The sequence below is a fragment of the Typopeltis vanoorti genome, chromosome 4, assembly GCF_054136105.1.
Source record: "Typopeltis vanoorti isolate ZY-2024b chromosome 4, IOZ_Tvanoo_1.0, whole genome shotgun sequence".
In the NCBI taxonomy this organism is placed as follows: domain Eukaryota; kingdom Metazoa; phylum Arthropoda; class Arachnida; order Uropygi; family Thelyphonidae; genus Typopeltis; species Typopeltis vanoorti.
The window spans coordinates 39,436,803-39,556,616 of NC_143552.1; the positions used below are offsets into that span (position 1 = coordinate 39,436,803).

Genomic DNA, 119,814 nt, shown 5'->3' on the forward strand with positions numbered 1-119,814 from the left:
ATGAAATATTAGCAGTCTGGAAATTTAACATAGCAAAGTCAGTCCCATACTGAATTCCCAGGATGACTTTCTTTACTAATAACATTATTATATTTGAATGAATTTCTCTCTCTCTCTCTCTCTCTCTTTAAATTTAAAAGGCAACTACCCCAGTAACCCGAAAGCTATTAGGGGTTTACTAATATTCACGTTTCTTGCCTCATATATGTGATTAAAATCAGTGACACTTCCAAGGGATTTCTTCAATCGAAGACCCTGCAGTTTATTTTCGCAGCTTGGAATCTCTGGATCCTTTTAATTCGGGAGTGCTAATACATCGCAGTGATGCAAAGTTTTAAGGTGATATAACACCGATGTATCGGTAATACCACTGATTCTAGCCCATCAGATTTTCTTCCATGAAATCTATAAAAAAAAGCATCTTCTACCAACTTTACTGTATAAGTCATGCGAACACGAAATGATTTCTAAGTCCTTGGTCTTAATTTATTACTTAATAAAATAAAGATGCAGTCCATTGTTGCATAATACACCTTATCTCTGTATACAGATAAGACTGATTATATATTATAGTAGTGCAAGTAGAAAAACTCGAAATATAGCTAACACTAAACTGTTTATACAATAAATTTGAAATATAAGCAAAATAAAAAAATTAAATAAAACAAATTTTATAAATAAGTATACTGTATATTATATTTATCGAAGTATAATGCGTTAAAAATTTGGATTTTTTTACAGAAGCTTCCAACTACTTGAGGCCATTGTAGCCTTGTGGAAGTGGCATCCACAGTGCTTGGCCGCACAGAGAAAACCTCAGTCCAAATCTCGTCGCCGAATACAAGTACCTTTTCTAAAAAGTTCCCATAGTCGTTCTTGAACGTACAGGGGCAAGCAGATTTTTTCCTCACAGAAAGTCGGATTTCTTCTGGCAAACTCAAAAAATCTACCCTATTACTCACACCATTTCAGACAATAATATACTCCGTTTGGATACGCGAGATGAGCACTTGGGTATGTTTTCCGCTTTCCAAACAACACACTTTGAGTTGTTCGAATCCCCCCAGCAATTCCGTGTTTTTATCATACCTTGCACTGTTTCGGATTGTTTCTGCTTAATTTTTTTCGTCCCTTTTTTTCATACTCGCTCTCTCCTGGCAATTTTCTTCTTGTAATGCATCACCAACAATCTCCCATTAAGCCAAGTTTCTGTGATTTTTCTTATATGCAATTCAGTAACTTCAGGTACTAAACAGGTTCATATTTTTTAAACTTCATGGATTGGTGTAAAAACAATTAAACCCAACGGATCATGCTATGAAAGCATACTTTTTTTGCCGTTTTTCGCTTACATCACTCTTTTCTCTCTCTCCTAGCCAGTTACGTCGTTTATCCTTTAATTTCTCTTCCAGATTTAAGTATGTCACAACAGCTATGGCCTTATTCAGCTCGGGGAAATGACCAACATTCAAATGCGCGCATGCCATCAGTAATACGAAACCAACTCGTATTACTACTGATAAAAAAAAAAAGACTCTACACATTAAAGAATCCAATGATATGTACGGTCTGCTTAATAATTAATTTGCTCCATTTGTTGATAAAATACGTGCTTCATTAGAATCTAAACTTAATACTTAGGAAATTAATTTCATTAAGTATAAAGTTATTGGAGTTATTGGGGTAATCGGAGTTATGAAAAATTCTCCATTTTATCAAGTAACTCCTATTTTAAGTCAGTAGTATTATTAATATCACAGAATCCCTTTAATTTTCCTTAACAATAGCATGCCTTGGATCTTTAACTTTTGCACCAGTCAAACATACGTGATCATCCCTTAGGATCGCTTCTACTTAATATATTTCTTATTCACAGCATTCAAATCTCATAAACTGTAATGGTATTGCGTGTTGTGATAGCTCTCCCATTCTTACACTATTGTTAAAATCCAAATAATTATAAAACGATTCCATTAAAATGTTCTACTTTACACCAGTTTCATCCTTCAAAATCCAGCTACTTATAAAGTTGTAAATCTTAGCAGAAATTTCCACTTTGAACTCTGAGGATTTTTGCCACTCCAAGTTCCTTCCTCCCTCCCTTCCTCGTGTAATATGTACTGCAATATCAGGTTCGCCAATTTATTTTGCTAATGATTCCCCTTTCTCACGACACCTCTTATTATATCTAAGTCACTAATCCTATATCTGGCTTGTCTTCCGTATCTTCTCCCAAAAGATTACAGCAACTGCACTGCACGATGCCAGACTACTTACTTAAAATCTTTACAAGCTGCTTAAAGTCTTCAGTTACTGTACACAGCTTACAAATGCGTATATCACAGAGTTCCTGCGCGGTAAATTCATCATATTTTGCATTTCCAATGCTTCCTCTCATTGTGGCAATTATCGCATGTAACTATTTCTTCCAACTCAGCTTCTATTTCTTCGAAACAACCCTCCTGAATTTTTTGTTTGATCGTTTTACCCGTTTTTAATAATAGCTCAGGACAAAAGTTATCTTTTAACTCTGGGTTCTGTTATTTACTCTCTACGGTCCCTTAAAAATTAGCATTACTGAACAGGCAAACACAATAAAAAATTGCAAACTGCAACCATCCGCTTACACGCACATAAGAATCGCTTATTTTCTCAAAAAAAAAAAAAAAATATATATATATATATATATCCGATAAAAACTGCTCAGCTGCAAATCGCATGCGTACATTATTTATGACTTTATCTCATTTAGTACTCTACAGCTCCAGGGAAATTAAGTTAGGGCATGATATTTACAAAGTCGCTTAACGACAGAAGAAAAGAACAGCGTAATGTTATGTCATGACTTTTTAAACCAACATTATTGTGGTAAGTTATTTTAGCTGCACAACTCTCTCTCTCTCTCTCTCTCTCTCTCTGTGTGTGTGTGTGTGTGTGTGTGTGTGTGTGTGTGTGTGTGTGTGTGTGTGTGTGTGTGTGTGTGTGTGTGTGTGTGTGTGTGTGTGTGTGTGTGTGTGTGTGTGTGTGTGTGTGTGTGTGTGTGTGTGTGTGTGTGTGTGTGTGTGTGTGTGTATTTTCCTCCCAATAGTAACCCTACCAAGAAGTAATTTATTCTTATATGCTCCATTGCATTACAATGCTTATATTACATGTAGCTTACAAATACTGAATAACATTTCCATTTATATTTTTGTATCCATTTTCATATTAACATTTATATTTTTATATACATATATTAACAGTATATAGTATAATTCACATAATATCAGTGTTTATGTTAGATCACAAGGACTGAAAATTGATTTTATTAGCAAATTTAGTTAATTCTATGTAATACTTCGATAAGTCTCTGTTTTGACACTGGTCACTTGTCTCTGGAAGTGATGACGTGTTGTATTAGGGGCATCCGGATGGAGTCCAATAGCTGACAGTCGTAAAGTATGTGGTCAACAGTCTGTTGATGGTGTGGACTGCAGATGCATGATGGTGATTCCAGGATATGGAATCTGTGTAGATAGTGTCTTAGTTTTCGTGTCCCGTTAGTAGCGTAGTTAAACCTGGAGAAATGGCGTGTTTTTTCAACTGGAGTCTGCTTCTGATGCTAGGAAAGAATTCTTTTGTTGCTGATCCGTTTTTTGATATTTTCCATTCTTCTTTCCACATGTCTAGGCTTTTCTCTTCTGCAAGTGTTTTTATAGCAGATTTCGGAAATTTCTGATAACTTGTTTCTAGCTGCTTCTTTAGATCCGCTTTCTCTTTTACTGCTATTCCAGTATGCGCTTTCACCCAGCAGAACTCGATTTCCCATCCCTCTAGAGTAGATTTCGAACCAAATTTCTTGTCTGTTCTATTAATGCAATATGGTTGTTCTGGTTTTTTATGCCGTCTACAGTGATTCTACTGTCGCTGTAAATTGTTGCTGTCTTTTACTGAGAGGTGTTGAGTTCTAATTTCTGGAGATATTTAAGTGACTGAACTACAGCAAGTTGTTCTGCTTAGTTGTTGGAACAGAGAGAGAGGATGCAGTCTAAAGCAGCGTTCTTGTATTATGGACTATCTGTTGTATGAAGTGAAAGAACAACCGACATTCCTTTCCTTTCGGTTTTGCTTCTGTCAGTGCATATTTTGAATTCGTCACTTAAAGCTTTCCTTCTCCTTAATATTTGTTTTCTTTGCTGGGTGAGGCCACTTACTGTAGTGAATCGGACGTTCGTAGCTATTTGGATCGAAGTTGTAACTTTCGATAGATCTTCCTGAAGTGACTTCATCTATAAGAGATAATTCTTGTATTTTCAGGCAGATCGGTGTTAGAGCTTCAATAACGCAAGTTGCCTCGAAAGATATTGTCCTGTATACTATAATTAGGCGTATGGCTGTAAGGCGTTGAATCCTGTTTAGTTTTCCATTTATCTTTGATTTTAGTGTATGTTTCCAGGCAGGTGCAGCATAAGATATCAGTGGTAGTATAGCACGGTATATATCGTTTTCAGCGCTCGTTGGCCTAATCCCCACTTAATCCTTGCCGAATTAGCTAGGAGGTTTACCATTTGTAAGCTTGTTTCGGCAACATATGAGATGTGGTTATTAAAGGTGAATTTTTCGTCTATTGTTACTCCTAGGTATTTTAGCTCACTGGCTACCTCGAGAACTTCTCCGTTTAGGAAGACGGTTACAGGTTGTTTTGATTTTTTTCATGAGATGTGGAGCACTTTAGACTTGGTGTTATTGAAGGTCACTTTCTTCTCGCGTGCCCATTCTGCAATTTTAAAGAGTTCTTCATTTGCTGTACTTCTAACTGCAAGCCGTCGCGTCCCCGAATCATTATCATCGCATCATTGGCGAAGGCTATGACTTTTGTTGCAGTAGTGACAGAAAGTCCTAAAAGCGAATCGTACTGGATGTTCCAGAAATCTGGCCCACAGCAAGAGCCTTGCGGACAGCCTCGTTTGAAATTTTTCGTTACAGTTGTGGTTTGTAATGTCATAGTTTCTCTTCTGTCTGAAAAATAATTTTTTGTAAGGTAGAGTAAGTTTTTAAGGCATTTTAAATCTATTAATTGATTGATTATGGCTGGCCACCACGCAGCGTCGAAGGCTCCCTGTACATCGAGTGAGATCAGTAGTACGTCTTTTTTTTTTTGCTGTAGAATGTGTTCTGCAAACTCTTTCGCCTCCATAATTGCGTCTACTGTGCTGGACTGAGGTTTGAATGCGTATTGATTACTGCTTAATAAGTTTCTTGAGTAGACATAGTGCATTATTCGGTTTATTAGAAGTTTTTCTAGTACCTTGCCAGCAACGTTTATGAGGCTGATTGGTCTGTATTTGTTAATTTCGTCGGATGTTTCTTTTCCTGGTTTTATTATAGGTATACTTTTTGAGTGTTTTCATATTGTAGGAAATCATCCTCTTTTTAGGCATTTGTTGTAAACTGTTCTTATGAATTCGGGGAATTCGAGAAACGCTGTTAAGAGTATGTCGCTGTTTATTCCGTCTTCTCCAGGAGTTTTTCTTGGATCCATTGATCTTAATATTGACTCGATTTCACTAGATGCAAACGAGTCGTCGTCAGGAAAGTCTGTATCTGTTTCCATTATTTTTATGTAAGTTTTGTGGATTTCTTCATCTGTTGATTCATCGTCATCGGGAATAAACTTCTCTATCATAATAGCTGCAGTTTCTGCTAAGTGTTTAGTGTAGATGCCGTCTGTTTTCTTGATAGTTAATAGTATAGATGTTGTCTTGTTCATGCTTGCTGCTAATTTATATATGCAATTCCAAGGATTCGATACGGTTGAAACTGTACAAAATTTTTTCCATGATTCTATTTTCACGTTTGTAATTTTGGACTGATAGCTGTATTTGGCTTTGCAGTAGTTCTGTCTTCTGCTCTCTTTTAAATCTTGGTTATTGTATGTTCTTTAGTATAGTCGTCTGAGTGCGTTGACACGTTTTCTTAGGACTTTTAGTTTGTCGTTCCACCACGGTACTGATTTTCTTCCATCGATGTTTAGCTCCTTGGTTGTTCTGAGTGTTTGATCGCTGGATTTCTTCAGACCTGATGAAAGTGCAGAAGTAAGGAAATCTATATCGGTTTGTGCTGATGCCCAGATGACTAGATTTTTGTCTAAGCTGAGCTGTTTTTCGTTGTTCGCATCAAGGTGATGTTCTGAGATCAAGCGTGAAAATTCTCTTTTTAATGCTTTTATAAATTTCTCTAGGTTGGTTTTATTGGTGAAGTATTTGATATTAATGAGATGGTTTTGGTTGTCTATTCCGTTTAAATTTTTGTTACTAATGTTGAAACTTATTATGCGATGGTCAGAACAGCTTTCCTCTTCTTCGTACTTTCATTCAGAAACGCGGGGTAAAATTGCGTTGTAATTTTACCCTAACAATGTTTGCCATTGTTAGGTCGATGAAGCTGCTTCCTCTGCTATTTTCAAATGATGGAGTGTTACAATCGTCGTTTAGTATGTGTAGGGAGTTTGATGCTATAAACTCTTCCAAAGTTTTCCCTCTATTGTTTCTGTTTTCATTAAACCATAATACCGAATGGGCGTTGCTATCTATTCCAAGTATTAGGCTGTGGTTGGTAGTAAACTCTGCGATGTTGCTCATTTTTTCTAAGTCGTATTTTATGTCTGTGTGATAGTCGAGATACATACTCGCAGCAAAAGTTTTAATTCCTCTGGACGTAATTTCAATAAGTACCGAGTCCTCGTTGCTGTGCTGGGTAATTAATATTCCCTCAACTTCAGGGTTTACGCCAGTATTGCAGCTCTCTTTCATTCTAATCCTTTGGAAAATATTTTATAATTCTTGGAAAGCCGCATATTTTGTTGTTGATGTTGTAGGGTTCTTGTATTAATGCCAGTCCTATATCTTTTCTATTTATGATTTCTGTTAAGTTATTAACAGCCTTGATAGAGCGTTGTAGATTTATTTGAAAGCATGCCAGGGAAGTAGTGCTGTTTCTACAAGCTTTGTTATTGCTTTCCATAATCTATGTTTTGAATTTTGAGCTGTTTGTAGTAGTTATATGTCGGGAAGTCTTTGCTTAATGCCATGGGTTTGCAATTGTTTTTGGTTTTGGCATGCTTGTTGTGATTTTGGCAGTTTATGCAATTCATCTTGGACTTATTTCGTGTGCACTCGCTAAACTTATGTTCTTCTGAGTAGAATGGGCAGGTAGTTTTCCCCCTGCAGTCTCCTGTGTGATGGTGGGATTTATTGCAGTTAAAGCACCTCAGAACGCTTATGAAGTCTACACAATGGCAAATTCTCCACAGTATTTTGACACCGGTTTTTAGCATTTTGGTCCTCACCGTTGAATCGACTTCAATAATGAAGTTTCTCTTGTTCGTTTTTTTTTTATTTGTCATGATGAATTTTTGTGTCAGCTTTGTATCGGTACTGAAGAGTTCTTCATTCTGCATGCGGATTGAGTCAATTGCATTGTTCGTATCAATTTCACCGGGGATGTAATATATAATTAGTCTTGGAAGATATTTTCTACTGGGATTTGCTACTAACGTATCTTTGCATTCCTTCGTGATTTCGTTATGTAGCAAATCTATGTCGGTCTTTACTTTCGATTCAATTAAGGCTCCTCCGTTATTGATACTTTTCATTTTTGTGATTCCGATTTTCATTTTCCTTGGGTCGATTTTTTCTTGATGATATTTTTAGTCTCCTCGCTGTTTAATTGAGCTATCGGTTTCACTATGAGTTTATAGCATGGGTTATTTTCAGATTCGTCTTTGTTTTTAGCGTTGTTTTTAACGGCATGCGAGTATAGCTGAGTAGGCTGAGCCGAGTTAGCCTGTTCCTGGTTGCTTGTAGCAGTCTATAGTTCTGTTGATACTTTAGTTTCGTTTTTCACTTTATTGAAAACCTTTGTTAATTCACTCACCCATTAGTATGTCCTTTTTTAAATCGTTCCTTAAATTACCGCTTACTTTAGCTACGTTACGCAGCAAATCTAGGGCTTTTTCGAATTCTAATTCGTCCCGTGCCGCCATTTTAATATTACTCAAAGTTGTAGTATTATATCCTCCTATTGAACTGCTAACTTTTCTAATGTAAAAAGTTCAAGAAAAATGTACTTACAGTTTTCCTGTTTGTTCCTAGAACTGACGCTTCCATTGAATTAGGTTTCCAGTAGTAGCAGTTGGGAGGGTAGCAGCTGATGCTATTATGCACGGGTCTTTGTTTTGAGGGTAGCTGAATGATAGATAGTCGGAACAGCAGTATTCAGTCCGTAAAGATAGAATAAAATTCACTCATAAGCGCTTAGAACTGTGAAACTATAGAGTAAATTACTCTGTTAGATAGATCTCACTGTGTTAGATATCAATAAATGTTAGATAGAACCTCCCAGATGAGGCTTTGACTCATGGAGTCAAAGACTCATCTGGGAGGTTCTGTTAGATACCGAACAAATCAAGGTAAAAGCAGGAGCGATTTCAGAGCCCACTCTGTGTTCAATCTGTGTGTGTGTGTGTGTGTGTGTGTGTGTGTGTGTGTGTGTGTGTGTGTGTGTGTGTGTGTGTGTGTGTGTGTGTGTGTGTGTGTGTGTGTGTGTGTGTGTGTGTGTGTGTGTGTGTGTGTGTGTGTGTGTGTGTAGAAGAGAGAGAGAGAGAGATAATGATTGGTTGAGATTGATTAATTACGAACCCGAGAGGAAGAAGTCCAACACTGGCAAAATAAAGTCCTAAAAACTATGTGAAGAACAAAACTGCTGTTTCTGCTTCATAAAAGTTTAAAGATGATAACATCACACTCGAACACTAACTTCGTTCCAGACGGCCACCGTCAATCATTTCTGAGATATGGTGTCAGAGCACATTTCGTCATATGACTCGTAGACTGTTTACAGTAATGGCTCCCAAGGAAATTTCCTGACATTATAGCAACCCATTTAGCAATATCAACAGAGGCTGTCGCAATTGGAATCAGAGCATACTCTGATTCCAATCAAAAATCGGATCAGGGTATGCTCTAAAACGATTTGAAATCTGTATAAAATTGGCTTGCCAATAGCCGGGAAATACTTCATTACAAATTGTTACCTTCCACAAACAGTGGATCACATTTGAACAATGGGAACGCACAAAAATTGTAAGTACTATTCATACGTACAGGGTATGAATAGTACTTACAATATGATAAAAGATCAGTTGGAGAATAAGGTCAATATTATACTTTTAACAGAATTTCATAGTCCATTTTGAACATACTGCACAAAATTTCTCACTATTCCTCACTATTTCTCGTTGTTAGGAATAGTCGACCACTATTCCTAACAGCGTTAGTGCATACTGTTGTACTATGACTGGCAGACATTGGTTAATGAAAAGGCTGGTGCGATTGGAGAAAAAAAAAAAAAACTCCAGTCCATGCATAGCAGTCCGTCCCCAAGAAAAAAAATAATCAAAGACGTGGAGATGAAACTGTCCTCTCATCCATACCACAGCCAGACCTGGCGTCACCTGATTATTACTTGTTTCGATCGATGACTTACGTCCTGAGAGAATGATGCTTTACCAATGTTTAGGAAGACACGATTGGATTTCAGGAGTTTTCCACCCCTAAAATAAAGTTAGCTTTATAGAGGGATCGAGATTCTTGCTGAAAGTTAAATCAAGACAATAATCTACATAATGGCTTATATTCTGTCGAATAACTGTTTAATTGAAATTTTATTGAAACTTTAAAAATAATAAATGTTATAATAAAATGTGACGAAATTAGAAAACGGTTTGTAATTTAGGCATATTTATATGATTCAGAATAGCCGAGAGCCTTCGTAGCTCAGTCAGTATAGACGAAGCCCTTTGGTAGGAAAGACCTGGGTCCGATACCCGTCAGTGACATGAGGAACCTTTATCTTGTCTCTTTTGGCTAAAGGTGAGTTAGCCGGTCTCATACGGTGGTAAGGGGTTTTTTCGTCCTCCAGAACAGGCAAACCGGCCTCATGAACACATGTGGATTACAGTCATGTATACGTCCCAGCCATATGCCGGTCCCGAGTCCGAATAAAATTGGGGAGCGGGTTGAAAGCAATGGTGAACTATCCTGTGAAAATCTCAACAGGAATACTTACTGGGCAAGCCTACAAAGTCGCCTACGGTCGGAAACAAGTGAAATGGAAAATCAGTCAGTCAGAAGGATAGCATCAGCACACACGCACACACAAAAAATGGCTTCACTCTTAGCTGGTTATTTGGAGGAGCAAACTTTAAGAACTCAGAGATTTTTTTTTTCAGATAGCACAATCTTTTCTCTCATTGAAGATCCTTCTCTAAATCCCATCATCCCTATTACATAAAAGGATCAAATGTCACGGGAACGGCATGAAGAATTGTCGCTCTTATCAGAAGTCTTAGTTTTTCACCGACACAGTTGTAGTGGCTATGACTTTAACGTGAGCAATATATAAGGCGTGTAAATGAATCTTTTCTCATTTTTTTCCAGTCAATTGCACATTCTTTGCCAGATTTTGTGATAGTATTTAATGTCAGAAATCATAGAAAGTATTAAATTCTTAAAAATAAATTGCAGTTTGTAGGTTTTAAGTTAATTTAAATTTCTGTATTTTAATCTCTCGATGACAGTATGAATCACAAAAAAAAACTATTCGTGTTCAGTTTTATTCCTTTTTTTTTCTTTTACATTATAATAAATTTAAAGAAGAACACATAGCATATTGCTAATGCTTCATTACTAGCTTTGGGGTTTTTGTATTAAATGCAGTCCTCTGAATGCTGCGAAACTCTCTGTGGATACGTTTTACAGCCCTGGCAAGCAGGCAATTCCAAATATGCTCGAGAAAAAGATTCAAACCGACAACCATTCAAAACTAGCTGTTCATTTAGCAGTAGCCATAAAATTCCAGAATATTTATTTGGTGTAAAAAAAAAGAGCACGAATAAAATGTCGCGCATTTTTCTATTATTTTAATGCATGGTGGATAATCGATAACATATATACACTCTAGGACAGTGCTTCCCATTCTTATGGATGTAAAGGCCCCCTTTCGAAAAATTAAAATATTTCACGGCTCCCCATCAAAAAAAAAATCGTAATACAGACATATATTATTATAATATTTATTGTATTTATATTCAATACAATTTATATTCAAGATTTTTGTGTTTGTAAGCTTTTTTTGTGCTTCTTATCAATACCTTTGAAATGAAACTTATATGAATAAGCATACATTTACTAATATTCATTAAGCTCCGAAATACGCAGGAAACAAACTTTTTTCCATTAAAATATAAAAAATAACAAAAAAGAAATAATAAATAATAGAAATTAAATACGTTTCTTTTAAGATTAAAAAATAAATACTTAGTCTTAAAACATTTTAAATTTGTTTTCATTATTTCATAGTCCCCTCAACAAAACTTGCGGCCCCCAAAGGGGCCGCGACCCTTTGGAGGGCGCAACGTTTGGGCAGCGCTGCTCTAGGAAATCGGATTTTTTTTTAATGAATAATTTTCCCATTTCGTTTAGCCTAAATGCAACTAAAGTCTTCATAGTACGAAGAATGCAAAGGAATGCAATTTCTAAAAACATAACGCTTCCTCTGTTCTGACTTGAAATGAAAATTAAATAATTATGCGATTTTAAACTGTTTATAGCTCAAATAATTGCTATAAATTTGTCACTTCCAGTCTTGAAATTTCGTTTATGATCGAAATTCTTGGAGATTGTTCCGAGATGATTTTCCGTGTCATTATGGGAGTTCTTAATTATAACCATAACTGCGAGATAACATAAAACATAAGATAAATTTTCCATTACTAATACTAAAATTAAAATATGAACTCGAAGTTTTATTCAAGTCTCAAGGAAAATTATTGACCTCGTATGGAGGTGACATCTACCGGTAAGAAATATAACTAAAATACAGTTAAACTGTATGTTTTTTACTTTTATTTAATAAAAACAGTCTTTAAACAATCATACAATTCAACAATCATATTAACAACATTTAATTTTATCATTAATATTATACAATAGTAAATATGACACTAAAATAGAATATAAGTGACAGGATTTTTTCACTTTCACATTTAGGAATAATATTATTAATCATATTATTAATGTGCATTAATTTGTTGAAATCGGAAGTGAATCCTAAATAAAGAAAATATTCAGATATAGATGTTTAATATCTGAATTTAATCTTTATTTCCAAATCAATTCAATTCAATTTTAAAAGAATAATATATTTACACAGTATATTATAAATAGTATAATAACAAGGCAGTCAACAGCTCATACATCAAGAGCTTTTATTGCATACTTGATAAAATTCATTATAATGATAGCTTATTTTCTGATTTCTGGTGTGATGTGTTCTAAATCAATAAAAGAATAAGCAAAAATGAAAAAGAAAGGAAACCACTCAGCGCGATTTCATTATTTTACAACGGCAGAGATGAGACAGGCTATACATTTTTTTCTTGAAGTAATTAATCAGGAAGTGGATCAGAAGTATCTAATCGGGAAGAGGATTTCATACACCACAATTATACATAATTGAGATCGTTATATACGAAAATTTTCTGAGTAATATAGTTTGATTAGTGATTTGGTTTATCCTTTGGAACTTAAGTAGATAAAGATATATCTGATGTCTATCTAATTCATTCATTCATTTCCTTGTTTAGTTTTTTTCCCTCGAATAATTGCTAGATATCTCCGTGGTTATTATGAGGTCAAATGCATCTGCTGTTCTAAAAGCGCATAAAATAGTTTTAGCTTTACCAAATGCATTCTGGACATCCAACGATGTAATTAGCTTTGATTCTAAACCATAAAAATATTGAAATCCTTTCAGTTTTATGTTATTTTTCTCGGCTTAATTTTTAATGCCATTATCTGGCTCGTGTCTTCAGCGAACGTTTATGAGATACAACTCTTGTAATATAACAACAATTGGATAAATATTACTACAGACAAATAACGTTCAGCCCATGAAACATTATCAATAATCTGCTCAGATTCCCATCTGGCGTTTTAATTCTTGCAATTTTCCAATAAAAAAGGCAATTTTTACCGAGGTTTGCAACTCAAGCATCACTAAAACACATGAAATGTCTTGCTGTAAACCAAGTAAACGCTGTGTACTTCGAAACTCCACTCAATTCTGAAAATACTGCATTTATATTGATCCAATTTCCTTATAACACTGAGTAAACAGAGCATCCCGAACCCAATACTAGTTAATAAACAACATAAGCATCCCTTTTAATTTATTTTTGAAAATTACTCCATCAGTAATTTTTTCGTTTATCAAAAATAGCAGAGAATCTATTTAATTTTTCATTAATAGAAGAGCAAGTGTAGAGTCCAAGCCATTACATCTAGCTGTATCAAAGGTTGACGTTAGAAGAAAAGATGTTTATTGTTGAGCATTATTTTTGTTCATACGGAATTTGTAGAGCAATTTGCTTTCTTAGTTTCTCGAGACCTGAATTTGTTCAAGAGAAACCTCTTCATAGCAAAAAAGTCACTGCATGGTGTACGGCCATGGCATAACTGGACTCTACTTCACTGAAGAGGGTTGTATAACAGTGACCTTCAATAGCGAACGCTACATCGAGAATATGTTGGTTCCGTTCACCCAGGAATTGCATAGGATGTGTCGTGCAAAAAAAAAAAAAAAACATTTACTTTCGTGCACAGGTATTCCAACAGGACGAGCAACCTATCACATATCACGTGGTTCTAGAGCCTATTTATCACCAGGAGGCTCATTTCGATGTTCACAGAAGTACTGTACCCTTCACATTCTCCTGATCTCGCATTACTTGATGCATTCGCTTAGGGTATGTTAAAGGGATGAGTGACCCGCCTTCAAATTTGATGAACCTTAGTTCATCAAATTTGAAGGCGGGTCATATTTGAAGATGGGCATATCGTGTAATTTTATCCCTTAGGATAAAATTACACGATATGCCCACCACTGTTAGTGCTTTATTCGACCAAGATTCCACCGATAATTGTGAATGTACATATCGTCATGTGTAACCATACATTTGTTTGTTAATAAACACGTTTATTCCATAACATATATCGTTGTAGTTATTCAGTATTTTTTTTTTTTTTTGTACCATATAGTATGAGTTTCCATTCTTCCTTGAGCACTTTCCTATAGACGTTCCCTCTAATTTCCTCACTCCGTGTTCTTCATCTCTCTGATTCTTGGATGTCATAAAGGATAATATAAGGAGAATTTCAATTCAAAGTACTAAGATAAACAATTTGCGATTTGCAGATCACATAGTCATTATTGAAGAAGATGAAGAGAAACTGGAAAGAACGGTGCTGAAGTTAAGTGAGGAAGGAAAGAGATACGGGCTGATAATGAACATCGATAAAACAAAATCAATGACATTATCAGAGAAGTGGATGAAAAGCAATTAAAGGTCAATGGGCAAGAGCTGGAAGAGTTTAGGAACTTCCATACCTAGGGAGCAACATGATGCATGATTTAGACCGTACGAAAGAAATAAAATCCTGGATAACAAAAGATAAAGTTAACCTACGGGCAACGGACAAGATACGAAAAAGTAAATCAGTGAGTTTTCCCATAAAGCTGAGACTGCTGGGAACATGCATATTCATTAGTGCTCTCTATGATTGTGAGTCATGGGTAATGGCCAAAAACTCCGGGAGACGAATATTGCCTTTCGAAAGAAAATGGCAGAGAAAGATTCTTCAAATTGGATGAGTACAAAAGGTAACAAATGAAAACCTGTATCGCAAAGTAAACTGCAAAGAAAATCTAATGCAGCAAATAATTCAAAGGAAACTAAACTTTTTTTGAGCATGTCTGCAGAATGGATAACAGTAGAAAGATCAAAACCTTGATGCTTGGCACAGTGGTCGATATAAAAAGATATAAAAAGGCCATGGAAAGAGTGGGCAAATGATCTGAAAAAGTGGCGTCAAAAGTGTTTGCTGGATTCGAGGCATATGGCGGCGGACTGAGAGAGGTGGTAAAGGATGGTGAAACACGCATCGTACCCATAGACACAATGATAATGATGATGATGATTACCAATATTCTACAAAGCGAAATCTTAATTATAATCAGAAAAAAATATTTAATAATTGAAAACATCGCTTTTAGCATAACCTTCCGTCCATTCAACAAATTCTTCGAATTACATAACGAGAACATATTTGGATGATTATCAAGTCCTCTTCCATTATGCCGTCATGAATAGTTTGTGTAATTTGTGCCAAAGTGAATTATATAAAAACACGATGCACCAATTTATTATAAAGAACTGTTTTTGAAGGAAAATAATTTCAAAATATACGAAAATGAGTCTTTTTGATTAAGGACCACGAGATAGCTGTCCTTAACCCTAACAGACGCATTATTGTCTGTAATATTGTGAATTCTACTGTCTATTTTTGAGAGGCGGAGTTGAAAACAAGCTTTACGTAGCGACAAAAAAAAAAAAAAAACTACTTTCTCTTGCCAAACATTGCCTAACTGAAGAAAGTCCTTTGCAAATATTCTCTAGTCAGCGACTATAATCGAACCGATTATGATCTTTCTTTGGGCAGGCTAGCGCTATGGAAGCAAATGCGATTTCTATCGAGATACACAGTTGCCGTTTACATATAAATTTAGCATTTAATTCTTCTGCATTCTAAGCTGTATTCATGAGTTTTCAGCAAGATGAACAAATCTCATTATGACCTGAAGCTAAATGTGCTAATTAGCAGTTATTCAAGTTTTCTTCTTCTGTTATTCGTTTAGTAGATTGAATATTTTTAGTTCACTCTTTAAATATTTACAGTGGTTTGCTACAGACTGTAGTGTGTTCTGATTTTTAACTGTTTTAGTTTTCTTCATCTATCAATAACTATTATGGTGAATTTTGCGATTTATGTTTTCGATGTTTGCATTTTACCATAGCTTTGTTTGTGTAAGTCAAAATATTTAAGGAGTGTATTTGTCTGCTGAATTAACGGAAAACGTTTTGATCTCTTTTTTCAATTTTTATCTGAGGAATTACAAATTTCTTTCCTTTTTTTTTCATCTTTCTCAGAATATATAAAACGATTTTATTCCATCAGAGACTCATATCACATCATCACCTTCAGTCGAGCGATGCAGGATCTGCAGTATCGAGAAATACATGTTCTAAAGCTCAAAATATCTTTATCAGTGTATTTATTTTGTGACTAACCTTTTGTCTCTTTCTTCCATATCGACACTTTGTGAAACCAAAATGAAATACTATGCTTTTCGTCACGTAAGCCTAAGGAATATTTTAGCTAAACGATCTAAACTGTCTTTAAAATGATAATTCCATGTAATTCGCTGAGATTTATTGATTGAGATACATGATAATTTTATTCCAACATCAATACACACCAGATTAATTTAACATTTTTAGAAGATGAGATTTTACATCTCTTTCTCAAATTAATCCTGAAAATTATAGAAATCTAGATAGTATATTATTTATTCTCAAATGTAGCAGAATATGTCCCTAAATTTTTCGAAATACACAGCCCAGAAAGCACCATAATAATGTTAGAATTGTTACTGATTAATTTTGCATTTCGCAGCAGATTAAATGATAATTTTTAAGTTTTTATGGATCTAAAAGGAGTCAGGAGTGCTGAAGTAATTCCTTTCCCTTTCAAATTACGAATAAGTCCATATGATAATGGAAGATGACGTTAGAACAATACAGTTCCATTTAAATAGAAAGATCTGAGTCCGAATCCGGTCCAAAATGCGAAGAAAACATTTATAAAATTCGACTGAAAATGAATTAGATGGCCTCGAATGGATGGAGTATAGTTATCTCCCCGAAACGCGGATGCTTCCAGTTGCAATTAGTCAAACCAGTCAGACAAGAAATAACACACTATTTTTATATATATACTGTAATGTAGCTTGTCGTGTAACGTAATAATAAAATAATTGTACTCTATGTACAGAAATAGCTCCAGTTAAATTGTGCTCTGGTTATGAGAGCTTGTCATTTCAGTAGAAAGAAGTTTTTCCAAGCTTAAACTGGTTAAAAATTATTTGCGAACAACAATGACCCAAGATAGCAACTATATCGAAAGAGGCGGACATAACTTATAATTTAAACTTAGAAGAGCTTATAAACAGTTTTACTGTGCGATATCCCCGTAGAGCAAAAAAGAATTAATATTATTATGTAACTGTTTTGCATTAATGTTTCTCTTGTAATAAAGACAAAATAGCAATTGGAGATTGTCTTATATTTTTGTCTTATAATCCATCAGGAACGATATTTAATTGTTTGGCATCAGGGCTCTCTCTAATCTGATGACGGCTTTCCAGGCCACATTACCTTCACAGATATCGTCTATAGAACACACCACATCCCTCTACTTGACGTACTGCTGTAATTTTATTTATATGTAGACACTCTATTGCTTAACTTAATTTTTGTACATATATCATTTACTAATATATCTTTGACTATTAATGTACTACTGTATCCCTTGACCTTCTGTCCTGCTGTAATCTTTGCTGTGATTTTATTTATATGTTGATACCACATTGCTTAAATTTTGTACATGCTTATTATTTACTAATTTATCTTTGACCTTGTGTAACCTATAATCTTTGCTATGGCGATGTATGACCTTTGTTATTCTTGAGCCAATAAACCCTAAACCAACCAACCAACCAACCAACCAATCAAACTCTACTTGACCTATAAAGATATTATTTATTCCTAGGACAAAGTGTTTCATCCCAAGTTATATATTCTTCATTTCTTTGTGCATATCATATCTTTGTCTTAGTCCATGTCTATTAGTATGTTTGGTAACTTTATAACCATTTATCTAAAAATGAATTTTTCACTGTCTCATATAGTTCATTCTGTAACATTCTGTACTAAACCGAAAATATAACATATGAATAGTATTTAAAATAAAAAAAGAGAGAGATTATGTATGTCTATAAAAAATGTAATTTTTTTAAATTGAATATATTGAAGTGAAAGCGAATTGTACGAAGGTATTCTGAAAGGTTCTCGGCCTCGACCATAGATGGCAACATTATCGGCAAGAGTTTTTTTTCTAAGTTGCAACATCTGTCATACGTATCCATGTGAAATTGCAAGTCACTCTATCAAGTAGTTTGTTTTAAACAGCTGTCTGAAGCAAAAGTGTTGTCTGTATCCCTTGAAATGAATAAAATTGAGTCTCGTGCGGTTATAAAATTCTTTGTGAAAGAGGATTTAACAAATTCATTCGAAGTTCATAAGAGTTTATGGGTCCTCTTCTCCTTCGTTTTCGACAATTAAAAATTGGGCTGCCGAGTTTAAACGTAGCCGTACCAACCTTGAAGATGATCCACGTGAAGGACGTCCAAAAAGTGTAACAACAGCAGAAATCATTGATCAAGTGCACGACCGGCGAGTCAAAGTGCGTGAAATTGCTGAGACTATAGGCATTTCAAAAGAACGTGTAGGATATATTTTGCATGAAGAATTGAAAATGAAAACGCTTTGGGCAAGATGAATGCCGCGCTTGCTCCCTGCAAATCAAAAACGCATTCGAATGAAACTCTCTGAACAGTGCTTGGAAGGTTTTAACAAGAATAAAACTGACTTTCTGCGTTGATTTATTACTATGGATGAGACTTGAATTGACCATTACACACCAGAATCCAAACAGCAGTCAAAACAGTGGACAGAAGCCGGTGTTCAGCGCCAAAGAAGATAAAGTCGGTTCCATCAGCAGAAAAGGTCACGGCATCGGTGTTTTGGGATACTAAAGGCATTTTGTTTATTACTTATCTTGAAAAGGGTAAAACGATAACCGGGGAATATTATCCTGATCTTTTAACCAGACTACACGAAAAAATTCGTGAGAAAAGACCCGGTTTGCAGAAGAAAAACAATCATCTTTCATCAGGACAATGCAGCTGCCCACAAAGGTGTTTTGGCAATGGGAAAATTAAGGGATCTGCACTATGAATTGTTGGAACATCCACTCTATTCCAATAGAGGAGATAATGAGTCTCCTTGAAAGATACCCCTTTTTATGTTTACCTCTCCAATTTCTTCTCTATTCAGGATCAACGTTGTTTTCCAGTTTATCATGCTGGATTGCAAAAGTTTTTACGTTTTCGCTAATATCTAATAGTTATGTGCATTTTAAACTCCAATTATGCGGCACCGAATCAAACGCTTTTTTATAATCTATACAAGCCATATGAAGGTTGGTTTATCTACATTTGCAATTTTTCAGAATCATTTTATCAATCAGCAATTGGTCTTTTGTGCCTTTTGAATGTTTGCTGTTACCTTTTTGTTCAATTGGGAAAAGAGAATTTGCTTTAAGATAGTTGTATATTTTATCAGCTAGTATGCCTGTGAGTGGCTAAGAAGTTGTTGGCAGCAGGTTATTGGTCAGACGTTTTCTGGGTTTGGACCTTTTTCTTTATCCTTTATGAAAAAATACTTCTTCCCTGCTGTGAGCTACTCTTTTTTGCTTTTTCCTTCTAAAACATCATAAAATTGGTTAGCAAGTCTTTCATGTAAGCCTGTTAGATATTTCAACCAGTAGCCACGTAATTCATCCTTCCTGGGTGTTGACCAGGAATGTGATAATAAAGTGATAATTTTTTTATCTTTTTAGCTTGCTTTTGAACCATTTCAGTTGTTATTTTCAATTGGTCCATTTTTCTTTCTTGAGATTCGTTCGTAATTTGTTCAATCTGCTTTGCCTAGTTATTGTGCCTCTTAGGGTTGTCCCATAGGTGTTTCCAAATTTTAAGTGTATTTTCGTTGTGTCTGGTATTTATATTTATATTTTCTTTAAGATTAGCATTCTTGCAGCAATCAATTTTCTTGTAAAACTGGTGCTGATTTGCGCGAAACATCAAATTTTGCTTGTACTGTTCAATGCGTGCACTGTATCTTCTTATTTTGTCTGCAACTGCAACTCTGTTTTACTTCACTTCCTCTAATACTTCATCAATAGGTAGTGTTCCAGTATTATATCCCTTTATGAGGTTATTTCGTGTTTTTCAGCTTCTTTTCCTTAAGATTTTTCAAATTGCTCATGTCTGCTCTGAGTTTAAGAATTTTATTCTCCAGTCGATGTTTCCATTTTGGTTCCTGAGCCTTACTGCTTTTGCGTTCACTAATCTTATATCCTAATTCAGATGTTACGACGTATGCTATTGAGTACATAAGTTGATTCATTTGCCCAATAGTTCCAGTAGGAATAGCCCGTGCAGCTTTATTGATCTCTTGTAGGAGTTCCTTCAGTTTTTGTTGAGGTACTTGTCTCAGTACTGGAAGCCTAATTCGTTTCTGGGTGCTGTTCATTTGCTCGATAATTTTTCTTGCGAGTTCTTGTTCCTTATTGATAGCGTCCTTTCAACTATTTGTATATTTTCAAGATTTTCAGCACAGCATTCTGCACGTTGGAATCTGCTTCTGTTCCATTTTCTTGGTCACTTCAGGGTCAGTACAGTCTCCTTTTACAGCCTGAGGTTTCAGTGCTTCCAGCTCAAGTTCACTAAATATCTTGATATTTAGTGAACTTGAACAACATAACATTATCTTGATATCTGATAATGAAGCTGCATTGCTGCATTAGCCTTTCGAGTGAAATTTCCGAATTTGGGTGTCGTTCAAGCCAAAGCTGGAACATTCGTTTCTGAAATCCCCTAACTGAGGAGTTTGAACGGTAGAAGCACTGCATGACTTGTCGATTTTCAGCCATGCTCCACTTTTTCCTAGTAATTACTTTCGAGTTCTGTGGATCTTGCTCCTGTAGCCGATTTTTCACTGGCTTACCATGAAGCCTAACATCCAGTGCAGTCCATACTAAGATTTTTTCAACCAAACTATGTAGCAGTATTTCTTAGCCATATGTGTAATATGTAAAAAGTTCTAAAACTTTTAATTCCGTCATAAGTTTCAAGTAACCGCTCTATTAACAGGAGTTCTATTTCCTGAAGATATGGTTCTTATAAAAATTCAGTGGTAATTGTCTGGGAATAAATACTGCAAATGTATCATAGGAGTATCATTTTATTTGAAAATTAATGAAGCCCACAACCTCCATTGTAGTTTCTGAGATCACATCTCAAGAAATATTGGGTTCACAATCAGGTCCTCAGGTAACCATTTTCGAAAGAAATATTTAACCCGGGATGAAATAATGATGTCATCTTTTAATACGGAAGAGAGAGAGAGAGAGGGGTGGGGGGGAGAATAATACATAGGGAAACTTACTTTGTGATATAATACAAGATTAAGACCTCTGCTAAAGTGCTTGCCTATTCTCTCCTAACATTTTACTTAAATTTCAAAGTAGTATATTGCATTTTTATTTCCTAAAACACACTTTTTATATTACTTGTATATAGTATGCGATAAAATGGCAAGTTTTCGAAATACTTCTCACATAAGGCTGACTTAAAAATAAAAAGAAAGAAAATAAGTTAGTGCTTGCGTGTGTCACCAACAGTAACTTACCGGGAAGGATTTTATTTTCTACATCCTTCATATCATAAAAGATGCAGAAGATTAGCGTGGATGCATAAACTGTTTCCCTAAAACTGTTAGGTATTTATTATTTATATTTTACTATTTTACATGTAAAATGTCTAAATAAATGTCCCGAAAGCACTAGATTGGATTCGATCACTAGTTTTACTCATCAAAAAAGCACACTCGTTAATTTTAACGGATAGAAAACTAATCGCCACTAGAAACACGGAATACCTCTGCTGAAACAGACACCTGCTACAAAATAGAAACTGCAATAAAAGCCTCAAGTAAGCCAACATTAAGAAATATATAGAAAATATAGAAGGTGCTTACTAAAAATAATGAAGAACTTTAAGAAAGAATAAAACTGAATTTCTAAGAAATAAAGTGGACTATGCTGGCCTCCCCAGTCTCGTAGAGAGAGAGAGATGGGGGAAGGAGAGACGGGGCACAAGCAATATTACACTGCATTAATAAAGGATTAATTAAAAATACGACTAGCAAAAAAAAGGAGAAAAACGAGATGCAAACACATAGACCATCACTAAAAAATGAAAAGGTAGAAAGATACAAAGAAACCTAGATGGATATTATTATTATTATTATTATTATTATTAATTAAAAAAAAACACAGCGCCCTCTTCTATATTATACATAGAAGAGGGCGCTGTGTAGGCATACGAACGGTCGCACGGTGATATCGCTGCTCCAGTTTTTTATAGTTCTAAAGTGGTTCCAACTCCTGTTTTAAGTTGAAAGTGCTCCCAAGTAACCCTACTTATCACGCCGAAGACAGTGATATAAAATTCAACGAGATCGGCTAAGAAGAAACCAAATTTTGAAGTGTTGAAAAGGGAACAGAGAGGACCGTGGTCAACAACCAACGAAGAACAAAGGACGTCGCCATCTTTATAATCACGCCTCACTGCCTAAGGGAAGAAAGGTGAGTCATGAAGTGTATCAAATGCCTGGAGGAGTTATCGTCTAACGGAAATAATATAACTTGTACGAAATGCAGTAGGATTCAACACTTAAAATGTGCCGGCTTTTCAGAAACAACCGGGCAACATAAACCGATTATACCGGAGGCAAAATCAGATGACGAAATGAACAGACAAAAAAACGCAGGTGAGTCCTTTAATTTAAACTCTTTAAGTATACTAATAGAAAACGGTCTAGTGACTATAAAAGCCAGCTTAGTAGATCTTGTGCAAGAACTCTTTAAGAAACAGATAGAAAAAATAACAAAAAAATCTAGCGAATATGAAGGATTTAGTAAAACATAATAATTTAACAGTTATAGAAGTGTTGCAAACGGTAAAAGACATTAAAATGAACATTAACGCACTAAAAGGCAACACAATTTGATGAAAGAGACATCCGAACTCCATCAAGAACTTCATTCTCTAAAACTACAATATGAACGTTTAAATCAGCAACAACATAAAAAAGATCTTGTCATAAACGGTCTTCTTGAAACTGGACCTACAGAAAACCTCAGAGAGGTGGTTTTAAAATTAGGCCATGTAATTGATATCCCCCTACAGCTTAACGACATTCAGACCGTAAATCGGATTCCTAGGAAGAGCAAAAACCAAGGCTTCCCATGACCTGCACCAGTCATAATTCGTCTTAAGAGCAAGTTCACAAGAGACAATCTCATAAAAGCCAGCAGGCAGATAAAACCAGTTGCCAAGGACTTGAACGCACAGCAAGACAATACACCAATCTTCCTATCCGAATATTTAACACCATTCAACCAGAATCTGTTGTACCAAGCAAGAAGAGCAAAAATGGAAAAAAATTACCAATTTTTGTTGACCAGAGATGCCAAGATATTCATAAGGAAGTCACAAACTTCAAAGCTGATACAAATTAAAAGCGCAGAAGACATAGAAAGGCTGCCACTGTGAAGAAAAAAGCCTCCTAAATAGTTCAAAAAGAAGCCCACAATAAAAAAAGAACGTGAACCATCAAGACAGATGCAATAACACAGGATATATCGGCAATTTCACTTTGATCCGACCTTTCAGATCATTCATTTGACCTCCCAAAGATCTGCCTACTTCCAACACAGTAACCAAATCAATAACAAATATATGTATATATAATTAGTATCACCCTCAGATAAGCTAATTACAAAGCTTCGAGGGTGCAGTTGAGTTACATCCCAGTAGTAGTATTTATCTAACATTACTCACTTAACATTCTGTAATGAATTCTAGTAGTAAACAGAAAATGTGATAGTAATACTTCAGTTATATATTTAAGTTTAAAATTATATATTTAATTTACAATTTAAATTTAAAAATTATTATAATGTAAACTGCAACATAAGTAATATTGTTTAACCTGTGAGTCATTAATAATAAACACGATTACTATGATTATTATTAATGGTAATAATACGCACTTTTTACTCTTGTGTCAATGAGAAATTCTGCAAATGATAATGATATTAAGAGTAATTATAATTCTTACTGAACCATTTTGCAAGAAAAAGATGCATTGTTGCCTAAATATTAGTATATTCATGTAATTATTTGAGAAATAATAAACTATAAAAAAAAATTATTATTATTATTATTATTCATTATTCAAAAATTCCGTGTGATCTTCGCTGGTAATATTAGAAGAACACGTATTGTAAATATAGATCCAAAAAAGTATGATTATCAAAATTTTAATTGAAATGCAATGTAGAAAATGAATCACATATGCAGCACTACGTGCTGAATTTTGTAAACATTACAAGTTGGAATGTCACTAACGATGATTATTGTAATTGTGTAAATATTTCAGAAATCAATAAAAAAATTATTGTTATTATTATTATTATTATTATTATTATTATTATTATTATTATTATTATTATTATTATTATTATTATTATTATTATTGAGGGCGCTTTAGCAGCAAGCAGTCGCAAGCACACTATTTCGATGCTCCCATATTTTAAGTTGCAAAGTAGATCTTTTCTTGTGAATTAAAATTTAAAGTACATCAGTGAACTCCGTTCTTCAAGACGAACATATAGATGTAAAAACTGTAAGTATCTGTTAAGTAATAAGTAAAATATAAGTATTCAAAGTTCGAAGTATACGTTGGTCAACTACCCGAGAAGAGAACAAAGGAGGACGCCATATTAGAAAATACAGCAAGATCGTCAAACAAGAAGTATGAAGTGCTACAAATGCCAAGAAGACCTAACGGGGGAAGAAACCATGTAACATGTAGGAACTGCCAAAGAAACATGCATTTTTTATGTTCAGGATTGTCTGAGACTACCTGACAGCGAAAATCAAACAAGAATCGTGACGAATGGAAGTGTCCCCATTGCAGAGATAACAAAGGAACGTCGCCTTCGACCGCAGGCGGAAAACAGCCAACGCCGAAAACAACCGCAGGCAGTAAAAACAAAGAAAACAACAACGGAATCCCAGGTGAGCCATCTTTAAATGCATTACTTGAAAATAGATTACAAAACTTAAAAGACTGTTTAATCGATTTTGTTGGAGAACTATTTAAAAAACATACCGCACAAATTACAGAAAAATTTAACCAATACGAGGCATTTATTAAATTTAATTAAAGAGACAACGGACCTACGGCAAGAACTAAACTCTCTAAAGCAACAGTACGAGCTCTCAAACCAACAGCAGCACAAAAATGACCTCCTCATAAATGGTCTCCCAGAAATAGCTACGGAACCTCTAAGAGACACTGTAATACAGCTAAGCCAAAAAATCGGCTCCCCCATTGAACCAAGAGACATCCAGTCAGTGCATCGGTTACCACAAAAAAGGAAAAGAGAAAATAATACCCGTCCTTCTCCCGTCGTAGTGCGACTCACCAACAGCCTAACAAAAACTACACTTATAAAAGCTAGCAGGATTAAAAATCCAGTAGTAAAGGATCTGAAAGGAGACCACGACAACACCCCAATATACTTGTCAGAATACCTTACTCCACACGATCAGAAAATATTCTACCAAGCAAGGAAAGTAAAAACAGAAAACAATTACCAGTTTATATGGATAAGAGACAGCAAAATATTCCTTAAGTTTTAAAAGAGGTAAACCGTGAGTAGACATAACTATACATAATAAATAACGGAAAAACTCACGTAGAAATATTATTTAATAGTATAATTTTCGCCTGTGTGTCACAGGCATCTTCAGTACAATTGAGCACAAAATTAAACACTAACTGACAATTCCAAAAAGCGCCACCTAAGTAGCTGGTGTAAGATAACTAAAAAGGTCAATAATCATCTTAATCATCCAGGTGTCTACCAGATTCCGTGCTCTTGTGGATTATGTTATTTCGGATAAACGGGAAGATATGCCTCCATTCGGCTAGAAGAACACCAATCTTATATTGAATACTTTAAACCTGAAAAGTCTGGACTTGCAGAACATACCATCTTCACTAGACACAGAGTTCATTGGAGAAAGACAAGAGTTCTTCACAAAAGTCAGTTTCTCATGGAACGCCTTTATAAAGAAGCATGTGAAACTCTACTTCATTCTTCTAACTTAAAGAGATCCGACGGCTTACGTCTATCCCCTTTATGGGAGATAGTACTTTACAAATCAGCTAATCTTTCCTAACTTTTTATTGTATTAAATTTTTTTTTTTTTTTTTTTAGGAAAGTTATTGACCTTTTTAGTTATCTTACACCAGTTACTTAGGTGGCGCTTTTTGGAATTGTCAGTTAGTGTTTAATTTTGTGCTCAATTGTACTGAAGATGCCTGTGACACAGGCGAAAATTATACTATTAAATAATATTTCTACCTGAGTTTTTCCGTTATTTATTATGTATAGTTAAAATATTCCTTAGAAAGACACAAGACTCAAAACCAATCGAAATAAAATCCGTAGATGACCTCAACAGGCTGTCACACTGAAAGGAATATTGACAACTCGTAAAGAAGGACCAGCACCCCAACCAAAATGAATGCACACCATCAAGCAGACGTAATCACCCCGGAACATGATAATTGCCACATTCTGAAATCAATATCAGAATGGAAACAACTGACAATCCCCAAAAAAGGACTATCTATTCTCCACATCAACATCAGAAGCATTCAAAAATACTGGCTGACCCTGCAAGCTTATCTGAAGGAAGATATAGACGAAATAGACATTTTAATACTGACTGAAGTATCTACGACAAACGAAGAGGCATCCTCCTACCAAATGCCACACTTCCAACAACACAAACACTGCAGACAAACAAAACGAGGCGGTGGTATAATAATATTTACCAAACATAAACTAGAAGTAACAGAAATAAACTATAAATTAGAATACGCAGAAAACATATGCATCGAAATTAAAAACATCAAACAAGAAACTCCCTGATATTAAACGCAATATACAGACCACCCAACTTAAGCACCACAAAATTCCTAGAAGAACTAAACAGATGGCTTTCAGCCACGAAAGTAGGCACCTCAAAATACTTGATAATAATAGGAGACATTAATATAAACATTAGGAACATAAATAACAACACAGAACAATACCTAGACCTATTATCGGCATATAACATAACCCCATCCATACAGTCGTATACACGAGAAGAGATAGTCGGAAACACAACAACCTCAACCTGCATTGATCATATAAATATAAGGGCCCCTCCAAACAGCCACACAGTAGCCGTCATAACATGCAAACTAGCAGACCATTATTTCACAGCATTGCAGTTACACACTGAACCAGAACCCATAAAAATCACTGAGACTACAAAACAGTATCATAGCATTGTAAACGAAGCAATAGTGAACGATGAAATTACGTCTTAACAAAAATAAAATTAATTAGCATTAACAAAAATAAAAATACGCCCCCAAACGAAACAAAATCCATGGATAACAGACAACATACTAACAGACATACAAAGAAAAGATGCCCTATGGAAACAACTTAAGAAAACGGAATCTCCTAACAACCCAGATTCGAACGGCAAAAAGAAACTATTACAGCAAGAAATTAATAACAGCACAGAATGACATAAAGGAAACCTGGCACCTGATTAATGAAATGCTGGACAATATACACAGAACCACTGCCACAGAAACAATAAAACACAGCTTTGCCTGCGACCCCAAATCCCTTAAACAGTTGGCAAACAACTTTAATCAGCACTTCGTGAACTCTGTCCAAAAGCTACAAGAAACGACCTTTCCTCGCACATACGAACATTCTCCACTAGGTCCACGAGCAACCCAGTCGATGTGGTTCCCCACAGTAACAAAAGAAGAACTATCACTGGCAATTCAACAAATTAGTCCTAACAAAGGACCAGGGATAGACGGAATCAGACCAAAAGACATCAAGAAACACTCAACCGACCTACTTCCAGTTACAAAAACTGTTAAATAAAATCTTCGAAACGGGACACATACTTATTCTTGGATTCATTCACACTTCCTGCACACACACAGCATTCAATGGTAATATATTCCAATCACACACAACCCTATGAGAGAAAAATCTAGCTCTCACCCCGCTTCTTACCGGCATTCATTCTCGGCTTCAGAGGATACCCTCTTGTCTTTTTCCCATAAAATGAAAAATTCCATCGACTGAAATCCTGTATGATCCTATCAGAATTTTGTAAGTCTCATTCACATCACCCCTCTTTCTCCTGTTTTCTAGTGTCTGCAGGCTATAAAATTCTCAATCTGTCTTCATAATAAGCATTCCACAATCCTGATTTCATTTTAACACTCTCTTTTGTCCTCTTTCACTGTATCAGAAACCAGGACACCAGTGCTAAGCACAATAATCCCAGCGAGGTATCAAAGTCTTGTAAAGAGGTAAAATGGCATCATTATATTTACACGAGAAAGTTCGTTTCAGCATTGCAATTGCAATGTAAATGCAATTTGCATTGTAAATTGCAAATTACAATTTGCAGTTGTAATTTGCAATTGCAATTACAAATTTTCGAGTTGTATTTGAAACCTTTCCTACATGGCCCATGAACTTCAACTTGCTATCTACTAACACTCCAAGATCCTTAGCCTCATGAGGTTCTTTCTATTATAATTCCACCAATATTATACAATATTGGATATCGAATCATGCCAAAGTGCATGACTTTTCATTTAGTGACATTGAACTGTCGTCCATTTTCCCATGCCCACAATTCTAGCCTATTCGAATCAATCTGCAAAGACTGCATTTAAGCAACATTCCTGATTACCCTACCTATCTTTGCGTCATTAGAAAATAGCTGTGTGTCGCCTGTCGAATCCGTCCCAATATCACTAATGTAAAGATCGATTAACAGTTAACCTATAATTGATCCTTATAGTACACAACCAGTTACTTTAAATCTTGCGGAGTCACATCCCTCGCATACACTCTTATCCACGCTAATATTTTATAAGCAGGGTGGAATAGTTACAACTTTTGTACAGAAAGCAGAGTCTGAGTATGAAAAAATACTGTCTCTGCGTGCTAAAGACTTGGTGATGAAGATTTTAGAAAAATTGGTTAGGGCTCGTATTCAGAAATGGGTTGACAGTGAGTCTCTATTCTACAATGAACAACATGGGTTTACCAAGAGCAGGTCACGTTGCAACTTGCTCACATTCTATAACAATTACCATTGAACTAGACAAGGGAAATGGATACACCATGATACTTTGGGATTTTGCTAAGGCTTTTGACATAATACAGCATGGTAGACTGTTGCATAAATTGGAAAAAATGGGTTTGACTTATTCAATATTCGCATGGAAAAGAGGATGGCTGACTGACAGATATCAAAAAGTGGTATACGGGGGATGGAAGTCTGCAAGATTTAAGGTAACAAGTAGTGTACCACAAGGATCAGTGTTTGGTCCACTGTTGTTCAATCTGTACATTAATGATATTGGGAAGGATTTGACAAGTGACATACAGCTATTAGGAGTGCTGCTGATAGACTGTCTTTGCAGAATGATTTGAATAGGCTGGAATTGTGTGATTGAGCAAAATGGATGACATTTCAATGTCAGTAAATGTAAAGTCATTCACTTGAGCGTGATTAGATATCCAATGTCGTATTATATTGATGGGATTAGGCAGAAGAAACTGATGAGGATAGGGATCTTGGAGTGTTAATAGATAGGAAGTGAAAGTTCATTGCCATATTGCAAAGATTGCAAATGCAACTTAAAAGATAATTGCAATGCTAAAACGAACGTTCACATGTAAAGATAAGGATGTTATTTGCCTCTTTACAAGGCCTTGTAAGACCTCACTTGGACTATTGTGCGCAGTTCTGGTCTCCCGATTACCGTTGTGATTCTGATATATTATAGCGAGAGAGAGCGAGTACAAAGGAGAGTGTTAAAAATGATATCAGGATTGTGGATTACTGATTATGAAGACAGATTGAGAATTTTTTGTGTGCAGACACTAGCAAACAGGAGAAAGAGGGATGATATGATTGAGCCTTACAAAATTCTGATAACATACAGGATTTCAATAGATGGAATTTTTTCATTTTATGGAGAATGGAGAAAACTCAAAAGGGTATCCACGGAAGCCAAGAATAAATGCCGCTAAGAAGCCAGGGGAGGGCTAGATTTTTCTCTCACAGAGTTGTGCATGATTGGAATGGATTTCCATTGGTGTGTGTAGAGTATATGGTCTCTCTCGATGAGTGTCTGACTTCCTAGAGGTCTCTATTAATAATAATAATAATAATAAACCCCCGAAGGAACAAGGCCTTGTCGTGGCGGTGGGGCTTGCGTGCTTCAGTGATGTTGAGAGCTATTCTGGAGGTAGCATAGCTGCCAGCAGGGCCACCCTTGTCATCTGCCAAGCCTAGAGCTTGGCAGATGAATTGTTTATGGTATATGACAACTCCTGCACAGAATGTGACAACCCTTTCATGTAGGAAAGTTTTTGATCTCAAGGATTTCGGCTTCTCAGTGAACGATACGTTTCTTATGAGGCATAATGCGTTGATCGCCATTTGCAAACATTTGTTTTGGAAAATCTGTTTTAAAATCTTTGACTCCGCTGTTTGACTGCATTCGGTGAGTCATATATCAGGACAGGCCTGCTCAGTGTCTTGTTCAAAGACAGTTTAAGATCTCTACTTAACAGGCTATGATGGCAGCTACATATTGCTCTATTTGCTTTAGAGCAGACGTGATCGACGTAAGTCGCGAAGCCATGCACTTTATCTAGTTCTATTTGGCTACTTGTCATGAAATGGGGTAACAACATGACCACCTATCTCTCCTGGATTCTCATCTTGTAATGAATAACGCACTCTAGTATTCTTGTCTGCAATGACATCAAATCTCCATTTTTGAAACACATTCTAGTTCCGTTTATGTTTTGCAACTTTTCTGTCGCTCATCTAAGTCGTGTGTAGCGCCGTTGTGGTGGCAACTACTCATTAGATGTCAGCTACATAGATTGCAAAGAACAGAGATAATAACAGGAAGCATTGAAGACATATTTTGCGTTCAGATGATCTAATTCCCCACAGCTTCATTCGGAGTTTGCGACCGCTGAGACGAATTGGAAGGTTTGACCATTCTTAGAGGGCACTGTAGTATTCTTGTCTGCAATGACATCAAATCGCCATTTTTGAAACACATTCTAGTTCCGTTTATGTTTTGCAACTTTTCTGTCGCTCATCTAAGTCGTGTGTAGCGCCGTTGTGGTGGCAACTACTCATTAGATGTCAGCTACATAGATTGCAAAGAACAGAGATAATAACAGGAAGCATTGAAGACATATTTTGCGTTCAGATGATCTAATTCCCCACAGCTTCATTCGGAGTTTGCGACCGCTGAGACGAATTGGAAGGTTTGACCATTCTTAGAGGGTATTGGCCTACAGAAGTTTGAAGAGAAGCCCGTTGTGCTATATTTTTCCGATGCTTTTCAATGTCCAGGAAAATCACCTCTATGTTCTACTTCCAGATGAACAATAAGCAAATGTTTTTCACGACTCTAAGAAAGTTGTTCGGCTGAATGATTCTTCCGGCATTCAAATCGCTCATCGGGGAAGAGATGTGATTCTTTAGTGACTGTCTGCAATCCTTTTTTTTTTAGTATCATGTTCTTGGCCATCTTTCCTAAGCAGGAATACAAGCTGATTGGATGGTACTTTAGGAAAATGTGCTGCTTTTCCTGAATTTGAGATTGTGATTACATCTGTTTGGGACGTAGTGATATCTTAATATTGCATTAATATTAGCAATAACGTACACTACGTCTTTATATGGCAAACATCTGATGAATTTATTAAGATTATCATTTGGATGAACCTGAGGCTTTCCTATTGTTAAGTTTGGTGATGATATCATGTACATCAGCAGGGATGTTGTTTGAATGGAGTTTACATAATGTGTGCATTTTATCATACAATGCACTCAGTGCGCATGAACTTCTACATCCGCATGGTTATAGTTTTTTGCTAGAATATGTGCAAAGGCTTAACCAGAAACCGACCATGGATTAGTTTCAGGGGTTTACAGTCTATGCGCAGAACCTTGGCATGCTTCCATAACGTCTGGTCCTCTGTTAATAATTTTTATGACAATGTTCTGTGGTATGGTGCCAGACTTTGTTCTTTTCACTCGCTAGGTTTTCATGCTCACCCGGAGGTGAGTGGGCTTTGTTTGTGGCACATCCCCGAGGGAAGTTGCAAATGCAATTTTAATATGCTTGTCCGAGCACGAAATTCGTCGTCGATATTTTTCCTTCGAGTCGACAGTTGAGAGTAGGCCAACAGGTCGTTTCGAACAGTCGTTAGTTATGTGATGACTGCTGGGATCTGATCTGGTATATTTCATGTTGTGAGCGCAGTTGGAGTAAAATTGAGTTTGAACTCAGTTCGTCACTTGCATTTATTTGGTATAGATGTGCGAAATTTTTCCTTGACAAAGTTCAGGCACATTGTGGTACTTGGGTTCCGGATGTCCTATAATTGGCATGTTTCTAACTTCACCAAAGTTGTTTGCTATAGGTTGTACCGTTTCGATTTGTAGTTCTGCTGCTCCAGGCTATATGCTTAGCGCAGGTCTCATACTACTACCACCACTGCATGGATTGTGTATGGAATTATAGTTAAATCATTCTTCCAGTAACTGTTTGTTCGCAGTGTTTTATACGGAATATATTTTCAGAGAAATGCATTTGCGGTTTGGAACTCTAATCCCGTAAATTTGATGTTAGTAGTGAAGTAATTTAAAATGTTATTGTATTCTGTATTGAGCTTGATTAAGATGGCTGTGCTGCCTCTCCATACAGTTGATGTGGGTTCAGGCCTATCGTTGCAAATCGGAAATATTGAACATAAGACTGTAAAACTATAGATATCAAACCTATCGGAACTATAGATTACAATTCCAGAGCATTGGGCTTTTGGGTAGTTGGCGGTGTCTTTCGTTTAGTAAGATTACTTGAACACAATAGTGTGTCTTAAATTCTTGTAGTTAGCGCATTTTGTTTCCAAGACCTAAAATAAAATTGCTGGCATTCTGTAGAGAATTTCGCCTTCTACTAGTGGCTGCTTGTACATAAGCACTGCAACACTGCATCACTCCCCAAGGAAAAAATGAAAAAATTAAATTTTGTTTGTGTTTAAAAATAATAACAATGCTTATAACATTTTCTAAATGCGATGCAACATGTTAAAGGTTACAGCTTATGTTTCGACATGGATTGAATAGTTAATAATTCGTATTGTTCGATTAATGCTTTAGATTAAAAGACAAATGCAGTGCAATCTAACGCAGTGTCAGAATTATCACGTTCGGCCAATTGCAACTCGACTCGCCGATATTCGTTTGCACTTGTCACTGCACATAACAAGTGAATACGACACTGCTCGTTGAGCAGTGTCGTTACAGATAAATTGTATGCTTGCACGCGTTATTTCTGTGAGATATGTAAACTTTTATTATTGGTGTGTGTTCGTGATGAGGATGAAATATTTTTAATAAAGCAATTTTTTAATGTGTAAATTTATTTATTAATAAATTGGTTACTGAATAGGAAAAAAATAATTTTTTTTTATTTTATTTTATATATGCAGTACCCCCACTTAAAATTTTCACAGGTCGCCACTGCCTTCTACGTTTTTTTTAATCATCGACTACTCCGGTAAGGATATTTATGTATGATTCATAACCTTATCTAGTGCGGCTACTATATTTGCAGCCTTGTTGGTTTTAGTTGAGCTCTGAAGTTCGGCTTTTTTCTGGCGGTTTTCAAGCCACCACCTACGAGGCTATTATTTGGTGTTTGATGTGCTGCTGTTGGTTTATAAACATTTACTGTGGGTGCCCGTTCAGATGTTGGTGGCTCTTTGATTTCCCTTTGCTGATTTTTGGGTGGACAGTAATTACTTATACTCTCAGTATTTGGCGGAATGTGATTTGCTGCATATACCTTCGCTTTGTTTTTGATTTTAGCAAGAACCCGTTTAGTGATTTCCTTCGCATTTAACGCAGCACAAATTTGGTCTTGCAACAATGTTGCGAGTGGCCGAATTTTAGACAACGGTGGCATTGTCCAGTGGATGACTTCCGTCCTAATGGTTCTGGTTTTATAGGTAGGTCGCAGACATTTTTTAGATCGTATATTTTTTGATGATTTGCAGTAGAACAAGAGATATTGGCCGTAGATCTTCTCAGAGCACACGACTACTTTTACAGAGTTTAGTCCTCGGTTACGGAGGCCTCCTGCGACTATCTCAGTATTTACGGATTCAGTTATACAGTGCAGTACCGCATTAAAGTTTTTTTTTTCACTTTCCTAAAGCTTAGTGAATGTGTCTCAATCAAATATCTTCTCTTTCTGTATTCATACCCTTTCTTCCGTGTTCCTGGATTTTGTAAAATTTATTTTACTGTATAATACGATTGTGACCACGATTACTACTATAGCTTATTTCTTGGTTTGCAATCTGACAGGAGAAACTCCTTCCTTATATTGATTTGTTGCTTTCGAATGATATTGGCCTGGTTAGACGAGTGGTTAGCGAATCTACTCTTCAGCCCAAAGGCTGTGGGTTCGAATCCCACTGTGGGCATGGATGTCTGTGAAAATATTAGTGGTGGTGGTCTGCGGTAGATGACGTTGGTGTAGATGATGAAGGTAGATGCGATTAGTGGAGATGGAGTTGTAGAATAGGTACCCTCCCTCAATGAGTCTTTGGACTCCATGGAGATGTTATGTAATAATTTTTTTATAGTTTATTATCTCTCAAATAATTACATGAATATACTAATATTTAGGCAACAATGCATCTTTTTCTTGCAAAATGGTTCAGTAAGAATTATAATTACTCTTAATATCATTATCATTTGCAGAATTTCTCATTGACACAAGAGTAAAAAGTGTGTATTATTACCATTAATAATAATCTTAGTAATCGTGTTTATTTTTAATGACCCACAAGTTAAACAATATTACTTATGTTGCAGTTTACATAATAATATTTTTTTTTAAATTTAAATTGTAAATTAAATATATCATTTTAAACTTAAATATATAACTGAAGTATTACTATCACATTTTCAGTTTACTACTAGAATTCATTACAGAATGTTAAGTGAATAATGTTAGATAAATACTACTACTGGGATGTAACTCAACTGCACCCTCGAAGCTTTGTAATTAGCTTATCTGTGGGTGATACTGGTTATATATACATATATTTGTTATTGATTTGGTTGCTGTGTTGGAAGTAGGCAGATCTTTGGGAGGTCAAATGAATGATCTGAAAGGTCGGATCAAAGTGAAATTGCCGATATATCCTGTGTTATTGCATCTTTCTTGATGGTTCACGTTCTTTTTTTATTGTGGGCTTCTTTTTGAACTATTTAGGAGGCTTTTTTCTTCACAGTGGCAGCCTTTCTATGTCTTCTGCGCTTTTAATTTGTATCAGCTTTGAAGTTTGTGACTTCCTTATGAATATCTTGGCATCTCTGGTCAACAAAAATTGGTAATTTTTTTCCATTTTTGCTCTTCTTGCTTGGTACAACAGATTCTGGTTGAATGGTGTTAAATATTCGGATAGGAAGATTGGTGTATTGTCTTGCTGTGCGTTCAAGTCCTTGGCAACTGGTTTTTTCTGCCTGCTGGCTATTATGAGATTGTCTCTTGTGGACTTGCTCTTAAGACGAATTATGACTGGTGCAGATCGTGGGAAGCCTTGGTTTTTGCTCTTCCTAGGAATCCGATTTACGGTCTGGAATGTCGATAAGCTGTAGGGGGATATCAATTACATGGCCTAATTTTAAAACCACGTCTCTGAGGTTTTCTGTAGGTGCAGTTTCAGGAAGACCGTTTATGACAAGATCTTTTTTATGTTGTTGCTGATTTAAACGTTCGTATTGTAGTTTAGAGAATGAAGTTCTTGACGGAGTTCGGATGTCTCTTTCATCAAATTGTGTTGCCTGTCTTTTAGTGCGTTAATGCTCATTTTAATGTCTTTTACCGTTTGCAACACTTCTATAAACTGCTAAATTATTATGTTTTACCAAATCTTCATATTCGCTAGATTTTTTTGTTATTTGTTCGTTCTGTTTCTTAAAGAGTTCTTGCACAAGATCTACTAAGCTGGCTTTTATAGTCACTAGACCGTTTTCTATTATGTACTTAAAGAGTTTAAATTATAGGACTCACCTGCGTTTTTTTGTCTGTTCAGTTCGTCATCTGATTTTGCTTCCGGTATAATCGGCTGCATCGTAGGTGGCTGCCTTACGTGCGTTTCTTTGTTCCTCATGCAGATTACACACTTCCGTTCCTCACGTGTTACATCCGGTTCATATTTATGTTGCCCGGTTGTTTCTGAAAAGCCGGCACATTTTAAGTGTAGAATCCTACTGCATTTCGTACAAGTTATATTATTTCCGTTGGACGATAACTTCTCCTGGCATTTGATACACTTCATGACTCACCTTTCTTCCCTTAGGCAGGGAGGCGTGATTATAAAGATGGCGACGTCCTTTGTTCTTCGTTGGTTGTTGACCACGGTCCTCTCTGTTCCCTTTTCAACACTTCAAAATTTGGTTTCTTAGCTGATCTCGTTGAATTTTATATCACTGTCTTCGGCGTGATAAGTAGGGTTACTTGGGAGCACTTTCAACTTAAAGCAGGAGTTGGAACCACTTTAAAACTATAAAAAACTGGAGCACCAATATCACCATGCGATCGCTCGTATGCCTACACAGCGCCCTCTTCTAAAATTTAAAATCTAAATTTTAGATTTTACCTCTTCTAATATCTAAAATGCTGGCTGTTACTTTGTCCTCTTCTAAATTAATAATTAATACTATTAATTATATTAAAATAATTAATATAAATTAAACATATCAATAATAATAATAATATTGGTTCGTTGCGTCATTTTTTCAGCTAACTGATTTTGAGGAAAATCAGTTAGCTGTACCTGGAATAAATCTCAGATGAACTGCAAGTACGAAGTCTGTAACTGCAATAGTCTACTGTCAATGATTGGAGTGACTGTTGGCCTCTCGATCTCAATCTGCAATTCGGTTTGGAAATTTCGTCATCAAGAATTCACAAAACTTTTGAAATGTGTAGATGCTTGCTGTTCGAATTCAAGACTTTCCCTCTGTGAATCGCCTATTTAAAGTTCATAGAGGAATCGTAAATTCTAAGATAGAGTAGAAAAATAAAATAAAAAAGAATAGAGAAATAGAGTAACCCTCAGGTACCTACCTTCAGAAAAGTCTGGAACAAAATGTCACTGATGACACAGTGAATTACAAGTAGTTTCACCGAGACACTATCTATACACTCAATGATCAAGATAATTCAGATTATGTCAGATCCATCAATTCAGTGATCATTCAGTCAATGTAGAACTCATAACATTTCCAGAAATAAGCAAGAAAATGGCATAAAATGACCAGTCAAGTATGGTGACATTCATGTCAACAAGCCACACAGTGCATTGTCTTGCTGATAGAGACAATGGTCAGTTCCGTAGAAACACCGCAGAGAAGGAAGCATTAAATTGTCTAAAACGTTAAGATACATCTTGAAGTTTAATATTTGTGGCACAAATAGAGGTCTGAGGCTTAACCAGGAAAAACAGTACCATACCATCACAACGCCACATCCGCATTTCATAGTTGAGATTACTCATTCTGGTAAGAGATCTTCTTTCATCGGGCATCCGACATACTCACACTCATTAATATATTCGGTAGAGGGTGTAGCACAATTTCTAGTCCAAAACACAGCTTTCCAAGCTTCCATGTCTCATGTACTCGCTCTTTGCACTCCTGAAGATGATGACACTACATATTGGTTTGGGTAATATCTGGCTTTCATATAATGGACCTATCATGGAATGACATGCTTTCAACCTCGGTTCTGAATGTTTTGTCAAACTTCGTAGCGCCCTACAGTGAGAGTAACAACACTGATCATTGACTGGGGATTGCCCAATTTGTCTGGTCGAAGATAGTCAGTTCCGTAGAAACGCCATAGAGAAGGAAGCACTGAATTGCCTAAAAATGTTAAGATACACCTTGAAGTTCAATATTTGTGGCATAAATAGAGGTCTGAGGCATGAACACATTCCGAAGAGTCCATTAGGTGCCCTTCCTTGATGAGTCTTTGGTCTCCTTGAAAGTGTCACGAAATAATAATAATAATAATAATAATAATAATAATAATAAAGATTCCTCAACAATTTGCCAAACAGATAGGCCTGCAACATGGAATCCTCTAACTATCCCTGTTTCAAACTTCGTCAGTTCCCTTCTCGCAGACATATCACCCGGATACAGTTGAGCTGACATGAGAAGATCATATTCCTTTAATTTATAACGGCTGCATACACCCAACGCGTTACTCTGAACGATACACTTTGTCTATGGGGTAGTCCGCTGACTCCTACCCAAGCAGTCTAAAGAACTTTATATATGAGTTCAAGTCAGCAAAAGAAACTCATTTATATGGACATTTCGATTCAAAAGAGAACTCTGAGCTACTCATGAGATTCTGGAAAATTAATAGAATGGAAATTATCAAGAACAACATGCTTTGGATGATCATCGTTAAAAAATCAAGGGATCTAGTTAGAAAGGGCAGCAAGTAATATCTAAAATGCTGGCTGTTACTTTGTCCTCTATTCTAAATCTAACAAACCCTGTATAAAATAATTCATGTAAGTTTCACGAACCCTTTGGATAACTTGGAATCATATATGGGTAATGGTCTATATAATGTTTGATATGGACCTGCTTTGTAGCTGTAGATAAAGTATAGCAGTGTGTGAAGTGGGTGTATGTTGGAGTATACATTGCAAACAAAGTTATTTTTTTGTTTGACGTGCCGAATATATCCTTAACTTTATTACTACTATGCATCATTGAGAAGATTAAATTCTATATTTCAAATTATATCATAACAGAATAGCGTTTGAACATATATGGAGAATGAAAGAGGCATTCTAGTATTTTAACATTTCGATTCTTTTTGATGACGGTACAAAGGAAGCAAGATGATCTCAATTGAATCGAAAGAGGTAATTCGCTAGGATTGACTATGCAAGGCGTTAACAACGCATTAGAAGTTTCACCTGCCACTTGACCAAAAAGCAAATTTTCTCTGCGTTTGGCCCGTTCCAAAAAACAATTTGGATTTTCTCAAAATAAAGAAGAAGAAAAATCCTCTAACGCGTTTTATTCCCCTACAATGTATAGGCGAGAATGACTTAACCTCATCTAATTCTGGACACTAAGGGGAAGATCATTCTCCACCGGTAGCCGATTCGAGATAGCCGGACTAAGAATATTAATAATTATAGACAGCAACCGATGAGAAAGGCAGCTGACTAGTGCCACCAACTGATGGTCTCTAATAATAATTTTATATTTACTCTCTCAAATAGTGTGGTTCTACAGTCGATTTTCTTGAGTTTCTTTTTTTTTATTATTATTTTATTAATATTTATTGAAGGTATTGCATGTATAGCCTGTGTATCTTAGTGGAAGTGACTACGCAAGAAGAAAAACCTAAGTTAGATTCTAGTCACGACTACAGAAAATCTATCTTCGGCAGTTCCCAAGTTAGTCAATCTCTGGCAAGCACAAGAGTTTTTTTTTTCTGGCGTATTTTTACTGAAAAAAGCTTACTTTGGAAAAGTTTCTTCTGGAAAACTCAAGAAAATCGACCATACTATCTCAGAAAATAAATACAGGATGATCAAAATTAAAGAATCTCTCTTTAAAACCTTGTGGAGCGTCATTAGTGATCTCAAATGCTGTGAAATTTTGCAGGACACATTATGCATTATGGGCAAGCAATATATGAGAGGAAGAACGTAGCTGAAAACTCTCCAAACTGCTATTTGCTTGCATTAGACGGAATTTGCATAGCACTCAACTGGTCAAATGCTAGGAGGGTTTTAAAAGACGGACAAGGGATTTCCCCTTCATTCTGGTTGAAAATATCGTCCGTATTATCAACCAGAATGTTGATAATACCTTTGATAATGAAGTTATTATCAACATTCTGGTTGATTATACCTTGCCCTAAACCATAGTTTGGGGCAAGGTTAGTGAAGTTGTACTATCTAAACAACTGCAATACTGTTGCTGCGCTACGCAAATTTTGTCGAATCAACACATTCCGAAGAGGTCCACTAGGTACCCTCCCTCGATGAGTCTTCGGACTCCTTGAAGGTGTTACGAAATAATAATAATAATAATTCCTCCCTTCACGACAAGGATCGAACTTAGCCCTTTTCCAATCGAAGGGTACAGCGTACGATCATTCTTCCAATTGCGCTACGGAGGCATTTAAAGTATGCATGGCTTGCAAAAAACAACAACAACATGATTCTTTAAACAATAAAGTACGTAGATACAAATTCGCTTATAGATTTTAGTCTTCAAAAGAAATAATCGATTCCATTTTGCGGTGACTTTTGGAAGCTAAAGGTCAGCTGAACTCCACCATCAGACGATCACTGATAGTTTGTTTATCAAAAATCGGTGATAAAAGTTAAATTACATAATTTAACTTTCATATAATATAAAAGTTAAATTATATAATTTACCTTTTATATTTAATTTTATGTTTAATTAAATTTTTTAATAAATTTATAAAATAATTATTTGTTTAATTTATCGTATTTATTTTGTTTTGGAAATACTACTCTCAAACCCATGCCTTCACACAATGTGGCGCATGGTTATTCACCATGTTGAATGCAGTGTGTTTTGTAGTATATGTGTTTAGTTTTCATTAAATACATATTAACGCAATCATGGTAAGATTTTTAGCTATTTATATAGGATGTTATGTAATTTTGACGGCAGTTTCATAGTGTAACAATACTTGTTTTGCTTCTAACGTTGACAGTTACATACATATCGTCTAATTTTTCATATGAAACCAAAGATACCATGCTGATTCAAAGTGTGCAGTAGTTTTGAAATAAAAAAGCAAAATGATTTCATTTATAATGGAAAGCTTAGATTATAAATTAATTTAGTATAATCTAAGCGAAATCTCATTGAATGTATTGTGTACAATTTACTACTTCCTGTAATGTATGAAAATACTATTCTTTCATTTTAAATTGATTTTTATGAAGTTACGTCCATTAGGTTAACTCAGTACATTTTTGTACCAAAACAGACTGAAAATTAAATAATGTTTGGACCATTCATGCTAATATATTAGCATCGAACCTCATTTTTATTTCGTTTTCTTTAGAGTTGCCTGCATATATTGTATGAACATGCATCAGGTTATGCATTATTTCGGACCATTCAGTTTGAAGAAATAGCTATGCTTCTACCTGAGGTAGAAAAAAGTTCTCGAGATATTAGTAAATTTCGATCAGTGATACATCTAGTTTCATTCATGCCCTTTAAGAATGCAGCAAATGCTTTAGATAACATTAATAGCATCTCAGAAGGTAAGTAATAGGCAAATGGTTAAACAGTTGATATTGTTTCCATTATATTTATATTTATTATTTTTGTAACTATTGCTTTTGTGTTCATTATTATCATTTAAAAAAAATTGAAATTAGTGTTATATTTATATGAGCAGTTTATGGACAGATGCTCTATGAACTTGAACTGTATTTTATCAGGTATGGTATGCATTATCCATATTAAAAGTTTCATTAACTTTTGGATCATTTCAGCTCAGGTAGTTCACATAAAAGTTATTTTATAAGTCTATTCCATTAAAAACAGGAGAAATGGCTGGAAATAAAAACAAAATTGATTTACAAGTTGTAAAGTACAGTTCATAATTCACTTTAAATTCACAGTGACCTGTGAATGGGTTTGATTTGTGTGTCCTTTTCAGAATAGCATATTTGAGTTTAAAAAAAAAAATAAAATAAAACAGCAGTGGAGGCATATAGTAGATGTTGCACATAAATGGAACTCCTCGCATCTCACTGAAGGGGACTGAGATGTAGCAGTCCTGTTCTGCCATAACACTGAAGGAAATTTTGGACACATTCAAAGGAAGCTATTTTACTGAAAAGATACCACATTAAAGCCATTATTCTTAACACGTTCGACTACGAGTATGCTCGTAGTTGATAAACCAGCTACAAGTATACTCGTATGACACTTACTGCCAGCAATGAGATTACTGTACTGACCTTGAAGAAGTGAAAATGCTTGGCTTGTGGAGCTAGCATCAAAACTGTGTATTCTCATAGATGGTATATGCTCTGCGCAAGCCAACTACAAGTATACTCATATGACACTTGCCGCCGGGAACAAGATTACCGTACTGACCTTGAAGAAATGAAATTGCTCGGCGTAGGGGAACAAACTATGCCGAAGTGGCATGGCAGCGAACGTGTTAATTAGAATTATGGCCTTAACCTTAGTAATGCTTGGTCTTCTACTTGAACTCTGTGGGATGTAAATGTTTGTTTTGCATCATAAGATCAGCCTTCAACTTAACAGCATATAATGAATGTTGTGCAGGGGCAACAAACAGCAGTTAAATGTCATAACTTTAATAAATATGGAACTTTTTATTGCATTTGTTATGTTTGTAGGATGCAGTTTAACTGCATAAGTCTGTATTTTGTTGATGTGTTTCTGCTCTGAAAACATTTTTGCAACTATTGGGATCTACCTTCACAACCTATGACCTTCCCTTGCCATTAAGTTTGAGTTCTTCTGTAAAGCTTAATTTTTGAAATTAAGAAAATCATCCGCTTTCATTTCTCTTTTTGAAATTGTCGGTTGTGTATATGTGATAAAAGGACATAATCAGATGGCGAGGTGTATATGAAGAGTTAATTAACTTTGCATCTATTGCTGTGGAGCCTATCCTGAAAGAGCATAATTCTTTCAAAGTTAACTATTGAGGTTGTTTTTGGATCAGCATATCATATGCCCACTGCAAATTTGTTAAGCAGATGACCCCGTGTGATTGTTGACTCAAGGAGAGCTTCTCATAAAGAAAGATACCAGCTGTATTTGAACACACACAGCAAAATATTCAAGTAACATCAACTGGTGCACATTTTTTGGACTATTTTCAGACTTTGAAGTTATTTAATTGTATCTTCTCTGAATGCTATGCATAGCTTGCTGGTTATTTGTCTATTATTTGGTCTTGTTTATACTTTACCAAACAGCTTCATTTGTCACTCACTCAATAAAAAAAAAAATGCAACTTTAAAGTGCATCAAAGTATAATCACCATCTACAAATAACTCCTAAAATTTTTGTTAATATAACTTTGCACAAACTGCTTTTTTGAGTCATTGATAATACCTTCATTTATATAGTTTGCTGAAGCAAAGTTCAACTTACACTACCAAAACATATAAAATAAATACCAATAAAGCTATTTGTAAATCTATATATTGCTCCCACTTACAATAGGCAGCAGGGCCTATAGTGAATAAATGCAGTGTGTGTGTGCTAATTATATATGTGTCTGTTTCTTGAGTTTGTTTTAAATTGATTTTTGCATATGAAAGTTGAATAGTGGAATTAAATTTTGGCTAGTGCAAATTACCTATTCTTAGAGGTTCATATTTTAATATTTATATTTTTAATTTTCAGTAAGGAAATACCTTGAGTAGACATATTACTAACTTATAATATTGGAATTAACTCATGTAAATTATTCTTTATTCATAGAATTTTCACCTGAGTATCACAGGCATCATCAGTACAGATACAAGGCTAATTAAACAATAACTTTTATATTCACAAAGTGCCACCTAAGTAGCGAAGGTTAAATTTCCTAAATTTATTTTATTATTATTTTTTAAATTATTTAATTATTCAATTATAATAATTTTAATTTTTTTTAATAATTAAATATATGTGTATACAATTATATGTTAGGAAAGATTTGCTGCTTTATAAAGTACTATCTCCCACAAGGGGGAAAGACATAGACCATCGGATCTGTTTAGGTTAGGGGAGTGAAGTAATGTTTCACATGTTTTTTTTTTGTGAATGACTTTTGTCTTGTTCCACTTAACTCTATATCTGGTATTGATGGCATGTTCTGCAATTCCAGACTGTTCTGGTTCAAGGTACTGGATATACAACTGGTGTTCTTCTAACCGGACCTGAGCAGATCTTACTGTTTGTCTGGAATATGATAACCCACATGAGCAGGGAATCTGGTAGATGCCTGGATAGCTGAGATGTGGGAGCTTGTCCATTAGGAATGTGGTTTTAGCACCTTAGCTATACATTCACTAACCCCTTGTACATAGGGAATAGGTATACGTGTAGGTTCTTCTGTACTTGAAGAGGATGCTGGAGCATGACTACTTAAAGCTCTTTTTATGAAGGACTTCTTATAGCCATTGGATATGAAGGAGGAATTAATATACTATAATTCTTTTTGTAAAAGTTCTTCTGAAGAACAAAAGGAGTGGGCTCTGTGAACTAGTGTTTTTATATTACCTGCCTTTTGACTGGGATGGTGATGTGATTCAGCATGGCTGTACTGGCCTGTATGAGTCTTTTTTATAGACTGTGAATTGTAGATAACCATCTGGTTGGCGAAGAAACAAGAGGTCTAGAAAGGCTAACTGCTTATTTACTTCTACTTCTAGGGTGAACTGGATCCTTGGATGAAGTGCATTAATTTTTGAGAGACTGTTGTAGTTCTTCTGAGGTGCCCTTCCATATGGCAAAAATGTCGTCCACATCTGAACCAAATGTTAGGTCTGGGTGTAATGCTTTGAAATGCTCCATGAAGTAGTTGGCAATAGCAGAAGATATTGGATTACCCATTGCTGTCCCTTCGATTTGTTGGTTTAATTGGTTTTTGAAGAAAAAATAACCGGACTTTATTACGAATTCAGATAATTTGACAATGTCTGGAGGAAATTCTTGGTGTAGTAATTCTATGCTGTCTGCCAACGGAACATTTGTAAATAGTGAAACAACATCTAGACTAATCATAATCTCCGAATCGTCTAGATGCAGATCGGAAATTTTATTTCTGAAGTCCACAGAATTTTTTATATACATAGCAGTTCTTCTAGTTGAAGAAGTGAGTAAATTTGACAGATATTTTGTAAGTGGGACAACCTATACAGTTACAGTCTACAACTGGTCTTAATGAAATTCCTGGCTTATGTACTTTTGGAAGACCATATAATCTTGGTGGGCGCCGAAGGAGGTCTTTAGTGTTTTCTTTTTATCTTCATCCCATATCGATATATTTTCTATAAGGGCATTAAGCTTTTTTATTTGACTATCGGTAGGATCTGAAGTGAGGGACCTATAAGTCGTATAGTCGTGGAGTAACAGTGATATTTTTCTCTCGTATTCTCTTCTGTCTTGGATGACTACAGCCTTCCCTTTGTCAGCTTTCGTAATAATTAGGTTCTTGTTATTTTTTAGTGATTTCACTGCTTTTTGTCCATCATACGATAGGTTCGGCCGTGGAAGCTTGGCGTTAAAAAGAATTTTTGCACACTCGAATCTTGTCCTGTTAGCTGTTTTTTGGGGTAAGGATCGAATACCTCTGTCTATACTATGGAAAAAGTCTATTATGGGTACTTTAAAAAAAAATAATAATAATTAAATAAATTTAGGAAATTTAACCTTAGCTACTTTGGTGGTGCTTTGTGAATATAACAGTTATTGTTTAATTAGCCTTGTACCTGTACTGATGATGCCTGTGATACTCAGGTGAAAATTCTACGAATAAAGAATAATTTACGTGAGTTAATTCCGTTATTATAATAGTTAGTAATTATTTTTTTAATGTTACACTCATTCACAAAATGTATCAGCATTCTTAGTAAAGGCTTGAGCTCTTCAAGCCTTATGATTGGTCATAATAAATTACATTGAAACTACACTGGTTTCTATGATTAAGGAACAAGAGAAAAATTATAATAATTAAGTAAGAACGGAATAAAATTTGGATGTCAGCTACATTAAGTAAAATATGATGCTGAGTCTGATTGTTGTACAAATGAGTGGCATGGTCAGCAGTATATGCAAATATGTTACAGAATAAAAGTAAGTGTTTGGGTGTGGTTTGTGGTTTTCTGTTTTCTTGTGGAGTAAGAACAAGACATTTCATAATTGCACAATTCTGGGATATGGCTGTAAGACATCATTTAGCTGATCAATTCAGGTTGCAAAATGCAAGACTTGAGACCTGCCAAATTCAGATGGAGGTAGTCAGATGGCTGCATGTGCATCACTTACTTTGAACCAATTTCAACAGTCACAAACAGCAGCACAGAGATACAATGAAGGAATGCCATGGGCCAGAACCACACTAAGAGACTGATATCTTCGATTATCATCTGATAGAAACAGAAGTGTTACTCCAAATCAGCTATGATTTAATTTTGAGTTGGATACTGGAACATTGTTATTCTGCATGACCTTATCTTTATGCCACAAGAGAGTATGATTGAAATGTAATAATAGCTATGTCTGACTGATTAATTAATAGGAATTGCTTGAGATAGAGTTAAATTAAGAGTTATTTTTGTGCTTAGCTGAATATTTCTCTTGTATGTAAGAGAAGGAACAACAATTCTTTTATGTGATCCTTAAGGATAAATACAAGTGAAAAACGGCAAAATAGATTAAGGACTTGGCTCCAGCCAGAGGCTTTTCCTAAGTCTACAATTCAAGCATGTGTAAGAGCATACCTATGGCCTTGAGAGAGGGGGGGGGGGAGTAAAACTAAGTTAAGGATTAAGATTAATTGCGAGTAGTTTTATGTGTGAATTAGAAATTGAAGTCTATAGACAGTTTGAACTAGCTCAAGCAACTACGATATAAAATAAATAAGAAAAATATTACAAAGACGCAGTAGACATCCATTTATCAACATTTCGTTAAAAAAACTTAAATAATAAAAAATTAAATATAAAAATTTTACACTGTGAAGGGGGATTTATTGAGGCATTTTTATGTTATTCTTGACCATTAACTTCATCTAGGTATTTATTTTTTATTTTTTTATATATATTTTATGTAGGCTGGAAACTGAAGAGATGAAATCCGGAACGTTTTCAACCCACAGTTGAAAAATGCCGGATGGTGGTATCACACTGGGTGATGAAATTCATCTTTTCATCTTGCCTGTACATTGAAGTCTTCTTGGGGATGGTTGTGAAGATCCTGAGAAGATAGTTTATTTCCTAAATTTGTTCCTGCCAACAAAATCTCTTAGTTACCATTCACAAAAGATAAACAGTCTTTTTTCCTCCCTAGTATTTACCACTGACAAACAGGATATTTGTTAAAAAATGGCTACAAGAACACCTGTCTCATATTAACAACAGTAAATCGCAGAAACTCTGCCCATTCTCAGCATGGCATGGACACTGATCACAATATTCTCCTGTCTGACACTGACCTTTTACATCACTGCCAGTTTAGGTTTGAGCGGTTATATAAAAAGTGTGCTGAGGTATTTCTACACTGCCTAAACTTAAATCAAATGATTACCTGTCATTTGCCAAGAGTTTAGGAGTAATGGCAATAGTGTGCTTTCCCCCTCTCACTTTTTAAATTTTTTAAAATTTATTTATATATTTTTTTAAATATACACTGGTGTTCAAAACCTGGAAACGAACACCATTTCTGAATATTACAACTGCCAGTTCAGATGAATCAGCTTATGGCAATTTGTATAACTGATGCTTTTGAGTAGAAAGCAGGCACACATTCAAATTTGAATCACACACAAAGAGGTCACATGATAGCACTCATCAGGATAAAATGCAATAGTCTGTTCTGAGGAAGCTCTTTTCATGAAGGAATAAAATTGCAGACTTAGATTTCTTGTAATGCCTCAAAGACATCATCTAGATTAATAAATTTTGAAATAAACTTTCAACATCATCTAGATGTTTTCACACAGACAAGAATTATTGAAAAGCTTGAAGAAAGCTCCCGAATTACTGATATTGCCAGTTTGGAATCTCACATAGCATTTGTATCCATGCTCAGAGCAGCGTTTCAAGCCATTGTTCCAGATGTTTGCTAAGAGGTCGCCCTTACTCTACCATGGAGCATGAAGACAGATTTTTGGTTATAACAGCAAAATGTAATCGACTCACCACAGCAGGTCAGCCTATAAGCTGGCTCCATTCAAGGTATGTGTATATAGATACACTGTGGTAAGACAACAAGTAGACCTATACACCAGAGGACTGTAGTCTATCCCTTTAACGACAGCTCATTGTGGAGCACATTTTCAGTGTTGTTGTGTCCATAAAAATTGGACAAGACACCAGTGGGCTAACATACTCTTTACAGATGAGCATCATTTTAACAATACCACTTTCACAGCAGACAACACTTGATCTGGTGTGAAAGTGGTACTGCTTACCACCTCAAAAATATTCTTGAAAGGGATAGATATGGTGGTGCTGGGGTCATGGTAAGTGTTGGAAATTGGGACTATGGCATGAACGATATTGCAACAAAGTTTTTAGTTTATCTTTCATTTTATTTTATAATACCCATATTGTCCCATTCTAGCATATGGTAAATAGGATTCATTATGTTCTTTGTTCCATCTTCACATTATGATTATGTTATGCACTGATGATGATGATGGCCTGTTAGTTTCTTTCTGAGGTATTTTGCAATAATAAAAATTACTTATTCTTGTGAATTATCTTGATAGACCTGTGTTTCATTCAGGATTTCTCCATCAGTGCAGGTCACAAAGATGCCTCCAATGAACTTGATCTTGAGCCTCTCTCTTCCATATTATACCCATAGATTTATGTATTCACCAGAAAAAACATTCTGGTGAATACATGTCTAATAATCTTTACTATGTCATTAGTACTATTAAAAATTGGTGATAGGCAAGAAACTGGATAATTATGATTGTAAAAATGTAGTGCGAATTGATACTTCAGAATTCTAGCAACAGGTTGGGAGACTCCATAAATATATTGGATAGAAAGTCAATGGTTGCAGAGGTGTTCCAAGAGGTGGGAACATATAAATTGATCATGCACTGGATTTTGCAGAGGTTAATGCTATTGAAAAGCACAGCAGATTTAATTATCCGATAATTATCATTATAATGATGAAACCAGTGAACAAACCGTATGAGCTCTGTTAAGCAAAATCTTGACAATAACCTATCTTTTGGGGGCAGGTGATTTGTGGAATAATGTTATATGTATCTGTCAAAGTAATTTCCACACAATTGATATGGTTAGTTATGATGTTGAGTGCATCCAGAGAATTGATTTTCAATGGCATATAAACAACCATTGAAAATCAGCTTCACCATGGAAAAGCAGAATGATTGTAGCGTACCTTGATACATCACATTACTCCTGGTCTTTTGGAAACCTTCACTGGCAGATGCACAAAACATGATTCTATTATCATTTCCTCTCCCCCCCCCTCTCCAAAACCAAAAAGATTATCACCAAGGCTTTTCTTAATGGAACTGATTGTTTACTTATTGACTTCATTGTTATTGAATGATTTAATCCTCTCAGAACCCATTGCATCATTAAATGTAGAGTACTCCTATATTCGGAAATCTCCAAACCTGTCACTAAAATCCTGAAGTACCAATTAATAAAATTTTTAGATTCAGCAAATTGTCTAATGGGGTGCTTAAGGGTCAAAGCTGTATAACTGAGAGGAGACCTCCACATAGCCTTTAAAGGAATGCGGAGAACCGACCCAGGGCTTCTGACCTAAAGTCCACTCCTCACCTTCTCGTGGTGCACCCTGTTGGGTATCTACTACTTGGATACTGAACGAACAAGGATGGGCTGGCAATTTCAGATTTAGCCGACCAAATTGTATTCTTATTGGTTAAACCAAAATAAACAATGAGGTACGACATGACAAAATTTCATGCTGACTGGGGCCGTCGCCGGATTAAACAAGGCCCATGTTGTTTTCACCAGGGAACCAAGGCGAACTGCAAAAAGTCAGCTACTGGAACAAATCTGAAAACAAACCCTAACTCAACATCACCAGGGTTAAAGATCGGTACTATCAACATAAGAAGCATGAATGGCAAAGAAATGAAGCTAGCTGAGGAATTAGATAAGTACCAGATCGACATAATAGGGATGACTGAAACAAAAAAGACAAAAACTGTTGAGATCGTTCTGAGCAATAAATACAAAATGTTATGTTCGGGCAATGACAATCAAGGAAAAGGAGTAGCTATAGTATTCAACACAAAATACGAGGCTAATCTTCTTGAATGGCAGTCAGTCTCAAGTAGAGTAATATGGGCAAATATGAGAATGAGGAACTGGACAATGAGACTTATTTGTGCCTGTGGTCCCACAGAAGGTTCTACTAAGGTAGAAGTGGAGGAATTTTTTGAGGCTTTAGAAAAAGCAACTGACACAATGAAAAAGGAAAAGTTGGTCCTTGTTGGGAATCTAAATAGTAGAGTAGGAAATCATTGTGAGACATACAAAAATATTTTGGGAAAATTTGGAGAAAAGAGCAAAACTAATAATAATGGCAAATATCTGTTGGATTTCTGCTCAGGACATGGACTGGTTATTACTAACAACCATGTTCCAACATAAAAATGTGCACAAATTCACATGGAGAGAAGAGGCAAGGAATAAGAAAAGTCTCATTGACTATGTTATTGTTGATAGTGATGTTTTCTTCCTGGTGCAGGACACCAGAGTGTACAGAGGATTTGAAATTGGAAGTGATCACTATTTAGTCTTGAGCAGGATAAAATTGAATTTCATATTGAAAAGAATAACATGTAAGAAAGTTTTAAAGGAAATAAAAGTTGAGCAGCTCTCAGATGTGAACTGTAGACTAAAATACACAAAGATTATTGAAGAAAAAATGAAAGAGTTTGAGGACAGGAATCAAACCTTGGAGATTCAGTGGCAAACTGAAGAAAACATTGATTGATTCTGCCAGAGAGGTATGTGGTGAGGTTGAGGTTGTCTGCAAGGATAAAAAAATCAGAACTCCCTGGTGGACACAGGAATTTAAAGAGGCAGTGAAGGAAAAGAAGAAAGCATATCAAAAGTTCCTGGCAAATAAATCACCTTGTGCTCTTAGAGAATACAGTGACAAATGCAAGAATGCTAAACACTGTGTAAAACTAGCTAAACAAAAGTCATGGGAGGACTTTGGCAAGAATATAGAAAATAAATATCAAGAAAGTGGCAAAATATTCTGGAGGTTGTTGAAGAAGCTTAGGAATGGAGGAAAGAGTGCTGTAAAAGGAGTTAGAGATGATAAAGGTGACATGAAAATGGGAGAAAAAGATATCCTTGAAGTATGGAGTAATTACTTTGAAAAACTGCTAAATGAAACAAGCAGTGATGACTGCACAGTGGTAAAAAACACTGACCAGGCATGCAGTCAGGAATACATATCCATACTTGAAGTAGAAAAAGCCATCAAAGGCTTGAAATGTGGAAAGGAAGCAGGAGTAGATGATATTCGACCAGAAATGCTGAAGTATGGTGGTATAAAAGTCTTGCAGTGGCTGCACTGCATAGTTCAGAAAGCCTGGAAGAGGGACAAATTCCTGATGATTGGAGTAGATCTCTCATAGTACCCATATATAAAAAGGGAAATAAAACTGAATGTGAGAATTACAGAACTATTTCCCTACTGAGTGTTCCTGGCAAGATCTATGCAAGTATACTTGAGAAATGGTTGAGAAGAATTGTGGAAGAAAATCTTGGTGAAGAACAAGCTGGAATCAGGCCAAATAGAGGCTGTCAGGATCAGATCTTCACTTTACGACAGATAGTCGAGAAATCATGGGAATATAACAGAGATATGTATTTAAGTTTTGTCGATTTGGAAAAAGCATATGACAAGGTGCCAAGAGAGAAGCTTTTCAATACGCTACAGTTATATGGTGTCAATGGGGCATTATATCAAGCAATACTTAGTCTTTATTTGAGTTCTAAGTAGTTAGAATTGAAGGAAGTACAGGAAGATGGTTTAATGTTAAATCTGGTGTGAGACAAGGATGTACATTATCCCCTCTGTTATTCATTATCTATATGGATCACATTATGAAGGAAAGTGGTATTAAACATGATATCAAAATTGGAGATGTTAATGTCAGCTCTTTGCTTTATGCAGTGATGTTATACTTCTAAATAAATCCGCTACAAGTCTGCGCGATTCTCTTACTAAATTGAATAGCTGTTGTAATAGATATGGTATGAAGGTCAGCAATAAAAAGACAAAGACAATGAAAATAGGCAGAATCATTGAAAATGTCAACTGTGTTGTGAATGGAGAACCTGTGGAACAAGCCAAACATTTTAGCTACTTAGGTACGATTTTTACTGAAGATGGTAAATTAAATATAGAAATAGACAACAGAATCAGCAAAGCTGGTATGATGGGAAGTCAATTGAATAAATTCATATGGAATAAGAGAGAAATTAGTTGGAACACTAAATTAGCTGTATACAAGACAGTGTTCAAACCAGTTTTAACTTATGGATCTGAGAGCTGGGTCAGAAGTAAAACACTTGATCAAAGACTAGAGACCACAGATATGAGAGTTCTGAGAAAGATTATAGGCATGAACAGATAGTGTCAATGGCAATATCATATTAAAAATGCGGATATTAGAAAAGAACTTCACATTGTCAACATCCATGAATGCATTAGCAGAGCTAATCTCAGGTGGTATGGTCACTTAAACAGAATGGGTGAAGAAAAATTAGCAAAACAAGTGTTCTCTTCCAGGTTGGCAGCAAAACGACCCAGAGGAAGACAAAGATATAGGTGGATTGATACAGTACAAAGTGCCTTAGATGATAGAAATATAAGATCTGCTAATGTTGGAGTCTTGACAAGTAACAGACTGATTTGGAGGAAAATTGTAGATAGGAAGTTAGTAATGAAGTAAAATTTTCATGTATTACTATCATATCCTGTACACCCCTTGAGGGTACGTGGCAGGAATTTGATGATGATGATGAAATTGTCTAATTTCTTGCCTACCACGAAAGATGAGCTTTCACCTTTGTTTTCCACCTTGTTCCATTTGAATTTCGTCTTTTGTATTTTGGACAAACAGTTGAATCAGTAGAGAAGAAATTTATCATACTGTTTCAAATTATAAATTATCCCTGTTCGGAGCAGTCTGTAGAGTGAAACAGTATATAAAATACCTTCAACCATCTTGATGAGTACCCTAACCTGATCACAAGGGAAGAGAGGTTGAAAAAAAAAAAAAATAAATAAAAAGTTCAAAAATAAACAATAGAGGAAATATGGTGCTGTGAGTAGGAGAAAATTACAGTAATGTAAACAGGATGGTATGTGTTTGTGAAATGATTGAGAGTTAATGACAAATGAAGTTATTCTGTAATGTTTATTTTGCTTTCATAAAATAATGTTATACAAAAAACATATCACATAGAGCTGACATGTTGCAAGGAGCTGTTAAGGAGAGCTGGATGATCAATGTGATGACCTTTGTGCAGTACATCTTTAGCGGAATGCACCTGATCTGTCAAATGGTTTCACATGTGATTTGAGATTTTGTCTTGCAAATCTGCCGCATCAAGAACTTTGCTTTGATACCAGGCTTTTGAAATAACCCCAGAAAAAGTCATGGGGTAAAGATCTGGGGAACACAGTGCCCACTTCATAGAAAATGAGCGACCGATTACTTTGTCCTCTGTGAAATGTTGGTGCATTAATTGTTGAATTTCACATCCTATGTGGATAGATGCTCCATCTTGTATCAACATTGCTGTATTCAGGCTCCTCTTTGCTGCAGTTGCAGAATGACAAAACACTGCTCCACATGTCTGTGTAGGTCATCCTGTTTGATGGATTTCTTTAAAGAAAAATGGCTCAGTAACAAACTTCACTGAAATCCTATTCATGCTATGTCCTTCATTGGATGTAAGGGAGCTTGGTGAAATGCACGGGAATTATCTGTTCCCCAGATGTAACAATTTTGGGTGTTTGCTGTTCCATAAACATGAAAATGCACTTCACATCGATAGGATGTTCCAAGGCAAAATCCTTCTCCACCTCCATGGATTCCAGAAATGTCACTGTAAATGTTTCTGGGATGCTGGCATCTCCCAATTGCAAATCTTAGCTGTGGCTGAGTTTATATGGGTAACATTGCAGTGCTTTACAGAGTACTCCATACATTGTGTGTGCTAATTGAATTGTCTTGCTATGGTATGAGCACTAAGTAAACCTCTGCTGTTCTCCTTTGAGTGCTCCAAAACTGCAGTTGCAACATCTTCAATCATTTTCAGGTTTACAGCTCGGAATTCCACAAATGACTGAAGAACTGTCAAGCTTTAAGCTGCTTCTCTCTTCAAATCGACAAACCATGCATTTCTCTCTGTATTTAAGTGACATTCAGGAAGAGTGCAGCTCATTGCACAAAACAAACAAGTATACAGTCGACTGACTGTATACTTGCTCCTTTACCCCACATTACAGCTCTCATGTTATGCCAAATTCACTGTCTTTACTCTCCCACAGTCCCATATTTCCTCTGTCAATCATTCCTTGAAGTAATTTTTTGTTGCCAAAATCTCTTTCCCTCTAGTTATGGTATCCATCCACCAAGTTTGAGGATGTTTTGTGTACTGGTTTTCTCTACAAATTGCTGTGAAATGGGTACTTTAATTTGAAACACCCTGTATATAGAATCAATTGGAAAAACATACCTGATTTCATCTGTATGAATGCTTAAAGAAAACTCAAGGTGTATTACATTGTCCAAATTTAAATTATAACTTTTTCTTGCCTAATTTAAGATAGCAGGAATTTCATTCTTCGTAAGTTTATTGAAACATTATTATTATTATGACACCTCCAGAGAGTCCCAAGACTCATCGAGGGAGATCACCTGTCAATTCACTCAACGTCTCCACCACTCATTCCACCAACCGCAACGAACAGCGACTAGCTTCATCATCTACACCAACGGCATCTACCACCCATCACTACCACTAGTATTTTCACAGACAATCACAAACATCCATGCCCACAGCGAGATTCGAACCTGCAGCCTTTTAGTTAGAAAATGGATAAACACTAACCACTCACCCAACCAGACCGGCAATATTATGTCTATAATATTGTTATCTATGTTTAATTAGTCTTATGCTTCTAGTCTGAAACGTTTGCTTTGAATGGTTAGCTAATTTTTATTACTTCATACTTATTTTGAGTTTAACTATTATCATTAATGATGATTGATTATTTTCTACCAGAAATATTTGATTTTGATGATCACAAAACCTCATTTCTCTTGTGTTTATTTGTTGTTCTTAGTACTAGGAGTTTTAACTGCTGTTGTGGAAAGTGAATAATATAGTCCACTCCACAAAATTGGTATCAAAATGAAAGAATCAAATTATTGCTAGTAGAATTTCTGAAGTATTTGTTAACTCTTTGGAAATTCAGAAGTGGAGAGATAGTGATTTAAGAAATTATGGGGATATGTGGCTTTGTAATGTATAATCTGTTTAGAATTCATAATAAAATGACAGTTGATGTGGATAAAGTCAGTCAATATGTAAAAATAGTCATAATTTATAATTATGAATATTTTTACAATTGTTTCTGTATTATGCATATCATTAGTTTTGATTTCATAACACATACATCGGCTCTTGCGATGCCCTTTATAAAGACATTCTCTTTATGCCAGTGGAGACGAGTCAGCCATGATACATATTTTTTTGCTTGCCACTTACTTGGAGTGCACATGCTCGCAGAGGAATTTGATGGATGATTGACAGCTGACAGAGAGAGCGTTCAGTATCGAAGTAATAGAAAAACAAGAGAAAGAGAGCTAATGGAAGTTTAAGAACGCAGGGGAGAGAAATTTTGTTCTTATGAAGTTTATAAGTTTTATGTGACAGTCAGAAGAATATTAATAGAATATTCCAAAAAGGAATCGTAGAACTTTGAGTCTTTAAACTGGAAGAGTTGTGACTGTCAATAAGTATTTAGTATATAAAAGAAGCTATTGCAGTCTGTGTTCTAGAGGAATGTTTGAGGAAATACTGATTGGAAAGTTTCATCTGTCTTAAGGATGCTAGATATATTTGTTATTTTTACTGCAAAGGACAACAGAATTAGCTCAACTTAGATATGTTGTTTTTGAAGTAGTAGAAGAAACTTTTTTTCTCTGGTACAAAAAAATTAGTAATTTGTGCATCAAACTGAACTGCAAGAGGTAAGAGTATTTATACTATAGTGAGTCAGTGAGGAATAATATTGTATATTAGATAATCTAAATAATAAGAAAGCATCCCATGGAAAAGAAGAAGAATGTCTATATTTTTGGAAAAGGAACATTTTTGTAGTGAAAACAAGGTGTTTAGTCTGATAGATATCATTAAGTATATGTTAAACAATTCAGTAATAGAATGAGTCAGCGACTGGATGATTTTAATATTTTTGAATAAGAAAATCTCTAAGGTGTTGATTTATTTAAAAGGCCTTGGATCCAGTTATTTTGTAATTATGTAATTTTGTTTAAAGTATATATATTGTTTCAGTTTTATCAAATGTGTCTATTTTTGTATTTGGTCTTGAGTCTGATTTTTTTGGATTCTAAAAGAAAAACAGTTAAAAGTCATTGCTCCAATTGGAATTAAGCCCTTGTGTAATAAAAAACACTCAGAGTATATTAAAAAAATCTTTATAGAGATAATAATCTTCTCTAAACAAATGCCACAGTCGATTTACAGGATTGGTTGTGACTTAACTTTATTTTAGACTCCAAAAAGTAAATCTTGACTCAAGTAAAATGGCTACAGGAGATAGTAATTCTAGTTGTGAAGTTTCTTCAGTTAAAGATGAGGAATTTTTTAAGTTTATACAAACTTTATATCTTCATTCTCAGGTGATAGTCATGAAAGCATAGACACACTTTTTAGGTATGCAGAAAAAATTAGAGATTTAGGAAAGTGGGCAGATTTTCATTTGTTAATAATACTTCGTAATAAATTATTGGGCAAAGCTAAAACGCTCTTAAACACATCTCCTTCTGCCAGTTATGCAACATTTAAAAGTTTGTTAATATCAGAATTTTCAAATGTGGGAGAATTAGGGCCTAACATTTGGAAAATTCATCAGTGCATTCAAGGTAATAATGACTCTGTCAGAGTATTACCACAGACTTGAGCATTGCTCATAAATTTAATGTTTCATCTGAAGAGAGATCCTATTTAGAATGGTTGGTTTAATCAATTTAGGCATAACCTTAAAGATTATTTGAAAGAAGCAGCATGCAAGAAAAAAGGTTTAAAATCTTAAACAGTGTTTTCAGCTTGTTAGGGAAGAGACTTAGACATATATTTCATTCCACAAACAATAAACAGGTAAATTCTTTTCAGTATAATGAAACTTATTCTCCTAAAACAGTGGCTGCAGATAAAGTGTGAGAAGGGAAGTTTCAAAAATTAAAGGGTGCTAAGAAAAAGAAACAGTCTAAGGAAATTTCTGTGAATTTCACTGAAGATATTCCAGAATTTGAGTCCAAGATACAATCACATGATTTGAAAAAAATAGAGGAACTGAAAACATTTCTTAGTGAAGAAATAGAAAGACAGCAGAGACCAATAGTGAAGGGACAGGAACTTCTGTTTAAGATGATATCTGATTTAACAATATCTAAGAATCTTACAGATAATCAGGCTTCCTATTGTAAATGTAATGTATTGACAGAAATGAAACATCTCAAAGGAGATATGTTCGAAGATGTTTTAGGTGCAACAAACTTGGTCATTTTGCTAAAGACTGTTATGTTAGGGATAAACTTTGTTTTCAACATAAGAAATCTGAGAATAAAGGAAAATCTGAAAATTATTATTCCAATATCATATTGGCAAGGACAGAAATGTCAAACTACTCATTAGACATGGGTAAAGCTAAAGGCAGCTCTAACCCTAAAAGAGTTTGATGTATCATTAGCTCCTTATGCTGATGGAAATATCCTTTGACAGTTCTTTTTATTGAAAATGTGCCCCTTGTGAAATCTTACTTGACACTTGACCTTATGCTGATGGAGATAATCCTTTGACAGTTCTACAAGGATTTATTAAAAACGTGCCTTGTGAAATCTTACTTGATACATATCTCACTCATTTCTTATAGTTTGTTTAATAAAATTAAAACTCTAATTCCAAATGACATTTCAGTTTTAAGTTATCCAATTAAGCTGAAGGATATATTTGAATCAGAAATTTCAGCTGATAAGCAAATAAATGCTTTTATTTGAATTACTTGTTTTCCTTTGAAAGTGTGTCATCCATTAATAGTTCTTCAAGAATCCTCTCATCCAAATGTGCAAGTAATATTTGGAATTGATTTTCTGAAACGTCATTACATCAGTTGACAAAGGAAAATTAGAGCAGTCTCCTGAAGTTTATAAACACACTGATGATAATGATCAAGTGTTTAATATTGAGACTAAAGAAAGATGAGAGGAAAAACATTGAGGAAATAAAAGAGAATCTCCTGCAGAATTCAATGAAATTTGGAAACACTAGTGAAGAAAGAAATAGAATTCTAAAATTCTTTAAGTCTGCATTTGAATTGTTTTCTGATGTTTTCACTGAGGATATTGCTTCAATGTCTTACAATAATGCAGTGGAATGCTCAGTGCAGGTTTGTACTCAATCTCATATTTACATTGGGCAGTATCAGACTCCACTGAAATATATGGAACATTTTCAGAAACTACTGCAGGAATAATTGAGAAGTCATATTCTCTGAAATAGCCCATGATCTTAATTGAAAAATCCAATGGAAGCCTAAGGTTTGTTTTAGACTTGAGAGCCATCAATAAGGTTACGAAACCTATTGATTTCTCACTGTGTAAGATTGAGGAATTATTGATCTGTTTGGAAGGAGCACAGTATTTTACAAAACTAGATATTTAAAGTTTAGATACTTTCAGATCCCTTTGAAGAAAGAAGTCAGAAAATACTTTGTATTTACTACTAGATGGCAAAAATATCAGCTATGTAGATTACTACAAGGTGCAAGAAATTCTGCCATGTCATTCCAGTCTTTAATGAATTCTGTCTTATCAGAACGTTGGGAAATGGAGTCATCTGTTTTCAGGATGATCTTCTAATTTATTCAAAGCATTTAGATAGCCATTGTAAAATCTTGTGGAATGTTTTAAAGAAATTAGATGAAGCAAATCTATCTTTAAAGTGCTTCAAATGCCAATTTTTCTTAAATGAAATTGAGTATTTAGGTCATAAAATCAGCAACAAAGGAATTATACCAACTCAGTCAAATGTAGGCAGCATATTATCAGCTAAACCTCCAGAAGCATTCTATAGAAAATTTATTCCTAATTGTTTGCAGCTATTGAGACCCGTAGTGTACTTGACTAAAGGAAGGTATTATATTCATTTGGGGTAAAGCTCAACAAGAAGCATTTGACAAACTAAAACTGGCATTAACTAAAGCTCCAGTTCTTATTTATTCTAAATTTGGTGAAATCTTTTATCTTTCTGCTGATGCTTCAAATGACTTCATTGCTGCTGTATTAGAACAGAAAGGAGGAGAAGATTTTAAGCCAGTAGCTTTTATTAGTAGGAAATTATCAGGTCCAGAATTGAACTATTCGACCTTAGAATAGGAAGCACTAGCAATAATTTTCCATTGAGAAATTTTAAATACTTATTGTTAGGACAACCTATTAAAGTAAGATCTTGTCATCAGCCTCTGTCATTCCTGAGTACCATGAAGGATAAAAATCAGCATCTAATTAGGTAGACACTGGAACTGCAGGAATATAATATTAATGTGGCTTTTATTCCAGGAAAGAGAAATATATTAGCAGATTACTTATCTAGATCTCTAGGATCTGATAATGATGAATCATCTAGGGATAACCATTTGAATCAAGATATAGAGAAGTCCAAAGTTCATGTTATTCACAATAGGAATAAAGAAGAACCAAGTTCACAGAAAAAGAAAACCAGACAGTGTATTAATTGTTTCAGAAAGTATAAGTCATTTGTACCAGGAGATTTAGTATTGTTAGATGATAAATCTAGTATAAAAAGGGTAGGGAAATTAGGAAGGAAAGCTTCAGGTCCATATAGAATTTTAAACCAATTTTCTCCTTTGAATTTTAGAATTCAAGATGTCAGAAATCCTAGTAAAATTATAACAATATGAATAAAATATTGAAAGATGAGGGTTGTTTACCTGATACTAATTGTGCATCTCATTTGCAATCAGATAGTAGGAAAGGAAATAGTTTCAAACCTAGTAATTCAAATACACAACAAATTAAAATTAATTAGTTGTGTATTTGGGTAAAACTAAACCTAATGCAAGAAATCCCAGGGTACATAATTCGGATAATGTACAATATAGGAGTGATGATAATCAAGAACACTCTAATTATTATTATCTGAGACCTCCAGGGAGTCAAGGGTTCATCGAGGGAGGCTGTAAATTACCCAATCCAGCTATCATACCTTCCCTTAAATTCATTTACACTAGATGCGCTCACTACTCCAAAGGGCAAATTATTTCATTCACTCACTGCTCTCACTCACTAATATGGATGAAATAATAGCATAATATCATAGGTTAGTTAACTTATTAATTAGAGTTAAATAAACCAGAGGAATGTGAAAATACCCTTAATTTAGTTAGTGAAGATATCTCAGCCTGTAGAATTTGATTCTGATAGTGATTATTCTGTAAATTTAGAATATAATTCCAGTAATTTAAATGAAATATTTGCAAAGTACAGAAATGAAATTTGTTAGTATAATGGATTGGAAGATGTAAATCCCGAATTATCTCTAGCAACAGATGATTCTGAAACTAGTACCCATTCAGGGATTGTAAATAATGATCAACAAAAATTGCATTATTATTTAAGATCTAGGTATAAGAATTAAAAGAATTGTAAGTTTTGTTAGATATAAGATAAATATTTAATTTCTCTCAAATTTTTCAAAAATTTGAAAGAAAGATGAAACTGATGTAAAAATAATCACAATTTATACAGTAATTCCTCAATTAATGCACCCCCGATTAGTGCGTCATTTTTTTCCAACACCCAAATTTGATTAGTGCGTCTATATACATCTTAAAAATAATTGTTACAGATTTTAAAAATTTTCTATCTATACATTTTTATGGCTAACTATTTTAAAAAAAATCACTCACCAGAATGTAATAATTTAGTTACCGATTTAAAAATATTTTACAAAGTTATTTTTAATGGCATACTACACTACTCCCATGTATACTATGTTCCAAATTTATGTCGTGTGCTATAGTACGCCCACAGATTCGAGATCCTTCGACACTTCTGTGCATGTCACAAAAATGAGAATCCATTCCGATAATAGGGTAATCAATCCGTCTTCTGCGGTGAGTTGTTTATTATTACACGTTGGAAAATTAACTTCTCCTTTATGATCATTGTAATTTTTAAAGTGATAACTATTTTGCTTGTATAACAGTTGGGAAATTTTATCTATAAAGCACGTGATTTCATATGTTGGCGACCAATTTGTACGTCCTTCATTTCTTTCTCCCCCTTCAATGATGACGTCCAAGAATTAATTAAATCTCATTCTGAAGAATTGAGTGATTTCGACCTGATAAATTTAGGTGCATAGTAGGAAGATCCCGAAGAATATGAAGAAAATTTAACCAAGATAGTCAACCAAAAAAGATTTCACAGAAACAATTTGAAAATATTTTTTTTACAATCGAAGTTTTTAAGCAGCAATGCTTAGAGGCTGACCCTGATTAAGAGAGAAGCAGTAAAATTTGCAGAAGAGTAGAAGAGGCAATAGGGCCATACCATCGGTTGTATGAAAAAAAGAAACAAAATACCCACCAAACTACGTTAGCTCAATTCTTTGTTAAGAAATAGAATAATAACATTTATATTCTGAATATGTTTTATTGTCTTTCAGCTTCATGGTTTTCCTTTAACTAGGACCTGAGACATACCTTAATTCTTTTATAAAAAAAATTAAGGTTCAAAAAATAAATTTGAGGAAAACGAATTATACTTTTCCTCAATATGCTATTATATTCGATTAGTGCGTTTTCGATTAATGCGCCTGTTTTAAAGAACAATTAGGCACACTAATTGAGTGATTGCTGTAATTATGAATATTTTTACAATTGTTTCTCTGTTATGTATATCATTAGTTTTGGTTTCATAACATGTACATCGGCACATGATGTCCCTGTTATTGGTATTATTGTCAAAAGGAAATGTAAAGCATTTGAGAAATTGATGTACTTACTAGATTTTGATAGTTATGTTACTTTCAATCCTTGTTGTTGTAATTTAAAATTATTAAGTGGTGTGTTTTATAAAGACATTTGTGTTATGCCAACTGAGACAAGTCAGCCATGATATGAATTGTCTTGCTTGCCACTTGGAGTATGCATGCTCGTCGAGGAGTTTGATGGGTGACAGAGAGAGCTAATGGAAGTTTAAGAACTCAGACCAGAGAAATTTTGTTCTTATGAAGTTTATAAGTTTCATGTGACAGTCGGAAGAATATTAATAGAAGATTCCTAAAAGGAATCGTAGAACTGCGAGTCTTTAAACTGGAGGAGGTGTGACTATTATAGTGAAGAAAAGAAGATATTGCAGCCGATATTCTGAAGGGATATTCAAGGAAACGCTCTTATTGGAAAGTTTCATCTGTCTTAAAGATGCTGGATATATTTGTTATTTCTCCTGGAAAGGACGACGGAATTAGCTCAACTTAGATATGTTGTTTTTAAAGTAGTAGAAGAAACATTTTTCCTCTGGTGCAAAAAATTAGTAAATTGTGTATCAAAGTGTACTGCTAGAGGCAAGAGTATTTATACTTCAGTTAGTCAGCGAGGAATAATATTGTATACTACATAAGGAAAGTAAGAAAGGATCACATGGAAAAGAAGAAGAAATGTCTATATTTTTGGAAAAGGCCCTAACAAAGAAACTCGCTATGAACATTTTTACTGTTGTGAAAACAAGGTGTTTAGTCTGGTAGGCATGATTAAGTATATGTTAAACAATCCAGTAATAGAATGAGTCAGAGAATGGGTGATTTTAATATTTTTGGATGAGAAAATCTTTAAAGTGTAGATTTATTTAAAGGGCCTTGGATCTGTTCATTTTGTAGTTATATAATTTTGTTTAAAGTGTATATATTGTTTTAGTTTTATTAAATGTGTATATTTGGTCTTGAGTCAGTGATTTTTTGGATTCTAAAAGAAACAGTTAAAAGTCATTGCATCAATTGGAATTGAACCCATGTGTAATAACAAACACTCGGGGTATAAAAAAATAATCTTTATAGGATAATAATCTTCTCTAAACAAATACATTATGTTATTACTGGATAAAATACTTACAGCACCATTTGAGAATAGCTGTCTGACTGACATATCAAAGAGAATGATGGAATCAAGTGAGATTCTTCAAGCTCTGCTGTCCTTTCACCACTTCCGTTAATGATGTGTGGGTTTGAAAAGGATATACTGTTTTTTAATGAAAGTTAGGAATAGCTAATATGAATCTCTGAAGTAAATGGTGGGAAGAGGAAAATGAATACTAATTTTAATGTTACTGAATAAAGCTTTAGTATTTTGAACTAAACCATTTATAATCTATATTCATCAGCTTGTTGGCTCTCCTTCAAAAGTTCATGGAGGTTTGCTACTTGGGTGTGATAATGGGCAGGGATTTTAAATTAAAGAACATATAAAGAAGTGAGCTGCTGTGTTCAAAATGCCAATAAAGTATAGTAAATTATCTCTCTTCATGAGCTGTGCAAATCTGGTCACAGTGTTTTCTTAAGATACAGAAACAGTAGAGAAAGTGCAGAGTTTAATAACTAAGATGATATCAGAATCAGAATTGCATAATGTCAAAAATAGAGAAATATCTCAGTTTGAATTGCAGATTTTGGTAAATAGGAAAGAAAAGATGAAGTATGATGAAGAAATGGCTTCGAAGTTGAAGGAATTTATAGGATAGACTCAGTGGGCATTTTTCAGTACATGGAGGGTCAAGTAAGAGGGTAGTAACACGAGCATGAGATGTAGATTTTTTCATAAGTGAGTAGCAAGTACTTTGACAGGAAATTACTTTTACAAAATGTCTAACAGGCATCATTAAAAATAGAATGGGCTTCTCAGATTCGGGAGGGGAAGTACAGAGTAAATAATATATGTATATATTTTTTATTTTTCACACCAGGTATTTTTCATCAGGATCTTCAACTTTTCTTGGAAACATATCTTCCAAAATCAACAAAAAAATGTCCAGTCATACTTGGTGTAGCTGAAGCTAAACTTGGAGCAGCAATACAGGAAACATCAGGGATATCATGTCAACACACAGGAGTTGTTCCAGAGATTATGCGAGGTATGTCTTTTGTTTTAAGCATATTTTTATATTATATTGTATTTTGAGTCAGTTAAATTTTTTCCATAATGAATGAGCAATATTGAGAAGTGAACATCATTGCCAAGAAGAGAGACCTGATCTGGTGATTTGTATGTTATCCAAGATAAGGGAAGTTAAATTGATCATTTTGGCAAGTAAGGTTATGTTTTGGTTGCATTTAAGGTGATTAGGTTACTGTTCCATTGAAAAGTAACAGATTGATGTTTAAAGCAGTGGTTGTAGATCTTGAAGCTTGGTATGTTTTGCATGGATTGTGAGTAGAAGGAATGAAGTGTATTGTCACGAGCAAAACTATAGATAGGATTATTTGTTAATGAGAAATCATTTATCTAGGGGAATGGGTGAAAGAACCTTTGCAGGTTTGTGAAGAATATGAAGAGAGTAAATCATCCAGAAAGAAATCTGGCTACCCAGGTTACAGAAATTGGAAAGTAGATCAAAAAGGTGGCAGTTTACTGACTCAATAACAGACACAATCAAATGCTTTGGAAATGTGAAGACTATTGACTATATGTTGTGAATAAACCACATTTCACTAAATAGAAATTGAATTCTTAATTTAAATTAGGCAGCTATAACCATCTTGTAAATATTTTTATAAATTCTTAAGAACATTTTGAAATTTTTTCCATAAAGCAACTGATATCATCTTCAGGAGGAATAACTGAAAATGCATTAGTTAAAATATAGACACAGTGAACAGTTACAAACTTTAATGTTAATGAGATGGCGCTGATGTAGATGATCGGTGTAGGTGGAGACGGAGAGTTATACAATAGGTGTTCTCCCGCGATGAGTCTCCGGACTCCTTGGAGGTGTCACGAATAATAATAATAATATGAGTGCTTCATCTTTTAAATAGTGATTATATGAGAGGCAGTGCAAAAGTACTAACTCCTTTTTTTATTATTATTATTATTAGATAATATAATTTATTTAAAAATGGCTTTAACATGGATTAATCTTCCAAGTTTCCAGCAAAGTGCCATCATTCCCAAAACACTTGCCATCTCTGAGTTAGATGCTGTATGCTAATCCTGTGAAACTTTACTCTGATATTGGAGCTTCTATTTATGAATAGCTTGTTTCAGTTCCTCAAGCATAAAATATCATACTCTTCTGAGTGCATTCTTCAGAGCCAAGCAAGTAGTCAGAGGGTGCTATATTTAGGCCTCTTCTGACTTCAGGAGCTGTGGAATTAGCCAAATGTTGCAATTGCATCCTTTCTTCACAAACTGGTGTTGGGTTCAGCATCATCATGGAGGAGGAGCCCATTTATATTTTTGGTGGTTTCAGTGTCTGTGTGCTTAGATCAACAAGGACACTGTTTATCTTGCAATGATCACCTATTATCACAAAGGCATTGATAAGTTTACATGGGTACTACCTACTTAAAGCTGATTTCAGTAATAGACCATATTTTGGCTCAATAATTTCTCTTCAATCCTAAGGATTGGAGAGAAATTATTATGCCCAAGTATATGCTTAACCTGCTATGTAATGGTAGCATTTATGAACTATACCAGCTGCATCTTAAGCAAAAATTTGAATTTAATGTGGACTGGAATGCTTCTAAATTACGTCAATATCTGAAAGTGTGGATTCTTATTGGCCAGGTCTGCACAACATGCAGCCCACAATGCTATTTAATTTGGCCCGTCTGCCTGATTGAAATTATTTAATCATATGCGATTAATGTCACAACATGTTTCTTTCAACTCGACAATAAATTGCATTTGGAGCTATTCCCACTGTCGTATTTAAGAACAAATTATTACAATCGCTTTGAGGTTTATGAGGCGTTAGTGTTGCTGTGGGGAAATTCAAAGTTACATCTCCATGATAACGACTTGATGTCTATGAACCAGAACGAATCATATTACACAAAGTTGGTCGTGCCTTGACTGGCTTGGCAATGTAGTGGGTGGTTGTAGCTGGAGCAATACATTGCATAACTGTTATCATAACCTGCATTATTGTGAGTTTTTCATCATTAGTTTTTTGTAATTAATATTGTCAATCTCGACACAATGAGCTTAAGTAAAAAGCATAAAATAGATTCGGCGAACATCGAGCATTTAATCCTGAGTGGACAAACAAATTTTTTTTACATTGTTTAAGGACAAAATAGTGTACATTGTTTACCAGGAATCTATCACTGTGCCGAAAGGGTACAATCTATGACGTCATTTTGAATTGAAACATCCTAACCTTGGCAAGTTGGATGCAAGTGGAAAGCAAATAAAAGCAGCAAAGTTATTGAAAGTCCTTAGCAGTGAGCAACTAGCCTTTAAAAAAGTGACATCTGCAAATGAAGTTGCCACAAAGGTAAGCTTAAAAATATCACAAGAAATAGTTTGTGCTGGCAAATCATTTACTGAGGGATAGTTGATAAAAAAAAAAAAAAAGTGTCTGATGATTGCCGTTTCCGAATTGTGTCCTGATAAGAAAAAATAATTTTGAAAATATCAGTTTATACTGTATGACTGTTCAACGCAGAGTGGCCGAGGATCTTAAAGATAAACTGCAAAAATTGGCTAGTTAATTTGTCTATTATTCGCTTGCTATGGATGAAAGTACTGACATGAAAGATACTGCACAGCTTTTAATATATGTAAGAAGCATTGATAAGAATTTTGGTTACATTTTAATTTTGCTAGTTTGTGTTCAATGAAAGAAAGAACAACAGGAAAGGAGATTGAAGAAAATGTAAAGATATGTGTAACCGAAAAACTATCTTTAAATTTGAAGAAAATGCAAAGATATGTGTAACCGAAAAACTATCTTTAAATTTCAAGAATTTAGTAGCAGTTTGCACTGATGGTGTCTCATCTATGTGTGGAAAAAATGTTGGTGCTGTAACATTTATTGAACAGTATGCAGGTAAACCATTGACAAAATTTCACTGCCTAATTCATCAGCAGGTGTTATGTTCAAAGGTTTTGCAGTTTGATCATGTGATTAAAGTAGTATTTGCTCTGGTCAACTAGATTCGAGCTCAGGGTTTGAAACGCAGAATGTTTCAGGCATTTCTAGAAGAAAATGATGGCGAGTACGGGGATCTACCATTCCACACCGATGTACGTTGGTTGAGCTGCGGTAAAGTTTTGTCACTCTAAAAAATGAACTAGTTGAAATTTTGGAATCTCAAGATATGGAAAAATTTCCAGAAATAATGGATGAAGAATGGAATCAAGATTTATTTTTCTTGTGTGACATTTTTGGGTCACTTGAATGACCTTAACTTCAGCTTCAAGGAAAAAATAAGTTTGCTTTTCAGTTAATGTCTCTTATAAAGGCATTCAAATTGAAATTAAGTTTGTTTGAAAATCAACTTGCTAAGAGGGATATGTCACATTTCTTAACTTGTCGACAAAATATTCCATCAGAATATCATTCAATGGTGGGTGGAAAATATAAGAAGCACATATCACTTCTAAGTGAGAAGTTTCAAAAAAGAATGCCATTGACTAATGAAGACGAAGTCCGCATAAAAGTGATTGAGGATCCATTTTCTGTCGAACTCTAGATGGAAGTTATTGATCTCCAGTGTTCTGAAAACTATTAGGTCAAGCATAGAGAGAGAGTACTTTACAAGAGTTTTATTCTATTCTGGATCAAGATAAATTTAAAAGTTTGTTGGATACTGCCTACCAGGTATTTTGTATGTTTGGGAGCACATATACTTGTGAACGAACATTTTTGGTAATGAACTTGAACAAACCAAACAGCGTTCATCTTTAAGTGATATCAATTTAGAGGCCATATTAAGAATGGCCACTTCAAACATGACACTAAACTTTGATAAAATAGTGGCAACAAAGAAATGCAATGTGTCACAATGTGACATTCAATTACTGATATTTCACTGAGAATAAGTGTGATATCTGCAGTGAAATTATTAGTGAACTTTGTGTTTATGTTTAAGTGGTTTTTATTGAGAAATTTTGTAGCTATATCTGTTTGTAAATACTTTTTATTATAATTTTAATTGTAACTCTCTAAAAAATTTAAATATGCATATTAATTAGTATGGTTAGCCTAGTGGTTGTGTGCTTCGCAACCATATACCTGGGGAAGGAGTGTCCTAGGTTCGATTCTCGGTGACGTGAGGAGCTTAAGGATCTTCCTCAGCCAAGTTAGCCGGTCTTGGGCGAGGACAGTAGAGTTTTTTCCCCAGTTTATCTGGGGTTTTTCATCCAGCAAAGCAGGCAAACCGGCTTTGAGAACTCAACACTTCAAGACAGGATACACCGGGGCGTAGGGCTGACCACCTTATCCTGTGAACGGTTTGAGTTCCGATGATTAATAAATCCTCGACACCGCACGGTAAAAGAGGGTAAAAGGAAGATGAGGATGATGATTAATTAGTATTTACGGTAGTAGACCTACTAACAAATTTACCTAAGTTTAGCTGCAGTGGACTAGTCTAAAATTCAAGGTCTGAAGTGATCTGGCCTTGGTCAGGTGGTCCAAGTTGGGTTTGGCCCCCAAAGACAAGTTGTGCAGGCCTGATATAGGCTAACAACGCATTTGGGATAGAAAGAGAGTGTAAGCAAAGAGTGTAGTGGATAATATAAGAAGCAGTAATCACTATAAAAAGAAAGAAGGAAAAGCATATGATCAGGCTTGATTAAGTTCCAAAAGGAAAGTTGATTTGGAACATTATGTAAGCCCTTCAAATAGAAAGCAAAAACAAAATTTGGTCTAGTAAAAACATTATGCTATGAAATTGAGCATACAGTAGGGTATGAGAAAGTGAGACAGACTTGGAGAACAATCAGAATTTAGGTCTAAATGTTTGAAGTCTAAATTGAACATGATAATAATATTGAAAAACAAAAACAGTGCTGTAAAAAAAGAATCTGAAATCCTGTTTAGAAAGTCAAAGTAGCATAATAAGGATGGAGCTGATATTTTGGGAGAAGAGGTGATAAATGCAATTAGAACATCCCAAAATGCTAATGCATCAGTAGCAGGAAGAATACCAACTGAATTATGGAAAAATGGTGGTCATGACTTATTTTGAATTACAACAAACTTTTTTAATCAGGTTTTAGGAGGTGGCATACCTGATATATTTGGAATTTATATTTTAGCCATTTGTGAAAAAGGAAAATAATATGGAATTAAATAATTACAGACAAATAAGTGTATTGACAGACATTCGTAAGTAGACTCCTTCACCAAGTTTTATTACTTGATGCAGGAGTCTGCTTATGTGTAACTTCGACTAGAAGTCCTGGTTCATAAGAGGATTGTGGAACAGCAGACTGGATTTATGGAGTCCTGTCTGGATAACATATTCATAATTTGGCAGATGTCAGAGAATATGAATGCAAAATGACAAGAACTCCATCTGGTTTTTATACATTTAAAAAAGGCATATGACTTGGTGCCAATAGACTGGAAGGTAGTTGGGAAACTTGGAATGGGTGAACCACTTACTCATCTGATAAAAGATCAGTGACACAACTCAAATAACATTTGAAGTCAGAAGAAAGATTTCAGAATTCTGAATAACAAAATGGACTAAGGCAGAAATATAAATTTTCTCTGACTCTTTTCTAAAATATATTTAGGGAATGTACACTGGTGTGAATCATGTCAAGGGATGGGTGTGTGGCAAGTGACTTTTGCAAGCAGATGATGTGAAGATTTAACATAAATCTTCAGAAAACATATCTAGTGATAGCAGATGGGTGCATCTTGGATTATACCAGGAGTAGGGAAAATGGTCAAGGAAAAATAAATCTGGCACTTACGAAAACAATGTGGATTATCACATAAGTTTCAGAGGAGCATTGTGTATGGTTGGATCCTGGGGATTTGAGAAGTATATGAAAGAAGATTATAAATTAAAGATACCAAGAAATTATATACTTGGTTTAATCCTTTATCCAAGTGTAAGCAAACCAAGTTTGCACCTGAAGTATTTTCAGGACTGGGCCAACTCATGTACTTCACATCAAAGAAGACCATTATGAGGGTCATCATTGAAAGTGTTTCAATATAGTGAGAAGCACCCCTCTCTCCTGGCTGCCTGTTCTATCTAACATTGCTCCACTACACATACGGAGAAGACAAGCCTCGATTAAGGAATTTAATAAAGCAATGAGCAACCCACTCCTGCCCCTACACCAGACTCTCATAAACCCACCTAATCTTTGCCTCAAATCTAAAAAGTCTCTCTGGTCCATGCACGAACTCTCTTCAGCTGTGCTGCCATCAATATCTGACATATGGAGAGAGAATACTGGTCCAACAAACGGCTTCCTGGTAGAAGATACCTGTGCTCTGCAGCCTGGTTTTGATCTTCCTAGGAAGATTTGGTCATCGATAAACAGGATCAGAACTAGTCAGGGAAGATGTGGCTACCTTCTACATAAATGGGACTGTCAGATCACCCTTATTGTGATTGTTCTCCTGTGGCTCAGATGATTACTCATATTGTGTACGACTGCCCAAGGCGCCAATTTCATGGTGGTGGCCTACAGGACATCCACAAGGTGACGGATGAGGCTTTGAATTAGCTTTCCAGCCTGGACCTTGACCTGTAGTTGGTATGGTGGTGGTGGTGGTGGTTACGGGGGAAACAGAAGATCACGTTCCCGTCTCATGACGAAGACGTTATGCTCATAGTCCTCGTTATAGTATCAGAAGAACTCCTCATGTTAGAAGATAATGATACAATGTGAAATGAGTCTCCTTTAATGGATCAAGTTTTTTCACACAAGACACAACTGCTTTCTACTTAAACCTCGGATACAGCTACATTTGTGTTGTGAGAACATGCAGCCTTGTCATACTTGTTGCAGCAGGACAATAATTATCCCTGGCTTGATTATGACAAGTTACTTTTGCTTTATTTTTAAAAAAAAGGAAAGACTTAGAAAGCAGGTTGTGCCTTTTATGTAATGAACTTTTATATGTTACGATTTTCATCATTTGTTTCTGGAAACAAATGATGAAAATCGTTTGTTTGTACTTTTGTTGCCATAAGTTTCATGCCATAAGCATAAATAAATATATAGAGGTAATGATGGTCACTAGCACAACATCAGAAGCAGAAGTTATGTGCAGTAGAAATGGTTAGCTTAAAAATGAACTGTATATCGTTAGAATATAGCAAGATTGAAATAAAATCATCAGAGAATGGATATGCTAACTAGATTATGTGGTAGAATGATTGGAAGGGAAGATAGAATTTACAGTAGTACAGTCACATCTGAAGAATGGTGGATACGAGAGAGAGGGAAAAAAAAAAAAGTATTGGATTGGTCTTTCTGGGTAGAGGAAACGAGGAGCACTAATAACTTAGTACTACGAGGAATAGTACAAGTACAATTTAAATTGTTACCCAGTGCCAAGTTTTTTTGTGGGTACACAGGATAACTTGGCAGTAAAAGGCAACCACTGACAAGTGGACAATCCTCTGAAATCTTTCAATTTTTCGATGGTGTTTCATTACTTATGGCTGAATTAATTAAATGAAATGAATTTGGCAGCAAATATTGAAATGTTAAATTTCTTGATTAAAATTGCTTAGCTGCTTAAGACTTATCACTTTAAAATGCTAACCCATTCTTGATTTTAAGTGACTTTAAAATTTAAACATATTAAAGCCAAATAATTTATACCTTAATTTTATATGGGAACTTATGAAGAGGTGTTTTTCTTTCATTTTTATTTTTTTTTTTTCAGGTATCAGACTCCACTTTCATGATTTGATAAAAGGTTTAACAGAACAGTCTGCATCAACTGCTCAGTTAGGTCTGGGTCACAGTTATTCTAGAGCCAAAGTAAAGTTTAATATCAACAGGTCTGACAATATGATAATTCAAAGCATCAATCTTCTGGATCAACTAGATAAGGATATCAATACATTTGCAATGAGAGTTAGGCAAGTAAATACTTTATTTATACAACCTGGAAGTCTTATATTTATATACCACTGTAGTACACCTTGACTACACCGACTATTTATATACACTGTAGTACACTGACCTTGACTTTGTGCCAAGAATAGTCAATTCATGATGAAGGGGAGAAAGAAAGGATGTATGAATTGGCCACCAACACGCGAAGTCACGTGCTTTATACATAAATTTTCCAACTGTTGTACAAGCAAAATAGTTAACACTTTAAGATCTAGAAATTTCCTAAAAGAAAAGCTAATTTTCTGACGTACAATAATAAACACTCATCCAATGAAACGCATTAATTACCCTAATATCAGAATGGATTCTCCTTCTTTTGACATGCGCAGAAGTGTCAAAGGGTCGTGTATCTGTGGGCGTACGGTACCTTTCCCCTTTTTTGGATGAAAGAGGTACTGTTGCACGAATGTGAAAAAAAAAAAAAAAGATGGTTGCTGCTAAGATGTAAAAGTAGATATTTTTTGTTTTGTACTTCCAATTTGTCATCTGCTAGGCCAACAGCAAATGTTACATGTGCTTTATAATGAAATCGTTGCTACTTACAGACTATATAAGTAACAGATAATTTCTATAATAGATTGGTATGTTTAAATTTCTGAGTTTTGGTAAGTAATATTTTAGCCTGCCTTAATCAGATATGAGCAATTTGCATATAACTGGCATGTCTAAAAAAAGAATAAGCAATGCTACAAATAGATACAGATAAATAAATACTCAATTTACAGTTTAAAGTTGTTGGTATTATGGGTGACGCAGTAAATTACTATGATAGGGAATGATTTACATCCTATCAACACTAGTTATACATGTGCATTTATGAAAAGATTCTGCTAAAATGGAATGGAGGAATTTGTAAATAAATATAGTGAATGAATCCTTCAACACTGCTACTGCATTGCACATGTTTACACAAAACAGAGTAAAACAGGAAAAGTTTTACTTTAGCTTGTATATAGCAAAATACCCTGAAAAACCTAGAAAATAATGGATAAGAGAAATTGTTTTTAAACATTTTTTAATGACCTCACATCTTCTCTTCTTTAATCCCAAGAAAGAAAAGACTAGTTTTTGGAGTTTATTTCTAAATCCAAGAAGAGCCTGGCTGATCCTAAAAAAAAAAAAAAAAAAAAAAAAAAATTATTAATGCACTTGTGGTAAAAAGCTGAAATAAGGGATTTTGGTGCTTTATGCAGAATCTGTCTTTTTAATCTGATAATATTCCAAAGATTTTGAGACTAAAATAACTAAAAAATTTTAGGATTTTGAATTTTTTTCCTTAAATGACAAAAAAAAAAGTATGATTATTTTATGAAAGGGGCAACTGTGATTTCTTCTATAATGCATGTTTTTGATTATTGAACTATAGGATTTAAACATCCACTATGTAAACAGTAATATCAAAGGCTAGTATATAAAATAATTACAAATTTAACAAATTCATTAATAATTTGAATACACATTTTCAAAGCAATGATTTGTTAAATTAAAAAAAAAAAATTAAGAATTGTGATATACTTTTACAGCAGTATATCATACTACTATATGAAAGTGCAATCCCATATCCTAGAGATGGTTGGGAGGGGAAAAGAGCCTACTGATACAATGATTACCTTTGTTTTCTTTTAATGTTTTGTTAGGTAATGCACCACAGTATTATCATAAAACAGAAATATTGCTAGATATTCATACATTCTTCATTTGGTGCTGTTTTCAACCCATTTTTATATATTTATAAACTCAAATGCAAAATTACTTTTGAGACATTGCTGGTATACCATGAAGACTTCATAAATGTTAGTTTTAAATGAAAATACTATCGAAAAAATTAGCATGGCATACATATATATTGACAAATACAAACATATTGAATAAAAACATGCTGACCTGATGCAGAAAGGACATGTTACCCAGTCTACCCAGCGCCCATCAAAAGTAGTATTCATACGAAAGAGCCTGGCATGAATATGTTTATTCTGTTATTTAATAGAATAATGTGCAGCAATTTTGCATATCACGGTTAAGTCATGTTATAGGAAACATCATTTTAACATATTTACAAACCATTGCAGTTTACTGTAAAATCTAAATCAGTGGTCGCCAAAGGGGTCGATATGACATTGTTAGCAGTCGATTTGGGCTCTGGGGTCGACAGAAAAATATAAGATATCATTGTATGGGTAATATTTAATTCGGTTAACTTGGATTACCTCCATGACAAAAGACATGGAGGTAATGACAACGCAATTAAGAGTGAATCGTGGGATCATTACCTCCATCTTACAGTTCCATGAATAGGATCTGTAAGAATACCAGTAATACTAGTAATACCAGTGATATTACTAGTGATAGTAATAGTAATATAATAATATATACTGTATTATACATACAATAAACACTGTAACTATAAAATAAACAATCTAAAAACTCACATGAGCATCTTTTTTTTGCTTGTCCTATTATAATTACATAATAGTAAAATATAGGGGGTCGATAAAAAGTCAAGAAACTCTTGAAGGGGTCGACGGGCAAATAACTTTGGTGACCCCTGATCTAAATCAATATATTCTCTTGCATCTCACTGTTGTGAATGATTGAAATTTTTCACTATAAGGTAGCTCACATTTAGATTAAAAGAAAAAAACTGTCCAGGTACTTTGCATCCTAGAGAGGATTAAAATCCAGTTCTTTTCATCCATATGATATTTTTAGTGATTGAGTGCTGAAATAATTTTATTAGTGATTTCATTTGATGACCATCAGGTGGTTCTTTAAAACATTTTATGTATTTCTATAGTTGTCTCATCTGTTAGAAGTAAATGTCTTCTTCTTCCTTTCCAGCTTATAGGCCAAGTGGCCTTTCCGGACTCAATTCCATCTCTTCAAGGGTCTTCCCTCTGCATCGGGTACCTTTTGGGTGATAATTTAGAATTTGTTTAGGTATTCGGCTTCTATTCATTTTCATTATGTCTTCTTTCCATTTTTCTCTATGGCAAATAACTTTCATTTAGGGAGTTTGTAATTCCAAGTTTATTTCTGATTTTTCTGCTTTTCATTTTGTCATTATTGTGACTCCTTCAGTTCTGTGCAGAAATTTCGTTTTGGATCATTCAATTCTTCTTTTTTTTTTATTGTCCATATCTCACTGCCATAAAGTAAGGTATGTTTAGCTATTGTATTGTAGATCCTTATTTGTGTGTGTTTTGTACATAGTTGGGTTTAAAAATTTTATTTATAATGCCTGTTACTTTTAAAAAGTTTGATAGCTTTGGTTCTATATCAGCTTCATTTTCGTGACATTGTACAGCCAACTTTTGTTTTGTCTGTTGATATTTCCATACCATGTGTTTTTATCTGATTATTTAGACTGAATAACGATTTTTATAGTTCATCTTCATTGTTTCTAAGGGTTATTTGGTCATCAGCAAAAAGTAGAGTAGCTAATCTGTTATTGTTTATCTTGAATCCTCCTTCATTAGTTATCTTCCATTCTTTTATGATTTTATCTATGTATATATTAAATAAAACCGTGAGAGAGGGCAACCCTGACGTACTCCTCTATTTATTGGTATCCAGCTCGATGTTAAATTATTGTACTTCACAGATATTTTATTATCTTGAATATATATTAAATAAGGCTCTAAAGAGTTGGTTTTTCATATTCTTCCAGGATTTCCCATAGTTTTTCTCTGATAATTTTATCGAATGTATAGTGTAATCTATAAAAGCTGTGTGTCTGTTTCTATGTTCATTTCTCTGCGTTTTTTTTTTATTAGTAATTTTAGCATAAATGCAGAGTCTATTCAAGATCTGCCTTTTCTGAATCCATTTTGTTCTTCTATTAATTTTGGTAGTAATTTTGCCACATTTCTATTTCAATGGTATTAATATCTGCTTTTTCTCTAGTTTCATTACTTAGATCTTTAAGGATTTTAAAAGTGTTAGGTTTTTTGAATATACAGTCTCTCTCTCTAATTTTGTTATAAAATTGTTCCATTTGTTTCTGTTTATTCTCCTTCATGCTGCTTTTCCTATTGCTTTTTTCTGCTGTATTTGATTTTTGATTCTAATGTCTTCAGGTTTAGCCAGTTTTTATGTTTTTTTCTTCAATAATGCATTTAATTTCATCATCCTCTAAGACCTCTTTTTCTTTGTTCATAAACTTTCTTTTGCAGCTTTTGTCATTATGATTTTTAAGTTTGACCATTCTTTTTCTATGTTCTGATTTTCTTTTATATTTATCATCCAGTTCTTTATTCTTTTTTGGTACAAATCTTTAACACTGTTGTCGTCTGGAAGTCTAACTTTGAAGGATTCAAAATTTCTGTTTTCCTTATACTTTTTTGTTGTTTTCCTTCCCTCTTGGTTCCCATTTTTATTTTTCCAATTAAGAGGTAATGATCTGATTCTATTTTCGATCCTCTGTATACTCTTTTATCTATTATCATTTCTGACATTTTGATATTGCTGATTATGTAATCAATAATACTTCTTGTGTCTCTTGCTTCCCAGGTATATCTGTGGAATCTTTATGTTTAAAGAAGGTGTTCATTATTTTAAGGTTATTGCTTATAGTAAAATCTCTTAATCTATTTCCATTCCTATTATAGTTAAGTTCTGCTATAGGTCCTATGTTGGTTTATATGGTTTATTATTGCCAATTCTTAGGATTGGTCTTATTTAAAGGTTCTGCAGTTGTGTCTAAAAGAAAGTTTTCTGAATCTTCCTCTTTTCCTTCTTCAGTTGCATAAGTTCTAATTACTGTCATATATCCTCTATTTTAATTCTCATTTCTATTATTCTATCACTCCAAAAGTTGTAATGGATTATATTGTATCTTTAAGATTTATGTAAAAAGATCATTATTCCAAATTTAGCTCTCTCTTCTGTTTTTACCACACTGTATATATAGATGTAATTTTCAGTTTCGTCTGTTCCTCTCTGCTTTTTTTTTAGATTCTGTAATTACTGCTATTTTTACATTTCTTTCTTCTAATGCTTGATCGAGTTCTATGATTTTATGGTGGATACCTCTCATATTTCAGTAGATGTATTTCCATTTTTTTTTTTTTTTTTTTTCCCCGAATCTTTATTTTAAGCTAGTTCATAACCAAAAAAGTCTGTCCGTTTACTATCTTCATGAGTCTTTTTATGAATTAAATTTTCGACTGAGAAGGTTATTGACCATCTGCAGTCTAGCTTGGTGATGGGGTTGCCATCTTGAGGCCCTAAAGTAGTAGTAGGAAATTTTAAAGAAAAGACTTAGAGATAGATTAGAAATAGAATATAGAATGACCCATAGCATTAGTGTCATGAGTTACAAGAGTTGGCTGAGGAATGCCATATAGGAAAGATTAAAGAGCAAGGGGGGGGGGCTACCTCAAAAAAGAGGGAGGGGAGAATAGACCCAGCTAGGGGCAATGGGAAAGCCTTCTTTTGCCTTCTCTCGCTATCAAGATGATACCCCACCCCGTGGCTCTGTTGGCCACCCGACAGAGCTTCAGAGGCTTGTTTGTTCTAGACTCAAATATTGCAAATATGAAAGGGAAAGGACATTCCTGGAAAAGAAAAAATCAAAACTTCTTGTCAAGCAAGCTATCATTGTTCCCCTGAAGAATATAAAGAGAAACGTGAGAGCTGTAAAAAAGTAGGGGTAAGCAAAAATCATGGGAAGAACTGGTTTAAAAAAAATATTAAAAAAATTATGTTTATGTTCAATATATATATATATATGTGTAAATTATTGTGGTTGCTTCCATTATTGTAATATCTTTATTATAAGTTTTCCTTATATTTTCCTTTCTTATTCTATCTTACTATTGTGTAAGATGTTTATCTACCTTTTGCACTACAAGTCCTATGCCTATGAACACTAGAAAATTTATTTGTTAAGACTGCGCCACCAGTATCATTTAATTGGCATAAAACTCGGTAATACGCCTGGTTGATTTTTTTCTCTCTCTCTCTCTCTGACACAAATTCCTTCAGTAAAATATAACTCAAACAGTCATGGTCTAATTGCACTTAACTACACACACTTCTGTTATTTTACTTGGTTCCTGCCCTTAAGTTCACGTTAATTTAGGAACAGTGCATTGTAATTTGAAAGATCAGGCAGCACTCTATTGACACATAAACATAACACATTTATTTACACTAGTATAAAAGGTACTGAAGGTGCTGAAGTATGGTGGTATAAGAGTCTTACAGTGGCTGCACTGCATAGTTCAGAAAGCCTGGACAGAGGGACGAATTCCCGATGATTGGAGTAGAGCTCTCATAGTACCCATTTATTAAAAGGGAAATAAAACTGAATGTGAGAATTACAGAGGTATTTCCCTACTGAGTGTTCCTGGCAAGATCTATGCAAGTATACTTGAGAAACGGTTGAGAAGAATTGTGGAAGAAAAACTTGGTGAAGAACAAGCTGGATTCAGGCCAAATAGAGGCTGTCAGGATCAGATCTTCACTTTATGACAAATAGTCGAGAAAGCATGGGAATATAACAAAGATCTGTATTTAAGTTTTGTCGATTTGGAAAAGGCATATGACAAGGTGCCAAGAGAGAAGCTATTCAATACGCTGCAGTTATATAGTGTCAATGGGGCATTATATCAAGCAATACTTAGTCTCTATTTGAGTTGTAAGTCAGCAGTTAGAATTGAAGGAAGTACAGGAAGATGGTTTAATGTTAAATCTGGTGTGAGACAAGGATGTACATTATCCCCTCTGTTATTCATTATCTATATGGATCACGTTATGAAGGAAAGTGGTATTAAACATGATATCAAAATTGGAGATGTTAATGTCAGCTCTTTGCTTTATGCAGATGATGTTATACTTCTAAATAAATCCGCTACAAGTCTGCAAGATTCTCTGACTAAATTGAATAGCTGTTGTAATAGATATGGTATGAAGGTCAGCAATAAAAAGACAAAGACAATGAAAATAGGCAGAATCATTGAAAATGTCAACTGTGTTGTGAATGGAGAACCTGTGGAACAAGTAAAACTATTCAGCTATTTAGGCACGATTTTTACAGAAGATGGTAAATTAAATATAGAAATAGACAACAGAATCAGCAAAGCTGGTATGGTGGGAAGTCAATTGAATAAATTCATATGGAATAAGAGAGAAATTAGTCGGAACACTAAATTAGCTGTATACAAGACAGTGTTCAAACCAGTTTTAACTTATGGATCTGAGAGCTGGGTCAGAAGTAAAACACTTGACCAAAGACTAGAGACCACAGATATGAGAGTCCTGAGAAAGATTAGAGGCATGAACAGATGGCATCAATGGCAATATCATATTAAAAACGAGGATATTAGGAAAGAACTTGACATTGTCAGCATTCAGGAATGCATTAGCAAAGCTAATCTCAGGTGGTATGGTCACTTAAACAGAATGGGCGAGAAAAGATTAGCAAAACAAGTGTTCTCTGCCAGGTTGACAGCAAAACGACCCAGAGGAAGACCAAGATATATGTGGATTGATACGGTACAAAGTGCCTTAGACAATAGAAATATAAGATCTGATAATGTTGGAGTCTTGACAGTAACAGACTGATTTGGAGGAAAATTGTAGATAGGAAATTAATAATGATGTAATTTTTTTTCATGTAGTACTATCATATCCTGTACACCATTGAGGGTACATGGCAGGAATTTGATGATGATAAAAGGTACATCAATCAAACAATAGGGAGATTGCCCCATCTACCTATCTGTTAAACCTTTAGCGTAAAGAGAAACTTTTTCTCTTTCAGTACTAAATAATTCTATAGCACAACTACTTATTTACTATGCTTAAAAAATAAACTAATTGAAATTCTAATCCACTCACAAAGAGGTTAGCTAACTATGTCAAGTTATTTCACAAATTTTATACCAATTACTAACATGTCAAATGACTTTCTTAAAGACACATCTTATTACTATTAACTTAATTCTTATTAGTCCATCTATAACGGATCTCCTAGATTACAAAAGGGAATGTATAACAAAAGATGGAACAAACTCACAGAGGCTCTGTGTCGCACCTCATCCAAGGTCTTGCACTAAAGTCCTTATACTTTTCCTATCATCTTGGGCCTTAGACTTCCTTCTGGAGTGTCTTGCTTCAGCGGCATTTTGTCGGGATAGTAGTGGGCTTTGGACTGCAATTTCTGACACTCAAATAGCTCAGGGAAGAGGTTTCAGCATACGACAACTTCTCCGACGCTTGAAGTTTGCTATTTGCTTCGGTTGACCTCCCGTGGCAAAAGACATCCGACCAACACTGCCTCGGGTATTTACATTAGCATTTCTCTCATTATTCCCATTTGGCTTCTTTTCTGGCATGGCCTCACCGTAACGTCCCGTCCTCTAGATCCTACTCCCGATATTTCTGTCGATCTTCAATGTCTTTTTATTTCACCATCTCCGGCGCCTTGCGTGAAGGGTTGAGATCCCCCGAAGAATTCGGCGTGACTCTTTGATCTTCTGTTTCGATTGATCCGTTCTTTCTTCTCCTGGTACACTACACAAAATCCAATTAGATGGACACCAGAACTAATTTTGAATTTCGCCATCCCTTTTCAGAATGACCTTGACGGTGGGAATACAAAGAGCACGTGAACAATGGTTTCAAAAGCACTATGTTTAACAATAGCATATAGGTTGCAGTGACATAGCATTTTCTTTTGTTTCTTGCAAACTTTACCCTTTCTTTGTTTACTATGTTTTGGCCAGGTTATGTTTAAAATAGGATTAAATATGTTCTATTTACAAATGTTGTTTTTATAATACAAATTTTTTTACAAAAATCGTTATTCTTAATTTACAAACTTTTGAGATGTGACCTCTGTAAAATTCCAAGGTACATCGAATTTTACATACATATATATATACAGGGTGTTCGGGATAAATTTGACATATTTATAATTAATTATATTTTTCCGTAAGTTACATGTATTAACACACACTTCTCTTCATTTAAAAGTTTGGACCCTGAATCATGGAAGAGAATAACTTGTATCATGATGATTCGTGCCCGCCATCAAAATAAGGATATTACGACTGCTGCCCAATGCTCCCTGAATACAGTAAAAACAATCAGGCATGAACTAGAGACTTGCAATGGTGACTACGAGGATGTAGCAAGAAGAAAGATCCCTAGCAGACGATCTGATTGCGTTCGTACAGCAGAATTCCTCGCAAATCTGCAGGAACAGGTGTTGAAGAACCCTGGCATTGGAATTCGGGCTTTGTTCGTGGAGTTGCTAACTGTAGTCAAGCCCTGGATAACAAGGGTAGGCAATGGTAGGCCGTATGTACAGCAGGATTCGGCCCCTTGCCACACCTCTGGGAAAAATCAAAAATGGTTGTCTGAAAATTTCTACGACTTCACCAGTCCAAATGTTTGGCCTCCAAACTCCCCAGACCTTAACCCCATGGATTATTTTGTATGGGGCGCAGTTGAAAAAGACACCAATCGCACTTCCAGTAATACAAAAGCCCAGTTAATGGATAAAATTAAAACAGTTTTTGCGGCCCTTCCCAGGGAGACTGTAGCATCAGCTTGTTCGAGGTTCCGAAGCAGAATTGAAGCTGTGATCGATGCTAATGGTGGTTATTTTGAGTAAATCTTGTTGATAGTATTGTAATTAACTCTGCCTGTAATGTTTTTTTGTCAATTCATTAAATTTAATAGATACAAAGAAGATTTTCTTTTTCCTTACGAAAAAGTTTATCAAATTTATCCCGAACACCCTGTATATATATATATATGGAACATAAACATGATGACTGTGTCAAAAGGCTCTGGAGGTTATTTAGAAAACATGAAATATAAGAGGAATCGTTGGTGATAATGGAAATTTGAAAGTGGAAGGTAATGATGTTGTGGACACTAGTAATTAATGTAATTACCTTGAAAAAATTATAAAATGAGAAGCACTCAACTAAGGTAGAAAATGTCAGGAATGTAGTTATGAGTAAGTATTGAAAATAGGGAAAGAAAAAAAAAAAGCTATCAGAAATATGTGAAGTCATGATGGTCTAAAATGCTCAAAAAATTAACTTTTTAAAGGGTCCTTTCTAGATAGAAGTTTAATAGTAATCTCATACATTAGTACTGTGGGTAGATAGAAAACTAAAGAGGAAGAATCCTGTGGATTTGAAATATTTCATTTGAATTTGTAGTAATTGTGAAGAGGCTTGGATAAATTTTGAAAAGAAACTTAGAAGAATAGCCCAAATTCCAAATAAGGAATTGTTTGACTCAAATTTTTTTTTTTTTTTTTTTGTTTATCATAATAAATAGTTGAGAAATCATGAGAATATATAACTAGAGTATGTACTGAAGTTTTATAGAAACTGACAGTCTGAGACAATGAAGGGTGTAGAGAGGTCAGCAGTCATCTGAACTGTTATCTTCTGAACAGCATTAAAGAATTTTTAGAAGTTGCAGGTGCACTAAAAAATCCTTCAGTTGTGAGAGCAGTAGCCAAGGTTTGGCACATGTTGGATTTGTACAGAGTAACTTCTTGGGTAAAAAAAGATGCCAAATTTTTTTGAAAGAGAGGATGCAATAGAAGTGATATCTTTATGCTAGGAAAGGGTAAGGAAAAAGGTCAGTCTGAGAAGAAAGAGAGAGATCTGGTCTTGACTTTTCACTGAACCATCATGAAAAGTAAAGGGAGAACTCATTTTTGCAAGAAACAAATTAGAAAACTGTTTCAGAAGCATTGAAAGAGACTAGGTTGTTACTGCCAATTGAAGAATGGTGGGGATCAATATTTAAGATACTTATTATAGATGATCATGAAGCATGAAATGTTAGATAATACTACAAGGTTTATCATGTGAGTAGGATGAGTGGAGCATTCTGTCACCAGCAAAACTAAATTGAACAAGGTTTGAGGACAGTAAGAGCAGGCCATTTATGCACATAAGGAAGTAGGTGAGTAAATGACAACCTGAGGAACACCTGCATTTATAGAAAAATCTGCAGGGAGGACACCTTCTTCCATTACATGCAAGAAACAATATGAGAGAAAAAACTAGCAATACAATTGCAAAAGGAGAAAAGCAAACCATAATGTAGCAATTTGCTGAGAAGACGTGATGGTCTAAAATGCTCAAAAAATTAACTTTTTAAAAGGTCCTTTCTAGATAGAAGTTTGATAGTAATCCCATACATTGAATAAAAATCAAGTGCAACAGCAGATGTTTCTGTTGATCTTTCCATTGCATGTATCCAGAAGGGTGGATGAAGTAGGCAAGGTTTGCTGTGGATCTTGATATTGCTCACTGATTGCTTGACAGTTTTGAAGGTGTAGAAATAGTTGACTGTTGATGATCTTCTCTAATCGCTTTAGACAACAGTGTGGTTTGAGAGCAGTAGGTTTACTGCTTGGGTGAACCTACTGCTTTAATTTTTTTACTGTAAGTTTACTGCTCAAGACTTGTCTAATGTCATTCTGGAAAGTTTGTTTCACACCACTTTCAGTAAGTTTTTTATTTATTTATTTTTCTTTCCTTGAATTTCCCAGGCATAATTTTTGGAAAACCTTGACTGGATATAGAATTGGCATTTTGAACATAGGCTGTCATTTCAGCATCAATGCAATAAGACAAGTATCTGGAGAATAGAAACAGTAATTTGACCACAGAAAGAAGGAATAAATCTGCAATCTTCCTACTCAGCATTGTTGTAATGCCAAAGTACATGAAATTTTAAATAGCTGTGGGAAGAATGTTCCACTAGAGATGAAACTTGGATAAGATTGTGATCTGAATTATGAAGAAAAGCATTCAATTCAGCAGTTTACCTGGAACAACTGGTTAAAAAATAATCCAGATATTGAATAAGTGGAGAAAATTGTCAGATATTCTGGTTGGGAGATAACATTGTTTGAGTTTATTGCTTAGAGCAGCTACCTCAGCTTCACTTCCAGCTTTGTCAGTGGAATGCAATGAGATGGAGCCATTTGGTGCAATCACTTCCTTAGTGACAATAATCACCAAGATGATTTAATGTTATGGTAGTTGGATTGCAGGAAATAAAGCACTATAAGGATAAAAGTCAAGGAGGTCGAATTCACAATTGGGATAGCAACGAAGCTTGATATTCTATAATCATTATCCTTCACTCATAATGCCAATTTATTTAAATCATCTTGAATGATATCTGCATCACTTTATCAACTGTTGCCCTCCCCAGTTTTGCATTATCAGCTAATAACTGAATATCTCTCTCTCCCTACCATGAATCTTTCCCTGCATCATTAACATACAAATTAAAGACTTGTGGTCTTAGTACAGAACCCTGATGCACTCCACTATGCTCTTCATATCCATTCCCATTTGCTCCAATTTTTGTAATAGTTTTCCATATGGTATTCTGTCATATGCCTTTGCAATGTCCAGCAGTATCATGGTCTAGCCATTCCCCCCCCCTTTTTTTTTTTCTAATCTGCTGTCACTTAAGCATGAATAAATTACTAAGGTAGCACCTACTTTTTTACAAATGCAACATACCTTTTACAAAGGTAGCACCTACCTTTTACAATATGATACTCTATGGTGGGCAACATGGCTGCCCACCACTCAGTATCATATACCTATCCACCTACTGCTGCATTTTACATTTAACCAACTTTTCTTAGGTATTATTTAGTCTGTAATTTGTTATTTCTGTCTTTGAACTGCCTTTTAATGGAACTATCTTATCCATTTTACACTCCCTTGTAACCTTGCCTGAGCTGAGATTTAGATTGAACAACTTCATTAGAGGCAAATGCCATTTCTCTAGAATGTTCACATAATACCCAGACTGACATAGCATATGGTTCATCTGCTTCAATTCTGACATCACACTCTGTCACATAACCAACTAAAATCTCTACCTGGATGGATACACCTTTGCAAAGTGATCAATTAACCACTTGACTATTTCTTTTATTTTTGTTACCTTCCTATCATCCATTGTTCCTCTTACCTGCTACACAATGAAAAGTTTGGATTTTCCTAGCCTTGTATAGCTAATTTTCTCTCGTGATTTTATTAGGGCTAAAGTCAGCTTGTGCTCTTAGAGAATACACAGACAAATGTAAGAAAGCTAAACAAAAGTCATTGGAAGACTTTGGTAAGAACATAGAAAATAAATATCAAGAAAGTGGCAAGATATTCTGGAGGTTGTTGAAAAAGCTCAGAAATCGAGGAAAGAGGGCTGTAAAAGGAATTGGGGATGATGAAGGTGACATGAAAACTGGAGAAAAGGATCCTTGATGTGTGGAGTATTTACTTCGAAAAATTGCTAAATGAAACAATCACTGACAGCACAGTGGTGAAGAAAACACTCAACACGCATGCAGTCAGCAATACATGTCAATACTTTAAGTATTGACATCTTTCTAAATAAATCCAGAAAAAGCCTGAAATATGGAAAGGCAGCTAGAGTAGATGATATTAGACCAGAGGTGCTCAAGTATGGAGGTATAAAATTTTTTCAGCATCTGCACTACATAGTTCAGAAGGTTTGGACAGAGGATCGAATTCCAGATGATTGGAATAGAGCTCTCATAGTACCCATATAGAAAAAGGGAAATAAAACTGAATGAGAATAACAGAGGTATTTCCCTACTGAGTTTTCCTGGTACGATTTATGCCAGTATACTCGAGGAGGATTGTGGAAGGGAAGCTTGGTAAAAAACAAGCAGAATTCTGGCCAAATAGAAGCTTTCAGAATCAGATTTTCACTTTATGACAAAAAGTTGAGAAATTGTGGGAATATAACAAAGATCTGTATTTAAGTTTTGTCGATTTGGAAAAGGCATATGACAAGGTGCCAAGAGAGAAGCTATTCAATACGCTGCAGTTATATGGTGTCAATGGGGCATTATATCATGCAAGTCTTTATTTGAGTTGTAAGTCAGCAGTTAGAATTGAAGTACAGGAAGATGGTTTAATGTTAAATCTGGTGTGAGACAAGGATGTACATTATCCCCTCTGTTATTCATTATCTATATGGATCACGTTATGAAGGAAAGTGGTATTAAACATGATATCAAAATTGGAGATGTTAATGTCAGCTCTTTGCTTTATGCAGATGATGTTGTACTTCTAAATAAATCCAGTAAAAGTTGCAATATCCCCTTACTAAATTGAATAACTTTTATAATAGATTTGGTATGAAGGTCAGCAATAACAAGACAAAGACGATGAAAATAGGCAGAAGCATTGAAAATATCAACTGCTTTGTGAATAGAGAACCTGTAGAACAAGTAAAACATTTCAGCTACTTAGATGTGATTTTTGGTGAAGATTATTATTATTATTATTTGACACCTCCAGGGAGTCCAAAGACTCATCGAGGGAGAGTGTGCCAATAGCATCGAACAAAAAAAAAAACCCTTCCAACTACTAACTGTGCTCAAACTTGCTTAACTTTTTGAGTGAGCAATTAGTAGCAGAGGCTCTACCAATCGACCAAGATGGTATATTAAATATGGAAATAGACAACAGAATCAACGTAGCTGGTATGGTAGGAAGTCAACTGAATAAATTTATTATTTTATTTTATTTTATTTTATGTTGGATGTATACATGAGAGGTTGGTTGATCAACCTATTAGTACCGTATATGGGTAGTGGGTTGGGTAAGGTGATACTTGTTCTCTGTTATATAGAATAAGAGAGAACAAGTAATTGGACAGAGGATTGAAGTAATTGAAGGACAGAAGGATGCATGGCATCCATATCTTCCTCCCCCCCATCTCATACTAAATAGCATGAAATGAACTATCTACCCTAAGATCCTCTTTAACTTCTAATTTTATCGGTTGCATTTCTTCAGCCATGATCAGTAATGCCCCACCTCTTATTCTATTCCCTCTATACTCCATGAAAATGCAATATTCTATATTCTATCCCTCATGCTAAAGTCACTGAATGAGGAAGTCTTGGCTGCCATTTTCCTAATACCATCATTTCCCGAACAAACTCTTATTAAATTGCACACACGCACACACTCAATTTTATCTGATTGCTCTTCTGTTCTTTTTACCTTTGAATATATCTATAGCTTTGCACCTGTTCATTAACAAGGCTATCTTTTTTTTTTATACATAGGGAGTGGTATTCATATCATTTTCCTGAGCTCATCAAATTAGTTTCTGATAATTATACATATGCCAAAGTAGCAAAATTTGTCAAGAACAGAAAAGAACTTAATGAAGAAATGTTGGAACCATTGGAAGAGTTAGTGATGAGCAATGATACTGCTAAAGGAATAATTGATTCTGCACGTTCCTCAATGGGTAAGATATCTGGAATGTTCTTATCTCCTCCAGTTCCTTAATTTGTGATACTTAATTATTATACACTTGTTAGTTATGTATTGAATTGAAGTTATGTAATGCTAATTATGTATATAGGCATAGTTTGTGTTGAAAACAGGAACCCAAGTTTATTTTCATTTCTTATAGGTAAGCCTACATTACATCAGTGCTGTGAATGAACTAAGGTTTATTTTTTAAATATATATATATATATATATTTTTTTTTTTTTTTTAATAGTCCAGAATCCATGCTCTAGAGATCAAACATAGGACTTTTTTCAAGCTACTTCAGGCTTCCAATAAACAGCATGGTGGTCTCACACTGGATAATGAAATACATCCCCCACCTCAACACAAACATCCATCATACCTCTGGCAGGATTTGAACTGTAACCTGTTGGTTGACGAGCAGATACCCTAACCATTTGGCCAACCAGGCTAGCAGCTTACTAGCATTCATTTATTTTTAATATAAGCTCATATTTCTTAACCTCATTTATTTTTTTCATTGCTGCCTGACTTAAGCCTACATATAGTTATCAAGGATGATAACTTATGATCACATGCACTTGCATTGTTTTACCACTGTGATAAGGGAACTGGATCGTATTCTTTAATCTGTCAGTTTGTAACATGTGCATCATGTTACAAACATGATAGCAAAGTAGTGTTTTATTTGCCAAGAAAGGCTAGAGATTACTATCAATAGTGAGATTCATTCTTGACTATTGAGCTTAGTATTTTCAAAGGTGAGAGAAGAACTAGTCTTAAAGCTTGAGTTGTTTGGGTACTTAAAGGTTTAACATATGAGTAGGAGGAATGTAAAGTGTTATCAACAAAATTGGTTGGTATTTGAAATTTGAGAAAGAGGATGGGTGATTTAACAGAACCTGGAGGAATATCTGCATTATTAAAGAATCTGTACAGAGAATACGTTCTGCCATTACTCTGTGAGCGAAGAGGCAGTTGAATACTTGCCATCCAAGTTACAAAGGATATAAGACTAACCATAAAAAATTCTGCTGCTCAAGGTCAACTGCTGTTGACCTTGAGCACCAGAATCCATGCTAGTGGTCACTGATTAGCTACCAGTTCCTTGGGTAAGGAAGTCGATTGTTGATTACCTTCTCAATTGCATAAGAGAGCAATAGGTCAGTAGTTTGCTGTCATCAAACATTTAACTCCTTTTTGTGGAGTAGTTGAATATCGACTTGCATATTCAATATCAGGACTATAAGCCTTTGTTTGGTATCTAACGTTAAAATATTTGTAAATAAAGTGCATAAACAGTCAAAATGATTGGAGGGAGTATTTAAGAGAGGCTTATCTATTAAGCAGATTTCTGCTTAATAGATAAGCCTGGGATACTCCAGCATTGATGGGAAAAAAATATATTGTTACTTTATTCTTATTTATTTATTTTTTTTTTACAAAATATTCAAAAAAACTCCCTTTTCAGGGAGTTTTTTTGAATATTTTGTAAAATAAAACAATGTATTATTTCTGGGAAGATTCCCATGTTACTCCTTGGGAAGTATAAAGTGCTAATTGTGCAGGGATTAAGTGTAGTGTTTTGAATTAAAAAGAATACAGAGTTTTTTGGAGGCTATAGAAGGTTAGGTGTTGGCAGTACATGTTAATTTTAACATAGAAGGATACGTTTATATCAGGATAAGCTAGATGTGAACGTTGACACAACAAGAGAAATCTGATCTTAACAGGAGATCAGAATGTTATACAAAATAAGTTGGAGGGGTGGGAATTTTCCTTACCTCTCTGCTTGAGAATAATGAGGATCAGTTTTTATGTTGCTGGTTTTAGAAAATCTTTAAGTTTGAATGACTTCATCAGCAAAGCTATACATAGGATTTGATGTTATAAAAGGAAGTCATTGATATAAATAAGGGAGAGTGTTGTTGAAAGCTTGGCCCTGGGATATTCCAGCATTGATGGGGGGGAAAAAATATTGTTACTTTATTCTTATTTATTTATTTATTTTTTTCAGGAATGGATATTTCTACTATTGATCTTATCAACATAGAAACATTTGCTTCACGTGTTATTGCTTTAGCTGAGTACAGAAAGCAATTAATGGAATATTTGAAATCAAAAATGGGAGCTGTTGCTCCTAACTTAGCTACACTTATTGGAGAAACGGTAAGAAATTTAATTTATTGCTGATTTATATCTTTTCTATATAAATACACAATTGATTTCTTTTTTATATATATAAATTAATGGTAGATAATACTATAGAAACCATCTCCAATTAGTCTAATTGGACGTGGTTGCTAAGTGGTTGAATTAAGGGTTAGGTAATCTGGAAGCCAAACATGGAATGTTTTCAAGCCACTTTGTTTCCAGTAAAGATACTAATGATCTAACCAGCAATTGCAGTTCATCTGTGACCTAAAGTTTGTCACAAGCATCCATGCCTACAGTGGGATTCAAGCCCACAGCATGTGTCGGTTCGAGTGTGGCTACACCATCCCTCAACCCAACTAGTCTCCATACTGTTTGATCAAGTGGATAATTTCCTTTGTATAATTTTCTTTTAGAATATTGTTAAGGCTATGTGGTTTGGTTGATACTTTTTTCGTATTTGTTACGATGATTACTGTATCAAGTGTAGCTGCATTGTTTCATTACAGCTTCAGTTGCTTAATGGCTTTCTTTTAAGCTTGCTAATATAGTTTACTACTAATATACTCTGAGGGAGTTGAAATTCCACTGTAGCCTGAATGTTTGTGAACCTATGATGTTGAAAATTTATTAATTTAAAAAAATAAAAAAGAAAGATAAGAAGGGTGAGAGGGAAAAAAAGAAGCAGCGGCATATGATTATCACCTACTACAACATTAATATATTATTAACCTTCAACAACTTTTATGAGACTTAAATATTGTGGTTGTATCTAAATAAATGACAGATTGATTTATTACCTATCATATAATAACAGGATGTGCATGCAGAGTATATGCACACGTATATAGCAAAGTTTATCTGTCAGCACATGAAACATGGGGGGGGGGAATTAATCCTTATGATCCTTATCAAAAAGGTGGGATTCTAGGTTAGACATCTTTTGACAAGGAATATCAGAATGCATAAAGGCAGAAGTATCTGTCTTATGATGGAAGGAATCATAACAGAAACAGAACATCAGGTTTGTGTGGCTGAAGGGTATGTATGCATGTCATTTACGTTATTGATACCACAGATGTTGGGAAAGTGAATATGAAAAAAAAATTTTTTTTTTTTAGATTTTTGATAATTTTTTTAGTGGAATTTTGGTGAGAGATTTATTTTTTAGTTCAACTGCAGAGATACTATACTTATTTGCTTAGTTTCATATTTAATGTCAAAAGGTGAAGAGAAGAGCAACATGCAGTGTGAGAAAAACTCTTCAATATGTAGAGTGAATATGTTGCCCATCTAGTTGCCACACTATAATGTAGCCTCCACAGCTCCCTACACGCTAGCTTGCAGCCAGCCTATGGAACTGCCTTACTACTGTACCCTCGAAGGTGGGAGGAAGAATTGGATCTCAATTAGTATCACTCACTCACACTGCATGTAGAAGGCTGGGAATGGGGACCTGGAACCCTTACTTTAGGAACCGAACATGGTGACAACTACTTCAGGTCTCCAATAAGCAAGGTAAATTAAAAATACCAAGAAAGTATATTCCTGTTTAATCCTTTATCCCAGTGTAAGCAAACAGAGTTTGCATGTGGATTATCTTCATGACTAGACTGCTTTTATATAGAAGCTAATGACTTCACATTATTTCAATATGTCATAATGCAAGGAACTGTGGCTTGCATTATATGAGATATACAAGTAGCCTGGTCATGAAGGTACTTCACATGTAAACTTTGTTTGCCTACACTTGGATAAAAGATTAAATAAGAATATAATTTCGTGACATTTTTAATTTAATTTATTACCAGGTGAAATAACTTTCTACAATAAGCAAGTTAGTGGCATTTCACCAGGTAATGGAAGTCATCTACCATCTAGGAAGGTATCCTCCCTTGCAGCAGAAATACTTGCTGTTACCAGAGCTCCTTTAATAAAACAGGCCATATTGCAAGAAGACAGCGTTGACTTGACTTGGAGAGGCTGTATATTGCACATCACTTGCCCATAGTGGCCCAAGATAGTAACTTTCAAGATAGCTTAGTTTTAAAAGTACCTTTGATCTCATTCTTAAGAATTCATGTATTGTTTCAATAATTTATTACCAGATGAATGAAAATATAGTTCATGGTTTCTGAGTCTAGCACGTCTGTAAATATTTTTAATTTCCAATGTGTTTGGAAATTAAAACATTTATGACACTACAGTGTCATAAATGTTCATTTGCAAACAGGTGAAACCATCCCATTCAGTATTCTGATATTTTATTTCATCAAAATTTCAAAAGTCTCTAAATGTGCTTCCTAAAAAGAAAAATCCTTGGTCTCTAAAACTAATTTTAAAGTGTTCATGCTATTGTTCTTGACTAAATTTTACTTTCAGGCCAGTTTGCCTGTTCATAAGATCAAAGACCAGTACTATCCAGGAGTAGAACCCTGCCATCTCTGTATTATTATGTGACACCTCCAGGGAGTCCAAACTCATCGAGGGAGGGTACCTACTCTACAACTCTGTCTCCACTCAGTTCACCAACTGCAACTACACCAACGCCATCTGCCATCTGGTCTGTCACCACCACTACTATTTTCATCACAAACATCAATGCCCATAGCAGGATTCAAACCTGCAGCCTTTTGGCTGGAGAGCGGATATGCTAACCATCGGCCAGCCAGGCCAGCCGATAGCTTATGTGACTGAATTACTTACCTTCAATTGAAATAATTGTATTTCATAGTTGTTCCTTATGTCAGCAGCAAGAATCAGAGTAAAGAACTAATTCATTATAATGGATTGATTTTTGTTTTCACTCTACTGGGGAAAGGAAAAATTTGTTATAAAGTATTCATTATAGTAGTTGTTTTTCCATTTTATTATTCTGTAGTTAGTTTTGTTATAGTTGGCTTCAACTGAATGTTTAACATGAAAAGCAAATTGTAAAAACTCATTCCTTAGTGTGATTGCAAGCATCTGTAAATGTCACTGTCATACTAGATTATTTAGTAGAACCATATTGGAATAACTTCTTCTTCTTCTTCTACAGCTTCTCCCACTTAAGTGGGGTCACTGTTTGTTATGAGTCTCCTCCACACCTTCCTGTCTTGGGCTGTCACCACATCCAAGTTCTTCATCTTCAAGTCCTCTTCTACCAGCTCCCTCCATCTCTTCTTTGGCCGCCCATGCTTCCACCTTCCTTGCACATCCATCTGCATGACCCTTCTTCCCACATATTCGTCCTCCCTCCTCATCACATGACTGACCAAACCATCTCAACCTTGCCTCCTATATTTTTGCTCCTAAGTTCGTAACTTTCACTGTTCCCCTGTCATAGTCATTTCTCAGATGATCCTTTCTGGTCACACCGCACATCCACCTAAGCATTCTCATCTCTGCTACTTCCATCCTGCTGTTATTTTTCCTCAGGGCCACAGTTTCTATAGCATATGTCATAGCTGGCCTCACTACTGTCCTATAAATTTTGCCTTTCAGATTGATCGGCACCCTCTTACCGCATAACACTCCAGCCATCTCCCTCCAGTTCCTCCAACCCGCTTGTATCCTGCATCCCACTTCCTTCTCAGCTCCTCCATCTTCTTCCACTGTTGAACCTAAATATCTAAAGTCTCTCACCTTCCTGATGACATTTCCTTCCAGCTCCAGATCTGTCTCCTGGCCACCGCCCACTGCACAACACATATACTCTGTCTTACTTCTTCTCAGTCTCATACCTCTCTCTTCCAGTACTTTTCTCCATCTTTCCAGTTTAGTTTCCGCTTCTTCTCTTGAATCTATACACAGCAAGATGTCATCTGCATACAACATTGTCCAAGGTGCATCTTCTCTCACCTCCTCTGTTACCACCTCCATCACAATATTAAACAGAAACGGACTTAATGCTGACCCTTGATGCAAGCCAACTGTTACTTGAAAACTTTCTGTCTGTCCCAAACAGGTCCGAACACTTGTCTTCACATTTCTGTACATTTCCCGCACCAACCTGACATATTTCTCCGGCACCTTCTTCTCCCTCAGACACCTCCAGACTTCTTGACTTGGCACTCTATCATATGCTTTCTCCAGATCAATAAATACCAGATGCAGCTCCCTTTGTTTCTCTCGATATTTTTCCATCATCTGTCATAACCCAAAGATAGCATCTGTTGTTGATCTACCAGGCATGAAGCCAAATTGTTCCTTTGCAATCTCCACCTCCTCCCTCAATCTACCATCAAGAACCCTTTCTAGGATCTTCATTGTGTGGGACATCAACTTTATTCCTCTAATTTTTACAGTCTTGTGCATCCCCTTTACCCTTGTAGATGGGAACAAGAGTACTCTCCCTCCATTCCTCGGGTATATTTTCCTGTTAGAAAACTTTCATGAACAGGTCCCACAGCAGGTCAATTCCCTCTTCCCCCAGTGCCTTCCATGCCTCCACTGGAATTCTGTCGGGGGCCCACCGCTTTTCCATTCCTCATCCTCTTCATGGCCTCCGTCACTTCCATTCTACTGATGTTCTGCACCATCTCCTCTGTGAGTCCTTGCATTTTCCTCATTCAAAAGTCCCTCAAAGTATATTTTCCATCTGTTTCTTATGTCCACATCCCTCCATAATACTCTTCCTTCAGCATCTTTGATCTGCCTCACATGTAAGATGTCCTTAGCTGCTTTATTTCTACATTTCACTAGTTGGTAAATTTTTCTCTGTCCTTCCTTTGTTTCTAATTGATCATACAGATCTTGATATGCCATGGCCTTCGTCTGTGCCACAACTCTCTTGGCTTCTTGCTTTCTCTCTTTGTACACCTCTCTGTCCTCTTCCACTCTTGACTCATCCCACTTCTGCCTTCCTCTTAGCTGTCACTGCCACTTGTACATCATTATTCCACCACCAACCCTCCTTCTACTCTCTAATCTTTCCAGATGTCTCACCAAGCACCTCGATTGCACAGCTCAGGATTACTTTTGAATTATGTTTCCACCAATCTTGTACACTTTCCAGTCCATCCGAAATCTTCTCTAACACTCTCTCCCTAAAACAATTCCTCATACTCTCCTCTTTTAAGCGAAACCACTTAATTGTCTTCATCCCATGGCAACCAGAAGTTCTTATCTTCGATCTTATTTTAAAGTCTGTGCACAGCAGTCGGTGTTGTTGTGCTACTTGATCTGTTGGAATTACTTTACAATTTGTCACAACCTTAAGATGTTTTCTTCTAGTCAAAATGTAGTCAATTTGTGAGCTGTTGTTACCACTTCTAAATGTTATCAAATGTTCTTCCCTCTTGAAGAAAAACGAGTTCACATATTGGAATAACAAAGGATAAAAAAAAATCCAAATGTTAACTTAACTGTATGAGACTTGCTGAAATACCTTATTCAGCTTCTTGTAAAAATGTTAAATGCAGAGCAACTGTTATTGCATCATGAATAGACTGCTTCAGTGGTAAGTATAATGTTGATAGTATTTATGGCTAATTGCTTCAGTCTCCTTATAGATGAATAAATTATTAGTTAATATAGATGAAATTAATGATCATTATAAATAATATATATATATATATATATATATATATATATATATATATATTTAAATTATTCATGTATTTATTTATTCTGACTACAATTCTTATGTCATTGAAATACAATAAAATGAATGCATTACTTTTTTACAGGTTGGTGCACGTCTCATTTCTCATGCTGGTAGTCTTACTAATTTAGCCAAATATCCAGCTTCTACTGTACAAATCTTAGGTGCAGAAAAAGCCCTGTTTAGGTACCTATTGTGTATTTGCTTAATATACTTGCAAAATAATCATTTTTGTGTTACTGTTCTTTGTCTCAAGTAACTTCACTGTTTCTGATTATCATAAGTTACCATATACAGAAAATATTTCAAACATGTTCAATAAATATATTTTTTTTTTCTTCTAGAGCTTTAAAAACAAGAGGAAATACACCAAAATATGGTTTGATATTTCACTCTACATTTATTGGACGAGCAGGTGCTAAAAACAAGGGTCGAATATCCAGGTATTTAGCAAACAAGTGCTCCATTGCATCACGAATAGACTGCTTTAGTGGTAAGTATAATGGAAATAATTTTTATTGGCAATAATTCAGTGAGAAATATTACTATAAAAGAAAAGAAAAAAATTGTTCAATTAATATAATGAAATCACCAACAAGCTTTGAGTTTAAATCCCACTGTGGCATGAATTTTTGTCTTTGTGTAGTAGCTGAATTTCATTACCTAGTGCGAGTCTGTTTTGCTTATTGGACCTGAAGTGGGCTAGAACAGGATTTCTGGGTTATTTAACCCATGCTCATCTATGATAGTAATTACCATAAGTTTACAATTTTTGTTGTAAGTTGGGATTCACACAAAAAAAAAGAGGGTGCATATATTTGGAAAGATCACATTTAAGTTTAAATATAAAATGTGCTTTCCATAAGCTTTGTATTTAGCATTGTTAACTTGAACCATTTAAAAGGAAGGCTTTTTAGAATTTTTTTTATTGTCCTGATTTAAAAATTGCAGCCCACTTTTTTTACTTTTTTGTATTAATGACCCAGCGGCTATATAGAGAAATATATCATTGTTAGGTGTAAGAATGCGTATGAAGATATTTTAAACTCTTAATAAGAAATCTTTATACTGAAGAGAAATGTTTTTTTGAGTTCTACTTTAGATATTTGTCTTCCGTGTAGTAAAATGTATATTTTTCTAGAAAAGAAATAAGAATGGAAGTCCTTTGTAGCCAATGAATATTTGTTGTGCTGGAATTCTTTCTCATTCTGAAAGCCTGCTTTCAAAATAAGTAAATCAATATCCGTCAAGAAACTTCTGTTTCCTTCCCCCTGCAACTAAATCAATAAACTTTTCACTTATTTGTATGTAAGGGATATTTGAAGAATACTACCCCAAAAAAAAATCATGCTTCTAAAGTCATGAAACTTTATTTCCAGATCAGAATACTGTGCAAAATTTTTTCAGTGTAGGTGAATTTTTTTGTTTAAAAATCACTTCACTACTGTTTCAATTCTGGGTCATACTGTCTAATTCAAGACTCATCACAAGACATGATAGATGATAAAAATGTGAGTTTTGATATTTCACTAGTAGTCAGGTTTTCCTTTCAGACTTGCATGTTCATTTTTGTTCAACACCAAGAGCACATTTTGCATATACTCAGTTCATGTATAATGTGCTCTCAGTGTTGGACAGTAATAACCTAGCAAATTAACTTTTCCAGTGACACTTACTATTACGATTATGGTTGTTCAGAAGAATCTCCAGCAGTTAAGTTTCTCAATTATCAGACGGTGATACTTGGCCTTCTTTGCTTTGACTGTTATCAGTGTTTTTTCTTAACTTTAAAAATGTATCCATCATCTTTATTGTTGTTGCTGCACACATTACTCACCACCACCTTAAAAGAACACCTTTCCATCCAGCAATAGGTATGCTTTTAATGTGGCAATAATTCCCTCACCAGACAGAGAAAGGATCCCTGTTTCAGATTCTCTCAAGTGAGATAAGGTGTTTTTTTAGGCATGACTAAGGCAATTTACACATGTAATTTGTATATACAGCAGCCAGTGTAATCAGATTAACCTCCCTCTCATAAGTGGTAAACTAGTTTCTGAGAATCTAAGTTACTTGACTGCGATCGGTCATTTAGCCTGACATAACAGTGAATATGAGAATAAGTTAGCCAATTTTAGACAGAAACAGCAAGTGTCTCCTAGTTAACTCTATCCCTCGAAAAGGAATATTCACTTGGCCATAATAGACTTAGAACAATACATGATTAGTAGATAAAACCTAAGAACTGATAATGGTATTTAGCAGAGGCACAATATATCAAGAATTGTCTACAAAAAGAAATTGAGTTCTTTGTGCAGAGCATTAATTCATTTCTTTTACGTTGTTTATTAGTATTATATGATATGCGAATGACTTAATTTTACACTAAATTAGTGTGAAAGCGGTCATTCTTCAATTAAGTTGAATACAGCAAGATAATGTTTAACTTTATATCATTAGATCCACCTGAGAATAAAGTTGTATTAGTTTCATTTAGATACCTGTTTCTTAACTGTTAATTTTAATTGCAGAAATTCCAACTTCAGTTTTTGGTGAAAAGTTAAAAGAACAAGTTGAAGAAAGATTAAAATTTTATGAAAATGGTGAAATTCCAAGAAAAAATATTGATGTAATGAAGACGGCAGTGGAAGAGGTAAACGGTCTATTTTCAGTAGCCATCTAGATTATAATATCATTTTTTCTTTCCTTGTTTTAACTTCAGATATTATTTCTTTCATTTATTGTATAGCTTAACTAAACAAAACCAGTTTTTTTCTCCAAAGAATAAAGCTGAAATGCAGTAGAAGCATGGTATTGCTTTTTGCCTGCTTTGCTTTGAAATTATAAAAAATTCAAACTGTAGTTTGAATTTTTTGTAATTTTCTATTGTTTCTCTCTGTATTACCATCTTCATTATCCCTAAAATCTTAATTTTTTAGACACATTCTCTCTATATTATGAGTATCACTGAAATTTTCAAGTGAAAAATTATGGGTGCACCTGTAGGCATCTGAAAAGAAAGGGAACACAGCCATTATTAGATTGAGTTTGAAATCCCCAGTTCTGAAGTCCACACATTTTATAACTGGTTTCCTGGTAAGTGTTAAATTAGTGATTTGTTTAGTCTGTCTGATTTGATCAGCCTTTGATTTTTGTCATAGTCCTTTGTGTGTGTGTGTGTGTGTGTGTGTGTGTGTGTGTGTGTGTGTGTGTGTGTGTGTGTGTGTGTGTGTGTGTGTTATTTTAAATCTTACATTCAGTTTTATTTTATTTATTTTTTTTTTCATGATTTCTGCAGTGAGTGCTGTGCTGTTGATATCTGAGCTTATATTTCTAACCAAGACATTTGAAACATGCAGCGTATTCACTGTACAATTTTTATATATGGAATGATATCTGGTTAGTCATCTCTGCCCTGTTTTTTTTTAGATGTAGTTATTAGAGGCCTTTATCAACTGAGTTGTGATATATGATTTACATTAGTTTTTTATACAGGTCTTAATTGTTTTGATCTTTGATATAAATTGTTATCTAAACTTACCATATATGCTTGCTTCCTTTAATTTGGTTGTACTAGACCATAAAATCTTCCTTTTTTGGATCATAAAAGTATATTAATTTTAACAAAGTGCCCTTAGAATAATTCTTCTTCTTCTTTGGCACTATAGCCCAGTGTAAGGCCTTGGCCTTCCATGTTTGGGTTTCATAACTCACTACAAGGTGGGGTCGTTACCCCATGCTCAACCATGTGTAATTGTCTGTGAAGCGTTGTGTTCTTAAGACCAGTTTGCCTGCTTTGCGGGCAAACTAGTCTTAAGAACACAACCCTTTTTTTAAGGCCAAATTGTGGTCTTAAGAACACAATTAAGCAAAGTTTTTCTCCCCAGATAAACTGGGGAGAAAAACTCTGCAGGCCACGCCCAAGACTGGCTAACTTGGCTATGTCTGAGAAACATCCTTAGCTCCTCACGTCAGCGAGGAGAATCGAATGCAGGCCACTCCTTTCCCAGGCATACAGTTGCAGAGCGCATAACCACTTGGCTAACCGCTCGGACACACCCTTAGAATAATATTAAAGTAATATCTGAATATGTTTGAAATGTAACTGCAAAAATCAATAATGTATTATTATGTAATGCCTCCAGGGGGTCAAAAGACTCATCAAGGAAGGGCATCTACTCTACAACTCTCCATCTCCACCACTTGCAACTATCTTCATCATCTACACCAATGCTATCTACCACCACTAGTATTTTCACAGACAATCACAAACATCCATGCCCACTGCTAGTTTAGCTGTGGCAAATTTTAAATATTAAATTGTCTTTGGTTATTTGATAGTAACTTGATCCTTTAAAGTATGTGAATGAAGCTTATGGTAATTATTTGGTATCTAGAAAAGTAATATATTCAGTTCCTCCCCGTCTCCACCCCCTCTAATTAATAGATATGAATACATTTACAAAATGCATAAACACTTATCAGATTTCTTTTGTCTATATACATATAATTCCAGAACTTGCTATTTATGGAGATATATACATATCTTCAACCAGATTCTTCTTGAGTGTTTGAAATTAAACAGTGGCATGAGCATATCAAGTTGTGAATATCCTTTCTAATGCGGTTTAGAGTTTACCTTACTTGTTGGTTCACCAGACAAACCAGACTTTTTGCTCTGTTTTTATCTTCACTTCCTTATCCTGATACAACTTATGTGGGAAATTCATTTCCTATAACTATTTAAATCCCTAAAAATTTTGAAAAATGCTACCTTCATTTTTTTTATACATCTTTCTTGTATAGTCTTAATATATATATATATATATTATTTATTTTTTTTTTAATTTTTCGAATTTAGGCTCAAGTTGTACAGGCAAATATAATAAGAAAGAAGAAGAAAAAAGAAAAGAAAGAAAAGAAGAAATTGTTAGCAGCAGTGAAGATAGAACCATCAGAAGAGGTATCTTCACCAAATTCATTTCCTCTTATCAAGAAAGAGAAAAAAATTAAAACTGAAATAATGGAAACAAGCTTGTCCAATGAAAAGCTTTCAGACATGGTTCCTAAAATTAAGAATGAGTTTAAAAATAAAAGTTTTGAATCGTTGAACAGTAGTCAGACTGAAAATGAATTTTCTCCGAATTCACTTCCTGGATCCAAGAAGAAGAAAATGAAAGTGGAAATTGACCAGACAGAAGAGGAACTATCTTTAAATATATCTTCTCCAATTAAAAACAAGAAAGGAAAGAAAAAATTAATGCTCTCAATGAATGGTAGTCAACTTGAAAATACTCCAGAAGAAAATGCTAGTATTCTTGAGATTAAAGAACAGAAACGAAAGAAAAAGAAAAGAAAGCTTACGGAAGAGCAGGAAGGGGAAGAGGAGGAGGATGCATTTGACAAGTCCTTTACAAGTGGAGCGTCTACTGGTTCACTGGGCTTTGAAGAAACTGCTGATGAATCATTTGATCAAAAACCAAAAAAGAAAAAGAAGAAGAAACTACAACTCATGAATAATGAATGATGTTATTTTTTTTTACCAAAATCATGTACAGTATAAATCATGCACTGTAAAATCTTCCATTTTACTTATAAAATGATTTTAAATGGAAATTTTTGCCCTTTTTGAATGTATAGTACACAGTAGTTAGCATTAATATGTAATAATATTGTCTTGCCATATATATTTCATAAATTCCAATACATAAGAGAATGTTAGGTCCATATATTTCCTGCTTTTCTTTTCATGCTTTTAACAAGATTTGTCAACACTTTAAATTATATTATATGCCTATTGCTAAGCAGTTGATCGACTGACAGACAAATCAAAATGTTCACCTAAGCTATGAACATGTGTCAGGGCACCCATTGGTTCTTTTTTCTTCTGTAATACTAGATTGCCAGAAAAAAGTTGGTTATAAGTTACATTCTACTTCCAAGCTGTTCCTGAGTTTGTCTTTGGCACAGCCATGTAGAGTTTTTCCTCTCCCAGAAACTTAGGTTTAACCCTGCAACTAAGAAAAATCTGACTGTAGAACTCTATATTAATCAATAGTAATTAAGTCATGGCCAACTATTGTTGACTGTTTGATTTCCCGTATACGGTACTAACATACTATAAGTTGACCAACCTCTCATGCGCTTGCAACCTTCACTTGGAAGGTGAAGGTACATGATTTTCTCAATATTTTACTATCTGAAAAATTGCAGAATATAACAAGGATTTCATCAAAAAAGAAAACATAATTCAGGCCTTTCTTCTCACATAAGTGAAGATTATCAGATGCTGTGACAACAAACTAAGATGACATACATTGCCTATAAAAGTACAGGAAGCTCACATAGGCTTCAGAAGTGATAAATATGAACTCAATCCAGTGACAAAAATCAGGGTCTTATATTAAACTATAGTCCTCCAACCTAGAAAAAAAAATGATAAACACTAATAAATGTTAATAAAATAGCACAAATATTTTATATTGAACCAAAATGAACAGTACATCATCAATGTCTGGAAATGATTGTTAATTTCATTAGGAAATTTTGTGCTTTTTTATTATAGTGTTTCATTTTTGGTTGATTGTTATGCCACAGTTGTTGCCTTTAAATATTAGTCCTCTTTCATCACATAATTCAACTATATGGAATTGTAATATGAGATGTTATGTATTTCATTTTATATGTATATATATATATATACAGCACATGTGAAATTATATAGCATATGCTCAAATATTTGTTAAATTCGTGGAAAGGCTTGTGTTGGCAGTACATGTTAATTTATTTTCACGGTATTGATGACAACAGAATGTTAAGAAAATAATATTAACTTATTTGCTGGGAGGCACTTAAGGGTCAAAGCTGTATAAATGAGACCTCAACATAGTCTTTGGAATGTGAGGCACTGACCAGGATACTGAATGAACGAGGATGGGCTGGCAACTTGGGATTTAGCCGACCAAATTGGCAATCTAAACAGCAGAGTAGGAAATGATTACCAGACAGAAGTGTGAGGAAAATTTGGAAAAAAGTGCATCTTGTGGTACCTAACCCTAACAACATTTTTAATGTCTGAAAACTGGGTTCTGTGGTCAATTTTCTTGAGTTTATGGGACAAAAATCCCGAGTTTTTAGGACCAAAAAAAAAAAAAAAAAAAAACTTGCTCCTGCCAAAGATTGACTACCTGGGAACCCATCGAAAAAAAAAAAAGGCTTAGAAAAAGTTCCTCTAGTCGGCGACTAGAATTGAACTCTTGACACTCATTCTTATATCAATTTTGTGCTGAGGAGTCAATACCACTCCCATGAACCATACAGGCTCTTAAAACATGGCTGTTCATGAACATGAAGATGAACTGTTTAGAAAAAAAATCAGCTGACTCCTTTTCCCATATAGGGAGTAAGCAAGGCCGTTTTAGCCCTAACTTTTGGACACTGAATGGTCAATTCAATCTCCACTGGTACTCATTTAGAGATAGCCAGCTCAAGGACATCACAAATTAAGTGTCATGCAGTGAAGAGATGGCTCAACAAGTGCCGCCATCTCGTGGTCCCTAACACAATATATTTAATGTCTGAAATAGTGTGGGTTCTACTGTCGATTTTCTTGAGTTTACAGGAGGAAAAAAAACCTTGCCTGTGCCAGAGATCGACTGACTCTGGAACCTGGTAGAAAAAACGCTTGAAAAAAAATTTTTTTTTTTGATAAAATTGAATTTCATATCGAAAAGATGAGTAAGAAGGTTTTAAAACGAATCGAGGTTGAGCATCTTTCAGAGGCGAACTGTAGACGGAAATACATATCATTGATGAAAAAAGATTCTTTTGAAACTCAGATTCAATGACAAATCCTGAAGAAAACATTGATTCAGCCAGAGAAACGTGGTGAGGTTCTCTGTAAGGATAGAAAAATCAAATCCATGGTGGACTTTGGAAGTTCAAGAGGCAGTGAAAGAAAAGAAGAAAGCATATCGAAAGTTCCTGGCAAGTAAGTCAGCTTGTGCTCTTGGAGGGGGGAGATGAAAGAAAGCAAAGCACTAGAACTAGCTAAACAAGTCATGGGAACACTTGGGTATGAACATTGAAAATAAATATCAGGTAGGTGGCAAAATATTCTAGTCATTGATAAAGGGAAGAAAGAGTACTCTGAAAGGAATCAGATGATAAATGTGACATGAAAACTGTAGATTAAGATATAAATTAAAGGTGCCAAGAAATTATATTCTTAGTTTAATGCAAACAAAGCAAAGTTTGCATGAAGTAACTGGGCAATTCGTATACAAAGGCTAATAACTTTGCATCACTTGCCTTAGTATCTCATAATGCAAAGCACATATCCTTACGGACATGTAGGTTTTTTTTAATACAATGCATTATGGAAAAGACCTCCTCAGACTGGTTTCGACCTTTATTGAGGTCTCATTCATGTCTGGAGTAATTACTTTGATGGACTGCTAAATGAAACAAGCAGTGTCAGCATGATGGGTGGAAAACTCCTAAAAGGAATATATATCTATACATGAAGTAGTGAAAGTCATCAAATACCTGAAATGTGGAAAGCTGGAATAGATGAAATTCGAAATGCTCAAATATGGAGGTATAAACGTTTTACTCTGTCTGCATTCAGAGGGTCGAATTCTAGATAATTGGAGGAAAGCTCTCAAAATACCCATCCATAAAAAAGGGAAATAAAACAATCTCAGAATTACAGAGCTATTTGCCAACTAAGTGTTCCTGGTAAGACATGCAAGTATACTTGAGAAATGGATAAGAAAAATCGTGGAAGGGAAACTTGGTGAGTACAAGCTGTATTCAGGCCAAATAGAAGTGGTTATGATCAGATTTTCAATTTAAGACATAGTTAAATCTTGCGAATATAACAAGGATTTGTATTTAAGTCTTGTTGATCTGGAAAAGGCATATGACAATCGCCAAGAGGAGAGCCCTTCAAAACGTTCGTTGTGTAAATGGGACATATCAAGCAATATATAATCTCTATTTAAGCTGTAAATCAGCAGTTAGATTAGAAGGAGGTACAGGAAGATGGTTTGATGTAAAATTAGGTGTGCCATAAGGAGGTATATTATCTCCACTCTTATTATCTATATGGATGACATTATGAAGAAAAGTGCTATTAAATCTGATATCAAAATTGACTATGTTAATCTTAGCTCTTTAATTTATGCAGATGATGTTATACTTCTGAATAAATCCAGTACAAATCTGCAATATTCCTTGATTAAACTGAATAACTGTTGTAATAAATGTGGTATGAAAATGAGCAATACGAAGACAAAGTCCATGAAAATACGCAGAAACAGTGAAAACATCAACTGCATCTGAATGGAGAATCTATAGAACAAGTGAACCAAAAATTTCAGCTACTAAGGCAACAATGGTTAGTGAGGATGGTATAAATTAAATATGGAAATAGACAACATTAGTAAAGCTGGTATGGCAGAATCCAGCTGAATAAATTTATATGCAATAAGAAGGAAATTAGTTAAATGACAAACTGGCTATATACAAGACGTGTTCACTCCAATTTTAACTTATGCATCTGAGAGCTGGGTTAGAAATAAAACAGGATCAAAGACTGGAGACCTCTGATGTGAGAGTGCTGAGGAAGATTATTGGAGTGAATCAATGGCAGTATTAAAATATATTAATGAGGATATTAAAATAATATCCTATCATTAAAAATGAGGATATTAGAAAATAGGTTGTCATTGTGAGCATTGAGGAATGTGTTAGTAGAGCCAATCTTAAATTTTATGGTCACTTAAACAATGGGAGAGGAATAATTAACAAAACAAGTCTTCTTTGCCAGTTTGGCAGGGAAACAACCAAGATATAAATGGATTGATACAGTAAAAAGCGCTTTATAAAAGACAGAAATATAAAATCTGATAATATTGGAATCTTGACTGATTAATTTGGAGGAAAATTGTTGGTCGGAAATTAATAATAGTGGAATTTTTTCATGTAGTGCTATCATGATTATTCTGTTTACACCCCTTGAGGGTCAATGTTAAAAATTTGATGGTGATGAGGAGGAAATAAATGAAATTTAAAAATTATTTTAATGGCAAGCAATGAAAATTGATTTAAGGGCTTTTGTCAACGAAGTACGATCTCTGAAATAGGTTCATGAAGATATGTTCATACTTTTGCATTAAGATTTGCATCACCAGCCACTGCACTGAAATTTACAGTCGAAGAAAGAATGTTATTTGGATAACACTTTACATCTAAAGTCGTTTTTATTATGTGAATAATTTCGCTGTTTATTTCAACAGTGTCATTGGGATTTTGGTTAAAGTGCTAATGTGAATATAAGAGATTTCGTACATGAAACCAAAAGCATGAAAGGTATAAATCTGCTTCGGAACAAGATTTTTTCTTTCTTTCTTACTCTAATTCATTTCTGAAATAGCGCATATATCACGTACTTTTTTTCATTGTTAATACGCAGACTGGCTACTGAATTAGAAACCTTTATTTAATGTGTGTTGGGTCTCCTTTAGTCCGAATTACAGCAAATAAGCCATTTGATTTAGATTCTGCAAGTTCGACTGCAATTATGGCTATAACATACGAGGTTCCTTAGACAGTCCTTTAACTGGCTCAGATTTGACGCTATAGCACTTTGCTCCTGATCTGTTTTTCTAACATGTCCTACATTCTCAATGGGGTTCAGATCCGAGCTTTGGAGTGGCCGGGGAATATGGTGGAAGTCGCCATCATGCTTGATGAACAGCTGAACAGCATTTTTGTCCGTGAAACAACCGTCATTTGCTGGATAAAAATATTGCAGGATGAACTTGGTTGGCAACAATGTTCTGATATTCCTTGAAGGACATCCAACTTTCCAGCAATATCAGGACACTTGTTCCATACCAACACAACATGTCCCCCATCATGACCACATCCAGAACCTTGAGTTGTGTTTATATTTACAAGGCAAGTTGGGTTCATTGCTTCATGGGGCTCCCGCCAAACTCTGCCTACCGTTGGTACATAACCAGGTGTGTACCATGACTTTTCAGTGTCCAGTCGCGATGTTTCCTAACACCACTGTAGAGGAACTTTTCAGTTCTTCGCAGCAGTCAGTGGTTTCTGTATACTCATGCGACTGCCAATATTGATCCTCTTCAATTCCATGTGCATAGTTTATTCAGTAATAGGTCGTGAACAGCCTTCATTAAATGCTTTGGTCAATTGCTGCAGATGCGAAGTTCTGTTTGTGCATACAAGCCTTCATTAAATGCTTTGGTCAATTGCTGCGGATGCGAAGTTCTGTTTGTGCATACAAGCCTTCTCAGACGACGGAAATCTCATTTCTGACGGACTATCTCAGGACTACAGTTCCTGATCTTAAACAAGCAACATGAGTTATTTTTCCACTGATTAAACACCTGGGATATCTCACCTGTCGAGAAACCATTCAGCTCTGCTGTTTTCAAAATCATGGCACCAGTCAGACAGGCACCCATTATAAGCCCTTTATCGAACACCGATAGACCCTTTGTTTTTCCTATTTTGATGAACACTTGACAGTTACCAGCATCATTCTTAAATAGTTGCATTGAGCACGCGGTGACATACGTGACTGAGTATTTTACATAGTAGTATACTCTGTGTAAGTGATAAGTGATGTTTACATCTTTTTTGTGAGGTTTGCCTCAAAAAAAGGTTTACTCTGCACCTCCAAATTTCAACTATAGTTGAACCCCCGCTATTAAGACATAATTATGACAATTAGATTTAGTGCCACATGATGGCGGCATTTGTCTCTCATAATCACTCATCTGAAAGCCGTGATTGATTGATGGTTTGAATTCATTATCAGTGATGACTCGATAGAGTATTCTGATTTATTTTATTTTTATTTACAAAAAAAAAAAGACTCGGTATATATATATATATGTAGAAAGTATTTTACCTTGGGTATAATATATATTAAAGATACCAAGTTATTTTAAATATAAACCTGGTTTTTTACTCCATTTCCCAAGTAAGCAAACAGAGAAGTCAGTCAAGTTTGCACATGCAAGTTTTGCAAATCTAGCTGACCCTGCACGTAGTGCAAATCCAAGCAACTCGTGGTAAAGGTAGAATAAGCTCTGATCACTATTCTCAATAATTTACCTCGGTTTTTAAGTCATTAAATCTATATTTTTTAAAAATGTATCACAACAACCGAGTCCATAATTATATATATATATATATATATATATATATATATATATATATATATATATATATATATATTCATTTTAATATAAACTGACTAAAAATCCGAGAATTATGACAAATTGAGATTTATTTAAAAACGCATCATGTTTCGTTGGGATTGACTTCATCAGGCGTTAAGAACATAGAAAGCTATTAAAAGACACTGAAATAAACATTGAGACACTCTAAAGCTATACAATTATAAAGCTATAATATTCGACTGTAAATTATAGTTATTATGAACTTGAGCTATAGTCCGTGTTAAAGTTCTATTGTTGTACACTTGTGCGCGTGTGTGGAACCACGCGATCTCCAGTATCTGATAGTAGAGCTGAAAGAGTCAGGCAAATTATAGCTGAGATTATTGTTCATATGAAGAGGGTCCAAGGTGATTTCTTTTGACTCGACAATGCGGCGTTCTACCTCATCGTGACAAATGTGTAGGTTTGAAGTTGCTGTCTAATTTACTTCATGTTGGCGGCTTTCGTTGTTCGTGTTTATTGAAAACAGGAAATGGCCTGATAGGGCAGTAGCTCTGGTTCTCTTGTGAGCAATGTCTCTCTGGTGTTCCTCGAGAACGCCGCATTGTCGAGTCAAAAGAAATCACCTTGGACCCTCTTCATATATATGTGTGTGTGTGTGTGTGTGGCAAGAACTACTCTATGTTTAATTGTTGTCAAGAGTGGTTTGGTCTCATTATTTCCAAATGTAATCTTTTTTTACAATTGTCTAGTCATTTTAGTTGCCATATTTCTACTGGAATCATCTTCCATTAGTTTCTCGTCATTATTAGCTCTTCTGTTGGGCAGAACACTGAATTTTTCCAGTTATTCAATTACCAGTTTTTACCAGTTATTCATGAAGAAAGACCATGTAAGTTCGGCTCTAGTCACCTACTAGAAGCACTTTTCTAAACTTTTTCACCTGATTCCCGATCTGATACACCAGCAACCTGTGTTTGGGGCAAAGTAGTGGACAGTGTACTGATATGAATTTCTCCTGCATACTAAACTTTAAAAATGCAGGGAACATTTCATATGGCTGAGTTATCTAGCAACGAAAGAGAAGTATACTTGGACAGTTCCTCACCAAAACATATAAAGAAAAAAAAATCCTAGTAATCATACCTGAAAGACAACCCAAGGAATAAGTAACAGCACAATGGTTTTTTAATGTTTCTCTTTTCTTTGTAAAACACTAAAATTAAATCCTGTATTTTTAATTTCAAATATAGATGAACCTAGTCTTCTTTTAAAATTATATATAAAATTTAAAAGTAGGACGGCATCCGGGTACACTTTGCATTCGACGTATCGGTTTCATCACATTTAGAGACACTTTTTATCATACGTTTCTATACTTATTCTGAATTCTTTCTCTTTTAATTCCGCTGAAAAGCGCTGGAGGGCTTTTAAATGTAACGTAAAAACTGCGATTATTCTTGAAAAAAAAATTAAAAGACTAGAAAGACTATGCTTTAATAGTATGGTTATATAGTATTTAATATTAAACATCAGTACTGTAATTTGTTGAATAACTAATGAGGAAATTAAAGCAAGAAGATGCAAGATATACTGTAGATGGATATTATTATTACTTGATACCTCTAAGGAGATTCCAAGAACTAATCTAGAGAGGGCACCCTATACCGCACATCTCGTCTACTCTGTTTATCCTCCATTCTTTACTACGCCATCTATCGTCTAATAATAGTACTTTTTTCTGTTAATGGCGTGTTCTTTGGTGATTTGCCGGTAAGTGAGATGAGAAATTAGAATTTCTAGGAGAGAAAAATGCGCCGCTACCACCGTATGAGATTGGCTAACCCCACCTTTAGTTTGAAAGCCCATATCTCTGTCGTCATACGAGAATCGAACGCAAGTCTTTTCTACCCGAACGACATAATGCCACCGTTCTTAGCTACGAAGGCTATCTGCAGATATTTTTTCGTTGTTTTGTGTTGAGTGGTGATTGGGAAATTTTCGTGATGAAAAAATGCTTTTACCAGCATGTGAAACTGACCAATTCATCTTCAATTGAAACCCTTCATATCCTGATGAAGGATATATGTCGCGCTCTCTCGACCGCAATATGAAGTTATTAAGTGGTTCTATAGTCCTTTTCATGAATATATTTATAAAAAAGTTTTAATAGTAGACGCTTCGTAGTTAAAAAAAAAATAAGAAGAAGATCTAGGAGATAGCAGGGTTTTTCTCCCGGAAACTCGGGTTTTTCTTCCCGCATACAGGCAAATCGGTCTTCAGGACACATGCAATTTACAGACAAAAAATACTAGTGGTAGGCAGTAGATGGCGTTAGTGTAAATGTTGGAGACGAAGAGTTGTAGAGTAGGTGCCTTCCCTTGATTAGGCCTCTATTGGACTAATCCTTGGCACCAGAGGAGTCCAAGGATTTGGACTCCTCTGGTGCCAAGGATTAGTTGAAAATAGGAACAAACCAGTTTGTTCCTATTTTCAAATCTGTATTTTTCATTTTATACATTTCGTCTACATTATTGGAAGTCATAATGTACACTCTACATTTTTACACTGCAGGGTCGGTTTTATCATTAGGTGAACCTAGGCAATCGCCTAGGGGCGATTAATATAATTTTTCATAATTTTTGTATTTAAGATGTAATAATTTTCTTGCTGTACAGATATTAGGAATAACTACATATGCACTCAAATGTATTGGTTTTGATTAATAATTTTTTTTAATGTTCATAATGATATTATTTTTATAAATATCCATATGTGTAGGTGTATGTGTGCTTGTGTGAGTATGACAAAATATATATAGAGAGACAATGTAGAGGGGCGCCTAAATTTTTTTTTGCCTAGGGGCATCAGATACTCTCGGATCTGCCCTGAATGTACAGTAATATGCAACGTTGTTCATATTATTTGAACAGAGAAGTATGTTATAAAGAGAAGTATCTATAAAGTTTTTTTTAATGGTATCTTCATTCAAAAAAAAAAAAAAAAGAGTTACTTTTTCTGGAATTTTACCACCCTCTTTCCCAATTTTCTATATTGCTTCATAATTTTTCAAAAAAAGAAAAAAAAAAGTCGACGCAAAAGTTTTATCTTTAAAATTTCCAGATAAATATATAACTCCAATATTAATATATAATAAAAATTGCATCCAGCTATTTTAAAAGATTAAAAGCATAACCGGGTTATGTGTGTCTTGATTCCTAAAATTCCTTGTCTTTGAGTTGTTTCTTTCATTGGTGAAACGAAACATTCAGAAAAGTAATATTAGAGAACACTAGGACTGAAGGATAGAAGTATTGATATTAATTTTCACACGAGAAAACAGCCACATGTGTGTACAAGAATCGATAACTGAACATGGTCTTTTATATCTTCCGCCGCTTTGATGTCATATTCTATCATATTAGTTTATCTTATCATAACATTTTATCGAAAACATTTTCATTTTATTTCCCGATCAGTGGACCAACTGATGTATTTAACATCTATTGGCTCATCTTTCTATTAAGCTATATATAAAGTGAGCATAGATAATAATATAAAATAAAAATGATGGTTACTGCGCTTATATTTATTTCATGTCTTCTTCCAACTCCTATCATACTGTTAACAGTTTAAAATAGCTCTTTACATATTTCAGTAATGATCGTAAGTGGTCATATCTATCAAAATGCATAGATACATTTTAAAATTCAGGTTTATGTTCTCGTTCAAAGAGATGATAAGTATTAAAATTTATATATCAATCAAGCAAATAATGTTTACGGTGTAAAACTTTTAATTTCTATTTCTTACTAGACCTAGTCAGTAAATTCAAGGCAGTAGATTATTTCAGATAATTATCGTAAGTCGAGAACCTGTGAAAAAAGATTTAGAATGATCATGTCGACCCAGCCTGTAATGCTATTAAGTAGTTGAATGAGATATGTTGTAGAGACGAAACATTCGATAGGAATACAAAGTGATGATACTCCAAATGGGAGTAGAGTGTTCTGATGTATGGAAAGAAGGATGAACTTTGAATGCGAGACAAAAAGGACGAAGGATAGAATTTAGGAAACAAATGTGTCTAAGGCCAGTAGGTTCTGCTTTCTGGGATATCATTTATTATTATTATTTTGCTTTATTTCCACTATATCTATTTATTATCAGGGACGAATATTCGAGGTGTGCGGTGCTCATCCACCGACCAACGATATTGTATTTTTGCATTTATTTCCTTTAAAGATCACTAATTCTTTCCAGACTTCGCGTGATTCCTAAGAGTAAACAGAATATACTAATGTTTCTTAAAGAGGACACTTTTCGATGCGTACGCATTGCATCACATTCGCGTTAATAGCCCCAGTGTGCGTCAAAAATACACACACCTTTGAGCCCTGTGAAAAGATATACAGATGGCGCAGCGGTTCAAATTCTTAGCGTTCTAATAGTTTTAAACCACTCAGAAGGCGAGGCAGGGTGAGCTCTGAGAAAATAGCACCTAGAGGCTATGATTGATTATTGTGTCAAACAATCGAATTGAACGTTGTCATTTTTCATGAGTTGCTGTTTTCGTTTTCTGAGCTTCATCTCTTTTGCCTGCGTGAAGTGTGAACTGATGTGGAAGGCAAGTTTTTATATATAATATAGACAAATTTTTAATATATAATTTCGATACATTTTAACTTTTTTTGCACATATTTACAATGGGAAACAGTACTATAGTCGAAGAAGATAAGCTTCGTCCTCCTCTTCGAAATTTTATACCTTAGAGTAATGCAAATGTCTTCTTCTTCTCTCTCTTCCATCACTTATGTAGATGATGATAACACTGAATGACCTCTTTCCACTTCTGTCTGTCCCTAGAGAGTCCGAACAATTCTGCCCAGTTTGGTGTCGTCGTTTGTTGTGATTTGGTTTTCAGGTTCTCTTTTATTTTGTCTATTCATCTAATTCTGAGCCGTCCTTTGGATCTTTTACCTTCCCTCGTTGTATTCAGAGCTTTAGATGGTAATCTTTCTGTGCTCATTCTGGTCACATGGCCAAACCATCGCAGTCTTCTTTCTTGGATTTTGTCTATTATTGTTATTTCTTGTTTAGTTGTGTAGTATATCCAGCAGAGATACTCCAAGTAGTCTTCTTAGCCAACCCATTTCAGTAGTTAATAATTTTTTCTCTTCAGCCTTTTTGAGATTCCAGCATTCACTTCCATAGAGGAGTATTGGGAAGACCACTGTTTCATAGATTCTTACTTTTGTTGCTTGTTCGATGTCTCTTCACCTCCTTATTTTATTAAGTCGTCCAAACGTTTCGGATGCTTGATTGAGTTGTCTATTTATATCTTTTGTAATTCCACCATTGTACTCAATTTCTCCTCCAAGATAGGTGAAGTTTTCTACCTGCTCTAGATTCTTACTATCAATTTCAATTTTCAGATTGGTGTTTATTTTTCCTATTTGCATAATTTTTGTTTTGTCTATATTTATGTTTAATCCAAATTTTATACATTCTTCCTTTATTTTATCAGAAATTCGTTGTATATTTCTTCCGTGCTTGCAAGTAATGCAATGTCGTCCGCAAATTTTAAATTTATTATATTTTCCCCCTATACTTTGATTCCTTTCTTTGTTTAAGGCCTTACTGGTTGCTTCTTCCAGTGTAAGAATGAACAGGTCTCGTGACAGATTGCATCCCTGTCTTACTCCGCTCTCGGTGTGGAACCAGTTGGTTAAGGTATCCTCCACCCGTACTGCACTTTCAGATTTCTCGTACAGATTCTTTATTATTCTTATTCTAATTGTTTTGTTGGGAATTCCAAATTTTTTCATAGTTTTCTATAGTTCTCTTTTACGGATTGAATCAAATGCCTGACGAAAGTCTATGAAATTTATGTAGCAACTTTGGTTGTACTCTAGTGTGTTTTCTATTAGCTGTCTTAAGGTGAATAGTTGCTCAATTGTGTGCTTCGTCCTGGTCTGAAACCTGCTTGTTCTTCTCCTAATGCTAGTTCTATACATGGTTTAATTTGTTTTTGGAGTACTTTCGTAAAAACCTTACTTTGAATACCGAGGAGGCTAATGCCTCTGTAATTATTTCATTCTGTTTTATCTAATTTTTTGCATATAGGAGTTATAATTGATTTGGTCCAATCAGTAGGCAATGCTTCATTCTTGTAGATCCTTTCAAATAATGTTTTTAATGTTTCCAAAGGTTGTTCCTTTTCTGCTTTTAAGAATTCTGCATGTATTGTAAAAATACCATGTGCTTTTCTAGTTTTAAGTTTATCTATGCTGTGTACTATTATTTCTTTGGTAAAGATATATGTTTCCTCTTCCATTTCAGTGGCTGGAATAGTAATATCCTGAGGCTGTTTTTATTATGTCTCTAAAGTATTTGTACCATCTGGCCATTCTTTTTGTTTTACTTCCAATTAGTTGTCTCTCTTTGTTTTTTGATCATTATCATTTTTGTTGTCCTTGTCTTACTAATTTGATCTATTTGTTGATATAATCCATGGAGGTTATTTTCTTTTGATAGCTTCTCTGCTATTTTGCATTTTTCTTCTAACCAGTTATTCTTGTCTCTTTTAACTAGTTTTCTAATTTCTCTGGTTAATCTATTGTATTCATTTCTGTTATAGTGATGTTTTAATTTCATGCTTTTCCTTTGATCGTTTAACCTTTTTACTTCATTCGAGATCCAATCCTTTTTACTTTCTCTTTCTGTATAACCTATTCTATTTTCTGCCCATTATAATATTATTTCCTTTAATTTGCACCAATGTTCTTCGATGTTTGTATTCTGTTTTGGTAGTTTCCTTCAGGGTTTTATCTAGTTCTAGTTGATATTTCTTAGAATATTGTTGTCCTGTAGTTTTTTTTTTTTTTTACATTCAGCCTCCTTTTGACTCTAAAAGTACTTTCAGATTTTAACTTTATTCTTAGGTTTGCTAATACTAGCTTATGGTCTGATCCACAGCCTGCAGAAAAGATCTGCAATTTAGGATACTTGATTTCCATCTTTGGTTTACAAAAATATAGTCTATCATATTCTTGGTTTGTCTGCCTGGTGATATCCACGTCCATTTTCTTTGGGGTTTTGGTTGTTTAAAGAGAGTGTTGATTATTGTTAGTCTATTATTTCAGGCAGTAATTTAGCAGTCTTTCACCACGTTCATTACTTTCTCCATGTCCAAAGTGTCGGATTACTCTTGGCCAGGTACTGATCAGTCTTTGCCTACTTTTGCGTTTATGTCCCTCATTACAATTAGGAGATCTTGACTTGATGTCTGCTGTACTGCTTTTTGCAAAACTGCATAGAGCTCCTCAATGTCTTCTTCTGATGATGTTGAAGTTGGTTAGTATACTTGAATAATAGTCCGCGATCCAATTGATGTTTTAAATCTTGCTTTAATTATCCTAGGTGAGATAGGATTGTAAGACAATAGAGAGTTTTAATATAAGTGCTACTCCTTCTTGGTGTTTGTTGTCCTCCCTCTCTGAAGTTAAGATTTTGTACCGTCCATGGTGAAATTCTCCTTTTCCAGTCCATCTGGTTTCGCAGAATCCAATCACTTCCTATCGATAGTTGTATAATTTATGCAGTAGTATTTCCAATGCTCCTTCCTGGTGAAGAGTTCTTACATTCCATGTTCCTATGCTTGTTATGTTTTTCCTGTCTATTAGGTGATGTTTTGTTCCAATAGCATATTTTTCGCCTTCACTATCTTGGTTCCCTAATATTGGGCGCGATCATTGTTTGACCGGGCGACTGGCAAGCCGGCATGTATCTTTAGGTTGGTTAGAGTTCATTCGGTTTCAATGGTTAGGTTTCGTCAAGTGTCAACTACCACTCCTTGACCAGAATTCAGCTGCTAACATGGAGTACAGACGCTGTTTGCAGCCGATTCACCGAATATAGTCGCTGCTTGAGATCGCCATATCTGGCTACCCTCATTTAGTTTAGCCTGTGGGTTGACACAGTTTACCCGGAGTGTGGCCACAACCAGTTTACAGTTGCTTCTGGAGAGTTGGATGTCCAGTGAGAACCAATCCATCTGAACCACAATTACGTGCGACTGTCCAAGTGGAGAGGTACTATCTCTCTTCAACATCCCATATACCCCAATGCAAATATACCAAACAAATATAGTATTCTCCTTCATTATTGTTTTCTAATATACAACATCTTAAAACAAACTCATTGTCCCCCCACTCTGCCCAGATTTGGTTACAATTAATTGATAAATTAAAGTATTCAAGGTTATCCTCAAATTAATTGCATTGGACCAATTAAGATGAGTGCTGATACACTATGCACTCTTAAAACTCATACATCGATAAAAATTCAGTCAAATTGACGTGAATTTTGCAGCGCGAGTTGCATATGCCACGACAGCACACCCGACCGAAATGAGCACGGGACGCCATTGATATATATATACTGTGTATATATATATATATATATATATATATATAAATGTAAGAAACATCGTATCACTATAAAAACGACTATTATAAAATTCAGTTAGCTTTGAACTGTAGCTACAGTCCGTGTTGAAGTTCTATTGTTAGGCAGCTGCGTGCGTCTGATTTCACGAGTGTGCCAATATCGGATAGCAGAGCTGAAAGAGTCAGGTAGATTATAGCTAAGGTTATTATTTATGTGATGAGGGTCCATAACAATTTCCTTAGACTCGACTAAGTGGCGCTCCACCTCGTCACGGTATATATGAAGGTTTGAAGTTGTTGTCCAGTTTATCTCATGTTGAAGGCCTTCATCATTTGTCTTTACTGAAAACAGAACATGGCTTGACAGGGCACTTGCTCTAGTTCTTTTGTAGGCAGTGTCCTTCTGGTGTTCTTCCAGACATAGGAGGATGGATTTTTCAGTTTGGCCATAGTATTGCTTCCCGCAGCACACGTCATTTTGTACACTCCTGGTAATTGTAGATGGTTGTGAGCTTGTTTGTATTTGCTTAAAAGCGATCTTAGTTCAGGAAGAGTAGAGAAACAAGTTTGCATGTTATGTTGAACTTTCGTAAAATTCTTCTTAGTTTCGTTGAGAGCGAGCTGATGTATGGTAAGGATATATAACCTTTGGGGTTGTCTTGTGTTTCTGAGTTGTTTTGATGGCGGCAGTATAGATGCTTATTAATAGTTTTCGACGAGTAGCCATTACTTGTGAAGGTTCTTTGTAGATGTTGTAGTTCATTTTTTAGCTCGTCATCATCTTAAACTACAAATTTGGCTGAGATTTGTAGATGACATATTTCTTATCTGGGAACATGGCACCGATAACCTTCAGTCTTTTTTAAATCATTTAAACAACTTCCACCAAGATATCAAATTAACGATGGAGGTTGAAGAAAATGGATCTCTTCCCTTCCTGGATGTAACACTTACTAAGACATCTGATTCTATTAAACTCTCAATCTTTAGAAAATCTACATACAGAGATAGATACGTCGAAAACTACTAATAAGCACATCTATACCGCCGCCATCAAAATAACTCAGAAACACAAGACAATCGAAAGGGTTATATATCCTTATCATACATCAGCTCGCTCTCCACGAAACTAAGAAGAATTTTACGAAAGTTCAACATAACATGCAAACTTGTTTCTCTACTCTTCCTGAACTAAGATCGATTTTAAGCAAATACAAACAAGCTCACAACCATCTACAATTACCAGGAGTGTACAAAATCACGTGTGACTGCGGGAAGTAATACTATGGCCAAACTGAAAAATCCATCCTCCTACGTCTGGAAAAACCCCAGAGGGGACATTGTCTACAAAAGAACTAGAGCAAGTGCCCTGTCAAGCCATGTTCTGTTTTCAGTAAACACAAATGATGAAGGCTGTCAACATGAGATAAACTCGACAACAACTTCAAACCTTCATATATGTCGTGACGAGGTGGAGCGCCACATAGTCGAGTCTAAGGAAATTGTTATGGACCCTCATCACATAAATAATAACCTTAGCTATAATCTACTGGACTCTTTCAGCTCTGCTATCCGATATTGGCACACGCGTGAAATCAGACACGCAGCTGCCTAACAATAGAACTTCAACATGGACTGTAGTTACAGTTCAAAACTAATTGAATTTTATAATAGTCGTTTTTATAGTGATACGATGTTTCTTACATTGTTTATTTGCTTTCTATGTTCCCACGCCTGAAGAAGTCGGACAATACGATGAAACATGTTGCGATTTGAATAAATTTAATTGTTATTCTAGTCTCGGTTCTAGTTAGTATATATAAATATGAACATATCCCAATTCCGAGTTAATACTGCAAATTGTTATATATATATTAATTTTACTCTATCTATAAAGAATATAGTTGATGGACACATTTTAAGAGTAAAATTAAAATAAGATTAAAATTTTCCTCAAGAGGAAACTCGAAATCAAATGTTTTGTTTGAGATTACGTCATATATTTTTATTCCGGATCAAAATTAAAGTAAGTTTTATTGTTGTTTGTTTCTGAATCACCTGATTCATATAAATGCTTATACATAGAAAATACATCACTTATAAATAATGTAACATAGCGATACGATGCTGAAATTTATTCATCATTAGTATATTTTATGTGCTTTCATGTATTGTCGCTTGTGCTGCCATAATTTCATGCAACAGTAATTCATAGTGATGCTGCATCATTGCTATAAAACATAAGAAGCAGTCGCTTCGTTACATTTAATAGTATTTGTTTTAGTGAAATATGCTTCGGTTTGAAATATGCTTTGATTTCTGCAATCAGCTATATCTCTCTTAAGTATTTTCTTATCTCACTCAGCAGGAGTAACATAGTTGTGTTAGAAACACCTTTGTTCTAATCTTGTGTATGACATTTATGAGATATTCTCAAATGAAAGTGCTATATTGTCTTCCTAATGATGTACAAAGGTTGTTTATTTTCCATTTTGCATAAAAAGAAGAAATTAAAGCAACGCCTGATGAACACACGCATTTGACAGGCATGATATACTGGTCTTATTATAATTAGTCGCTTCGGTAATGTCAACTAACCAGTCACTTTTCTTTGAATAATATTATTCTGTTAAAATCGGTAACTTTTCATCATCATCATCATCTTCTTCTTCTTCTTCTTCTTCTTCTTCTTCTTCTTCTTCTTCTTCTTCTTCTTATTATTATTATTATTATTATTATTATTATGTACACAAAACATATAGTTACAATGCAAAGGATTAACTCGTCACGAGAGCTTCTCATCAGAATTCGAACGCCTCTTTTTAATTAGGTATGTTTCAATGTACGGCAGCACGGGATAGCTTTAGGTATGAAAAAAATAATACATGTATCCACTAAAATACGACATGTTATTTACATCTTTCTGGGGAAATATTTCGATGAATATTTTGATTGGCTAACTTGCAGTATCTACAAGAAAATGCAGCCATTAATGATCAGAAGTTGAAACCCAGATATTAAATACATGTACTTAAAACATTTCTTTGATTTGGAAGCATATTTCGTAAATGGAATAATAATCGCAATCATATCTTGTTGTTGTTGTTGTTGTAGTACTGATCATGTGGTGACATCAGAAATGAATGATTGAATGCACTTTAGTGCTTGTGGAATTAATTTATAAGCGGTTATAGTGCTTCTTTCGTATCACACCATTACAGATTATGCATAAGAGGAGTAATCCCATATCTCTCAGACTATGAAGATAAAAAGAAATAGATTGACACAGATTCTTATGTTTTTATCACCTTCTAAGTAGTTCCATCCACATATGCACTGTGCTTCATTACGTATTAGGACAGTACTATAGTTAAGAGAAACAAAATTGTGCACATCTCTAAAGTTCGTGATTCCTGCTTAAGTGCTTATCACACTTTTTCTACTCTTCTAGACATATTTGCCACTAATTCTGAGTGTGATTTTGAGCCATACTTCTTTCGGTATATCCCTTCTTTGTACCGTTATTAGACGCATTGGTCTTGGTCGCATCCGACGTGTTTGTTTAAAAGGTATTCTGTTAGACTGAAAGCCAATCAAGTTTTTCCCTTCATTTTACTCAAACCATTTTTGCAATGTCACCACCTGCACTATGACATAGTGTATTGTTGTA

At 34.9% G+C, this 119,814-nt stretch overlaps 1 protein-coding gene across 1 annotated transcript; it reads left to right on the forward strand.

The window, feature by feature from the left end:
* The first annotated feature begins 40,743 nt into the window (after positions 1-40,743).
* Nop56 (Nop56 ribonucleoprotein) lies at positions 40,744-101,089 on the forward strand. Its single transcript, XM_090391092.1, has 10 exons — positions 40,744-40,841; positions 41,291-41,495; positions 64,274-64,441; positions 72,188-72,390; positions 87,540-87,723; positions 89,750-89,901; positions 95,559-95,659; positions 95,818-95,966; positions 98,005-98,126; positions 100,335-101,089. The coding sequence occupies exons 1-10, from the start codon at positions 40,839-40,841 to the stop codon at positions 100,998-101,000; spliced, it is 1,953 nt and encodes a 650-aa protein (XP_090247218.1). The 5' UTR covers positions 40,744-40,838; the 3' UTR covers positions 101,001-101,089.
* The last annotated feature ends 18,725 nt before the right edge of the window (positions 101,090-119,814 follow it).

What these genes read in the sequence shown, in the direction of transcription:
- Nop56 (XM_090391092.1), top strand. An exon ending in TTGCAATGAGAGTTAGGCAA is followed by an intron (nt 72,391 to 87,539) that starts GTAAATACTTTA and finishes ATACATAGGGAG; the next exon opens with TGGTATTCATATCATTTTCC. An exon ending in TGAAGACGGCAGTGGAAGAG is followed by an intron (nt 98,127 to 100,334) that starts GTAAACGGTCTA and finishes TTTCGAATTTAG; the next exon opens with GCTCAAGTTGTACAGGCAAA.